Source organism: Peromyscus eremicus, chromosome 9 (genome assembly GCF_949786415.1).
Source record: "Peromyscus eremicus chromosome 9, PerEre_H2_v1, whole genome shotgun sequence".
In the NCBI taxonomy this organism is placed as follows: Eukaryota; Metazoa; Chordata; class Mammalia; order Rodentia; family Cricetidae; genus Peromyscus; species Peromyscus eremicus.
Window position 1 is genome coordinate 76,849,186 of NC_081425.1, and position 143,350 is coordinate 76,992,535.

Below are 143,350 nucleotides of genomic sequence, written 5' to 3' on the forward strand. Positions count from 1 at the left end.
TGTGAGGAAATTTCCAGAATACGTAGCGCTGGGATCAGTAAACTAAGCAAAGAAGATTCCCTCACCAGTGTGGACAGCACCTTCCAAGCCCTTGAGGGCTTAAGTAGAGTGAAACAGCAGGAGGGTCCCTCTGGCTGAGCAGGAACATGTTTCCCCTGCCCTGGGATACCAGCACCCCCATCTCTCTGGTCTTTAGACTTGAACTGAGGATCCATGATAAAACCACTGTTTCTTCTGGTACTCCAGCGTAGTTGGTTTTTATTATCCTTTGGCTCTTTGGGAGGCCCACCACCCAGCTCCCAAATAAATCACACGGAGACTTATTCTTTCTTACAAATGCCCGGCCTTAGCTTGGCTTGTTTCTAGTCAGCTTTTCTTAAATTATCCCATCAATCTTTTGCCTCTGAGCTTTTACCTTTCTATATACCTGTCTTTACTTCTTACTCTGTGGCTTGCTGTGTAGCTGGGTGGCTGGCCCCTGATGTCCTCCTCTCCTTCTTTTTCTTGCTGATCTTCTCTTCCCAGATGTCTCATTCTATTTATTCTCTCTGCCCGCCAGCCCCACCTATTCCTCTCCTGCCTAGCTATTGGCTGTTCAGCTCTTTATTAGACCAATCAGGTGTTTTAGGCAGGCAAGTAACACAGCTTCACAGAGTTAAACAAATTCAACATAAAAGAATGCAACATGGGGTTGGGGATTTAGCTCAGTGGTAGAGTGCTTGCCTAGCAAGCACAAGGCCCTGGGTTCGGTCCTCAGCTCCAAAAAAGAAGGAGGAGGAGGAGAAGGAGGAGGAAGAGGAGGAGGAGGAGGAGGAGGAAACAAATCTTTGCATCATTGTGTGGAACAAATGTTCCACAGCATAAACTAATATTCCACGACCCTCCAGATCTTAGAGAGCAAATGTGGGCCGCTCAGCCTCCAAATCATGTGGCCTAATTTCTGGAAAACCAAACTCTCTCCGAGCCTCTCTCTATCCCACCCTCACTCTCCTTATCCATCCTATTGGCGTGTTTCTCTGGAGCACCCTGACCAAAACAAGTAGTGAAAGACAATGTGTACAATGGATAGGCAGGCTCAGATGAGTTGGGCATTTTCCTGACTGAGAGATGGTAAGAACTATAGGCCATGATGGTTGAACATGTAAGATTTTTTTTTCTCCTGATTTATTACTCTTTTACAACTTTACTGAAACACACTTTTACTTAAACTACACATATTTAAACCATACTTGTTTTGAGGTAGAGTCTTAATCTGTCTTTGCTGGCCTTGAAATGACTATGTAGCCAAGTATGACCTTGAACTTCTGATCCTCCTGCCTCCATCTGGAATAGCAGGTATGCATCACCATGTTTTATGCTGAAGATTCAGCGAAGGGCTTTGTACATGCTGGGCAAGCATCTACCAACTGCACAATCTACAAACTACATCCCCTGCCGTGGGTAGGTTTTCTGTTTGTTTATATGTGTATGTGTGTGTGTGCCTGTATGTGTGCATATGCACTATGTGCGTACAGAAACCTGAAGAGCTTAGGAACTGGATCGTCTGGAGCTGGATTTACAGGCTGTTGTGGGCTGACATGTGGTACTGGCAATGGAACCTGGATCTTCTAAAGAGCAGTAAGTGTTCTCAACTGCTGAGCCACTCTCCAGGCCCCTAGGTTTTGATATGTAGATTTCCATGGAACTGTCAATACAAACTAAACAATGAACTCACAGACAGGGGACTGGATGTAACTCAGTATACAGCCCATGTCTTCTCACATGCTGTAGAGCCCCACACCACCCCTCTATGCTTCTTCTGTCTCACGTTACCAGAAAAGAAGTCCTGCTGAGCACACGCGGAATGAAGCTTGCAGTCATCCACCCACTCCTACACATAGAGCGTCCCTCTGAAGAGAAGCCCCCACACCCTCTGGGATAATTAAAATCCATGTCTTTTTAACCTTGGGATTTCAGCAATTCAAGGATAAGCCAGGAAGCGTCTCTGAGGAGCCACTGTGACTACTAGTGATGGTCAGACTTTAACTTAAGCCTCTGATCTTCATGGAAGGACCCGTACTTGATCCTCAGTACTTGCTGTACTCTTGGGGAGAGGCAGGATGTGAGAGAAGCAAGGAGACATTTTGGTCAACTACTTGCTCACAATCCCAGTGACCATCTGCCTGCAGGACAGACCCAAGAAGCCCGCTGCTTGAGATGGCAACGTTCCAACAGGGACCCACAGGCATGGGCATGAGGGAATGTAGAGCGCCTCCTCAAAGGGAAGAAAATTGTACTAAAAACCTGATAAACCTGATAAGAGCAGCGATGTTACTCAAAAAAAAAAAAAAAAAAAAAAATGCGGGAAGAATCCTGCCTTGTTTCTCAACAAGCTAGCTGAAGACGGTAGAAAATGGGGGTTGCCTCAGCTGCTCCCTGCTCTACTGTTTACCTCTTAAGCAGAGAAAGGGATTGCTTGAGCTCTGTCTTTCTGGCTTCTGCTTGGACCTTATCAACACTTGGATTAGGCTCTGTCTTTGAGAACCATCTAAGCTTTGTACCTTGCCGCTCTTTAAAGTGGTGGGTTTTTTTTGAAGTGCAGGGTCTGGATGAATGCTGTGGAGAGACTAATCAGATCAATCACAGTCCGTCTTTAAAGCTGGCAAATGAGAGATCTAAATAAAATCAACACAGCTCCCCCTCCCCCCCCCGTTTTTAAAGCTGTCTTTATGTACAACTATAGATACATATGCATTGCTACACATGCCTCTGTCTTTTTTTTATTTATATGGTACCAAATTAGCTCACATGTAAGTGGTCATATAAGATAAAATTGGTAAACTAGTCCAAATTCCTTTTAGTTCACAGTGTAACTAAGTTTTAAGGCAAGCGTCCTGTTTCCAGCAGCCCCCACTAGTCCTGAAGAGATAGAATAATGGCAAGAAACAAAGAGAAGAGACTTAATAAATGTAGCCATGTTGGCGAAGCAAGCAAAGAGGTCTGATGGCCTTGGGGCTATCTTTGGGGTACCAGCAAATTTAAATAGAAAAATGACATCAGGGATGCCTACAGCAGGGACTCCTATCTCATTCTAGGAGAGACAACGAAGGTGATTGGTTCAAATCCTGGTCTGGGAGAAGAAAGCATAGAAAAGTTATGTGCTCAAACCGGTGTTTCTAAACCTCCCATGGGATATGCTCAATTTAAATATAGATTTTTTTTCTTTCAAGTAAAAAAATTAAAACAGTGGACGAGGTATGCATAACTGGGACATCTTAGGAAGGCTTGGTTAGTCACTGTCTCAGTTCTGGTTCTTGGAAATCATCTGAGGAAGACCCTACTTGAAGAGATGGCCTGGTTGTCAGGTACGATTGCCCCAGCCCAAGATGTAACTGTGGGGGTAGGGCGTTGGTGCTGTTGTTCTGGAATCTAAGACCGGGACAATGACTTTTCTTTCTGCTTTAACAAGCTCAGGTAAAGCAAGTAACCCAAAGGAATGGAGACAAACAGAAAATGAGGCCGAGATGGAAAACTTCTGTCCTGTTTTAGGTTTTAAAAAATTCACTGTGGCCTGGTGAGACAACCTGGCCCACAAAGGTCCTTGCTACCAAACCTGATGAACAAGTTTGACCTGATCACTGGGACCCTCACTGTGGAAGGAGAGAACCAAATCCTGCAAATTGTCCTCTGACTTCTAGACACGCACCACGGCATGAGCATGTCCACACATATGCACACACACACAATACATAAATACAGAAATGTAAAAAACTATTAGAAATTTTCCTAAGGTCACATATGGCTAGGTGAGATACTGTCTGCCAGTCAGCCTGCTCCCAGCATCAGAAGGAAGGGAGCTGCAGACCCTCTGAGTTAACTTCTAAATTTGACTTTTGGGGTTTTCAACAACAGGAACCAAATACCATCCCCAAAGGTCTAGGGAAGAAATGACAGGCCAAGAGCAAGCCAGATGAGAACCCTGAAAACATTTCCCCAGGGAGACAGCAGTCCGCCCCCTTACAGGAATCCCAGGCCGAAGAAAGGAACCTAGAGCAATGCATACCACAGCTGGGGGAAACCAAGGCACTGGAGAATAACTGCCCTCTGTCGGGTTCTGAAAAGCAGGGCTTTGCCCCCTTTGCAAAGAGAGAAGTCACAGAGGGAGCATGACCTTCATCTCCAGTGAGGAATGAAGCTGCCCAGGGTTTCCCATTGAATACATTTCCAGAGACCCATCAAGGCACCTTGAGTAACTCTTGACAGTAACTCTGGCCAGTCAAAAAATTAAAAACAGAAAAATGTTTATTTTCATTCTAATACTGGGGCTTTATTTTCTGCCTTAATCCATCATCTAGAACCTGATATAGAAACAAGTATATCAGGCCGGGCGGTGGTGGCGCACGCCTTTAATCCCAGCACTTGGGAGGTGGAGCCAGGTGGATCTCTGTGAGTTCGAGGCCAGCCTGGGCTACCAAGTGAGTTCCAGGAAAGGCGCAAAGCTACACAGAGAAACCCTGTCTCGAAAAACCAAAAAAACAAAACAAAACAAAACAAAACTTGTGTTCTCGTACAGAAGTTTCAGACTAAACTCCTGTGATACAGGGATTATAGCCGTTCCAATGCCAGGGGACCAGGGCTTCCTTGACAGATATAACATAGAACAGGGAGAGCCTTGTGGTTCCTCTCAGGCTGGAACTACATTCGTCCCTCGACATAAAGGAAATGATTACAAACAACAGATCATCACCCTTCAGCTCCCCCAAAAGACTTCTGGGACCACAGCTCTCAGAAAGAGTTGATGTAGGAGAACAGGGTGGAGTGCACGGTCCAAAAGGCATTTTACAAAAGCTGAAAAATTAGCATACAAAAAAACTCCAAAAAATTCTTACTGGCAAAGAAGAGGGCTAGACACCTCAAGACCGGGGCTAAGTAGAACAGTCTGGGGTCATTGGCACAGGTTCTGTGGCACTCCGGTGTCTGTAGGTGACTCACTATAAACTACATATAGGAGAGCATGCATGAGAAAGTCTGCACTATGCAAACGATCCCCAAGCCTGCGCCCCCACCCTCCCCTCCCACCCCACCCCTGAGCCCCCATCTATTGTGCATCGTCGTCGTCATTGAACTTCCAAAGTGCTTGAGCCCACGTCCCCCCCTCAGGAATACATTCTCTCCTCATAAATTCTTCTGCTTTGCCTGCCTCTGTCTATGCGTCTCGTCCAATTACTTGCTCCAAGAAACAAGAATCTGGAAATCCCAGTGGGTGCCCACAGAATCCTGATATTAAAATAGTAATTTTTCTGGCCAACCGATATCTTGAGAGGGAGAGGGAAGCATACTGTCATGGGCAGGCTTGAGCCCAAGGCAGTTTCTAATCTCCGGCCGAATGATGGATCATGGGACTTTTGGCAAGCCCCATGCTTACAACTGGACTCTGGCTGAGCCGGGGACCACAGAGAGCTGAAAGCTGCAGCAGTCAGCAGAGCATGAAGTGGGGGTATCTGGGCTGCTAACGGAAGTCAGATTCAGATGTTTGGACTATCCGTGGAGCCGAGGGCAAGAGTATTACCCCGTTACTGCCATAAAGGAGGCTGACGGGCTTAACTCCGGGGGTGGACGGGTGTCATACCTCCACAGAGCAAAACTAAAGTTATCCTTGGTGTTTCTGGTTTACCCCAACATTCTAGAGTTCCCAGAGAGGAAAGCCTAGATGGAGAAACTGCCTAGATCAGATTAGTCTGTAGGCATCTGTCCAGGGTTGTCCCGTTTATTAACGGATGCAGGAGGGTCCTGCCCACTGTGGGTGGCACCGTCCCTAGGCAGGTGGGCCTGGGCTGTGTAATAGAGCCCGTTAGGCATGATCCGGGGAGTGAGCCTTCCTCTATGGTTTCTGCTTCAAGTTCCTGCCTTGATTTCTCTCAGTGATGTATTGTGACCTAGCCATGTAAGCCAAATAAACCCTTCTCCCTCCTAAATTCCTCTTGGTCATGTTTGTTGCAGAAACAAAATGAAACTATAATATCCAATTCACAGATATGTGAGCAACCAAGATTCCAATACTCTAAAGTTCTGTGGTACAAAACAAATTTTTTTAATTTGAAATTATTGTTGTTGTTGTTGTTGTTGGTTTTATGAGACAGGGTCTTACTATATAGCCCTTGCTGTCCTGGAACTTGCTATGTAGTCTGACCTCAAATTCACAAAATCCAGACTACTGGGATTAAAGTCATGTGCCACCACACCTGGCTAGTTCATTTAGAAAGAAAAGTTCATTTAGAAAGAAACTTTTAAAGGCATTTAAAAAAAATAGCGATAAAATTCCTGCAGGACTTCTACTTCAAGAAATGCATCTCCAGCCAGGCATGGTGGCACATGCCTTTAATCCCAGCACTTGGGAGGCAAAGGCAGGTGGATCCCTGAGTTCAAGGCCAGCTTGGTCTACAAAGTGAGTTCCAGGATGGCCAGCACTACACAGAAAAACCCTATCTAGAAAACAAAACAAATGAAAGGAATGGAGGAAGAGAAAAAAAAAGAAAAGTGAATGTATCTTCTTGACAAGCTCAGCTGAATGAACTCATTGGAAAGCTTATCCTAAAGTCAACCACTGATTGTACCTGCTACACAAGGCTTCAACGTCGAGTAACAGAGATCCTGACTCAAGTGTCCCAAGAAGTAAGTGTTAACTACCTGGAATTGCATAGTTTTAGCATCTGTAAGGTTGGTTACTTTAGCGTCTAAAAGGCACATCAAGAATTCGTGAGTTTCCCTACTGTCCACCATGCTGTATCAATCACAGCTTCAGGCTGACCTCCAGTCATAACATAGCTGTGACAGTTCCAAACAATCCAGGGCTGGAGAAGTGGCTCAGTGGTTAGAGCACTGGCTGCTCTTCCAGAGGATCCAGGTTTGATTCCCAGCACCCTTATGGTGGCTCACAGCTGTCTATAACTTCAGTCTCAAGGGATCCAGCGCCCTCTTCTGGCCTCATGGGTACCAGGCATGCACATGGTACAGACATACATGCAGACAAAACACCCATACACATAAAAATGTAACAAGTCTTTCTCTATCCCGCCAGCCAACTCCCAAATAACGACATGGAGACCCATTATTAATTATGAAAGCTTAGCCACAGCTTAGGCTTGTTTTTAACTAGCTCTTATAATTCAAATTAACCCATTTCTGTTAGTCTATGTTCTGTTACATACCACCTGTCCTGCTTCTTCCATGTCTCCTGATGTCCCTTGCACACCTAGATTCATCTCCTCCTTTCTTTCTCTACCCACAAGTCCTGCCTATACCTCTTACCTAGCCATTGGCTGTTCATCTCCTTATTAAACCAATCACAACAATATATCTTCACACAGTGTACAAATATCTCACATTTCTCCTTTTTGTCTAAATAAAAAGGAAAAGTTTTTTGTAACTCTAACATAGTAAAACTATATACAATAAGAACAGTTATCAGGTAAGAATTACATTTAAAATAAATACAGAAAGAAGTTCCTAGAATTCACTGTCACTCAATCATCACTGGCAATAAGGCCATCCCCCACTTTTGTCTACCTTAAGATCAAGCATGACCTCTACCCAAACCCCATGGCCATCCACTTCCTCATAATTCACTGACTGGGAAGGTGAATATGTCCACACTCAAACAACTATCAAAGGTCAATGGGACCAGTGTAGGAGCATTAGACCAGTCAGGACTGCACCTTGGTTGTTAAAGGCAGCTCTTGAAACAAAGTAAGTACTCTGCTAAAGATAAATAAGTAATACTTTTTTTAAAGGGAGGGGTAACCACATTGTCTGTGAAGAACTACAGATATAATTTGATGATAGTTTTCATTAAGATTCATTCTTCTGTTGTTTTGAAGCACGGTCATATGCTCTAGCCTAGGCTGATCTGCAACTCACTATGGACCCCTTGCTGACCCTGAATTCCAGTACCCTCCTCCTTCCTCCTCCCAAGTGTTGAAATTATAGACATGAACAACCGCTGCTGGCTAATTCACCCTTAAACCATTCTTGTAAAAATTTATTAGCAGGACTCATCTTTTCGGAGACAATTTGTAGTACACCATAGTAAACCATAACCTTTGGATAGAGAATCAGTGAGCTTTTTTTGTTTTCGTTTGGTTGGTTTTGGTTTTTCTCTATTTAGCTCTGTCTGTCCTGGAACTCACTTGGTAGCCCAGGCCGGCCTCGAACTCACAGAGATCCGCCTGCCTCTGCCTCCCGAGTGCTGGGATTAAAGGCGTGGGCCACCACCGCCCGGCTAGTGTTTTCATTTTCAATAGGTGAGGTTGGCACAGATGGGAAACGGAAGGAGAAGGGCTCTCTCTGCCAAGTGTGACTGTGGTTCAAGGTTAGCCTCGGGGGGCAGAACTCACAAGATGAAGTCAGAGAAGGAAACTGAAGGTCTAAGCACTTGTAGGTGAACAAGGGAAAGTTGCATTTGAAAAGAAATGAAAGCACCTGAATCCTAGACACACCATTAGAAAGTTTCCCAACTTCCCAAACAGGATTTCACTATGCGGAAACGTGTGGATAGAACAGGGTAAAACTGCAAGGTTCCATTTGCTCATCTTTTAGCTTCCACAGCAATGGGGCAGTGTGGTGGTGCTATGGTGTGTGCTGTGTGACAAACTATTCCTAGGGAGATGCTACACACACAGCTGTTCACCCTAGATACGGAACCCATGATCGACCAAAGTACAGATACCACCAGAGTCCAACTTGGTGGACCAATGAGTTTTACTAGGGCTACTCATAGGAATATGGGTGAAGGCTTACTCACAGGAGTGGAAATGACTCAAAGACAGCTGCATCACGAAGGCCCACCCCAACATGGGTGACAGCTCACAAAGCTGGGAACCTGGAGCACACTGCATAGCCTGCAGGCATCTCAACAGGTTGGAGATCATCCTTTCCAAGTGACTCTGCTCTACACCTCTTCCAGGCAGCTTTTCTTCTCTCAGACCTTCTTCCTAACTCAGCTTTCCTCTAGCTGACAGAGACTCTCAGCTTTTAATGCTTACTCTGGCAGGGAGGGGCCTAGTGAGTCTGGTCAGTTTCAGGGACTTCCTGAAGCTATTTTTGAGTTGTTTATCTACCTGCTTAAGGATCTTCCATGCAGGATGGAATGTCCCAATCTCTGAGGAAACTATTACACAACACTCCACTGCCTCCACTCAGCACCCCCACTCATTTCTGCCCCTCCTCTGTAACGATCCCTGAGGCCACCACGTCACAGTAGCAGTCACTTGTTCTCAGGAGCTTCACCGGTGGTTATGAGCTGAGGCTGACAAAAACAGTGATCTACGGGCGCAAACACACATGTTTAGAGGGCAGTTTGACAGACGTGTCACATCTGTCTAGAAAAGTCATAGAAGTTGCTTCCCCATTGGGACCTATGACCTCCCTAGCCACAGGTTTTTGTCCTGGCCTACAGTACCGGACACGAACTCCCTTTTGTGGAGCAGACCTAAAATCTAATTGGAAGGCCCCTTGGTCTTACCCACAATAGCCAAGCCACTATTGCACAAGCAGACACGTGTCAGGATTTCAGCACACAGTCCATAGCCAAGCAGGCATGCTGGTGACAGTTCTCCACCGACAGCATGCATGGCCACTTCTGGCACTCTGAAAGCCAGCCAGCAGGGTGGGGGTTTCCAGTTCAGCCCCAGCTTCATTCCTCCATGTCCTGTAGTCACGGCATGGACATGCAGCATCTTCAGCAATGGGGTCTTACAGTCTCGTTCTGGCATATAACCAACGGCAGTGGCAACAGCCTTATGGTTTGTGGAGCCTCAAAGGCTTCACTGGCCAACAGTTCAAGGGGAGGTAGCCCATCCCTGGCACTGAGGTTTTCATTCAACAGCTGTATGAGTGTCCTTTGGGATATATATATATATATATATATATATATATATATATATATATATATATATATATATTTCCTTTCAGTTAACGCAACCCCAGTAGGGTTGTAAGGTAGTTGGAAGAACCTGGTTGTCTCTCCTCTGGCTTTCCAAATCTGCAAAGACACTCAGGTTAGCATTATGTCATCTATATAACGAAACCTTTTCCAAATGATGGACACAACAAGGCAACACCACAGATTGCCACCCTATACCAAACCGTGGGGTTGCAAAGGTGACCTCGGCGAAGCACTCTGAAAGTCTGTTGTCACCTGTGCTCAGTGGGGCCAGGTGAGCCCAGAGGTTCCCAACTAGGAAGATACTAACGTCAAACCTAAACAAGGTCTAGGCAGGCTGCAGAGGTTCCATCCATTCCTATCAATTGCTTCCTCCACAGATCAAGGTTGGATACGAAGCACAGAGAGGAGACGTAGACTTAAATTAGCTCTCTGCAATCCTCTGTCATTCTCCCTGGGCCATTATGTCCCCGTATCCTGGAGCTCTTCCACAGAGCCTCCCTCTGTGTCTCCACATCTGATGAACTCACTGGCCTGACTTAATCTCCTCAGACGCGCTCAGGGCCCAAGGGGAGTGTGGCCTTGTGCTCCCCGCTGTACCTGCTGGCCCTGGAGATCAGAGTGGCCCTGGGACGGCACTGTGGATACAGCTGTAGCTGTTGCCTCTGCATTCCATACCTGGCTGTTGGGGTTGTTCCCGACTGGGCAAACCCCTAGCATAACCTTTGGCTGGAAGGAAACATGCTCTTCTCGGTGTGGGGAGATAACTACACACCCCTGGGACAGGCTTAACCACCCTCACATGTATTCTGCTATTTTTTTCCCTTAGGAATTCCAGCTAGATCCTGCCACATTTCTCTTGAGGAACCCAGATAGACCTCTTTCTCTGCTTTACCCTTTTCTCATCTCCTCTAGGCTGCTCTCCCACTCTATGGACACTTTACATGCTGGACTAAGTCACTGAGACCTGCCAAAGCCTCTCCTACTTTAGAAAGATCCTGCACCACCAAAGGACTCAGCAAACCTGCGAAAGCTCCACACCAGCCTCGAGATCCTAGCCGGATCCACCTTTTCTTTGTCTTTTCTTTCTTTCTTTCTTTCTTTTTTTTCTTCTGTATTTCAAGACAGGGTTTCTCTGTGTAGTTTTGCGCCTTTCCTGGAACTCACTCTGTAGCCCAGGCTGGCCTCGAACTCACAGAGATCCACCTGCCTCTGCCTCCCGAGTGCTGGGATTGAAGGTGTGCACCACCACCACCCAGCCTTCACCCTTTCTTTAACTCCTCTGTGAACATAGTGCTATCTGGCTGAGTGAACAGCGGTTCAAACACAGAATTCCTTATTTTTAGTCTTCTCAATATGCCCTGCCCTCTTCCACAGTCCTCCATTCCTGGTCATTCATGGAGAGTTACAGGACATTACAAGACATGCAGGTTATGCAGCCTGTGCCTTAAGGGACGGAAAGTTACATTGATCAGTTTTCCTGCCTCCACAGCCAGACTGATCCCGGCCACTCCCGTGTCCCACAGCCTCACAAGCCAGGCTGTGACAGGCTGTTTCACTGCTTGTTTAAGTCTTCCCTAATTCTAGCAGTTCAGTTGCTGAGTGTTTCCTGATCACACTGGTTTCTTGAACAGGACCATTGTAAAGGCCCCCATCTATATGGAGGATCACAGTTTCCCCCTCCTTTTCTACTAAAGGTCAGGCTTGAGGGGTGCCTTCTACTGCTTTTCCTACCTCTTGCTCATCTTCTAGTTGTCTAATTTACTTGCCAAATTGGATGCTAACACAATGCTAGCCATCGCTCCCTTTCTTTTTGCAATTGCTCCTTTACACAAACAAGATCCTGCCTGGCCACCATCTCAGCCTCAGTTCATTCCTGACTACACACAACAGAGGCTGAGCAACCTTTGTCACGGCTTGCTGACAATCTTGACCTTCATGTAGGGTAAAAGGTTCAAGCGCATGTCTGGGTTTGAAAAACCCACCAACCCCTGAGCTCAAAAAGCCACCAATCCCTGAGCTCAAAATTCCACCAATCCCTGGGCTTGTTCCAAGCTCAGGACTTGGAATCCCATTAATCCCCACTCTGGACATCTCCACCCTGGATAACTCCGCCCTCAAGAAACCCTACATAAGCCTGTCTCCAGCTCAGTTCCCTGTTGCTCCTCACCAAGCAGAGGCAACTACCCTCCTGTGTCTCTCCCAATAAATCTCTTGTGTGAGGTTCATGGCCTGGTATGACTTTGTGGTATTCCTTGGCTCCCAACTGCCGGGACACCTTTCTCTTAAGAGCTGCAACACTTGAGCTAGGGGAGCCTTTCCCTCAGAGCTGTATCACTTACACCTTGTGCACTAATCTCAGATTTCCTCTAAACCTTTAACTCTTTCCAGGGTATCTCCATATTCATGTGATGGACCTAATCATCAGCCTACCATAAAAGACTGCCATCCTGGGATCCCTCCCCCAGAAACTCCTAATCCTGATGGTTCAGCCTTAGCTGCATGTCTCACTACCCATAGCAAGAACCACACAACGGCTGTCATAGCACAGAGGCACACTAGCATACAGGAAAGGACAACTACTGGAATTTCCTCTGTGGACGATGCCCACCCAGGCTTCTCAGCCTCAGTTGCATTCCTTGATAGCCACAGCCAGGACCATGTACTCTCTCCTCCCCACCTCATCTTTGGTTCTGTTCTGTCCCTGTTAGGACACCAACTGTGTTGTCCAACACAACTTTTTCTGGGGAGATACAATACAGACATCTACTCACCCCAGATATGGGGGGAACCCATGACTGACCGAAGTACAGACACCACCAACGTCCACCTTGGTGAACCAATAGGTTTTATTGGGGTTACGTACAGGCATATGGGTGAGGGGTTACATATATAAGTGGAAATGACCCAAAGACAGCTGCATTACCAAGGCCACCCCAGCACGGGTGACAGCTCATAAAAGCTGGGAACCTGGAGCACACTGTACAGCCTGCACGCAGCTCAGCAGGTTGGAGAGCATCCTTTCCAAGTGACTCTGGTCTACACCTCTTCCAGGCAGCTGGGTTGGTTTCTGCTTCTTCCAGGCATCTGGTCCATCTCAGTCTTCTTTGCAGCTCTTCTCCTGTCAGAGTCTCTGTGGCTCAGCTTGTCCGGGAGTTTCCTCCCATCTGAGAGGGGCTCCAGCTTTTAAGGCTTACTCTGGCAGGAAGGGACCTGGTGAGTCTGGTCAGTTTCAGGGACTTCCTGAAGCTATTTTGAGTTGTTTACCTACCTGCTTGAGGAGCTTCCCTGCAGAATAAGAATGTTTCCATCTCAGGGGAAACTATTTTGTAACAGTGTGCCAGAGAAATTCTGTAGCAGAGGCTTAGTCTGTAAAGTACCTGCCGCACAAACATGAAGGCCCTAGTTCGGATCCCCAGCACCCGTTACCAAAAAAAAAAAAAAAAAAAAAAAAAAAAAGTGTCCTCATATACATCTGCAACTTTAGCACGGAGAGGCAGAGACAGGTCGATACCCAAAGCTGACTGGTCAGCCAGTCTAGCCAATCTGGAAACACTGGGTTCTTCGAGATCCTGTCTCAAAAGATGAAGTGGAAAGTGATCAGTGAAGATACCTGACATGCACCTAGGCCTCTACATACACACATACATATGTGTACACACACACACACACACACACACACACAGAGTGCTGGTGTGTGACTAGCCTAGGGTGGGTACACTGAGTGCATTACAGGCTCACAGCAGCCCTGACAACAAAGGAGGCCGACAGCCGGGCCAGAGGGGAAGTACTAGAACTTCCCTAACACTGGAGGGCCTCTTTGCCTCCTTCCTTCCCCAGCCCGTGAGGTGTGGCTTCCGGAGCCACACCAGTGTCTCGAATCAGTCTTCCCTCTCCTGTTCCTGCCACTTCCTCTGCACACGTTAGCAACAGAGAGCAAGGAACCCCATGGCTCTTCCCAGAGCTTCCCAACTGGATGACTTTGAGCTCCTTCAGGAATTCCATCAGGAGTGTGACCTTGATGCTGTCTGCATGATGAATGAACTGAAGGGGACACTTGGAGTTGGACAGGAAGCCAGCTGTGAGGTTGTCTGGGCTCTTCCTGCCTTAAGGCAAGAGTACAGCTGACGGTGGTCTTCCAATGCATCCTGGGGTCCACAGATCTTCATATGCTGGTATGCCCTCCTCCCGGGTCTGTGACATTGAAAGGTCTTAGTTACTTTTGTTTTCAAAGGGAAAGGATGAAAACCTTAAGACATTTTCAGGAGGAAGATCCTAATGTTGGCACTGTATCAAATTCTTTGCTCTGGGGGAGGATGGCTGTGGAGACAGGGTGGGGTGAGTTCAAAACGTTTCTAACATGTTCTGGCTCTGGGCCCAACATTGTTGAAAACTGCTCAGAGGAGAGCCCCAGAGCACTTAGATTTGGGGCTTTAAAACCCTCTTTGTTTAGACGGTCAAATGTGTTTAGTTTCTCAAAGGAAACAAGGAAAGAACTTGAATAGAAATGATCCCCCCATAAAACAAACCCTTTCCCAACATGGTGTCCTTATCTTTATCAAGTGTTTATCCAAAGAAGTAAAAGATGCAAGATTCAGCTGAGATTTTTGTCCTCAGGGTTTTTAGCAATAACTAACAATTATCATTTTATTTGCTGTTACATTTTAAGTGTTTCATGTATCTCATCCCTTCATCTTTTTACGGATCCTTTCTGGGGAAAGGGAACTAGGCTCAGTATAAAGGCCAGGCTAGCTTCAAATCTGCAGTCTTCCTGCCTTAGCCTTCCAAGTGCTGAGATCACAGCCTGGTCTGCCATGCCTGGCTACGACAGTCCTTCACCTTACATATGTATCCCAAGTATAGGCAGGAAGCTGCGGCTCACTTGGCTAAGAAAGCTGGTGTAAGGCAGGGATTCTTACACTTTTCCTACTTGCAACTCTTTTCTTTGAGAAACTTTTACATGAATCTGGACATACAAGTATATAAGATAGGTATACAAATCAAACATTTACTGTTAATGAGTCATGATTTATTTTGAAGCAATGCTTTGATTTTATACATATATCTTCCCCAGTTATTAAAGTAAAACAAATTTGCATGCTAATGAGATAATGTGTTTGTTTATTTTTGCATAATCAGGTGAATATTTAGTATTTCTGGACATAGTATGTTTCATTCTTTCTACATTTTTTCAGAATTGATGGATTTTGACTTTATAATGCTAAGAATACTGATCTGAATAAAACCTAGCTGACAATGGCAAAAGTGTATTTAGAGCCATTTCAGAAATTGTTGAACTTCATTGCATGATTGCCAAAATTTATTACATTAAGAAAGTTAAGTCAGCAATTCAAACAGCAATTTTTGAAACCAAACATTTCAGCATAATGAAACCCAGAGCTGTATGTGTTTGACATTTACATGCTGAAGTGCAATGGTCAGATAATATTAAAAGCCTTTGTTTTCTGTTAATGAGACCACTCACTGTGTTTCCATGAGAGCAGAGAGCTATAGGGAAAGCTTGGCCGTTTATAACACACAGTAGTCTTAGCTCAGAACTCAAGTGCTTCGCTGGGCCTTCTGCAGTCTTGCCAGCATGACACGTGTGCTGTGCAAAGTGCTCAGATCTTTTACTGTTTGCCAAACATTGGGTGATCTCCAGCTTAAGAAGCTGGGGTTTGGATTTAAGAGCTGATGAGGGCCAAAGCTGGGATGCAAACATAGGTATCTGCTTGAGGTCTGGGTTCTATCAGTGTGTTCTGATGAGTGTTTACCACTTGGGGCTCTGGTAGGGAAGAGACTCTGTTTCATGGTGTTTGTGGTTCCCATGATATAAATATCCCCGCCATAGCTGATCTCAAGCTACTAACTTCATTGCACCGAACAGACTTGTGAAGAGATGCACCAAATCTACTCTTCCTGACGTCAGCTGTTGTCAGCACACCAAGCTCACCTTGTGTGTTCTAATGTCATCAAATATCCTAAGGAGTCTGGCACACTTGTGTTGCACTGATTCTCTGTACTCCTGTACACCCAGGCACTACCCTGAAGGTTTATATGAGTATTTCCAGCTTGACTTGCCCATAGCCATTTCAAGGAGACACTATAGAGGTCCAGAGAGTTTAAAAGATTTAGTGAAGGTCACATAACATACAAGTGAAGTGTGTCTAGACTAAGGCTAGACCAGACTCTTAAACCTTGTAGATGATGAACTTTAGAGAAAGCATTGAGAGTAAATGAAGACTGGAGAGAAGCAATTTCAGTCAAGTGTTATGGGATAGATGTTGTTTTCTCTGTAAGATACCAACAAAAAGCATCAGTTACCTGTATTGGTGATAGCAAACATTGGGGTATTAGGCTGTGTTTACATTTTTTTAATATTTATTTTTATTTTATTTGCATTGCTGTTTTGCCTGCACGTATGTCTGTATGAGAACATTGGATCCCGCGGAACTAGAGTTACAGACAGTTGTGAGCTGCCATGTGGGTGTTGGGAATTGAACCTGGGTCCTCTGTAAGAGCAGTTGGTGCTCTTAACCGCTGAGCCATCTCTCCAGCCCCCTGTTTAAATTTTTTTTTAAGTTTTATTATTTATTAGGTATACAGTGTTCTGTCTGCATGTATGCCTGCGGGCCAGAAGAGGGCACCAGATCTCATTACAAATGTTTGTGAGCCACCATATGGTTGCTGGGAATTGAACTCAGGAACCTCTGGAAGAGCAGACAGAGCTCTTAACCTCTGAGCCATCTCTCCAGCCCCTGTGTTTACATTTTTAAAAACCTGGACTTTCCATGGGTGTGGTGGCACACACCGTTAATCCCAGCACTCTGAAGGCAGAGGAAGGTGGATCTCTGTGTTGGCGGTCATCTGGTCTATATAGACCCTGTCTATAAACAAACAAATAAATAAATAAATAAAACAAAAATCTGGACATTCTAGTAGATCCCTTCTGATGGAGAAACAGAGATCTAGATTTGAGTCCATACTCAGCTAGCAGAAACTTCATCTCTAAAACTATGTAATTTTGAGTTTGATGGTCAAAAAGGATGATAACTAAATACATTATTATTAATTAATTAATTTTGAGACAGGGCTTCACTATGTAGCTCTGGCTGTCCCAGAACTTGCTATGTAGACCAGGCTGACCTCAAATTCACAGAGACCTGCCTCTGCCTCTGCCTTCAGAGTACTTGGATTAAAAGCATGTACCAGCATATCCAGTTTGTGATAACTGATTTTAAAGTATTTTTAGATTTATTTATCTTACTTTATGCACATGAATGTTTTGTCTGTATGTATATATGTGCAATGTGTGTGTGTGGTGCCTGTGGGAGTCCAGAAGGGAGAGTCTGATCTCCTGAAACTGGAGTTAGGGATGGTTATGAACTACCATGTAGATGATGGGAACTGAATCCAGATCCTCTACAAGAGCAACAAGTGTTCTTAACTGCTGAGCCATCTCTCCAGCCCCTATAACTAATTTTTAAACAAAATTCAGAGGCCTTAAAAGTATGTCTAGGAGCTGGAGGGATAGTTCAAACAATCCCCACCACCACCCCCAAAAAACAAAACAAAACAAAGAAAGAAAGAAGGAAGGAAGGAAAGAAAGACAGGTGTGATGGCATGTGCTTGAAATTCCAGCACTGTAAAGATGGACCTTGGGGACTCACTGCCAGCCAGCCTGGCCTATGAGTTCTAGGCCAGTGAGAGATCCTTTCTCAAAAAAAAAAAAAAAAAAAAAAAGGAAGTCACACATACAGTCATCGTCCACATCCACACCCACACCCACACACCCACACATGAAGAAAAGAGAAGCAAAGAAAAGTATGCCTGCAATCTACAATAGAGGTGTGGGGGTGCGTTCCTGTAGCCACAGAACTGGAAAGGCTAAAGAAGGAAGAGCAAGAGTTTGAGGCCAGCCTGGGCTACATAGCAAGACCTTGTTTATTTGTCAAAACAAAAAACAAAACGGGGGTGGGGGAGCACATGTTCCAACTAGTTGTTCCCACGGCACTGAGGCTACGAGGTGCAGATGGCCTGACACGCCTGTCCTTTCACAGAGCTTGGTCTGGTTGTTTCTCCTGTTTCTTAGGCTTTTCTGATTTTTGCTGACTTTATGGTTTCAATAGATTCAACTAAATATTGCTCAGGCCCCTTTGTGGGGTCCTCATGTAGCATAGGATTGGGTGCATCCATAAACTGGCCTAGGGGAGTTTCTCTCCTTCATAGCTACACGGAAACCACAAGCATTCTTAGGTTATGAACTGCTGTGCAAGAAATCAAATCCTCCTCATTCTCCTCTGACCAGAAAGAATGTTGAGAAAGAAGAGCCTGGTTCTGCTTCCCTGTGGATGTGATAAAGTCCGAGACTTGCAAAAGAGCTTAAGTAGTACAACTTGTGTAAGAAGAATTCCTTGGGTGCATTTACTATAAACAAAGGGTCCTTGGCACGAACAGAGAACTGAACAGCTGCAGCTGCAAGAGATTTGCTTAGACAACCAAAACATTAAATGCTCTTGAGACAGGAGGCCGGGGAGAAGGAGAGAGAGGGAGAGAAGAAGAGAGGGAAAGAAGGGGGAAGAAAAAAGAAGAGGAGGAGGAGGAGGGAGAGGAGGAGGAGAGAAAAAAGGAGAGAGAGAGAGAGAGAGAGAAAGAGAGAGAGAGAGAGAGAGAGAGGGAATACCTGCCAAGTCTCTGATATGTCCATCTTCTCCCTAGGCCTATGTAGCCTTCTAGGATCAACTGTGCCTATCTGTGCCTAAAAGGAACCTCTTTAAGCAAGACCGGATTTTCCCTTTATTTCTTTCAAGTTAAGCAAACACAGGGGTCTAAGGTTAAGTTACTAAACATAAATTAAATAAATCAAAAGGAGGACACGAGTGAGACTTCAGCTCCCCTGAGAATATGACAGAAATTAGTGGGAGAGACTGAACAGAAAGGATTGCCTTGAGGTGAGATTATTGTGGGTCTGTATTGGACTCAACTTGCTTACCATGGAAAACCCGGGGACACAGTGACACAGTCGTGTACTTCTTGGTCATCCTGTTCACCCTCACAGCGCTGCATCTGTCCAGACTCTTGAGTTTCTTGGGACATCACCATGAAATCAACTGGAACTCGTTTCATGTCTCTGCAGAATTCAGTTAATCACGTTACTAAAATAACTGCCACATGCTCAAAGCATGAAATGTGTAGTTTCATCATTTAGTGGTAGCACCCCAAATTTTACTAGAATATACTAGAAGTACAATTGCTATTATTTTGAACCATGGAATTGTCAAAATGTGACTTTTAACTTAAAAATAGTAAATTTATGTTCTACTAGAAAATATAATACAATAGATGATTGGATAAAACATGAGATTATCACAAAGTCACCAGAAAAAAATTAGATTTGAACTATATGTTCTAATATAAAAAGTTATATGAGATTATTATGAAATGACTTTAAAAATTCTCAAGTAATATAAACAAAATGCCATCGTTGAAAAAAATACTTTTATAAGGGGTTAGAGTGATGGTTCAGTGGTTAAGCACACTCGTGGCTCTTCCAGAGGACGAATTCCCAACACACAGGGCACCTCACAACTGTCGGTACTTCCATTTTCAAAGGTGCCAACTTCCTCTTCTGATCTCCAAGCACACATGTGGTACACATACATACATGCAAGCAAAACAATCATACCCATTAAAGTAAATAAAATATTTTAAGTATATGCTAGTATATAAAACACGAGAGAATCTGTTAACAGAAGCTATAACCAGAAACTGAAATGGTTATGGAAAACTTGTATTTTCAATAGTTCTGTAGCATGTTATCATAGGGTTATTGTCTTGTTTTTGTTTGTTCATTGTGACAGATTTTCTCTGTGAAGCCTTGACTGTTCTGGAACTCACCATGTAGACCAGGCTGGCCTCGAACTCACAGAGATCCACCTGCCTCTGCCTCTCAAGTGCTGGGATTAAAGGTGTGTGCCACCACCGCCTGCCTTTTAAAGATTTATTTATTTATTTATTATGTATACGGAAAAGGGCTCCAGATCTCATTACAGATGGTTGTCAGCCACCATGTGGGTGCTGGGAATTGAACTCAGGACCTCTGGAAGAGCAGTCGGTGCTCTTAACCTCTGAGCCATCTCTCCAGGCCTGCCGCCCGGCTTTTATTTGTTTATTTGAGAAAGTGTCTCCTGAGCCAGCATGGAACTCACTGTGTAGCCCTGTGTAGCCCATGCTAGACTCAAACTCCTAATTCTTGGGCCTCAGCTTCCTCACAGCTGTTATCAAAGGCATGGGTCACCAATCCTGGCAATACATTGTCTTTTTATTTTTAGTAACAAGCATGTATCATCTTTGAAATAAAATAATCACTATTTTAAATATCTGGAGGTAGAGATAACAAGTAGTAGTCATATGATATAGTCTCAACACCAATTAGTGATTAATTATTACAATTAGAATAATACAAGTTAAAAATCATAAGGTAATACTGTTCCATATCAATAATCATGACAGGAGGACAAAGTAGTGAACACACTAAATCCTGGAGCAGATGCAGCAAAAGCAAATCATTTGCACCTTACTGGAGGCTGCAAAGGGGTGCAGCCACTCAGGGCAAGTTTTTTTGGCAAGTTTTCTTAATAAGTTAAACATACAGTTAGTCAATGACCCAACAATTCCACTTCTAGGAAAAGGGAGATACTTATTTTTCATGCAAAAATCAGACACAAATATTTGTAGCTGATTTATTCACAAATATTGCCATCTGGAAGCAGCTCATATCCTCCAACTGGTGAACAGATAGCTGTGACACACTCATGTAGTGCAACACTTGGCCGCAGTAAAGTAAAATGAGCCACTCATATTTGCAACTCTGTGAATGAAGGCCAAAGGCATTATGCTAAGTGAAAGAAGCCAGATGTCAAAGACTGTATGTTCCCATTTATATGCTGTTCTGGAAAAAAATCACTGCTGGAGGGCTGGAGAACAGAGTCAGGATGCTGGAGTAAGAGTAAAGTGGAAGCCCTAGAGGATGCTGTAGGGATGGAACAGCTAGCTAGCAATGTATCTTGATTGTGGTGTTGCTCACACATCTCTAAGCATCTGCCACGCTCAGAGATCTGTGCATCAAAACGAGCGTTCTTGTATGTAAATCAAAAAAAATAATGCTTAAAAAGAAATGTGCTATCAGAAATACCCAATTCATGTTCTAGTTTTAGAAATCTCTTCACAAGTGAGTTTTTGTTGTTACGCAATGCTGGGGATGGAATCCAGGGCTGCAGGCATGCTAAGAAAGCTCCAACCTTTTCACACCCCTCCACTCATCCTGTGGCTTTGTGAAGTCCAGTCAAGAGAAGCAGTTTTGAAACTGGCAAGACTGCTTTGTCGAGATCAGACTCAATCGCCAAGGATGAATGAACTGTGATATTCTCATTACTTGAGGGACGTTTGGGAGTTCATAGCTACAGTTTGGAAAACTCTATACAGATGCAGAATGGATGAGGTAGCGGCCAACACTTCAAGGAGGCCAGTCACTCATGAGCACATCCTATATCATGGACGGTGTATGCCAAGTCTTAGCAACATCCAGCTCCCCTTTCACACTGGAGGAACCCCCAATCCTACGCAAAGGGTAGTCAGGTACTATCAAATTGTTCAATCATGTTTGCCTTAAGTCCTTCAACTTCTTCCATCTATGAACACTCCGGGGGGGGGTGGGGGGGGGGTGGGGTGGGGAATGGTGGTGAGGCACTGCACAGCCAGAGCAAGGTGCCACTCCTCTGACAGATTTCTGGACTGAACTCAGTGTTTCTGCTTAAGCTCAAAAGCATAACCCAGAGCACCACACTAGGCAGTGCGGGAGTCACTGAGGGTGACCTCCTCAGTTGTTAGCACCATCTGCAGTAAAGTAAAAGCATTGTTTTGCCAGGCGGCGGTGGTGCACGCCTTTAATCCCAGCACTCGGGAGGCAGAGACAGGCGGATCTCTGTGAGTTTGAGGCCAGCCTGGGCTACCAAGTGTGTTCCAGGAGAGGCGCAAAGCTACACAGAGAAACCCTGTCTCGAAAAACCAAAAAAAAAAAAAAAAAAAGCATTGTTTCAGGTTGCATTTTTCCTTTCATGTTCATGTGGGATATTGCTCCTCTGAGCAATAAGAGCAAACCAGAGCAGATGGGTGGTGGTGGCACATGCCTTTAATCTCAGCACTTGGGAGGCAGAGCCAGGCAGATCTCTGTGAGTTTGAGGGCAGCCTGGTCTACAGAGCAAGATCCAGGATAGCTACGGTTGTTACACAGAGAAACTCTGTCTCAAAAAACCAAAATAAAAGGGGGGCCCTAATAACAATACAGAATAAGGAAAAGAGAGAATGGGGAAGGGGGACCCCTAGGTAACAATAGAGAGGGATCTGCTGAGCTTGAGGCTGCAAAGCTAAACTTTTCTTTGTCACATCCCTTTTTTTTCAGACCTTCTACAGAAGAATCTTACTCTATTTACATGACTTATTAAAGATTCATGCCTAAGAAATTAAGGCTTTCAAATAAAAGAGGCAGAAACGGGCTGATCCATGTAAATAAATCTTCAAAATGGAAGCCTAGGTAATGATTATGGTATACCAGATTTTCTTCGTGAACTGGCCATTTCGCACAACCACACACTCAGGGTCAAAGCTAATGGAGCCTCTCCTACCATTGTGTCCCCTTGTAATAGACCAACTCTTTCTTCCTCCGGAGACCAGTAGTTGGAAGTTCATGTTCTCTGATTTGTTCCTTTGAGTCTGTAATTGTTTATCATGGCTGTCAAATACTTCAAGGAGCTGCTAAAAGGAGAACTTTGCACTCTCAAATAATCATAACTCCTATGAGTCAACTACAGCCACTGACTAGCCGGGTAACTCTGAGCTTGTCATCGACCTTTCCACTAGGTTACTGATGCATATCTATCTCTCTACAATGTTGAGATGAGTTGTGTGAAATAACACACTTCAAAGTGTGCATAAAAAAGTCACTAACCCAAGGCTGGAGAGACAGTTTAGTAGTTAAGATCACATACTGCTCTTGCAGAGGACTGGGTTTTATTTCCCAGCACCAGCATATGCATGGCAGTTCATGATTTTCTGTAACCACAGTTCCAGGGGATCCAATACTCTTTTCTGGCCTCTATGGGCACCAGGAGTGCATGTGGTGCACATACATACATGCAGGCTAAACACTCATGCATATAAAATAAAAAGTAAATCATAAATCACAAACTTCTCTGCCAGTGCAAGGATTGTTATAAATTCATAAGATTTTTGAACCAAAATCTTTAGCAGAAGTATTTGTTTTGAGACAGCTTGTTGTGGAATGTTTGTTTACACTGTAAAAATGCATCTTTGCCAAGGAGCCTTCTGATGGGTTTAATAAAGAGCTGAATGGCCAATAGTTAGGCAGAGAAAGAGGTTAGGTGGGACTTCTGGAGACAGAGAAAATTCTGGAAGAAGAGAGGAAGAGTTGCTAGCCAGACACAGAGAGGAAGCAGGAGGTGCAAGATTAAAGAGAGGTAACACCACATGGCAGAACACAGATTAAAAAATAGATGGGTTAATTTAAGTTATAAGAGCTAGTTGAAACAAGCCTAAGCTAAAGGCCAAGCTTTCATAATTAATAATAAGTCTCCAGGTCATTACTTATGGGCTGACAGTCCAAAGATAGTCTAACAAGAGAGCTTGCTACAACAGCTGCTGCCATGACATGCTGAAACACTTTGCCTCTTAGAAAATGACTCGGGGTTGTTTTATGCAAATCTATTAAATGTACCCATCTGTGACATTTTGCCATTTTAACCCACTTTCACATACATAACCTCCACTTCTTCCCATACTCTGAAAGAGCATAGGCCATCTGCCCCACACTGACCCTGCCCTTTCTTCTTCATGCTGTCCCAGGTACCCTCTGCCCTCTCTTCTCTGAGGCTGTATTATACAAAACAGACATATGGATGATGGGAAACACTAATCCCGAATGCTAGAGCAAGAGCATCCTTAAGCAAGACAAAGGCTGAAGATCTGGAGAGGAAGGGACTAGCAGCATGTGAACTCACAGAGCCTGGGCTGTGTGTACTTCATGAAGAGGGAGGGATTGGAATGAGGTAGACATTGTACCTTAGGACAGGAAGGACACTGAGGACTCACAATGACAGTGAGATGGGACAAGGTGAGAAACCCCGCGGGAAATGAGTCCGTGAAGTAAGTCATTCATTCAATGTTCATTGAGCTGTTTTTGTGTTAGAACTGGGAATGCCTCAGTGAATGAAATTGGAAAAATCTGGGTCTCTGTGTATTTAGGGTCTGGAGCCCTTGTAAAGTCACTGGATGTCAGTGAAATGGAAAGGGGAAAGTCATGACACCATTTCCAGTGGGTGTTGGAGGGCAGGGTGGTGCAACAGATAACAACAAAAAGTAGGTGAGGGATGGGCTGGGGAAGTGGCATGGACACATCAGTGTTCAACACAGCCAATGTGAAGTCCCAATACCCAGTCCAAGTTCTGTTCTCAATGAAACAAGCTCTACAGTAAATTCCTGGGTTTGGTGATTTACGTAGTGTTCCAATTTCTCAAAGCCTAATTGAGGGAACGCCCATTTGATTGAAATGTTCACCTCGTGCAATCCTTAATGTTTAGGATTTTTTCCTTTTGCACTAATACAGGAAAATTCATCAAACTAATAATGTACTTGAATATATCTTTCAAAAAAGATGGATTTGTCAAGTCAGTTTTCCTCATGAAGGCCTATTTATAAATATTGAGGGCCAGCAAGAGGCCTCAGCAAGTAAAGGGATTTTCCATCAAGCCTGACAACTTGAGTTTGATGCCTGAACCACACATGGCAGGAGCCAACCCCCACAGTTGTCCTTTGACCTCTGTAACTACACGTATCCACACACATATCCACACAAATAGTAAATAAATGCAATGAAAATTTAACATTTAAAACCTAAAAAAATTCATCTTAACTCATCCAAGGTACCTCTCTGGAGGTGATAAAATAGTGTAATCCACTGACCTAACAATAGAGGTAGAATGGAGAGAAATGGTGTGTCCTTTTGACTGTGTCTCAAACATCAAGAATGCCTAGGAAACTATGACTACTAGTTAGATTTTTCTTATTTTCTAACCAAATTCTTCACTTGGTGCCAGACACAGCCATGTTCAATGTGGTGCTTGATGTGGCAGTATGAAGTGTGGCCCATCAGAGGTCACTCTGTAGGTCACAGATGTGTGCTCTCAGAGTTGACATATTATTGGCAAAATGGAGCAGCTTTTTCTTTGACTTCTACAGAAGCAGGCCTAGACTGAAGATCATCATAGTTTCCCACAGAAGTATTTTCCCAAGATCATATTTCCTTTGATCACAAACATTCATCAGTTCTGCTGAGACTCTTAAAGAATTGATTTAAATCTTACTGCTTTGCATCATAAACTTTAAAAAGGGACTATATTATCTTGAGAAAATGTTGAAATTATATTCCATCAATTAATATTTTGACAAAGGAGCCCTCTATATCAGACTTCAGTAGGCCAGTGGCTTTGCCTACACTCTGAATCACCTAGGGAATTTTAATATCAACTGATGTCTGAAGTTCTAATTGAATTGAGTTGTGGCCTTGGCTTTAGGACAAAAAGTTTCCTAAATGGTTCTGATATGCAACTCTTGCCCAAGTACAGCTGTTTCTGAGGTCTGTTGTAGTGTCTTGGTGATGAGGGCATGAGGGAGCCCTCATGGGGGGGGGGCTCTTTCCCACTTTACATTGGCAGTAGAAGGTGCACCGTCTGTAACACATAGACAATCTTTCTCAAGTGCATAGCTCTGCTAGCTTCATTTCTCATCTCAATTAACAACCAAGATGATCTCCTACAGATATGGCCACAGGTAAACTTAATCTAGATAATTCTTCCTTAAGACCCTTTTTCCAGGTGACTCTAGGTTGTGTCAAGTTGACAGTTAAAACTAACCAGCACAAGCCGGGTGTGGTGGTACACATGTTTAATTCCAACAGTTGGGAGACAGAGGCAGGTGGATCCCTGTGAGTTCAAGCCTAGCCTGGTCTACAGAGTGAGTTCCAGGACATCCAGGGCTGCTACACAGAGAAATCCTGTCTTTAAAAAACAAAAAAAGAAAAAGAAAAAAGAAAAAAAAGGAAAAGAAACAAAGAAACAAAAAACTCTAACCAACACCATCTACCCCTTGTCAACTTGGCATGCAAATATATCACCATAACCTTCCTGTGTGTGTGTGTGTGTGTGTGTGTGTGTGTGTGTGTACATGTATATATTTTATCCCAACTCCTGGTACCAATTTCTGTTCTAGTTTCATTTATATTACTGTATAAAATATCCTGATAAAAAGCAACTTAGAGAAGAAGGGATTGTGGTGGTTTAAATGAGAATGGCCCCCGTAGGCTCATATGTCTGAATACTCAGTCACTAGTGAGTTGAATTGTTTGGGAAGCATTAGGAGATGTGGACTTGTTGGAGTAGGTGTGTCACTAGGAGTGGGCTTTGAGGTTTTTAAAAGCCCACACTGGGCCCCGTGTCTCTCTCTGCCTACAGATCAGGATGTAAAGCTCTCAGCTACTGCTCCAGCATTATTCCTATCTGCTTCCCACCATGATGCTATGATCATGGGCTAACCCTCTAAAACTGTAAGCAAGCCCCCAATTAAACACTTTATCTTTTACACGAGATGCTTTGGTCATGGTATCTCCTCACATAAATAGAATAGTAACTAAGACAGGGCTTATTTGGCATATCATTTTAGGTAACAGTCCGCCATTGCAGGAAAATCATAGAGGCAGGAACTTAAGACAGCTGGTGGAAACATATCCACAGTCAAGAGGAGAGAGAGAGAATATATGCATGGATCCTTGCTTGCTAGCTTTGTTTACTTTTACACAGTTGAGGGCAGCCTAGGGAATGGTGCTGCCCACAGTGGGCTGGGCCTTCCTACTAAGCATTCAAACATATGAGCCTATGGGGGCCATTCTCATTCAAGCTACCACAGTCCCTTCTTCCCTAAATTGCTTCTTGTCAGGATATTTATCACAGTAATATAAATGCAACTAGAACAGAAATTGGTACCAGGAGTAAGACAGTTGCTGGTACTGGATGAAAAAAAAAATAATCAAGGTAATTCCTCCCATCTCCCCACCACCACCACCCTACATACCATGTCTATAGTCCAACATGATTTAAACAATTCCTAATTAAAACTCTCTTCCCACGTGATTCTAGGTTGCGTAAACTGACAGTTAAAACTAGCCAGCACAGTGAACAAGACAAAGAAGAAAAGCAGCCTTAGAACACAGCCCCCTTTCCATCATGGAGAAGGCAAGAACTCACTATTGCCTAGGATAACCTTGGCAATAATATTTCAGTAGGAAGAGACATGGCGAGTGTATGTGAACATTCCACTACCATAGAGTCTGTCTGTATCAATGGAACCAGACACTGTGGAGTTTGTGGAGCCTTATAACACTCTTCATTTATTTATTATTTTAGGGTTTGGTGTAATGTCTGATGTTTATGCTTGGAGGAATTCTGAGAATTTTGAACTTTGCAGTCATTCTGGGTGCCTTACAAATCAGATTTCTGCTTCTGGATTAACGAACCATAGCTATGTTGATGTGCACTGTGTCTCTTTGGGACCATTCAGATTCTCATTCAGCTACTGCTAGCTCTTGGAGCCTCAGCAAGCCACTTAACTTTTCAGAATCTTGATTTTCTTATCTCATAGGTTATGGTGAGGATTTCAAATGCATTGCAATGTCTATTGTATAATAAATTTTCAATAAATTACAACAACATCATCAATAAATCTAGGTTGTAAGCCCTTAAAGGGCACAGTGTTATACTTCCTCAGTCTGTAGAATTTAGGCCATTACAGTTCTGTAGCACGAATGTTAAAAGAGTCTTATTAATAAAATCAAACCTGAGCCAGATAATGGGGTGAACACTGGAAGATCAGAGAGACAGAACAAGCCACAGCTATCTCACCTTGCCGGATCCTCTGCTGGTCTTGTCTCCTCAGACTGGAGGCCTCTAAGTCCTCATCCAGAATGGGTCTCAGCTGAATTGCTGCTCGAAAGCTTGAACGCTTAACCAGCCAAATGCTTAACCAGCCAAATGCTTCTAGTTTCTGGTCCTCATGCCTTATATACCTTTCTGCTTTCTACCATCACTCCCTGGGATTAAAGGCTGCTTTCTGGGATTAAAGGCATGAGTCACCATGCCTGGCTGTTTCCAATGTGGCCTTGAACTCACAGAGATCCAGAGGGATTTTTATCTCTGGAATGCTAGGATTAAAGGCGTGTGCTACCACTGCCTAACTTCTATGTTTAATATTGTGGCTGTTCTGTCTCTGACCCCAGATAAGTTTATTAGGGTGCACAATATTTTGGGAAACACAATACCACCTCACAGTTCTCTAATGTTTATGAAGTATGTCCAGTTGCAAGAACACAGTTCTAACTTCATGAATAATGGGGAAGGCAAGAACATTCCTTTGCAGGCAGCAGAATGAGAGGTTTGGCTGGTGCCCATGTTTTTGAGGAAGGTCCCTGACTGATCCCAGCATCAGAACCAGTCTTAGGAAGTTTAACAGTCTGGATCCTAGATCCAGATAGCTTGGGTTTGAATTTTGCTCTTCATTCTTGCATTTATTTATTTATTTATTTATTTATTTATTTATTTATTTATTTATTTATTTATTTATTTATTATGTATACAGTAGAGGGTGCCAGATCTCATTACAGATGGTTGTGAGCCATCATGTGGTTGCTGGGAATTGAACTCAGGACCTCTGGAAGAGCAGTCAGTGCTCTTAACCTCTGAGCCATCTCTCAGCCCCATTCTTGCTTTTCTTGAAGTCACCTAATCCTTCTCCACTCCATTTCTTTATCCGAAAACTGGGCGTGTTCACTGGATGAATAAAGCAGCGAAGAATGAAGAGCCCTCAGACTGAGCCCTGGACATTACTGAAAGTTCAGTAGGGACTTGCTATTGTTATCATTGGCTTCAGGAGCATCATTCTGACTCAGGTACCAACTTCTAGAGGAAGTACCAGTGGCCAGCGGGTCACATGTCACAGAAACGAGGTGATCTGATTGGGTGAGAAGCACAGCATATCTCGAAGTCTGTATGGAGGACAGAGAGGCTGATGTAATGTAATGAAGTATAACTTGTGTGGGTTTGCCTGTTTTTGTTTTTGTTTTTTTCTTTCTTCTCCAAATCCCATTTTTTTTCCCCCCCAGCAACAATCAAGAATGAAACAAGAATGCAGAGAATCAGGGAGTGTGTGATCCAGGAAAAGCTGTAGGAGTTAGGAAAGCCTTCTGAGTAGTATTCTTTTCTATTCATGTCAGCAGGGCTTCCTGAACAGCCCTGTGTGGCAGGTTCTGTGCTAAGTGTGGGAAACACAAGATAAAAATATACTATGTGTTTCTGACCATATCCCAATGACCATGCAGGACCATCCAGGAGTACATTTGTAAGGCTCTTTCTTGTCCTGTGATCAGAGGAAGAAGCATTCTGAAGTGAAGATACAAGGTAGATGAGTGTTAGAGAGGACAAAGGTGTAGCATTACGTAAAAACTCAGAGAGAGAAGGGGGAGGGTGGGGGTGGGGTGGGGGTGGGGTGAGTGGGGGACAACAAAGGTGTACCATTATGTGAAAACTGCACTCCTACACTCCAGGCTTTGTCTGTCACTGTGGAAGTGACAGACGTAACTAGAGAACTGGATATTTTAGGTGAGAGACTGAGGCAGAGATGCCCAAGCATTAGGCATCCAAAAAGAGGAGATGCTCTGTGTAACATCTGGAGGTGGGAAGGGCAAGGAACACCATCCATGGAGGCATACCAGGACCCAGCTGTTTTTGTGGATGGGGTACCAGAAATAGCTCAGTATTCTGAGGCTGTGAGGCTGGAAAGAACAGGATATGACAGATCTATCTCTTCCCAGGACTGAAGGACCGCAGCAGCTGTCCTGAAGATGAGGAAGCTCCACCCAAGCATGTAAGACAAAGATATGTCATAGTCAGGTTTATTTAAAATTCATAAAGAGCACAGGTTTAGGGGCAGAGTGTGTTAGTGAGGAGTGGGAATTGCTACATGTAAGAACAGCTTAAGCCAACAGAGGTGTGTTTTCTCACACAGCAAAGGGGTGGTCAGCTGTCAGGGCCTGGTTCAGATACTCTGCTTTCTGCATTTTGGCTTTGTCGTGCTTTAGTCTCACAGTGGCCATCCGCAGATGGTTGGTTGAGCTCAACACATTACATCTGTGTTTGAGGCCACAAGCATGGAGAAAGAGCCAACGGTTCCTTCAGCATCAATTATAAAGACCCTTCCAGAGACCAACGGGCTCTTAGCAGATTTTTGGCAGTTAGGTAGATATGATCCCAGATGGCCTCCTTTGGCCGTAAGAGAAGCTAAGCAAGCAGTAATTCCCCTCCTGTGAAATTGTGGATGTAGGAAGTTGGAACTAAGCAATGAGCACTTCAAGCTGTCATTTCTTCTACCAAAGCTAGCAGGTGAGAGACAGGAGAATGGGCGGTGGCAGGATAATGGTAACAAAAAAGGCATGGTTATTGCCTCTGCAGAAAACTTGGACCTTAGAAATTCTGATCCAGTTCTTCTTGATGGGGGGGGGGGGGGGAGGTCAGGAGCCATCTCAGGGGAAGCTCAGCAAAGGAATGGATGTAAGTTCAAAAGGAAGGCTCAGGGCTGGGTCTGAGGCTACAGCTGGGAGGAGGGCCTTTAGAAGAGTCTGGACACTCAGGTGTGGCATGGACAGGAAAGAGCAGCAGGCCACTGTGATGACATACTTTTAGACAGTGGAGGCAGAAGATGAAAACCCTAAGGGAGACTCTATAAGGAGATGGCCAGAGAAGACAAGGGAGCAGAGAATTTCTAGAAAGAAGTCCCAGAAGGGCCAGAAATACCAAAGAGGTCCCACAAGGTAAAGAAGTGGAAAATGCCTGGAGGATCTGGTCATATGATTTCATAGTTGGTCTTGATCTGAGCAGTCTATTGGTGGATGATCTGGTCATATGATTTCATAGTTGGTCATGATCTGAGCAGTCTGTTGGTGGAGATGATCTGGTCATATGATTTCATAGTTGGTCTTGATCTGAGCAGTCTATTGGTGGAGATGATCTGGTCATATGATTTCATAGTTGGTCATGATCTGAACAGTCTATTGGTGGAGATGGGGGCATTCTTTTACCCTGTACTGTAAGGGAGGGCGGCTGGTGAATTTAAATTCCTTCTCAGTAGAGGCTCTAGAAGTCCAGAGAAATAAAAACAGGCAATAGGAAGTAGAGAAAAAAGTTAATGGCTTGACTGGAGTGTGTTTGGAGGCTAGGAGAAGGGCCAACAGAAGGGAAGGGTTGAAGACACAAGAGACTCTTAAATAAAAGAGGAAAGGCATGCAGGCCTCTCCCCTCAACCGGTCAACCAACTGCAGCCCCAAAACTTCCTGAAAATGTACAGATACAGATAATGAATAGGTTTTTAATGAGTCTTATTAAAGCATGGTGTTATAATTGTTCTATTTTGTTACTGTTAATATTTTTTAAGATTTACTTTTATTATTATCTTTAATTATGTGTAGGTATATGTGTCTGCATGTCTCTGGTCTCCACATTCCCTGGAGCTGGAGTTACAGACAGTTGTGAGCTGCATGATGTGGGTGCTGAGAACCAAATTCAGGTCTTCTGTAAGAGCAGCAGCACATTCTGTTAACCACTGAGGGGCCTCCAGCCTCTTCTGCTGCTTCTAATGCTTCTAATTAACCATGAAATGCATACAAAAAGTCATAATACACAGTTTCAGACATCCACGGAATGTATCCTGCATCTGAGGAGGTGGTGACTGGAATCATGACTCCCTGACCAATATCAGTTTATCTGTCAAAATGGAAGAGGCCGCTGCCATTCCTAGATTTGTTGCTCTCTGAATCTGAACAATACGAAGTTCCTGAGTCTGAAGAATACAAGAGGAAGGCTGTTGGGAAAGAATCCAAATATACACCACACCATGTCTCTCTGTATTTAAAATCATGGTAAAATCTGCATCTTCAGTAACATAGATGACAAGATTGTAAGACCTGGCATCTTTATACACTGTACATTTACAGCAAATACTTTCTTACTCCATGGTATTTCTTAGGCCCAACATAATTTCATTTGAGCCTGAGTCTGGGAAAACATACTAATTTGCTCAATTCTATTTTTTCACAGGCTAGCACACCCTCCTTGGAATATAATTAGTAGTTAAGTTATGCAAAGAATCCCTGAGTGCTATAAGAACTGGAGCATGCTCATCTGACTGCATGGAGCATGCTCATCTGACTATGCATGGAGCATGCTCATCTGACTGCTGGTGCATGCTCATCTGACTATGCATGGAGCATGCTCTTGAGTACTTGCATCTATCTGCACAGAGGAGCAACTGTGCTTTCATTTTCCTGGTCAAAATAACAGGAAGTATCATCATTCTTGAAGTCCTGGTATTCATAACAGAAATGTAACTATAAAAAACCAGAACTGTGGAGAGTCACTAGAGATCTATTGGGAAGGCATGGTGTTTGGTACTATCCCTGACTTGAGATGGATAAAATAATCTCCATTCTCAAACAGTGTTCAGTCTAATGTAAGAACCCAACCCAAGAGGGCTAAACACTTCTACAGGAGTCCTTTATAACTTCAGCTTGAAGGGGCCTCTGGCTCTTTAGCCAGCTGGGCAGGTCATGGAAATTCTACCCTTGCAAAGGGAGCTGTGTGTACAAGAGAAGCATTTCTTCCCTCTTCACGCTGACTACTGAAACAGCTATGAGAGAGTTTTTCTTTTCCTTAAGATGCAAAGTGACATTTTTTAAAGGAGAAACCTCTCTTTTGGTGCCAGAGTTGTTTAAAAATAAATTGGAATAAAAGCTCCAAGGAATGTCTGTTTAAGCACAACTGTCCAAAGCCTCATATTTTAAAAATTCAGGAAAACAGGGCTGTTCATTTCAACCATTTCTCTCCTGGGTCCACTTCTTGGTACTCAGATCACATCGGATTCAAAGCTAGTGCTATCTTTAGTTTCCAAGGCCAGGTTTACCCATTTTGCTGGTGAGCACATGGAATGTTACAGCCTTGTTTACTAGACCTGATCATGATCATGAGCTTGTAGGGTCAAAGGCCAGGTCATGAGAGCCTTCATATCTTACCTGTCAGGGTAAGCTTGCAGGAATACTGGATGAATGAATGAGAGAATGAGAAAAACTGGAGAAGAGTGGTGGGCGGGCTGCTAAGCAGCCTGGTAAGGAGGATTACAAACTAGGCCTGATTAGTAGAAAAGGTGGCAGACAGGAAAGAAAGGTCTGAGTCAACAGACCTGGGTCCTAGTCCCAGCATGCCTTGCTTGACTTCACTCACTCAGCAAACATGTCTTGAGTTTCTAGGCATCGTGACAAGCTCTGACAAAGTTCCTGCTCCCAAAATGCACTGGTGGTGGCTAAGGGGCTCACAGGAGGGATGTGTGGGAGGAGATACCGCCACAGTAAGCCCAGGGCAGGTGCTAAGCAAGAAGGGGCTTCCAAATCAGGCTGTTTTCCAGGAAAGCCTCTTGAAAGATGCAAAGTGTTATTTAAAGACTGATTGGGAAAGCTGGGCAGTGGTGGCATGTGCCTTTAATCCCAGCACTTGGGAGGCAGAGGCAGGCGATCTTGGTGAGTTCGAGGCCAGCCTGGTCTATGGAGCGAGTTCCAGGACAGGCTCCAAAGCTACACAGAGAAACCCTGTCTCGAAAAACCAAAACCAAAACCAAACCAAACCAAACCAAACCAAAAGACTGATTGGGAAACCCATTGTAGGGAAGAGAACTAGCATGTGAATTATTCTGCATCATGAAATACAGGAGGTGGCATTTGCGAGGTGGTGGCCACAGGCAGAGAAGAAGCAAGAGAAGTAACCTAATCTACTTTGCAAAGTAAAAATGCCATTGCATCTATATAATTGGAGCTTGAGGGTAGAAGTTTAGAGATTTGACAAAAATGGGTTCAAATCTAAGCTCTGACAACACCGATCATGTGGCAATAATCACTGTTTGAAGCAACTCTCCAAACTTAGTTTCTTCAGCACAGTGTCCAGCCAATTCTGTAATCTATTGCTGTACAGCAACCCTTGTTAAATGTAATGGCTTAAGACAACACGTATTTAGTAAGTCTCAGGGTTATTATGGCTCAGGAATCTGGGTCAGCTTAACTGAGGCCTCTGTTTCAGGGTCTTGCACAAGGCTGCACCCAAAGTCAGCCAGGGCTGTGTCTCTTGGCAGAATTTAGTTTCTTGCTCACTGGTGGCTAGAGGCTGTCCGAAGTTCTTTGCTATGTATTGCCTTCTGAATACAGTATCTGGCTTCCTCAGAATCAATGGAGATATCAGTGTTGGCCAGCAAGACAGAAGGGTCATAAGTCATCACTATGGCTGAATTCTGCTGGTTAGAATGCACAGGCTAGCCCACCGTTCCGGGGGAGGGCTTATACAAAGGAATGGACATTAGGAAATCAGCATGTGGGGATTCCTTCTTGGAGTTTGCCTCACCACTAATTTGTAAGATAGACCACCAATCAATGCCAGCTGTTATTATGCTGAATGGAGAGATCTCCGGCCAGTGGAGGAATTTATGGGGGATGGGAGAGTAATTTAAGGTGACCTTGGACAAGTCAAATCACCTCTCGTCTTTGAGACATCATTTTGTCCTCAGCAAAATGTAAATACTTGGTCCCAGGAAAAAAAAATGAGAAAAATATGTGCAAGCCTAAGTTTGGTTTTTGTAAGAGCAAACATAGCCCCCTCTCCAGCTTGGGGAAGCAAACTGCTTTGGGGCCTTTTCTGTTGTGTTAATTCGGAGTCTTACAGTCTCCTGTATTAAAGGATTTTAGTATTTGACCCCTTGGGTTTTAAAGAATTACTTAGCTGGGAAAAACACAAAGAGAAAGCTGTTTTTTGAGAGTTTCTTAAACTATTTCTAAGCCTCCCCCGCCCCCCCTCCACCTTCTCTTTTAAACTACCTTTGCTTCTAAGGGTGGGGGTGGGCAGAGCTGAGAGAGAAAACAGACTATGTGGGAAATTTCAAGCTCCTGATAATAAAATGGTAATAAAATCTCGTCCGGCTCCCGAGACTTTGCAGAGGGGATGTTTATGGTGGAGGGGGTTCCCCCACACCCGCGCAGCTGCTTTCTAGGTTGTGAGGTTTGCAATCCTGCAGGGCAGCTCGGGTTACCGACTCTGTGGCCTCCTGCTAGGACAATTCTTATACTCGCAGGCTTCGGGAGAAACACTTGATGGACCCGCCCTGGCGCCTGGCCGCTTCACTCCAGGCTCCAATTCAAGGGGAGCGCGCGCGCGCGCGCGCGCGCGCACGCGCACACACACACACACACACACACACACACACACACACACACACACACACACAGTGGGGATTCACCGTCCGCCCTGGGGCGGTTTTCCCCAGGGAAGGCAAACAACTGGTGAGGACATTTCAGAGGGTGGCAGACTCATCCCAGCGCTAGCCAACGCTTGGATGGAACTTGGGACTCAGCCTTTCACAAAGCCGAGCTTCTCAGCAGGAAACTTGGGTGGGGCGGAGCAGTCCCGGGATGGAGACAAAGCTCCTTTGAGTCTTTATCCGAGGGCCTGGCCTCTAGCGAGAGGGGTAACCCCGACCCTAGGGCAGGGCGCGAACCCCAGTGTGTCACCCATCACCCTCCCTCGCTCCGCCAGCCCAGCGCGCACAGTCGCTCCAGCCTGCAGCTGCACGCGCGCCAGGGGTCCCGCCAGGGCGTGAGGTCACCTCCTGCAGCGTGGTGGCCCGTACTGGAGGGAGGGGGACAGCCTAGGAGCAACGGGCCAGCAGCCTCACCTTCCCGGCCCAGCCGCTCCAGCGAACTACCGCAGTCTTAGAAAACTTAATGAGAACCAGATGTAGTGGCCGCTGGCGAACTTTCTCAGAGTTGCTGATTGGTTAACGTCCAAGAACCGTAGCCAATCAGCGCGCTGGGCGGGCCCGCAGTGCGGACCAGAGGTCCAGGTTGGAGACTGGCAGGCAGTACGGCCGGCTGAGACGCGCGGAGTGAAGGGCAGAGCCAGGGAGGAGCAAGCATGTCTCGGGACCCGACAGCCGGGCGGCGAGCACCGCCATCGCCGCCGTCGCTGCTGCTGCTGCTGCTGCTGTCGCTGTCGCGAGTCGGGGCTCTGCGTCCTGACCAGCTCTTCCCTTACGGAGAGTCGCGGGGAGACCAGCTGCTGCCAGAGGGCGACGACGAAAGCTCGGCAGCCGTGAAGCTGGCAGTACCCCTACGCTTCTACGATGCCCAGTTCAGCGACCTCTACGTAAGTTCAGGTCCTGGTGGTGCGCGGCTGGGTGCTAGTCTCGTAGCTTCTCCCCAGGGTGTCCCTGGAGTGGAACAACCAGCCTCCATGCCCAGCTGTCGTCTCTCTGGGGGCCAGGCTCTGCCACCATGCTGCAGCCTCGTGACCCCTGCTGTGCAGGAATAAGGATCATCTCTCAAGGGGCCGCAAAGACCCTACCCTTCTAAACTTTGGCATCCTAGGCAGGAAGGAAGATGGGCCATATTGAGGCTGCCAGGGGAGTTGGCGTTTAGGGCGGTGGGAGGCTGTGCACGCCGGTAGAGCTGTCCTCTCAAGGACATGCGGCGCCCAGGGCGTGCAGTAGTGGAAAGACGGACGGGTTCGAGGACGGCCACACCTGTGGGTCGCACTACACTGGAGAGGTGGGGTAGGGGTGAGGGCCGTCAACGAAATTGAGCGGGTTGTCCTGGATGTGTCTCCTAATCGGCGAGGAGAGGGAGGCTTCCTGGCTCGAGCAGAGCCTTTTTCTCCAAAGGGACGGTAGGCGCATAGGACTGGAAGGAACGTGGTGGCTGCATTTTGGGCTGGAGCGACCACCACTATTTTGTCCTTTTAAAATTGTTTATGAGAGGGGGCGGAGCTCACGCTCCACCTTGTGAGTGTGAAGGTTAGAGAACAACCAGTTTTTTTCCCTTCCACCATGTGGGTCCGGGTCCTGGATCTCAAGTGGTCAGGTTTGGAGGCAAGTGCCCTTAGCCGCTGAACCATCTCACCCTCCTGGTCCTTCTTGCAGGTGGGTACCAACGGCATCATCTCCACCCAGGACTTCCCCAGGGAGACTCAGTATGTGGATGATGATTTTCCTACTGACTTCCCAGCCATCGCCCCTTTCCTGGCTGACATCGACACTAGTCACGGCCGGGGCCGGATCTTGTATCGCGAGGACACCTCCCCGGCTGTGCTGGGTCTGGCGGCCCGCTACGTGCGCACAGGCTTCCCGCGGTCCGCGTCCAGCTTCACCCCTACCCACGCCTTCCTGGCCACCTGGGAGCACGTGGGCGCCTACGAGGAGGTCAGGCGCGGGGCTGCGCCCTCGGGGGAGGTAAGAGAGGGATGCCCGGCAGCTGAGCAAATTGAAGGGATGGGCTTGGATTTTGAGTGGGAACTAAGGGATTGGCTTGGAGTTTCTTCCCCTGCCTGTTGAACCGGATGAAACCAGTGCTTAGGCGCCTTGGGAGTGAAGTTGGCTCTGGGAGTGTTCTAAGGGTCCATAATGTGGCTAAACCGGCAAAGAAAACAGCTTTAGTGAAATGAGGGACTGAGGTGCAGATACTAAAGACCCTGGGGACCCAAGGCACTTTATGGTTTATTTCTGGAGTCAACTATAAGTACACAAATATTTCTAACGATATGTTCATTGAAGGAAAAATTGGAAAATTCAGGAAATTAAGAAAGGAACGATCATCGTTAAACACTTTTTTTTAATGTAGATTTCCAGTTTTGTTTGTTTTTGTTTTGTTTTGTTTCGAGACAGGGTTTCTCTGTGTAGCTCTGACTGTCCTGGAACTCAGCTGTAGACCAGGTTGGCCTGGAACTCACAGAGATCTGCCTGCCTCTGCCGAGTGCTGAGATTAAAGGTGTGCACCACCACCATCACCGGGCTAGAATTCCAGCTATTTCTTACGAATATCATTGTTGCCATTAACAGTAGTGGGTTAGCAGTATGCATATTGCTGTCTCAACGCTTCTTCCTCCTGGTGGTATATACTCAGTCACTATATTTACGTAACATTTATAATGACAAAGTAAGATCTCACCCAGTGCATTTACGACAGTTCTCAGTGTTGTTTCCGTCTTTTTATTATAACTAATTATTATAATTAATACTATGAAGCGCTTTTTAATTTATTTATTTATTTTGTTCATGTGTATGTTTCTCTGTGTCTGCTGGTGTCAGTAGGGCCAGAAGATGGCATGGACTCCCTGAAGCTGGAGTTACAGGCAGTTGTGAGCTGCCTGACTGACGTGGGTCTGGGGATTTGAACTAGCATCCCGAAAGGGCAGCAAGTGCTCTTGAGCCACCTCTCCAGCCCCCTGGAACACTTTAATTTTTATTTTATTTGCATCGGTGTTTTGCCTTCATGAATGTCTGTGTGAGGGTGTCAGATCTCGGAGTTACAGACAGTTGTGAGCTGCCATGTGGGTGCTGGGAATTGAACCTGGGTCCTCTGGAAGAGCAGTCAGTGCTCTTAACCACTGAGCCATCTCTCCAGCCCCTCCCCCCCCCCATGAAATGCTTTTTTAAGAGTCACATCACTGCACAGCCTTAGCTGACATCCCAGGAACGTGCGGAAAGGTTGCACTTTTTAATAAGCTCTTTGTGACTTTGGCCACGTTGCCCTTGAGGTAACAGTTGCATCCTTCTGCTCTGCAGGAGTCTGTGTCCTGCAGTCTCACTGGAGAAAGCACCCAGGCTTGGGGCTTGGCAACATGTGAAATGGGCATGGGTGGGGTCAGGGTAGACTGCCTCCTTCCTGGTGTAGGTAGAGACAGAGCCCTTCTGTGAAATTCCACCTGGGTGTCAAACGGCGTAGACCAGGAGCAAAGCCATGTTTACCGTAACTCCTAGTGTTTCTTAGCTACAGAAATAGCGAAGTCTTCCCTAGGAGGTTAAGAGCTTGCCCACTGTCGCTGATTCCTAACCAATGGTGGCTGTGCTCTTAAAGGAAGAGACCTGTTTCCTGAAGTCCAGCAAAGGCTTGGAAATAAACGGCGTTTGAAATTACGGTTTCTTACTTGACAGGTGACATTCTAGTTCTGTTTACTGACTAACCTTGTAATGCGTGGGTTTGACATCTTAATTACAGTTCAGCAGAGTACAGCAGAATTCAACTCAAACACTGCTTTCTCTGTGCCCACTGCGCCCTGGGCCAGCTAGAGGGCTTGAAAAGATAGGCTCAGCTGTTAGGTTTCATTCACTCACTCACTCACTCATTCATTCACTCACTCATTCATTCATTATTTTTTAAACATTTATCTAAAATCCTGTGTAACAAGTTTATAATAGAAAACAGAATAAACACTCCTAATGCGGGTAACTAGGTCACCAAGTCTTATATTTCATTACATTTTCTTATAGTATACTGTCTTCTAGATACAGTCCTAGAGGATAAGTGCAAGAATTCTTTATCACAGATGACTGAAGAGAAAATGATTTCCAAATCTGCCTTAAGTGAGGCAAAGGCAAGCTTTTCAGCTCTCGGTGTTTTCCTTTCTCATACTGTTCAGGGGAGACCTCTTTTCTACGCATGAATCAAGAAAGCAGAGTAACAGTTGTGCTTTTTTTTTTTTTCCCAGAAGACTTCCACTAAATCAGGTTTGCATCTTATTCTTTGTGGCTTTAGGATTTGGACAGTTCTTGGAGCTACATTTCCTTCAAAAGAAGTGTGAACTGGAGTGAAGTTGTCGGAGGAAGGGACACTTGTGATGTCACTGTCACTTTCAAATTAGTATTCTGCTGCTCCTGAGGAGAGTTAAGCTGAATTGATCTTTTTTTTTTTTTGGGAACTCCTTCTGTAGACTAGGCTGGCCTAGAACTCACAGAGATCCTCCTGCCTCTGCCTCCCGAGTGCTGGGATTAAAGGTGTGTGCCACTACCGCACGGCTGAATTGGCCTTTTTTAACAGGAAAAAAGAAAGATGAAGAAGAATTAGAGCAAGAAGCGTTTGCAAAGAGGCTCTGGGGTCTTGGGGCAGGGTCCTAGGTGTAGCAGGGCTTCTTTGACTGGAAGGTCACAGCACCCGGGGATGAGCTTGGTTTGTTAATGTTCTCATTTCATCAGCAGCTTTCTTTGACTCTTTCTCCTTTTGGTGTGTATGTGTGTGTTTGCACACTTGTGTGGAGGACAACCTTGAGTGTCATTCCTTAGGTCCCCTCCACCTCTTGCACGATTATTTATTGTGGCGGGGGCACGTGTGTGCTGTGACACGTGTGTGGTCACAGGACAACTTTGGAGTTGTTCTCTTCTACTTTTATTGTGGGATCTGGGAATTGAACTCGGGTCCTCAGGCTCGCATGGCAAATGCCTTTAATCTGCTGAGCAACCTAGGATAGGTGGCTGGTGCGCTCCCCAGGGCTGCCTTTCCATCTATGAGATTACAGACCTAAGACACCATGACTGTTTTTTGTTTCGTGGTTTTTTTTTTTTTTTTTTTTTTTTTGTGTGTGTGTGTGTGTGTGTGTGTGTATGTGTGTTCTAGGGATCAAACTCAGGTTCTCATGCTTGTACAGCAAGCCCTTGGCACACTGAACCGTTTCTCCACTCCTTCAGTTTGGCAGTTCTGGGACTTGAACACAGGTCCTCATGAAGTTTAGGTGAGTCCTTTATGACTGACCCACATCCAATGGCCCAATAATTCTTCCCTCATGAAGCCTCCCCGGTGGTTGTGAAGTCACTGACGGAGTGGAAGACACTTCCGGAAGTGGTCTTGGAAGAGGTGGCCCCTCAGCCTTCATTTTCTAAGCTGTAGAATGAGGTGACAGTCCCGGCTTTATAGGCTTGTCATCAGAACGAGCGGAGGTGTGGTTTTCTCTGAAATCTAAGGTGTGCAGGTGCTCAGGAATGTTCTTTCCCACACTGGCTTGATAAGTCCAGGTGCTGGTCCTTTTGTTCCCGCAATGGAACAGTGCCATGGTAGAGCTCTATGTAAGGATTTGGTTGTTAATTTCATTTTATCTTACTCTGTGTGTGTGTGTGTGTGTGTGTGTGTGTGTGTGTGTCTGTGTCTGCCTATCTGTCTGCCTGTGTGTGTATGATATATGTGTCTGTGTGTGTTTTGATGTGTGTCTGCATGTTGTGTTTGGTATGTATTATGTGTGAATGGTGTGTGAATGATGGATGTGAATATGTATGTCTGTGTGTATGATGTGTGTGCATAATGTGTATGAGTGTGTATTATGTATGTGTGTGTATATAGGAATGTGTCTGTATGATGTATGTGTCTACATGGTATGTATATGGTGTGTGTATATGTGCATGTGGTGTGTGTATGATATATGCATGTGTGTGGATGGTGTGTGTGATGTGTGTGTAGACGGTGTGTGTATTCACTGTGCATGGTGTATATGGATGGTGTGTGTGTGCATGGTATGTGTGTGTATGTGTCTGTGTATATTGTTTGTGCGTGGTATATGTATGATGTGTGTACAGTGTGTGTGTGGATAGTATATGTGTGGATGGTGTGTGGATGATGTGTATGGTATGTGTGTTTGTATGATGTGTGTGTACACACACCATGGTACATGTGCAGAGTTCAGGAGAAGAACCTCTTGGTACCAGTTCTCCCCTTCCATGTGGGTTCCTGGAATTGAACCCGGATTTCTAGGCAAGGGCTTAACCTGCTGAACCACCCTCTGGCCCTCTGTAAGTATTCCTTACTTGGAGGCTTTTCTGAATCACTGTTTCTTGCTTTGTCTGTTTTTTGTATCTTTTCTTCTTCATTGGGAAGTGGGATGGAGAAAATTCCGTAGCTCTTCTGTCTTTTTAACTTTTCTGTCCAGGTCACTGTTCAGATATTGCCATGGGCTGTTGGGGCTTCAGGATTTGCTCTGTTCGGTGAGGGCTGTGTGCACAGGATGTGTTTTCAGTCATTCCTGTGGAAGGCTGTTCCGGATACTTGAAAGCCCTAGGATTGAGCTCTTGGTTTGTTAGTTTGTTTTTTGTTTTTGTTTTTGTTTTTTTTAGGTAGATTTTTGGCACATATTAATCTCCTTTGCCTGGAGGATCTGTGGTTTCTACATAGTTTTCTTACATCTGGTGTAGTAATCTTAATATTACAGTTACTGGAAATAACATCAGGAATGACATCTTCACAGTGTGAAGTGATTCTGTTAATGTTCGTTCTCTGCGTGGACGCTCACATTGGGTGTGACAGAATGTTCCACCTGGCATGCAGGAATGTCATGGTGTAACTGCATAAAATATGTGAACAAATAAGAAAGCGTTGGTCCATCCAGTTAATCTGAGGTTTCTTGAACTGTCACTTCAGAGAGCCAAGGGCTGAGTACTGATATGTACTCTTTCGTTCGGTGTGTTTTTGTTTTCAAGGGAGGGTTATTGTGTTTTCATTGGGGGAGGGGTTATCGAGAACTGAGTTATGCAGTATGTGAAATGTCTTTGTTGACTAGGAATTTCGTTTGGGTTGGAAGGACGACCACAAGAATGGAAATTGAGAATGAGGTGGCAGGAGAGCTTGTGTTGAGCGAGGCTGTGTCCTGGGAGAAAGATGGGGGGATGCTGATGCTTGTGAGGAGGATAACGGGGTGTAGGACAGTGACTTAAGATGAGTGGAAGGATGCCGTGTTAGCCCTTTCCTCTTCCTGGGATACCTGAAAAAGCGGCTGGCTGTGTAATTGGAGTCATGGAGGCCGGAGCTTGGGGCTGTGGCCACGTTGTATCTGTAGCCAGGAAGCAGAGAAAGGTGAGCGCTGGTTCTGAGCTTTCTCCTTGGTATGCAGTTCGGGATTCATCCAGCTCAGGGGAAAGGTGCTGTCTATATTTAGGGTGAGTCTTCCCATCATAATTAACCAAGATGATTTCTCAGAGACATGTCCAGTGGCTGTTTCCTTGACGATTGTAGATATGGTTTGATTGACAGTCAGTAGTACCCATCACAGTTGGCCAATGGAGGCCTTGACATGGGCATGGTGCGTGTTAAGTTGATACAGAGATGACAGTCATTGATCAAGAACTTTGGATTTGCCTGGATTTGGCTTTTTAACTTCTGTCCAGAAAAAGTGTGTGTGTGTGTGTGTGTGTGTGTGTAGTTTACCACAAGTCTGTGATGACAAGGAGCATAGAGAATAGCCAGATATTTTGAAAACGGGTTAAAAAGCTGCTCGTGTCGTTCTGAAGCCTGCCTATGAGGGAAGACACACTACAGGAACGTGAAAGTCTTGGCCTTTTTTTTTTAACTCTGCAGTACCAAGGTGAATAGGGAACACTCTTCAAATGCCACTGTCCCACAGGGATGGGGGAAGAAGAACTCTCACTGAGAGGAGGTTGGTGTTCACACCAGGCATGGGAGGCCAAAATTCATTGGTCTTACAACTCAGAGAACATATGTCCTTAGGAAGACAGGACAGTGAACTTTGTCCCCATGAAGGGATCCCCTCATTTCTAATTTCATTATCATTTTGGTAAGGGTGGATAGGCAGGTCCCTTGTGGGAAAGGTGGCATTGTGCTGGCTGATGTTTTTCTCTTGCCAAATGGCATGCTTTATTTCCGTCAGCCTGGCGCTGCCAGTGTCCTCTCAACACTGAAAGGCCATATTCTGTATCTGGAAAGGACATGCAGGCTCCTGCAGGGTTTCTGCGAAGGCTTCAGGCTTTCTTTCTCAACAGGAAACTGGAGACACTGTAGCTAGGCAGCTCTGGCCTGCTCCTCTCTGCACTGCTCCTTGCCCTGTGGAGAAACCCTCTCCTCTCCGGGATTCCGGGGAGGTTGAGAGCCAGTGACCCTTGTGTAGCCTCTGGCAGTCCATCTGAGGGCTTCCCTTCAGAGCCTCCGAGCCCTTCAGGGCTCTTAGAAAGCTTGTCTCTGGGAATATGAGGGCCTTTCCCCTTGGAAACCAGTCAAAGGGTATCTGTGAGGAGGGGCCCTTCAGGACCTGTGAAGTGGCCTCTTACCGATTCTGTGTGGACGTCTGTAGCCCGACAAGGGGTCTGTTCGTGTGTGGGTAGTTTTCAAGTAGCTCAGCTCCTTTTGGAGTGTACTCTGGGATCATAAATTATATTAAAAGGAAGTTTTTGTTGTTTTTTTCCTCTGGTATTTGCCTATTTTAGTGGAGACAAGGAAATTAAACACTTGAGTGCTTGTCGAGAAGGTGACATAGAAAAGACACTTCGGCATTTTGGTAGACATGAATAAACAAAGCACTAGAGGTGCAGATTCCTTAGTTAACAGCCAGACTCCCCCACGGCAGCCCTCCTTACTTCTCTCCAGCCCTCCCCTCCTCCCGCTCAGTTCTCCAGACGTAGACTGCTCTTATCTTATAGAATTTGTCTAAATTTAGAACCTGGGTTCTCGCTTATCTCGAGATGTCGACTGTGGCCGCCATGCCAGGGGCCGCCACAGTTGGTTATTTAAGGATGAGGTTCTCCGCTCTGCGTCTTTTATCTCCCTAGTTGAACTTTGTTGTGACTGAAATAAAACTCTTGCAGTGACTGGCCCCACCCTGACTAATGACATGTGTTAGGCATCTACCTGAGATGGCAGTTTTGAGAGATTCGGACCTTTGGGGAAAAGAGTCAGGCTTTGCTGGTGAGATAATCTACAACTACAACCATCGATGTAGTGGGAACTGAATAAAGGAACCTTTTTAAAAACAAAACAAAGCAAACAGAAGGTGAGCAGATCTCCAGGTAGAGAGCACAGAGGAGTGTGAAGATTTGGTGTTTCTTGAAACCATATTCTTATCTACATTTCTTTGTCCAGTCAGCCCAACTTCAGTCTAATCAATAGCGTTAGATGATGGAAAGGTAAAATTAACATTTGAGAAGTTCTGGAACAAGACAGAAAAACCACAAGGACACATTCCTTCCTTGTATTCAAAGTTGAGGTTGTTCCTGTGCCCGGTTTTGTCTTGTTTAGCAACATGGGGAGGTAATGATTTTTCTGTCGTTCATCTTCTTTATAAAGCATGTGTCTTTAAAAACAAAATCCCTTCCCAGTTTCCCTCTTAAATTGTAAAACAAATACAATCAATGAGAGAAACAGACTGTAGTGTCTAGCACAACCCCTGAACTAATTCTTTGGTGGAGGAAGGTGCTAAAGTCGGGAAAGTCCTGTTGAAACTGAGTAAATGAAACACCAAGGAGTGATTCCGGAGTCACCTGGGTGTTAATTCAGCTCCATCTGTCCTCTGACTGCTTTGGGCTCCTGCAGTGTTTATCTACATTCACTGGCTGCCGCCGCCGCCACCCCACCCCCACTCTGATGTCCTGAACACCCTCCTTTCTCTGTGGCCTCTGCCACCATCCCTGTCCCCAGTAACTCCCCGAAAATTCCAGTCATGGCTGTTTCTCTCTCCTGAAAAATGCGGGCTCTTGGGGCCTAGTCACTGACCTTGGCTTCTTCTTGAGCCTGCCGAGTCAGACATGATGCTTTGGCTCCGCAAGTACTCGGCCCTGTTGAATTAATATTAAAACTGGTTAGTGAATGGAATTTAAAACTTAAACCAGGCAACATGAGCTGAATGCATACCAGAAGCCAATGGAAGGGGTGCTGGAGGACAGAAGGGGTTCCATAGGGAATCACACTACTGAGCCCCAGGGGACCAGTGCTTGAAGGATCGGGCTTTCTAGGTGCAGGGAAATCCGAACACAGCATCAGAACACATAGTAGGAGTGGGGACTATTAAACACTGTGTGGAGGGTGTAGTGAAGCCAAGCCAGGGAGGGGAGCTTGGGCCAGAGCACAGATCCTTGAATGTCTTAGTAGAGTTCACATGCTGACTTGCAGGGCATGAGCTCTGAGCTCGCTGGCTGCCACTACTACTCACTGCCCAACCTTAAGCACATTTGCGAGTCCCTGGGTCTCTTTCCTCATCTGCAGTGTGACAAGATAAGAAGAGAATTGGCTGTGAGAACAGGTCTTTTGATCAGCCAGTTCCTGACTGAGGCTTGCCTGCAGTGGACATCGGATGGATGGATGGATGGATGGATGGATGAATGGGTGATCCAAATGAGAGATGCTGAGACACACATTACAAACGAGGACTTGGGGTATGGGAATGAACAAGTTAATTTTGTTCCTTGTTCAGCCTCTCAAAAGAGTTTGGACTGGAGAAACAACAATCTTGAAAATGTTTAAATATACTATTTTCAAGTTGTTTATTGAGACTTTCATGCATTCATACAATGTATTTCAGTGTATTCACTCCCCCCTCTTTCTCTACTCCTGTCCGCTCACAACTTTGTGTCCTTTATTTGTTTTAATAACCCACCATGTACAGTGAGTACAGCCCACATGGGCATGGGTGAGGGGTCACCCACTGGAGTGTGGTCCACCCACCAGGGACCACACCTACTCTTCCTCCCTAGCAGTCATCAACTGTCAGTATCTGCTCAGCTGCAGGTGGGGGCTTCTGTGCCCTCCGGCATCCGTGCTGGAATGTTGAGTGGCTTGATCTTGTGCGGGTCACCACACCTGTGCGTTCATGAGGGCAACAGTCCTGTCATCGACAAGCATGGTTTTGACCTTTTCCCTCTGATCTCTGGCTCTTAAACTCCTTCCAGCTCTTCTGTGATGTTCCCTGAGCCTCCAGGGAAATAGATGTTGTAGATGGGACCCCCTGATGTAGATGGCTGAGCGCCCCACAGATAGCGTGTTCTCTGTACTTTGACTAGTTATGAGTCTACATGAACTACCATCCACCGAACAAGATGCTCCCTGGATGAGGACAGAGGGCTGCACTAATCTACCGGTTTAAAGGTGTAGGTATTTAGAAGGCAGTTTGATATTATATCCATTGAACAAAATGATAGCCATAGGTTCACCCCTAGGGCTTTGGAACCTCCCCAGCCATGAGTTGTTGGCCAGATTTACGATAACAGACAAAAGTTTCCTCTTGTCGAGCAGGCTGTAAATCCACCCAGAAAGAGGTTGATTATCCTCACAACATCCATGCCGCTTACTGCACCCATGTGTGTATCTTTTTTTTTTTCTCCCTAGACTGGGTCTCATTGTGTAACAGCCTTGACTGTTCTGGAACTTGCTTTGTAGATCAGGCTGGCCACGAACTCACAGAGATCCGCCTGGCTCTGCCTGCCGAGTGCTGGGATTAAAGGCGTGCGCCACCTCCGCCCGGCCAGTACATCTTGCCAGAGCTTTTGTTTTGTAGCTCTCTCAGTGGTCTCAGTAGGGGAGACTGTTGATGCCTTTCCTCCCTCAGCAGCCTGTGCTAGCTGGGGTGGAAGCTTCCTGGTTAGTGCTGGCTTGATTTCTCCAAGGCCTTTGACCTGCATGTGCAGCCTCATCAGCTGTAGGCTCTCCTTATCATCACGTTCCGGTGGGTAACCCTGAGCCATCACAAGAGGCAGCATTGCTACGGGCGTCTCTGCAACACCCTTGACCACGACAACTTGTGGAGGAGGTGTCCTACACCTGGCACTCAGCTCCTGTTTTTGTTTGTTTGTTTGTTTTTTCCAAGACAGGGTTTCTCTGTGTTTCCTTGCCTGTCCTGGAACTCACTCTGTAGATCAGGCTGGTCTCAAACTCACAGAGATCCCCCTGCCTCTGCCTCCCGAGTGCACTGGGTTTTTATTTTATAGCTTATGGCTGATGGGAGGAGCGTTATCCCCCATGTGAAGCAATTCCCTTTAAACTTTTGTTGTGTGTGTGTTTTGACAAGGAGGTTTTCATACGGCTTTGTCAAGTGTCCTTAGTGTTAGTTATCCCTTCCACATCCCCTCCACTTCCCCGCAATCCTGAAGTTTCTTAACCAGTGTTTCACTTGTGCATAATCCAACTATTGATCTAAATTGGTAGAAGAGGTTTAGAATAGTAACTTGTATAGCTTACAAAATTATGCTTGCAATTTGGAAAGAAAATTCTAAAGGAGACTGTTTAAAACCAACGTGGGGAAATCCTAAGAAGGATTTTGGACTCTGGCACCTTGCCTCTGTTCTGTTTTCCTTCTTTTGTTTATTTGTTTGGTTAAGGATGTTTGCAATTCCTGTCTGTCCACAGCTGAACACTTTCCAGGCAGTCCTGGCATCCGATGGATCTGATACCTACGCCCTCTTTCTCTATCCTGCCGACGGCCTGCAGTTCTTTGGAACCCGCCCCAAAGAGTCCTACAATGTCCAGCTGCAGCTTCCTGCTAGGGTGGGTTTCTGCCGAGGGGAGGCGGACGACCTGAAGAGAGAAGTGCCGTATTTCAGCCTGACTACCACTGAGCAGTCTGTGAAAAATCTCTACCAGTAAGTTATGTGGAGTGTGTGCCGGGGCTGTTCCATTGGAAGGACACTTAGGAGGGACATGATCGCAAGTGACCGGAGACCATTGAATAATAAGCTTGGTGGCTTCTAAGGAAGGCGTTGGGTCCAAACCGGGAGCTAAGTTCGACCTTGGAGCTTCAGGCTCTCCAACGTACAAAAGGTCCTTTATTTGCCCTGTGCTGTTAGGCACAGGAACCAGAACCAACAGCGATTATGTGTGTGTTTGCAGAACCACTGGGGCTTGCTAGGAACAACATTATTCTTGGAGCCACATAAAAATATCCAGTAATAACTGTCTCAATGGAGGCTTTTCAGGTTAATTATTACTCAGGAGGAGGCAGCGTGATTTAGTCTTTCAAACAGGTATTGTTGAAGATTAAATTACAAGTAATATAACTTGGGGCGGAGGGGAGAATGGCTGAGGCTTTTAGAAGTCTCAGGATTTCTCCTCTGGCTTCATCGCCTGAAATTATGCTGATAGGGAAATTATGCTGATAGGGAAATTATGCTCATAGGTTTGCCCACAGCATTGTCAAAGACAGATCTGCTTCTTAGTCTCCTCGATGACTTCTTCTGCTGGTGTGGCCATAGGCCATTCTGCATTTGTCTGTCCACTTAGTGCTCGTAGGAGGTTGATTGACTCTGGGTGGGCTCCTGGCTTTTCTCTGGAATACTGGCTCTTCCCACGTTGCTTATTTCATGGTCTCCCTTAGCTGCTTCTCAGCCGCACTGAATCGTCACGCTTGGTTATAGGAAAACCTTACCCTTGGGCATGCATCTGTCGTACTTAGCAGCTGGAGGGTGGGCATATGGTTAACTCAGCAGAAATTTATTGGTCACTTACTATCTGCTAAGCATTGTGACAAGACATTTGCAGATGTTATCTTAATTAAATAAAACTCACTCACTCGGCTTATAGGTGGTAAGTATAGCTATCGTCTCGATTTTTTTTTTTTTTAAATCACCTCAAGGAAATTAAGTAAGGTGCCTGTGTCAGGATTAATGGCCAAGCCGTGGTCAAGCACAGATCTGAAGCGCTAAAACATGGATTATGTTTTGTACAGAGCCTCTGTGTCCTTTCCTGTTCTGTGATCCATGCGGGGCATTGCGGGTCTCCTCACCTGCCGTGTAGTCTAGATTCCAGAACAAATTTAGCGCCTTGCTTTCTGTCCCCCTCTGTTCCCATCTCCTACCCAGGAACTTAAAGACTCTCACTCCCAGGGTTGTATGGAGAGCCCTTGGAAGGAGGGCTGAGCACTTGAAATAACTACGATTTTAAGGCAGAGGCCCTGCACACCAACAACATGGAGGGCCAGGAATCACAGACTCCTGGGAAGAGACTTGGCATCTGCATGGCCTCAGGAAGCGGGTGCATGTGTGTGCGTGAGTGCATGTGTGCACATGTGTCTGTGTGTGCAAAGAGCCTGTGAGGAGAAGCAGTTGTGTTTCCCTACCAGAGCCGTAAAGGCCCTCACGTGTGTCACACACGTGCATGCACATGGACACACTCCCCATCTTCTTTCATTTCTTTCTTTGATGCTTTCCAGAAAGAATCAGAATTGCCCAGAGAAGAGCAGAGTGAGATGCCACCGGAATGACTGATAGATCTGGGGTACTCCATGCTTAATAAAATGAAACAAAATATAAACAACAGAATAACATGAAATCAGTGTGGGAATTGCCTGCCACTGCTTTGAGTGACAGCCCTGCCACTTCTTTGAGTGACAGCCCTACCACCTGCCCATCCAGAAAGGGCTTTGCCTCCTTTTCAGCGTCTTTGTGCTTGACACTGTCTTCTAGGCCCCTTTCCTCCAGATTCTGTCAGTATTATCATAGTGTGGGTTTAAACATTGAGTCATATATGCCCAACATCGTGAGGACAACATTTGTGAGCTCCGGGAGCTCACAAGCATGCTCCTGGTGCTCTCTGGAGACTCTGATGTGTATCTCCAACGGGAAGGTCGTTTTCCTAGTCCTGGAGTCTCCTTCTCAGTGGAGGTCATGCGTCCTGCATCTTTGCAGTGCTCCTTTGAATATGTAAATCTGCACATTCAGGAAGGGGAGAGTAGTTATTAAGTGTTACCCACAGGGCCTGTGCTGGGCCTTTAATGTGGGTTTTCTCCCTCGTTCTTCACAAGAACTCAGGCAGGAAGGCACGGCCATCCCATTTTATGATCCAGTTTTTCTTTCTAGGAGACAAATTCTTTCTGTCAGGAAGTATTCCAAATGACCTCGGAGTGTAGGATAAACTAATTGGTTAGTTTCCCACCAGGCACTGGGGCAAGCAGCAGGATATTGATTTATGTCTCATTAGAAGGCATTTATTTAGCTTCACTCTTTCATAATTTGTATTTTCCTACTCCTTGAAGCTTTTATAGCTGTCCATTTCCAAATTCAAGAGGCTTCCCAGCTGCAGCACCTCCGCTGTGGGGGTGAGCTCAGACTCCTAGGGCTTCCTCTTACCTGATGGTTTTCAGTTTTTAAAATGACACCGTGTGTTTGGGGCGGGGGCTGTTTGGGGGAGTTTTTGCTGTCCTTCCACCGTCTGGAATCTGGATATAGCTCTCAGTTCTGGTTGATAAGCAGGCTTCCCTGCTGAGCCATTTTACCAGCCTGGATTTTTGTCTTCTTTAGTGTTGTTTATTTACAACATTGATTTCTATAAGCATGCCAAGTGGGAGCGGGGGGAGGCCCTGCTGGTAGAATGCTCGCCTTGCGGACGTGAAGCCCCGATTTGAGCTCAGTACCACAGCAGCTCACACCTATTATCCCAGTGTTTGGGAGGTGGAGGCAGAAGGAAGAGAAGCTCAGGGTCATCCTCTGCTACATGGTGATTTGGAGGCCAGCCTGAGCTACATGAGACCATGTCTCAAAAAATAAAGAACCGCGGCAGGTGGATATAGAAAATCACATAAAGGATGGCAGTCTGCTTTCTGTATCTAGGTGGACTGTAGCAGGTGCTGCAGTCCGCTTTCTGTTGTGATAAAACCCTGACCCAAAGCAACCTGGGGAGGAAAGGGTTTATTTGGCTTACATATCCTGGGTCACAGTGCGTTGAGGGAAGCCGAGGCAGGGACTCAGGCAGAACAGGAACCTGGAGGGAGGCAGGAACTGAAGCAGAACATCCCATTTGGTTTTGGGTTGCAGAGAAAAAAAAAAAATTTGAGACAGAGTTTCTCTGTGTAGCTTTGGAGCCTGTGCTGGAACTCACTCTGTAGACCAGGCTGGCCTCGAACTCACAGAGATCCGCCTGGCTCTGCCTCCTGAATGCTGGGATTAAAGGTATGTGCCACCACCGCCCGGCTTAGAGCAGATTTATAACGGGGATGGTTTAGTGTTGCGTACATGATACCAAACAAAAAGCAGCTTATATCAAAGTTCCAGCATGATATTTTAGTTACTTACCTAGAAGGTTTGCCGCTGTTAGACAGACGTCAGGGAAAATCCGGCTTGGATCTTTGTAGTCTTGGTTTTGAAATGAGTTGTGAAGGAGGATGAGGGGACCTGTAACAACCAGCTCTTTCCTTTGCTCTTAGATTAAGCAACCTGGGGATTCCTGGAGCGTGGGCTTTTCATATCGGCAGCAGGGTTCCCCTGGACAGTGTCAGGCCAGCGACAGTTGGAGGCGACCTTTCCACAGCCCGCTCTTCGGCTGCTCTGGAGCACTCCTTCAACCACGCTGCGGCCCTGGAGAGCTATTCGGAGGACAATTTCGATTATTACGACGAGAATGAAGAGGATGTTGAGTACCCACCTGTTGACCCAGGGGAGGCCTTCGAAGGCCACAGCAGAATTGATGTATCATTCAATTCAAAGGCTGATCCAGGCCCCTTGGAAAGTGGGACCTTGTCTCCAGATGCTGATCGGGCTACTCCTTTGCCACACCCTGGTGACTGGCCACCCTATCGGGAAACAGAATCAGCTTCCTCAGACCCTCAAACCAAACAGGGGGCCTCTGTGGGAGAGGTAGAGGACCCGGATTTCAAGGACCCAGCGAAGCCTTTGGATCATATGGGTACCCGGACCCAGGCTCCTCCAGAGGCAGATGCAACTCTCCTGACTCCAGGCAAGGAAGACCTTGAGAACAGAAGCACCCAGCCCAACCCTGATGCAGGGCCAGAGCCTTCAGGGCCGGATGTTCCTGTCCCTCCTCTGGAAGGAGTTCTTCCAAATTACCCAGTGTCTGGTCATGTGCCCCCCCTGAGTGGAGGGAGGAGGTACGTGGTAGGAGTGGAGGACCATGTCTGTTCTCACGATCAAGGTAAGTGCCTTGGAAAACTAGGTGTTTGAACTTCATGTAAAAAATACGTAGAATTGTCAAGCTGGACATGGTCACTCACCTATGGTAGTCCCAGCACGGGGGAGGCAGAGTCTGAAGGCCAGACTGGGCTATATAGAATTCTGGGCTAGCCTGGATTAGAGAGGGAGACCTTTTCCAAAACAAAACAAAAAAATTAAGTTCTGATTTTTCTCCTAAGTGAATAGGTGAAAAGTTTAGCAAGAAGATTGGAACTGATTTTTTTCCTCCTTGTGTTTAAGGAGATAAACTCCCTTTGCCAAGTAAATCTTGGCAGGAGAGTTCTTCTTGGAGTCTCCTGACCGTTAATAATGTGTTCTAAAAATTAAGCCTCATGGAGTGGGGAAAGAACTGGGCCGTTTGTGCCAGCTAGCCTCTCAAGAGTAATGAACTATTTCAGTTTGCAAGTTCAGGGAAGGTGAGCCGTTTGGAGGCTTCATAGGCAATCCAGGGTGGAGGGCTAAGCCAAATGGCTCTGACCGTGGTGAGATGTGCAGGCTTTGGCAAACACTCGGAAGCGCCCGTGGAGAGGACGTGGTAGACACCTGTGTCTGCCGTTGTTTCTGGTTCTGGTCCCTGCGGCTGTGGCCTTCACCTCCTTGACCCATATCCTCATTCCATGACTCACTGACCGGAGCTGGAGGGAGGTGGGGGAATGCCCAGAGAGGACAGCACTCCATCCACACTGAGGGACTGGGAACCCGGCCCTGGGTTCATCGCCCTTGTTCCGGGCCTACTCACTGATCTCTGCCAGGAGACCAGGGTCAGAGGTGACAACCTTCTCCACGTGTTTCACCTTTTCTGTTTTCCCATCCATGACAAAAACATACTAACCTAACAAAGAGGACCTTCTGGGTGCTGCCGCGACACTTTTTTTTCTTTTGCAGGATGTGGTTTGGAGAAATACTTCAGGAGGAAAGAAAACCGCTTTGTGTTTAACAGAGCGTTAAGTGAGAATTAGTGGAAGAGCATTGATGTCAAATTTGAATCTTGGCTATATTGAGGCAACTTATTTCTCCCGCAAGCCTCTGATTTCTCCTAGATGTACTGCCAGGATTTGATGTGAATATATGTGAAGTTCTCAGCGCCTACATTAGTTCTTTAAAATAGTGGCTGCCGTTACTAGTTTTTAGAGGATTTAAAACATTGGAAGTGGGGTGGAGGATGGGTGGAGAATGAACAGAAAATGTGAAAACAAAAAGGACTCATTAAAATGTCTTTTTGCCCTGATTCCCTTCTCCCTGATGGAGTCAGATGAGCCATGGTTTCTGTAAATGCAAAGACATGGACCTTTTTTTGAAGGTCCTAGAACTTTCAGATCCTTCTAACAGTCTCCAATAGTTTCCACGTGATTTCTTTCTATTACAGGCATGAATCAAAGGTTTTCTCTAAGGGATTCTGTGGTATAGATGTGTTTCTGAGTGGCATTTTGTTGGGGGCTGTGTTTTCCTGGCCCAACAAGAGCCTGTAGTTATGGAAATGCCAGTCTGTGTGGCTGCCTGCACCCGAGGTTGCTGTGGATATGGCCCAGCGCGAAACTGTAAACTAACTTACAGCATTATGAGATTCCTTTTGTAACTCAGTTGTGGTTCTCACAGCGAGAACTTGGTAGATGACAATGTGTCACGATGTCAAAGGTTGGGCATGGCTGTTGAGGAGCCCAGAAGGGGCTGAAATGAATGGAACTGGCCGTTGGGAACTGAGGTAATGGCATAACCCGGGAGGGGCATGAACTATGATATTTATCAGCTGCCAAATGTAGCCAACTATTGACATCTTAAATGGCAGAATGTTTAAGGAAAGAGCATTCGGGGGAAGAATATCTAATTAGAAGTTTTTAAGTCTTAGAGGAAAAAACACTTTTAGATTTTATTTTAAAAATATTTAAGGGTGTTTGTGTGTGTGGAAGCCTAAGCATTTTTAAAAAAAAAAGGAATGTTGTGAGCTGTGTGAAGCACAGAAGCATGTAATTGTTATTATTTATGTGAAAGGAAACACTGGCATCCAGGGGGTTTATCTGCCAACTGTGGGGCTGACTCTGGGTCGCTGGTGGCATGAGGGTCACTGAGACCTGGCAGGAACCAGCTCCAGAGTGGACAGTCCATGGCCTGTGGTGGTTGGATGGACATGAGCTCCCCTGCAGCTCTGTTGGGTAGTTGGAGGAAAGACACTGTTTGAACCTGGTTTTCGGAATAGAAAACACCATTCCCAATAAATTTTACCTTCCCCTTTAAGCATTTAGTTGGCTGAGCCAGGGGATAAGGATTTTTTAAAGGCCCATTAGGACGCGTGTGCATGCAGGAGCACATGTTTGCAAGTGTGTGGAGAATGGAGGACAACTTTGAGTGTCGTCCTCAAGATTAACACTGTCTCTTGCTGGCCTAGAACTTGTCAAATAGTCTAGACGGTGGCCAGGAAGTCCTAGAGAGCTGCCTCTGTTTTGTTTTCTTAAAACATGGGTTCTGGGAATCAACCTTGGGTCCTAATGCTCAGAGAGCATTTACTTTCCTGACGGAGCCATCGTCCGAGTCCTATAGATTATCTATCCGTCCATCTGTCTGTCTCCCCCCTTCCTCCCGACCTATCATCTATTTATTTTTGAGATAGGCTCTCATTCTGTAGCCCCGGCTTGCTTGGAACTTGTATATCAACAGCCACCTGCCCTTGTCTCCTGAGTTCTGGGATGTTGGTGTGCCCCAACATGCTGGGCTACCTACAGACTGTCTTTTTTTTTTTTTTAATTCAGAATTCTAGATTCTTTTCATATTGCGTCTGTATCAGGGACACTCAGGTTCTGGCCTTGTATAATTTGCTTTACTCCGCTTTCACAGCTCACAGAGCCTGCAACACAGGGGATGTGTGAGCATCTTTTCTCTGAGGTGACCAAGAAATTGCCCAAGCACCCACATGCTCTTCTGTGAGGGAACCATGGGAGACGTTTTCTTGTGACGCATTGTGCCTGCCGCTTCCCTGAGAACGGACTTCGCTTTCTACTGCATTGTCTTGGTTGCTGCTCAGAATTGACTGGCGGGAGAGATAGTGCTAGTCTTCTTGTTTTGGAGGCTGGAAATGAGTAGTGTCTCGCTGAGTAAGAGGCGGCAGACATTGCAGCGGGGTCAGGGATTCCCTGGAGGGGCTACATCTGTGCTTGTGGCTGCAGTCAGGGAAGTCTTCCTGAAGGAAGGGATGCTGGAAGTAGGTCTTGGGGTTCTGAGTCTGAGGCAAGAGAAGGGGAGAGTGTGGGAACATTCTGGAAAGATGAGTACAGAGGTGGAAATGGAGCCGGGGGTAGGAGTGAGCTAAGGAGTTGCCAGAGAAGCTTCAGCTGATAGGGCCCAGAGTCTGCTTGCTTTGTGAGGGACAGGCAGTGAGGCTGACGAAGGGGTTTGGGTGCTCGAACCTGCCGAGGCTCTTCTGTAAGAACCTTAGTGTGCTCTCAGATGGCAATGTGAACCAGAAGGGAAGGCACCTGGGCTGCAGATACCTTGTGTGTTCTGCCCCATGGAGGGGCCTGCTCTTTCTGTTTGGAAGTCCTTCTTCCTTCTCCTTCTGGCCTTCAGGGGGGTTCCGTTGTGGGAGCCCATCAAGGTTTTCGAGTGAGATCTGAGCTTGCTTTACCCAGCAGGGCTGCATAAGGGCATGGCTTGACCACGTGCATGGTTACCAGGTGATTGGAAGGGTTTGCATTTGGCTGTGCCAGGGGCAGTTCTTTTGCTCCACACCTTGGCATTCCTTTAAAAAGCCCTTTAGAAGAGCCAGAAGGGACTGGTGGATAAGGATCCAGGCCCTCCCGAGGCTATCCTGTGTTTCTGTCTCTCTCTCTCCTCTATATTTCTATCTAAATCTCTTATCCCTCATTCCTCAAGAGTCCCTGAGGAAAAAGTGGGAGCGGGTCCCCCACATTACATAAATTTTCTGATCACTGGAGGTACATTCTTGGAGGAACTCTAGCAGGCTGTGCACTCAACCCAGCCCTCCAGGCCCCAAAGCCTCACACCCATGGCTACGTCCAGGTTGCTAAGATTCTCCCAAACCTGTGAGGACACCCGTGTGCAGAGATTCCTTGATGGATCCCGTCCCTTGTCCAGAAGGTGGGAGGAAGGGATCCTGTTAGTGTCCTGACCACTCGTGTAAGCTGCCGCAACAACTGAAGTCTGATCAGTTTGTCACCAGCCTCATCACACACCCTGTAGATACATACAAAATGACCACTGAGACCGGAAGGGAAGACCGGCCACCGCCGTTACAAAGCAGGACATGATGGTCCTGTGTCGTCTGTCATTCTGGGAGCTGAGGAAATTTGGGGAAGAGAGTCTGCCCTGCAGTGAGAACATTGGTTCCTGTTCTTCAGGTAGCTGTACCGTGTTGTTAAAGGCACGGGTCTGCCAGGCCGCTGCGGGACAGGGACAGGTGCAGGAAACCCTGTGCGCTCCTGCGATGCGCACTATGGGACCTCCTCTCCCGAGGCTGCCCTCAGGCACGCGAAGGGCTGAGAACAAGTGCTTAAACCTTTCTGAAAAGCACGAAGATTGAAGGATGGGTCAGAACGAGTACAGAGGAGGATTTTCTGTTTTTGTTAAAAACTCCCAGTTAGGATAAGACTCAAGTACTCTGGCAATGTCCTTGCTTCATTTTCTTATATCCCCACCCCCAAGGGTATGAGAACGGTTTTTAAGAAAACATAAATGAAAAAAAAAAAAAAGTGGGATTTTACAAACCCTAGCACTAAGATGCCTTTTGCAGTTACCCAAGCTCAGATGACAAGCCAGTGACAGATTGAGCTCATTTAAACCGGGCAGCCTCGGCCCGCTGCCCGCCAGACTCAGCTGTGTAGCATTTTGACCATCTATAGTTTGTGGAGGCTGAAGCTCAGATTCCTGGCATTCCTGTAGAGCGTTGGGAAGGACTGGGTTTAAGGTGGGCTTCAGAAACAGTCCTTTTAACGATTATGTATCCAGGGTTCCTAGTATACCAACCCTCCCTGTGAAGGACAGACGATGCTGTCAGGGTGGGGATGGTTTCCGGAGCACTCCTCAGCAGCGGTCAAAGCTGGCCGTCATCTGAGTGAGTGCAGCTGCTCCTGGTTTCCCACTCTTCCCTCTCGCACACCTCACATCCATCAGCAAGACCCTGCTGGTTTTGCCTCGGGAGTCTCCTGAATGGCTGCTGTCTCGTGCTCTTCATTAGCGCTTTTCACTACCAAGGCCCTAGCTCACTGAAGTGAGCCATATTTGTTTCTTGGCTCCTGCCCAGGAGGATTTGCGCTTCAGAGCGGCTGACTGACATGTAGATCCATGGCTCGGGGAGAGTGTTTAGGAAATACTTGTTCAACTGGCGGATGAATGAAAGGAAGAAAATCGCACGAGCTGTTGGCTTTCACCAACGCATTTCCATTTTAGGCGTTAAGTGTGCAAGTGTCATCTGTGCGGGTGGGTGTGGAAGAGAGTATAAGGGAAGTAAGCTTTCCTGAGTTGGGGGCTGTTACGTAACTGAAAAGGGGTGTGTGCTTGGTTCAAGTTCAAGTCTCAAAACACAAATTTCCATAAAAATCTGAGGAGAGGGTCAGGTCAGCTAACCAGTAGGTAGTTGACCTGTCGTAGGTGTGATTCGCGTCTCACAGATTTTGCAAGAAGCCTTTTTATCAATTCCCATTCTGGGTTCTTGTTAACTTTAGAACCCTTTTCTGAGATCTGAGAGATGGTCACCATGCCTGATGACCTGAGCGTGACCCCTGGGAGTGTGATCCATGTGGGAGAAAGGGCTGATTCCCATGGGTTGTCCTCTGACACACACACACACACACACACACACACACACACACACACACACTAACTAGATAAGTATTAAGATAACCCTTTTGCATGTGTAGTCTCCTGTGAGTTACTGGACAGGCCCCGTGACTCATGCTATGATCACATCTAGTGTTTTAGTTGAATTAGCTGAGCTCTCTCATCTCTGGTCTCCTCTTCATCCTACTCTTCATTTCCTGATGAGGCTTAGAGTAACTGGGGCAGTAAGTCTTCCCAAAATAACAAACAGCAGGAATATAGCACAAATCCATCCATCACTTGCTTCGCAAGCAGAGCCATGTGTGGAAGCTGATTTTCTTTTCTTTTTCTTTCTTTCTTTTCTTTTCTTTTCTTTTTTTTTTTGGGTTTTTCGAGACAGGGTTTCTCTGTGTAGCTTTTGCACCTTTCTTGGGACTCACTTGGTAGCCCAGACTGGCCTCGAACTCACAGAGATCCGCCTGCCTCTGCCTCCCGAATGCTGGGATTAAAGGTGTGAGCCACCACCGCCCGGAGGAAGCTGGTTTTCTTCTGCTTAGACGTAACTGAATGACTCCAGGTATACCTGCATTGAATACCTTTTTGCCTTAATGCCCGAGGAGGGTGAAGAAGCTGAGTTTCAACTGCACATGCTGGGGAGTTCTGAAGTGAGGGAATACAGGTGGCGCTTGCCTGTGGTCTCCCAGAGGGACCAAAGTGACTCAGGAGCACACTTTACATGTGCACTTGTCTGAGCTGGGGAAACTTTGCTCTTCAACACACCTGAATTACACTCACATCTTTTTACTCACAGTTTTTTGTTGAGATAAGGGGCATAGCTTAATGATGAGAAAGCTCATGCTCAGTGTGTGCATGAGGCCCTGGGATCCATCTCCAAAACCACATGCATGCATGCGCACACACACACACCATCTTTAAACCAATGATAATAATAAGTTTTCTACATAGAAAGAGCCGTGCTATTCTTGTGCCTTCTTTTTCCTGCAATGACTTTTGTCACTTTTTATTTTTAAAAAAGTTAATGCTTGTCACTTTCTTGTTAAAAAAAAAAAAAAGGCCGGGCGGTGGTGGCGCACGCCTTTAATCCCAGCACTCGGGAGGCAGAGCCAGGCGGATCTCTGTGAGTTCGAGGCCAGCCTGGGCTACCAAGTGAGTCCCAGGAAAGGCGCAAAGCTACACAGAGAAACCCTGTCTCGAAAAACCAAAAAAAAAAAAAAAAAAAAAAAAAAAAAAGTTGAGTTATGCTTAATTTTTTATTTTTATCAAGCTGGAATTTCTTAGGCAAGTCACTAACTCCATTCTTACAGCTCCTCACCAGCTTTTCCCTTTAACCAAGGTGTTCTGACCCGATGAACCCTCGGCTTGCTGCTTCTCAAGGATGCACTAACTGCAAAAGGAATGCTTGTGCTGCTCCCAATATTTCTCAATAAGTCTTTTTATTTTTAATGCCTGTCTGTGCTTGGGAATGTGCGCATAAGTGTAGATGCCCAAAGAGTCCAGAAGGGGGCGGTAGATCCCGTGGAGCTGGAGTTCCTGGTGATGATGATACCACCCATGTGAGTGCTGGGAACTGAACTCGGGTCCTTACTTCACTGCCGTCTCCAGTCCCTTTCACCACTTCTCACCTGTGTGCTTTTCTCAACATGCGGCAAACACCCAGTCCCACCTTTAGCCTTAGTTGGGTACCACTGGGGAGTAGTAAGGATCCGGAGAAGGATCCTTCAGAGTTCAGTCCCAGCTGCCCACAGCCCTCGTGACTTCAGGTGGGTCACCCTAATCCTCTTGGCTTCCGTTTTCTTTATCTGGAAAACAGATTAAAAATGGCACTTGCTACCTGGGGCTCTGGTGCAAATGGAGGGTTAATGTTAAAGCAGGCGGGAGAGTGCCTGGTCTGTATCAAGCCAACTTCGATGTTATCTCTGTCACACTTGTGTTTGCTGTTGCAAGTGTTTGTGCCGGCTGCCTTGCTACACACAGGGAGCTAGCTCTTCCCATCGTCTGGTTTTCGTTCCCACCTGGAATACTCTAAGTAAATACTGAGTTTTCGGTTCCTTCCACCCACTCCTGTTCCCTTGCTTTCAGACTTAGCCCTGGAAGGCCACCACGACCTGTGTGTTCCTAGGAGTAGCCAGAGCTGGTACACACATCAGCACCAGTGGGCTAGAATGCTCTAAAAGTCTTTGCCCTTGCTGCTTTATCCGAAATCTGGTGTCTCTAGCCCACTCCGGGGGACTGGGAGGCAGAGGCGTACACAGCCACCCTGCCTCCTGGTGGCCGTGCTTGGAATTGGTGTATTGCCCAGCATCCTGGTATAAAGCACTCACCTGCCCTATGACCCGGTTCTCAGACACACTTTGGCGTTTTCTCTTACGGACAATGACATGATGGCATTGACTCCAGACTCCTCTCTTCCTTGCTTTCCTCCCTCCCTCCCTCCCTTCTCTCTCTTGCACAAATACCTCTCTTCAATGGGTAGAGTATGTGGGTGATTTGGCCAACAATCCCTGGGGCATCAACGCTTTTACTCTGGTTCACCGTAGCTTTGTAGAACATCTGTGACCATAGCCTGGGTTGTTGGAAGTGCTGGAAAGGATAAAGCCTGCAAGGACCAGGAGTTTTTTTAACTTGTTCCTTCTCGCTTTCCTCCCCAACCCTTCTGCATTTGAAGGCAAGTGTGTGTGTGCATCCTTTAAGTTTGGGTTCCTTAAGAGCCGGGCGGCGGTGGTGGTGGCGGCGGCGGCGGCGGCGGCGGCGGCGGCGGCGGCGGCGGCGGCGGCGGCGGCGGCGCACGCCTTTAGTCCCAGCACTCGAGAGGCAGAGGCAGGTGGATCTCTGTGAGTTTGAGGCCAGCCTGGTCTACAGAGTGAGATCCAGGACAGGCTCCAAAAACTACACAGAGAAACTCTTGTCTCGAAAAAAACAAAAACAAAAAGAGTTAGCTTTAGACCCTGGTTCTTAGCTGCCTCCTTTGCCTTGCTCTCAGAAGGTCCTCTCACCTCGAATCATACAAAATTGCTAGTGCTTGCCCATTTTTTTAACTCACCAAATGCGTGATTTCATCAAGCGCACTCTAATCTGCAAGCAAGGCTTGCCTTCAGGACTGCGCTCAGACCACAGTGGTGCAGTCTCAACCCAGCTCGCCAGTGTTGTAAATAAGACCCAGTTGGCAGCAATGACCTGAGCTTCTTGCCAGAAAATATAAAGCAAGTTAATCCCCCAGGCTGCATGCTATTCCCGTCTCCTCAGCCTCAAAACCCATTTGTTTATTACAGTCCAGGCTGACTTTGTGGAGCAGATGCGGTGTCTGGTGGAGCTCAGTGACGATGGTGGAACCCTTTGGCCTTTGTAACGCTTGTTTGTTTTATCTTGTAGTCTTCTCGTATAACGGTGCCAGCAGGGAAACCTGTGAACACAGTCACGGCCAGTGTTCCCGGCATGCCTTCTGCACCGACTACGCCACTGGCTTCTGCTGCCACTGCCAGTCCAGGTTTTATGGAAATGGGAAGCACTGTCTGCCAGAAGGTGATTGACAAGCTGGGGCTGCTGTATAGCGTCACCGCTTGCCTGTTTCTTGGTACAGTGTGGGCTCTGATTGGTGCTCCTTCCATCTCGGCTGTGTGAATCACAGCACTAGCCACTTGCGAGTGTTCGGTGGATGCCTGAGTAACGGATAGGTTTGGGCTGATTTCCCAGTTGGAGAATTAACTAGAAATGTGTCCACTTGGCTTATTCCTAACTCTGTAGAGCCAAAGGGGAGGGAAAAGAAGGAGGATGGGAGAGATTACAGACAGGACTGGGTCGTGGTTGGTTGGTTGGCTGGAGCATCATCGAAGGGACTTGTTAAGCTAGATGTGGTGGTACGTGCCTACAGTACTAACACTCAGGAGGAAGGCTGAAGCAGGAGCGTCGGGAGTTGAAGGCTAGCCTGGATTTCATAGTGAGCTCTAAGCTGGCATCCATAGAGATCTTTTAATTTTTTTTAATTTTTTTTTTTTTTTTTTTTTTTTTTTTGGTTTTTCGAGACAGGGTTTCTCTGTGTAGCTTTGCACCTTTCCTGGGACTCACTTGGTAGCCCAGGCTGGCCTCGAACTCACAGAGATCCGCCTGCCTCCGCCTCCCGAGTGCTGGGATTAAAGGCGTGCGCCACCACCGCCCGGCTCCATAGAGATCTTATTTCAAGAAAACCAATATCAATGACTCTAATAATAATGTTAAAGTAAGTTTTCCAAAGAGTATTAGAGAGAGTCAGGGGAGTCATTGTGCCTGTGTTCACCTGTCCCCAGCCTGATGATGGCCAACGCTGAGCGGATTGTTTCTGTCTTTCAGGGGCACCTCACCGAGTCAATGGGAAAGTGAGCGGCCACCTCCGAGTGGGTCACGCTCCTGTGCACTTCACTGACGTGGACCTACACGCTTACATCGTGGGCAATGATGGCAGAGCCTATACAGCCATCAGCCACATCCCTCAGCCGGCAGCCCAGGCCCTTCTCCCTGTCATCCCAATCGGAGGCCTGTTTGGCTGGCTCTTCGCTTTGGAGAAGCCGGGCTCTGAGAATGGCTTCAGCCTCACAGGTGAGGAGAGCGCAGATTTGGCAATCAGGGATTCAGAAGTAGCACCTGTGGAGCACCTAGAGCGCTTTTATTTCTGGAGGGGATGGTATCTCTCCCCTAACTCCACCTGCATATCCTTGACATACATAGGTCATAAGCTTTTTAAGCCGAGTCATGACTACAGAGGAGGTCATGTAACTGAATGTGGGGCTTGCTAAAAAGGTTTCTGGCTGCTCAAAAAATTTATAAGCACACAGTGAATACGGATGTTCCCGACAGCACTTGCCTGTGCTGTTCCACCCGACTCCAGAGCAGCCTTGGCTCCGAGCACACAACAGGCACTCTTTGTAAAGGCGTGCCTGGGACCGGTGTGCTCAGATTCCAGTCTATTGAAGGTTTGGAATTGCAGTGTTTTTGCTGGATGTACAAAGCTTTCGGCTCTTACAGAAACATACCGCTTTAATGATGGGTAAAGTTTTCATATTTTCAGCTGTCATCCCTCAGCGTGTAGGTATCAAGTTAGTGTAGCTTTGTGTCGTTCTCCATTAATATGTTAGATGTTAAAAACTGTTGTCTGGGTTTCAGACTTCATTTTCTTGAAAATTAGTCAATGAATTGTAGGTTGTAGGGATTAGGACATATTTTCCAACAATTACTGGAGTGTCCCTAAATGTACTTCTTCCATTTTGGACTTGTATAAAGTGGTATTTTCAGCATCAATGATTTCCTGGGATCAAAATCAGTCAACTCTGAGAAATGCTGAAGATATTCTCTCTCCTGCAGTGTGAAATATTTAACTAAGAGATAATTTTTTGAATAAAGTAAGCAAGCAAGCATGTCCATCTCAGTAGTATACAAGTTTTCTTTCATTTTTAATAAGTGGTAAATTTATATATATACCAAAGCATTGCCTTAAAATCAATTTCTTTATGGCTTGTTCTCCGTAAATGTATCCATTTCTTACACATCTGTATATCCGGGTAGAGCAGGGAGTTCTTGGGTGAAAGGGGTCCTGAGTGGAAGATGTTTAAAGGCTCTGGGAGATTGCTCTGCCTCTCAGACTTAACTGTACACAGATCGCCTTGGCTGTGGGACCGACTGGGGCTGGGGTGGAGCTGTGAGTTGCTGATGAGCCCTCAGCCGATGCCAGCACCGGTAGCTGGGACTCTCCCTCTCCTAGCCAGGGAGTGTGGATGCGGGGCGGCAGGGGTATTCCTTGGCTTCTCATATAACCACTAATAACCCACATTTCCTTTCTTGCACACAAAGCTGTGTGCTGTGAGAAGAGTTCATGTTGTACTTTTACTCAAGGTTTAAACGAAATCTTGGGCCAAAAGTAGCTAAAATATATACAGTATGCAAAGTTAAGCTTGAATTTTGGAAAAACATTGTTTTACAGTATGAGAGTGTCTGTATTATATTACATAGGACATACGTGACTGATGTATTCGTGGTTTATCTGAAATTGAAATTTAACTGGGTATCCTGGTTTCTGTGTGATTTGCTCACCCGGCAACCTCAGAGAGAAGTTCTGAGTTACCTCTTACAAAATACAGACTTCCATAGAGAGACCAGGGCAGGAATTGAGACTCTGAGAACTTTGGGAGAGCAGAGGGTCTGCAGGTGGCACTGAGGCTGGGCATAGCATACTCTCCTTACGTACCATCTCCAACGGGGTCCGTGAGGAGGACATGCACACTAGTGGCTAGCTGCTTGAGGCCACGCCCCTTCCATGATAGGCAGGCACTCGACCACCCACGCCCTAGCCAGTTCTCAGAGTGATTTGAGCAAGACCTCGTCACCCACTCGCTGATCTTCTGTCCCCTGCAGGTGCTACTTTTGTCCATGACGTGGAAGTTACTTTTTTCCCTGGAGAAGAGAGGGTTCATATCACTCAAACTGCTGAGGGGCTTGACCCAGAGAACTATTTGAGCATTAAGACCAACATCGAAGGCCAGGTGCCCTTCATCCCGGAGAATTTCACAGCCCACATTGCTCCGTACAAAGAGCTTTATCATCACAGGGACTCAGGTATGTGTGTTTCCAGGGCTGTAAAATGGACATGGTGTCTGCCCCAGGAGATAGTGACTAGGCTTAAATGAATAGTCATCGTGGAATGTCCTGGAACACAAAATGACGTTGATAGAATTTTGTTCTTGTGTTTTAGGAAGTATACACTGTGTAGGTGAGCAGAGTAATGACTCCTATGCACAAGAATGTTAATAATCTTTGCACATTATTTTCTGATAGTAATAACTGATAAGACACTGCCATCTCAGGCATGGACTATCTTGGCGATTAGAATTTATGATTGTCCTGTAACTGTCTCAGCTGATGGTTTTAGTTTACTTTAAAAGTCATACAAAGATGCTTTGCAGTGTTATGAAACAGACCTGGGATTTGGAGTCTGTGGTGATATAAGACAACTGTTACATCTATAGGAGTCAACATATGAATTCATTCACATCCTGGATTTGCCATTTAAAGTCTATGGGGGAAAAAAATCACTGGGAAGCCTATTTTCTCATCTTTTAGCATGAAAATAAAAACATCTTTTCTGACTGCCTAATACAGTTGATAAATTTCATAAGGTGTGATGCCTGCAGCCTGGGGGCTGCATCCGTCCCAGGGTAGCTGTAAATATAGCCTGGCATATTTGTAGATGATAGTGTCTTGTCACAATGTCCAAAGGCTGGACGTGTTTATATGCAGTGCCGGCTGCACGCCAGACGCTCCAGTGGTCAGGGTCGTCGTTTTGCAGTTGGTGGTCTGGCTTGAGCGGCACCTGTTCTGTGTACCCAGCTTCCAGTGTGAGAGCTGGACACAGGGAAAAGATTGGAACACAGACCTTAACAGTGACCAGAATACACTGGAGCCAATCCTGGCACAATTCCCAGCCAGAGAGGAACAACCTTTTCCTCTGCTGGTGCCTTGCCAGCTCACCAAAGTGCAGAGCATTTGGGGGGGGGGGGATTCCCTTTGTGGAGTGTGTCTCAGATCTTGAGACACGCTGAATTCCAGTTACAGCTCCTCCACATCCCTGCCCCGCATCTGTGGCTTCTGCACACAGTCAGTGCCTATCTTGCACGGCTATGAGAAGCAACCCAGGTAGTGTGTAGACAGCTCTCGGCACGGCAGCTCTCCGCACGCCGGCAGCTCTCAGCACGCCATCACATCTCAGCACGCCGGCACATCTCAGCACGCCGGCACATCATAACGCTTGTTCTGAGTGTGTGATGATGGTCGCAGTTCATAATGCTTGTTCTTAGTGCAGCAGTTGTGGGCCCTTCTCCTCAGCAGTGTGGCTTTGAACCCACTCAAGTTCAAGGGCTATAGGTCCTTCCTTGCAAGCTTCCTGTAGAACCTTGGGGAGTTCTCAAGGGAACCTGTTCCAAGAATGGGGTAAAAAACTTATAGGAAAACAAATACATCAAACATGAACATTTCTGTTTTCAGTATTTTAAAAATTGACCAGTTTGCCTGTAAACTGTTCATTACAGCTGTGACCTCCTCCAGTTCCAGAAGTTTCTCTCTCACTTCTGGTTCTATCAACCAAACATGGTCCTACCACGTAGACCAGAACATCACTTACCAGGCATGCAGGCATGCCCCCAGACACCTGGCCATCCCTGCCACCCAGCAGCTGACTGTGGACCGGGCTTTTGCTTTGTACAGTGAGGATGAGGGTGTGCTGAGGTTTGCTGTGACCAATCAGATTGGCCCCGTCGAAGGTATGTATATTTATTTTTGATGGGCAAAAATCACATCCTTTCTTAGAAGCAGGCAAACAGTTCTGGTGTGTGTGAGTAAAGTTCAGTGTGTGTCAGATATAAAAGTCAATAAAGCAGGGCCCCATGTAGACAGGCAGATGACATGTTTACAATCATTCAACACAAATCTTAGTTATTACTGTGTATGATGGATGCGTGTTGTGGTATGTATGCATGTGAAGCTCAGAGAACAACTTTGTGAATCCGTTCTGCTCTTTTTCATGAGTTCTGGGCATTGAATTCAGTTGCTAGGCTTTGTCAGCACAGGGTTTTACCCACTGAGCCAGCCTCTCAGATTGCTCTTTTTTTTTTTTTTTTTTTTTTTTTTTTTAAACTACTGGATCAAACAGGAAAATAAGTCTTTTAAATGGGTGATGTTGGGACAACTGTCCAAATGCAAAAGAATGAAGTGAGACCCCTATCTCACCTCAGACATAAACAAAACCCAACTCAAAGTGGACCAAAGACCTAAATGTAAAGGCTAACCTTTTATATGTACTCAAGGCTTTTTCTTCAGATGGCCAAGCTATTTTGGGAGGTTCCAGAAACTTCAGGAGAAGAGCACTAGCTGGAAGAAGTAGATTATGGGGCCATAACCTCATGGGTTATATCTTGTCCTGTCTTCTCCACTCATGAGCAGCCTCTGCCAGTTACTACTGCTGTCACGGTCTGCCTTACCACAATCAGAAGCAACAGCGTCAGGACTGTAGACTGCAACCTGAGCTAGACTATATCTCTTCTTTCAGAAGTTCTTTCTGTATTTTGTGACAGTGATGATAATACTAACCCAGCAACATTATTCAAAATAGACAGCAGGGAGAAGCAACCTAGATGACCATCAACTAATAAACACATATAAAACAGTCCTAAAGCTACACAATAGAATATTATTTAGTCATAAAAAGGTAAGAAGTACTCATTCATCCTACAGCATGGATGACATTGGACAGCATCATGCTAAATGAAAGAAGCCGGTGACTAAGGGCAGCATAATGCATGATTCCATGTACATAGGATGTCCACATGGGCAATACTGGGATACTGAGGAGACTAATGGTTGTTCATGGACAAGAGGAGATAGACAAAGGTATATATGTCACTTAAGAGTGTAGAGTTTCTTCTTAGAGTGATGAATGTCCTAGTAATCGGTCATCGTGGTAGTTGTGCAGCTCTGGCTGTCATGAAAATCGTTTAGTTTTGCCCTTCAAGTGGATGGATTGTGTGTCCCAGGTTTTGCATGTCAACTGAAGGAAACTGGTGGAAGTGACTTAGTGGTTCACATTCCTTGGCCCTCCCTGTGCAGATAGCAATGTTCTGTGCCCATCAAAGCAATCGAGCACAGCAGAACCCTAGATGTGGAAGCCGGTCTCAGGAGGCAGCAGACTGGGTGATTCCAGCTGTAACACTGGAGGCGGTATAGTCACAAGAGCAGTGATTGCCGGGCATCCAGGTGGAGGGGGGATAGATGGGCGAGAAGGACCTTTTTAGGTTGGTGAAGCCGTGGTGCACGGGCCTCTGATAGGAGATTATATGTTCTTATGTGTGTGCTATTCAAAACCTGTATGCTTGCAAGCAGAGTGAGCCCTGGTGTGTGTGTGTGTGTGTGTGTGTGTGTGTGTGTGTGTGTGTGTCCAGAAACATCAGATCTACTGGAGCTGGAGTTCCTGGCAGCTTGTGACCTGACTGATGTGGGTGGCAGGAACCGAACTCCAGTCCTCTGGAAGAGCAGCAAGGGCTTTTAACCGCTGAGCCATCTCTCCAGTCCAAGCCCTATTACTTAAAATTGTATTTTGCTGTTGCTTTTTTTTTTTAAAACTCTTTACTAGTTCTTTTAGGGGACTACCACCTAGCTCCTAAATAAATCACACACAGAGACTTATTATTTCTTATAAATGCCCGGCCTTAGCCAGCTTTCTTTAACTTAAATTATTTCATCTACCTTTTGCCTCTGGGCTTTTTCCTTTTCTTACTTCAGTATATCTTACTTTCACTCTTAGTCCATGGCTGGCTGTGTGGCTCAGTGGGTAGCCCCTTGTTTCCTTCTCTCCTTCTCCTTTATCCTCTTCCCAGATTTTTTCTCCTATTTATTCTCTCTGCCTGCCAGCCCCATCTGTCCTTTCTCTCTGCCCAGCTATTGGCCACTGAGCTCTTTATTAGATTAATCAGATGTTTTGGACAGGCACAGTAACACGGCTTCACAGAGTTAAACAAATGCAACGTAAAAGAATACGACACACCTTTGCATCATTAAACAAATGTTCCACAGCATAAGCAAATGAAACACATCCTAAAATAATATTCCACAACAGTATTTATTTTTGTTTTTAAACAATTATACAAATTAGTAGGTTTATTATGGCATTTTCATACAGATTTTTGTTTTTGTTGTCCTGTATCCACAACCCCCCTCCCATATGTGCACCTATATAAAAATTAAAATCTAGGCTCTTTATATGAGAGAAAACAATTTGGTAATCCATTTTTCTGCAGATGTCACAATTTCTGTTTTCTTAATGACTAAATAAGAGCCCATTGTATATAGGAACCACATATTCTTTATCCATTCGTCTATTAATGGACAAAAACATGGTGTGCAAGCTCTCTATGGTGGGACTTCTGTGTCCTGTGGAGTAACTCTCCATGAATTCCATGGACTTTAGTCACTGACTACTGCCACAGTAGTACACGTTAGGGCATCTGTGTGACTGAGGTCGGAGATATGAGGATATAGAAATCATTCTTAGCAAGTTCTCTGTAAACCTGCCTCTTCCTCAAAAGCTATTTTACAAACATGTCCTAGACAAGCTGTGATGAGCCTGCAAAGGAAGTTGACAAAAAAAAAAATCAAGGTGACGTTTGAATTCTCTAAACCAAAACATCATGCTTTCCCCTAGGGCGAGAGGCATGTGAAGAGAAAAGGACTGCCTCCCACACTCAGTCGCTGTTAGCACTGTGAGCCCAGAGTCGCATCTGTGAGAGGCGACTGAGAATTCTGGGCTCTGCCGCTGGAGCTGAAGGCCCCTTATGCCTCTGTAGATTCAATACGGGTGTTGGCTCAGCCATACAGTAGCAGCGGAGGAAGGTGACAGGGCCTTGGTTGAAAGGAGAAGCCCAAGTTTGTTAGCTTGGTTGCTTTGGATATAGGAAACTGGTCCAAACATATAGGATGATATAGAATGCTGGTCTAAGCATTGGGCAGCCAAAGATGACATTACAGTGTAGTAAATTAATGCATGAAGATGCCACTTGATTTTTTTTGTTATGGAATATTACTTTAACTATGTAAAAATGTTATATTTGTTTATGCTGCATTTGTTTCATTATGTAAAGATGTGTTGCTGTTTTACCTTGCCTGCCTAAGGCACCTGATTGGTCTAATGAAAAGCTGAACTGCCAATAGCTAGGCAGCAGAGGGATGGACGGGGCTGGCAGGCAGAGAGAGTAAGTAGGAGGAATCTAGGCTTGAGAGAAGAGAAGGAGAGAACAAGGGAGATGCCTGGGGCCAGCCAGTCAGACACGGAGTAGGACAGACAGAGTGAAAGAAAGGTGAAAAGACCCCAGGCAAAACATAGATGAAGAGAAACAGGTTCGTACAAATTACAAGAGCTAGCAAGAAACAAGCATAAGATAAGGCCGAGCATTCATAACTAATAATAAATCTCCATGTCATGATTTGGGAGCTGGTCGGCGGCCCAAAAGAAAGCCTCCTACAATTTTTAGAGCAGCATGTAAAGCAAGAAGGAAGAGTCTAGTTGCATTTCATAAGGAGAGAGATAAAGGCACCTTTGGAATACAACCCCCTCTCCAAGATATCCAGTTCTGCCCTTTGTAGATGGAGGCATCAGGTGTGTAAGAAGAGCCATTGAAGTACCTTAGAGTAGCAGTTCTCAACCTGTGGGTCACATCGAATATCCTGCATATCAGATATTTACATTACAATTCATAACAGTAGCAAAATTATAGTTATGAAGTAGTAACGAAGTAATTTTACGATTAGGGGTCACCATAACATGAGGAGCCATATTAAAGGGTTGCAGCATTAGGGAGGTTGAGAACCATTGTATTAGAGGATGAACCACCAATGCCGTAGAGTCCCTGGAATCATTTAGGGCAACAGTTTGTCTTTGGGTCTCTTCTTACCAAATGAGAGCAAGATAGCAAAAGACACCAATTACTAGTAGTTTTATAAGGTTCCTTCCCACCCAGACAAATAATATTTAATAAATAGTATGGTATATTGCCAAGCACTGTTCTGGGTACCTTCCATGAATTAACTCATCTAATCCCCACAGCAACCTCTACTCAACAGGGCTGTACTGTTATCATCCCTTTATAGATGTAAAACTTGAGACGTTGAGGTAAAACAGTTGGAAATACAGCTGGTAAGTGGCAAGCTGGGACTCAAACCCTGGCTGTGGGCACAGAGCCCACACTTGCCCCACACAGTACAGCTGCAGCACATAGGCTGTTAGCTATAGACCCAGATGGCATGTGGGTGTAGGTTTCAACCTTTTGTGATTGAACCATGCTTCACTCACAGAGGTACCCTTCATTGTTCCTGAATTGGAACAATAGAAAAACACACACAGGATGCCAGAAGTGAACTCTCTTTCTTCCCTGTCACTGCGTGTGAAGTCTTAGGCTTTTCCAGGGCGGCTGCTGTCAGGCTGGAAGGCATGCTGAGCCACATAACCTTGCAGCGACGTGGGCACTGTGTGGCTTTGCAAGGTGCATATAGTGCGATTTCCCAGGGAGAAAGAGAAGCCCGTGGCCCTTGTTCTCCTCCAGCCACAGACGTCTGTCCCTTGTGTGTTCGTGGTGGTGTCACAGATCGTGACCCAGGCATGCTGCCATCCTCCCTCTCCAGGGATATTTGGGGAGATGTTTGGGCAGAGGGCCATTGAGTTCGCATCAGTGAATTCAGCCCTTCAGTGGTGGCTCCTTTAAGGGAACCATTCTTCCCTTCCTAATTGAGCCAGTGGGTTCCAGCTCCTCTGTCAGAGAGTCACTCGTTTAAGTGGGTGAAATATGAAATGACTTAATGTAGCTGGAAGTTTCTCCAGTCCCAACCAGTCCCTCGGTCTCGTAGCCACTTATAAAATAATCACTCAGAGGCTTATATTAATTACAGACTGGATGGCCTATGACTCAAGCTTCTTGCTAGCTAGCTCTTATAACTTAATCCATTTCTATTAATCTACAAGTTGCCATGTGGCCGTGGTGTTACCTTTCTGCTGGTGTCTTGCTGCTCCTTGGATGGCGGCTGGTGTCTCCTCCCACTCCCCTTTCTCCTCTCACTATCTCTTGGATTTTCCTGCCCGGCTCCATCCTGCCCTGCCACAGGCCAGTGCAGCTTTATTTATTAGCCAATTGGAGCAACACGTATTCACAGCGTACAGAAAGACAACTCACAGCAACTTAAGGACACAACTCTCCTTGACTTACTGCAAGAGGAGAGGGCCAGCAGACTTAGGAATTATAAACAGAGAACTAGTTTTAGGAATGTTTTCTCAGGACATAACTGGAAGCTACACTTAGTGGCTGTGTGCAAAGGGGCTCACTGAAGTAGCTGATTTTTAAGTTTTTGCCTAAATTTTTTTTTTTTTTAAATAACAGGCTCTGTATTTTCCCTTTGCACTAGATTCTGAATTGTATTACTAGCTCTATAACTGCACTGCCTGTTAAATCAGTATCATGTAATTGTGGACTTATTTATGTTGTTGTAAGTACAGTAGTTTTAAGAGTGCAGGTCACCTCTGGTCTGCTTCTAAAATCCTTGTTTTGCTTAATGCCTAGCAGGACGATAAGCTCTGACATACGTACGCACTTAGCAATCTTTCCTGGAATGCAGTGTAGTAAAAGTTTGATGTTGGAGAGGGCTGCATAAGAAGGTTAAGTATTAGCATTTATATAAAGCATTTCAAAGATGACTGTTCCCTTTGGAAGGTATTCTAAAATGAGGAAATAATTGTGGGGAGAGTGGGGTTCAATGGGGCCTTCAGTGAGGATGTCACCCTGTTATTAGTTTAATCTGGCTGGAGGCTGACTCCAGGAACTCTACGTGCCCAAGTCCACAGAGCGCTGGGTTTTCCTCCCTTGGCCAAGAGGTCCAGAAAGAGGAGGCATTCCCAGGATGGCTGTCCCGCTATTTTGTTTGGCAGAGATTCCCTTACCTCAGCCAACATTGACGAGGTGAAGTGAGGACAAACTCATAGCCGAGCTCATCTTCAGGCCCTGGTGGGGGAGCTAATAATGAGTGTTCTGCCGTGCTGTTTCTTATAGAGTGGGGGGGGGAGTGTTTACCGAAGAGTGGAGATAGCTCAGTCGAGGTGCCTCAGTTTACAAGCAGACTGTTCGAGAAAACCAGAGGACTCCAACTTGGGCAGCAGAAAGATGAGCGTGCTCAGGAGATAGCGAGTCCTGAAGGCCTGGGAGGAAGCTCAGCCCCCGAAGCAGGGCTGCAGTAACGAGCACTGGGGTGTAACTAGCAGCTGCTTGGGACAAGTCCCAGTGTAGAAGGTGGCTGGGGCGTCATGAGTGAGAGAGAAGTGACAGGGAATCCTGGTGCTAAGTGCAGGCGGAGGTCCTGCCAAGGTGTGCCTACACATGCCAGGATTCTGGCTCTGACGGTGGGAGAGCTGTGGAGCAGGTAACACGAGGTTGCACTGGGGTGTACCAACCTGCTCACCAAGACAGGGTTCTGACATGGACTTAAGAGGCAGAGGCCCCAGTTACTGTAATTTGCATGGACTATTGTAATAGCCAGAGTGGCTCGGGGTAGTCTGACAGGTGTAGATGGGGCTCTTGAAGTTTTCTGTGACTAAGGTCCCCATTCCACAGACTGAGTCAACGCAAACACCTCAGATAGGAAAAAGCTGTCCCATTGAGGAGGAAGGAGGAAACTATCCCTCATGATGTCTAGGCCTGCCGGTGGGAACAACAATCTTGGAAATATATTATGTTCCATTTTTAAAAGCAAATCCAGCAGGTATAAACAATTTTATTTGGATTTTTGCGTGGAGGAATCAGGAGTCACTGGGCATCTGAACCTCATCCCTGTTGCCTTTGGCTCAGATAGGTAACTTTATGCTGTTCCTCTGGCGACAGCTGTAGCAGAGTGGGGCTGCCCCTGGCCTGGGGCTGTCTGGATTTTTGTCTTATTCTCACTCTACCTGCTTCTCCTGACTGTAACCTTGGGCAACTTCCTTGGCTTTCCTAGGCTGCTGCTGCAGTCTGCATGTGTAATCATGTGGATTTAATGGGGTTGGCTATAGAGAGTTGAGAACACCGCCTGGGAGGGGATGCTCCAGGATGTCAACTATGACCTGTATGACACTCTCTACAAGTTCTTTAGAGAAAGATCAACAGGATCAAGAAGTGTAGGGGCCTGGAGAGATGGCTCAGCCGTTAAAGGCTAGGCTCAACCAAAAATATAAGAAGAGTAGGCATTGGGAAGCCGTTTCTATTTAGTTGGTTGTGTCTTTACAAAGGAAGTTTTGGGGGCCAGCAAGAAGGCTCAGTGAGTAAAGGAGCTTGTCATATATACTGGTTTACTTTCTATCGCTGTGATAAACACCGTGACTGAAAGCAATTTGGGGAGGAAAGAGTTTTTATTTCATTTTATAGATTACAGTCCATCATGAAGGGAATTCGGGATTAGAACTGAAGCAGAGGCCACAGAGGAGTGCTTCTTTCTGGCTTGTTTCTCTTGGCCTGCTCAGTTTGCTTCCTTATATACTCCTGGACTACCTGTCCAGGGGTGGTACCACTCACTGTCAGCTGGGCCTTCTTACATCAATCATTAATCAAGAAAACGCTCCACAGACTTGCCTGCAGGCCGGTCTGATGGAAGCATTTTCTCAATTGAGGTCCCTTCTTCCCAGATGACCTTGGAGTGTATCAAGTTGATAAAAATCTAACCAGCATACTATACAAGCTCAGTGACCAGAGGCCAATCCCTGCAACCCATATAAGTGTGGAAGGAGTGAGTGTACTCCACGAAACTGTCCTCTGTCCTCTACAAGTGCACTGTGGCATGCATGTTTACCCACGTGCGTGCACACACGCGCACGCGCGCGCGCGTGTGCGCGCGCGCACACACACACACACACACACGCGCGAAATTACATATAATAATAGATCCTTTAAGAGTTTTTCAAAAAAGACTTAGAATTCCAAATTTATCCCCCGATAGAGCTAGCTGATGATAAGAGAAGTACTCTAATCTCCAGTAAGATAATGAAGCAGCAATGGTAGTAGAAACTGTGTGTGTCTGTTTGTCCGTCTATCTGTCTGTCTGTCAAGCACATGCAGTGATCTGGGGGATTAAAAGCTTTTCCCAAGGTTTGTTTGGATGGCTTACAGTCGTGCCTAATATTTTAAGCACCAACACACTAGGACCTCTCAACTATAACACACCTATGAACCCTTGAGCTAGGAATCTTGCTAACATTGAGATTCTAGCTGGGACAGGGCCTGAGACCCTGTGAGGACTTAAGTCAGGTTTAACCCACGGGAACGATGAGTTTGAAGTGGAAGACTGATAAACTCAGAGAAGAAATTTGGAGGTTGAGTCTTTGCCAGCACACCTGCTGACTCTGGATTCAGGTAAATTATCCCATGTCTCGCTCACCTTTCTTACGGGGACAGCAGTGTGGCTCCGAGTTGTCCTGAGAGTCCCAGGAAATGCTAGATGCTTTCTTATCCTGGAGGCAAACCTGCTGAAAGCCAGGGCCCTGCTCTACAGAGTAGGCACAAGGAAGCTGTTGAAAGTAACCCTGGGATGCGAGTCGTCCACCTTAGCTTTGGATTCATACCGTAGCAAGGACGCCTGTCCCCTTCCTTTCTCCCCTCGTCCTCTCTGTGACACTCACTCTGGACCCTTTTCTGTTTCCGGTGCATGCACAGGGGACTCGGCCCCTGCACCAGTGAATCCCTGCTATGATGGGAGCCACACCTGTGACACGACAGCAAGGTGCCGCCCGGGGACAGGTGTGGACTACATCTGTGAGTGCACCCCTGGGTTCCAGGGAGATGGACGGAGCTGTGTGGGTAAGAGACGTGTTGTCTGTTTCTGTCACGCAGCCCTTGTTCTTGCCTCGCTTTCTCCAGCATCACAGTCTGGAGGACACGTCCGTGTGGTCTTTGTGGTCATCATCGTTAGGCAATGATTTTAGCCTCCTGTCTATCTGGAGTTATGTGAAAACTGAGGCAGAGTCTGGCTAGGTGTGAGAAGGTAGTCTGGAGATGGGTATTTGGGGTTAGGGCTATAGAAAGAAAGCATCTTTTGGAAATCAAATTGTTTCCCTTTTAAAGAATTCCTAAAGTATTCAAAAATTATCTTCCTGTGGCTTACCTGGAAAGATTTGAAAAATGTTTTTCCTTATTTCTGACGAACTGCAACTTGGAATTTTGCTCAGCGTCCAAGACTCAGATCTCTACGGTTTGCATTAGCGAGCCATTAACCCCACTGAAACATCACGGTGGTGGGAAGATTGAGTCGTCAGGCCTTCCATTTCTGGAGCCCTCTGCTTCAGCAGGGCTTTTCTGGTCTCGTTTTCGCTTAGATGTCAATGAATGTGCCACTGGCTTCCATCACTGTGGCCCCAACTCTGTGTGTGTCAACACTCAGGGAAGTTACAGATGTGGATGCCGCAGTGGCTACGAATTTGCAGATGACCAGCACACCTGTATCTGTGAGTATCAGAATCTCTTTTCCCTTCAGCTAGAAGGATGCTGAACCCTGCCTTGGGGTTCACTTAGGTCTCTACTCCTGCAGTCCCGAGGCTCTGTTGTGTGGATTTCTTAAAGTATAAAGGATGCAATCCTCCCCTGCAGTTCAGCCCAGTTCTGCCCTGATGGTGTGTTACCGTTGGGTTTTCCCCACCTAGATAGTGTATCGAGTTACTGGAGGATGTTCTCAGTTGGGATTCCTGGCCTGGTCACATAACCAGACAGTGACTTGTAACACCTCAGCTCTGTAAAGATGTCATGTTGAAAGATGCCTGTCTCATTCGAGGAGCCAAAGACCCCGTCCGCAATAAATGCACCCACTAGGGTTCTAAAACACACTTCAGACTGAAGAGTGGATCCAGAGACCTCGAATTCCAGATTTATCCCAGTGATGGAGCTAGCTGATAACAGAGAAGTACACATTCCAATCTCCAGGAAGATAACAGAGTAGCAATGATTGTAGGAACTGTGTGTGTGCTTATTATGTATGGCTGTATGTCCTGTGTGCACAGTACTCTGGGGAATTATAAGCTGCAACCAGGATCTGTTTTGATGACTTATTGTCATGCCTAATGTTTTAAGCACAAACACACACTAGCACGTCTGAACTCTAATACACATAGGAGTCTTGAGCTAGGAATCTTGCTAAAATTGAGATTGTGACTGGGACAGGGCCTGAGACCCCTGGGACCCTGCATTCCTTCAGATCTGCAGGTGTGCTGATGGTATTAGTCTGTGAGTGGGGCTGTGAAGAGAAAGGCCCACCCACTCAGGGATTTCAACTCTTGGGACACTTTCACTTTCTTTTCAGTGATCGCCCCGCCTTCCAACCCTTGCCTTGATGGTAGTCACACCTGTGCTCCTGAGGGGCAGGCCCGGTGTGTGCACCACGGAGGCAGCTCGTTCAGCTGTGCTTGCCTGCCAGGCTTTGTTGGCACGGGACATCAGTGTTCTGGTGAGTACCTGTGGGCAAGTCTTGGGGACTCTGTCTGGTCCTTTTAGGTATACATCTTCATAGAGACATGGCCTCTCCCCTCCTGTGACTCACACAGCCTTGGAGTTGCTGAAAGAGAGTGGGCATCTTTAGAGTCAGAATCACTCAAGGGCGATTCCCTGTCACTGGACTGAGCACCCGTGGTTATCCTGGAGTGTTGGTGCCAGCTTGAGACCTTGTGTTCCTTGGAGCTGGTGTAGACTGGAGGGACTCTTAGCTACTTTGTGGTTTGTGTTTCTCTCTCTCTCTTTTTTCTTCGAGACAGGGTTTCTCTGTGTAACAGCGCTTCCTTCCGCGTTAGCATGTTGTGCCCTTTGGCCTCTTGTCATGCGGGCCTCTCATGAGACAAGGGTGTCTGAGTCACAGAACAGCCTGCTTTAGTAAAGCCTGCCGGCAAGATGGAAGTCATCATCCCGAAGATGCTTGCAGTGTTGTTTTACTGCATTTGTTATGAGCAAGTCCCTAAGGAGAGGGCTCTTTGAGATTACGCGTATTATAAGACGACGGGTCACTGAGAGCCATCTCGGAGGCTCCCTAACACAACCACAGCCTGTCGTGTGTGGTAGCCATTCAGGTGTCAGATGGGGGTCATTGTCCTAAAGATTCCACATAAGTTAGCCTATGCTGATCACGAAAGTAGCTGGCAGAATAAAGTTACAACGTGTTAGATATGTGCGTGCGTGCGTTCCTATCCAGAGGTGTCTCGAGTGGTCGTGATGTCTGTGAGTGAAGGATCCTTGCCAAGAGGCTCGGTGTTGTGGGAACTGTGTGGTCTTGAGGTGCACACTCCACCAGATGAAAAAGAGGATGTGTGGGTTTTCCTCCAGCCACGGTTTGTCCAGAACCAGCCGCCTGGAAAGGCTGCACTTGGATTTGGGTTTGCGATCTGGTTTGAGTCCCTAGCAGGAGGCTTTGGTTCATAAAGAGTGAAGTCTTCTCCACTGTCCCTCCCTCTGGGCTGGTTTCAGTCCTGCACTTGCGTGAGCTGGCTACTTCCCAGGCACGTTTTCGTTAAGAGGCTGGGTGACTTTGCAGGAACAGATTGTCTTGAGGAGTTTCAAGTGTGAGTTGAGGAAGCCAGGGCAGAGAGGAGGGTCTGTTATATCTGTGCTCAGGAGGCAGATGAATGGTGGCCGACATTATTGTCAGGATGCGTGTGCTCAGGGATGCCGGGTAAGGAATGGACAAGAGGGTGTGGACATAGAAGCGGCAATGTTTATTATTCCATTTGCAGGTTCCACACAGACACAAACAGTGGACATTTATGTGTGATTGGACAGTTAGGGAACAGAGAGACAGCAAGGACATGTAAACCAAAGCATAGCATTCTGGATAGTAGAGAGGTTAACCGGCACCGGAGAATTCAAACGCTGGGTCAGAAAGCAAGTCAATCATTCAGTGGCTGAATTTGCTTCCACCGGCTTCTGTTCAGAATGGGGGTGGAAGGGACTTCCAAGTCCGAAGCGTGAGCTCCAAATGGAAGGTTCCAGACTTGTTTTCCTAACAGGTTCTTGAGTTTAATGGACGAGTGGTGGAGGTGTCGATGGTTCTGGAATTGAGTTGCCTTTTTTTCTGTTCCCTTTGCGACAAGGGCCTGTCCCCCTGTCTCAGCCCACTTGTCCTGACCCCAGCTTCTAGCAGCCCCTGAACGTACCTCCTACTAGTTAATTGTTACTGGCGTCCCCATATCAGTGGGGATTAAAAAGAGAGCTCCTGCCTTGAGAAGAGGCGAAAGTCCTTCCCCATCTTCTCTCTGGACACCGGTGGGGCGGTCCTGGGAAATGAGCTCTGACTTCTGCAAACCCCCTGGTGTTCATGCTCCTGAGGAGAGGCGGCAGCCAGCTCTGTATTCAGGCCCTGGAGCTGCTGGCTGGCTCTAGCTGTCCATCATGGAGGCCCTCCAAGAAGGAGTTGGATTGCAATTCTGGTAGCCTACAGTTCTCCAGCTTGGGGGCCAGGGATTCCGCAGGTGGGATGTACTGAACTTCTTCGAGGGCTTTTGTCTACTTGCTGGTCATTGCTGGCAGCTGCTGTCTGCCATAATCATGGCGTCCACGAAGAGGCAATAACAGCAGGGAAAATGGCTGTTTCAGGTTTGGTCAGGGCCTTAATAATGCCAGAGGTTTGGCAACCTTGGGGAATCCCCTCTTGAGTTAAAAAATAGCCATAAGAAAGGGCTCCCTGGGGCCCAGCAATAGGCTGTGTGTGTCAGGAATTCCTGCTTCCTGCCATTGCTTGGGGTTCCTGTCCCCACTGGAAGTACTTGTAGGGTATGTTCTGTCAAAGCTTGAGTTTCCTGAGTTACAGCTTTGGCTTCAGTCAGTTTTATAGCCCCTCTAGGCCCAGCCAGCTCCCCACTCAGCTGTGCCCTGGAGCTGGCCTTTGAAGAGACAGCATGTGCTAGTATATGACCGTTCTTTAGTAGCTGAGTTACTATGTAGGGTGCTCTTTAAGCAACTCCTTCCTAATCTTGGGAGGCGAAGGTAACCAGAAAAGCCAGCTGCTTGCCCAGGGAGAGCCGCTGTGGTGGAATTAAGCTTGATCTGGTTGAGCATTCAGGGGTTTTTAGACTAAAAGGCACTGTGTTCTCCAAAGGCAAAGGATAGGCCCACCGCTCACTCAGGGAGTATAAGGGATTCCTGTCCAGGGAACAGAATGCCTGTGTGTGAGACGCAGTGGGCTGACAACCGAGAAAACAGCTGAGCTGTGGGAGGAGCCCCTGGAAAATGTGCGCTGCCCGGAGGCCCGGTGGAATGTCTCTGTGATCCCTGCCCATCCACATCTAACCCCTGGTTATAAACTTCACTTTCCAAGCTGGTAGGTGCCTGCCTTGGGCTGTACCAAACACACGGCTCCGGCTCCTTTTTTTCCTAGACTTCAGACCATCACTGGGTCACAAAACCAGTGCTGGTTGTTTTTGTGGATGTGACTCATGATTTCTTTTGTGTTTGGTCAAGCCTAGCTCAGACCTGTACCTTTTGTTTTTTTCCCTTTTTCCTCTGAAAGATTTCCTGTCGTCTTGGAGATTACCTCATCCCCTGGCATCAGCTTTAGCGGTTGTACTCAAGAGTTTCTTGCGGGGGTGGGAGGGAGTGGGGGGTGGGGGTGGGGAGGTGTCTTTGGAGCGTGGGGGTGGGGAAAGAGGTGACTTGCTGTTGACAGCATGGACCATCTTTAATAAGGAAAATAAACAGGCCTGTTAATTGGCTTTTGTCCAAGCTGTGGATTTGGGAGTTTCGAGTATGAAATCCTCAGGGAAGCAGGTGCCAAGTGCAGGGGCCTGGGCTGTTTCTGTGTTATTCCAAAAGTACGGATAACATTCTTTTTTTTGTACAAGTGAAGGGTAGGTTTGGGTAAGGCTGCCTCTCATTGGAGGTTTTAGACAGCGGTCTAATCAGGCAGGGCTGAAGGTCCTTCTGGGCCGAAGTGTGTCTGGGCCTTCATCTTTCTCCTGTACCCTACAAGAATATGGAGGGAGCTGGTGCCAAACAAAGAGGAAAAACTATTGTTACCTATATTTATCTCTTTTGTAACATCACTGACGGGAAGTTAATGATTTATAGTCTAAAGGTTAGTAGTTGAAAGGAAATCACTTCTAGAATTCACGGTAGATGAAAGATGCTCCAGAAGTGCACGGCAGGGTATTTCTCTCTGAGTTACCCACACGTTAGATGTCTACTCTGAGCATTCATCTCATTTGTTAACGCACATGTTCCTGGATTTGTTTTTGTCTTAGTTAAGGTGACTGTTGCTGTGATGAAACACCATGACCAAAGGCAACTTGGGGAGGAAAGGGTTAATTTCACTCACAATTCCATATAACAGTTCATCATCAAAAGCAGTGAGGGCAGGATCCTGGAGACAGGAGCTGATGCAGAGGCCATGGAGGAGTGCTGCTTACCGCCTCGATCCTCATGGCTTACTTACTGCTTTCTTATAGAACTCAGGACTACCAGCCCAGGGATGGTACCACCCACAATGGGCTGGGCCCTTCTCCCATTGATCACTAATTAAGAAAATGCCCCACAGCGTGATCTTATGGAAGCATTTTCTCAGCTGAAGCTCCCTTCTCTTTGATGACTCTAGCTTGTGTCAAGTTGACATAAAACTAGCTAGTGTGTGGGTTTCTTTGTTTGTTTGTTTGTTTTTCCTGTCAGGCTTACTCTTCCATATTAGCATTTCTCAGCTCAGACCCAGGGATGTTCTAAAGTTGACAACGTGTTGAGCCATGTGCACTGAGACCATGTAGTTGCACAGCTGTCTGTGGTGAAGTCATGGTCTTCCTTCCTTTGCTCACCTCTCTGCGCCTGTCCCTGACCTCTGCAGATGTTGATGAATGTGCGGAAAACAGATGTCATGAGGCAGCTACCTGCTACAATACCCCTGGGTCCTTCTCCTGCCGGTGCCAGCCTGGGTACCACGGGGACGGGTTCCACTGCACATCTGGTAAGTGATGGAAGACCAAGAAGTGCAGGATCTCCCAGCTCCTTCCCTCTTATTTTCCTCCTAGCCCACTCTTGATGGAAGCTGGTCTGGGGGGCCTGGTGGGGGGATTTTCCAAGCTCTGGAGTCTTCTCAGTAGCTCCCTAATGCCCACTTACTGCTACTTGGCATGTGAGCTTCTTGGTGTCCGTCATTCACTCTGTGGCTGCTCTGGTTCACCGCCCTACTGACCTGCTTTGCTGCATGTTGTTTGAATAAACTATTGAGCTTATTAAGTAGGAGCCTCATGCACCAATGAGCCAGGAGTCAGGACTCGGGGTGACTGCTTTGGGGGAACTTGGCCAACGTACAGCAGTGTGGCTGCCATTGACCTGGGCTTCTCACACTTAAACTCTGGGTCCCAAAGAATGGATGGAGTTAACTTGTCCAATGAAGTCTCCAGAATATTAGGCAGATGCCATTGATTATTCTTCATCTTGCCCAGGGGCTGAGGATGTGCAGGGTGAATGGAGGGAATTAGAGACAAGTAGGTAGATGGTAGCAAAGCTAAAATAAGAATTCAGGACTCTAAAATGTTCATGTCTTGCTATTTCTCCATGTCATGATAACTTCCAGTTGTAGGGAAGAAAGTCTCAGTACAGAAGACTTCATGGGGGCTGGTTAGTGTGCATGGGTTGTGAAATAAATTTCTTATTTCTCCTTTGTCGCTCCCAGCCACCGTTCCGGAAGATTCCGTCTCAGGCCCGAAGCTCTGCGAACATCAGCAGCGCTATGCCCAGGCGCAGCATGCCTACCCTGGGTCACGGATCCACATCCCCCAGTGTGATGACCAGGGCAACTTCGTGCCCCTGCAGTGCCATGGTAGCACTGGGTTCTGTTGGTGTGTGGACCAGAATGGCCAGGAAGTCCCTGGCACCCAGACTCCACCTGGCTCCACCCCACCTCACTGTGGACCACCACCAGGTGAGCCCCCTGGCCCCAAGAAAGACCTTGTGCCAGCTCAGGCCTGGAGTCAGAATAGAAGGGCTCTGGCAATGGGGTGATTTATAAGACAGCTCGCACTGTGTAGACAGACGCGGGTATAATTATTGCTTTTTTCCTCCAAAGAACACTTGGATGATATAGGCACACCCACGTGCATGTTAATGTCATGGGATATATCGGTTACAAACGTGACATGCAGGATCCTTTACACATTGGATTCCAGGTGCATAGATCCTTGGTGAATGGTGACTGAAAGTTGAGTGGCTACGTCAGGCTGTGACCCACTGTGAGAGGCTTGAGAGAGCTGAAGAACTTTGCCAGCCTAACGTTTTATCCACTCCTTTCTAGGTAACCATGTCACTTCCCTGTAAAAAGCAGTCTAGAGGTTGTGCTAAAGTTAGCAAGAAACATAGGTATGAAACTCAGAATGGATCCATTGAGTTTCCTGTTAACCCAGTGACCCCTGTCCCTCCAGCTAGTCCAGCACGGTGATGGGAACCCCTTCTCGGCACTGCTACCTTCACAGGATGTGTAGGATCCACCCCTCTGATCTGAGGTGCTCATGGCAAGCAGCCATTATCATCTGCTTGTTTCCTGCCAGGGTTTCGGAGCCCGGTGGGCAGTCTCACTGGCACTGTGAGCAGCGGGCAGCTTGCACAGCACGGTGGGCAGTCTCACTGGCACTGTGAGCAGCGGGCAGCTTGCACAGCACGGTGGGCAGTCTCACTGGCACTGTGAGCAGCGGGCAGCTTGCACAGCACGGTGGGCAGTCTCACTGGCACTGTGAGCAGCGGGCAGCTTGCACTGGGCAGCTTTCCAGCCCCTTGTGAAATTATTCACAAATGGGCAACACATGCTGCTGCTGTAGCCCGGATACTTCCCGATCTGGGAGCCGCTTCTAAAATTATAATATAAAGAAAGTAATTAAAAAAATCCACAGACTTACTTATCTCAGCCTTTAATGTGCGAGGGAAATAGAGCTGGGTAATTTCCAACAGTTTTGATTCTATAACATTCATAACATGGCCAGGGACTTTAAGTTGGGGGAGGGAGGGTGAATATGATCAAAATACCTTGTAAAAAAATCTCAATAAAATTGATTCACACAGGGAAACTGGTAATGGATTGCTCCACATTGATCCTCTTCGCCCCTCTATTATTTATGAACAAGATTCTGCGGGCCTTAAAGACTAAGATGCCTAAGAGAAATCCTGTTTCTGTCGTGGCTTCTCTCAAAAGCCTCAGCTCTCTGTCAGAGGTTGGAAAGTCAGTGGTTAAGTGGGGCCTTGGCGGGATGGCTTGGCGTTCTGTTAAGTTGACTAAAACGAACATGTGTTAAGGATAGTGACTCAGGCTGGGATGTTAATGACTAAAATGAGGGCACATTCTTTTGTGCAGACTTCTCATGGCCCAGACTTCTTCCCTGGCACTGCATGGCCCTGCTTGCCATCTCTGACGAGTCTCATTTGCATCATCCAGTCAGGGAGAGGGAGGCTAGCATGCTGGGCACTCAAGACTTGAGACTGTTTGAGCCCTTACCCACCAGAAGCAGGAAAGACGCTGGATGACGTTGATGTTGTTTAAAGCAGTAGGGGATGAAGGGGTGCCCACCTGGGAGTGATCTGGGACCCAGCTGACTTGCTGTGTTTACATTCATCCAGACACATAGGGTGGTCTGGATGTTGGGTGGTCCCCAGAAACAAGAGCCGCTCTTGAGGGTGTTCAGTATGGAGTGGGCTTGTTGGTGGCTTCCCCCAGCACATCCCACTGTGAAGTGGATGGCGAGTGTTGGAGGGAACAGCAGCCCCCTCTCCTGGTCCTGGAACACTTTGGGCTGAGCAGATCAGTCTTGTCTTTGTCTCCTTTTCTTCCTGTGGGTCATGAGCTTTAGCAGTCTGAGGGGGCAGCCACTTCCCAAGATGGGAGTCTTGAGTGGGCTTGCTGAGCTTGAGACTGGAGACTTGATTGGCATCTCCCCACCTTCTCAGAGGACCGGTTCCCCTGCAGCTTTGTTCTTTGAAGTGTCTGGAGGGTTTTGAGCAGAAGAATAGACTCAGTTGCCCTGGGTTTAAATGCACCTCTGTGGCTGCTGGCTGAGTGTAATTGGTTTGGTGGCGTGAAGGTATGAAAAGATGGGAACAGGAAAGCCAGCCAAAAGGCTGTTGCCATGGTCCCAGTGTGACATGATGCCCTGCCCTGGATTTAAATGTACCACTGTGGCTGCTGGCTGAGTATTTGGTTGGGGGAAGGTGGGAACAGGAAAGCCAGCCAGAAGGCTGTTGCCATGATCCCAAGGTGAAATGTCTGTGTCCAGGGCAACACACACATGGGAAAAGTGGCAAGAAATCAAGATAGTCTGAATGGGGGTTTTGTTGTTGTTTGGGTTTTTTTTTTTTTTAGACAGGATTTCACTATGTAGCCCTGGCTGATCTGGAACTCACTCTGTAGACCAGGCTGACCTTGAACTCATGGAGATCCCCCTGCCTCCATGTCCTGGGCGCTGGGATTAAAGTCATGCACCACTATGTCCGCCTCTAGTTGGAATGTTTTTGGAGATAAAGTTGGTGAGACTTTTTTGACTTGAGATGTGAGGTGTGAGAGAAAGAGGTAATCCAGGTGATTGTGTCTGAGCAGTGGGAATGCAGATGCTGTTTAATGGAACTAAAAGGCACGAGGGGCCAGTTTGGGAAAAAGCAGGAGCCCAGCGTTTACTTTTGTGCTGAGAGTTCTATTGTGCATCCAGATGGAGGGAGCAAGGAGATAATTGACTGTGTGATTCTGCAGACCACAGGCTTTGAGTTGCAGGAATTAAGACTGAACCAGAAATGCCCTTAGTTATGCCCTGAGGGTACTCCAATCGCAGTGAACAAGTGATTTCAACAAGTGGTGCCTTTGTAGATACAACCACATGTGTAGAGCAGAACCTCCATGGCCCCGGGGCAGCAGCCTAGCAGGAACTGGCATAGGTCAGAAGCCAGCAGGGCTTTCTTTAATTATGGTGTGAACCACAAGTTTGTGGATAGGAGGAGGATTGGGGGTGTGGAGTAGAAGAGAAAACAGGACAGCGCTGTGGCAGAAAGCTAGAGCTTGGAGGAAAGATTCAGCTTTGAGACAGGTCCCAGCAATGGGATGGCCGTAGTTTTCATGAAACTGGGTAGTCCAAGAATCAGTTTCACGATGCTCAGGGCCACCTCTGCTGAGCTGTATACACTACCATGTTACTCTTGCTCCGTGTGACTTTCCAGTGAAACTGAGGACTACCTGCATGGTCTTCAGCCCCTTTTTTCTAGGACACGTAGGCCAGCCTGGAAATGGATCTTGTAGCAACAGGTCCAAGAACTTGAAACAAGTGGGAAAGAATAATTGTTTTTAAGTGTCACGTGTGTCACTGAGCCCTCAGAGAGTCTGTACAGTATTCCGTCATCCGTCGTCAGAGGATCCCTGGGCACAGGCCAGATGTCCATATGCATCTCTACTGGCCTGAGTGAGGTATATTGATGAGCTTGTCTCCTGGTTCTTTTCTGATGTGGCTGGGCCTCCATGGCAGGTCCTCCTGGCCTTGGGAGACAGGAGCATCAAGGACCATCAGGGTGATCTCTTTTCCGCGTTTCCACAGAGAACTTCTGAGAACACAGGTGTTTCCCTGGCTCGGTGTCCAGGGGTGTGTCCAAGCAGGCCGAGCGATCAGGGGTTGGGACCTGGACCTGTACTGATCTTGTTTCCCCCTCCTAGAGCCCACCCAGAGGCCTCGGACTGTCTGTGAGCGCTGGAGGGCAAGTCTGCTGGAACACTACGGAGGCACACCCAGGGATGACCAGTATGTCCCCCAGTGTGACGACCTGGGCCACTTCATACCCCTGCAGTGTCATGGCAAGAGTGACTTCTGTTGGTGTGTGGACAAGGATGGCAGAGAGCTGCAGGGCACACGCTCGCAGCCAGGCACCAGGCCTGCGTGTAAGCCTGGGACGGCCTCGGCTCCCCGCGGTGCCATTGAGGGTTTGGGGTCGGGGTTTGGCTTCCCGAGGTGGGCAGGGTGAGGAGGACACGGGTTACCAAGTCTGATGAGTGACGTCACCTCGTTGATAGGCTGGGTTGTCGTCAGAATGACTCAGGATCACAGTCTGGAGTTAAGGTTGGCTTTGCCATTAGCGGTTTCTACTGTAAGAACAGCTGATCTCCGACCAGCATGTGATTATTCTGCCTCCCCAGCCCTGGGTGAAAGGGGGCAGTGCCTCCCTGGGCCCCCCCCCCCGGAAGCCTTTGGCCCTCCAGAAATGACAACAGAATCTCTCTACTTTGTTCGGAGACTAGTGTTTTTTGTTGTCTTTATGTCCTGAGTACCATCAGCAATTTAAATAATTAACCTTTGAAAAAACCCCTTAGAAACCAGAATTTCTTTGAAGAATATCTGCCCTGTGGAAAAAGCTGGATAGTTTTGGAGGTTCATGCACCAAAGTAACTTTTCTTTCTCTCCCCACCTGTCCTTGTTTCCACAAACAGGTATCCCCACCGTCGCTCCGCCTCTGGTCCGGCCCACACCCCGCCCTGATGTGACCCCTCCGTCTGTGGGCACCTTCCTGCTCTATGCCCAGGGCCAGCAGATTGGCCACTTGCCTCTCAATGGCAGCAGGCTCCAGAAGGATGCAGCCAAGACTCTGCTGTCACTGCATGTAAACTGGATTTCTCCCGAGGGCTGGGCTGCATGGGGAGGATGGGGCTCGGGATGGGGGTGGGCCTGCATGCTGGGTTGATGGGGTGTGGAAGAGCTGTGCTTTGTGGTTTTCGGAAGGCCTCTGCCTGCTGCCACAGGGCAGGGAATTCTGGCGTGCTTCTGGGCTGCAGTCTGCTTGATGGGATGGGGTTCAGTTGCTGGAAGTCATGTCTGACCCATTCTAGCCGCTCTACCCTGGGGGCTCATGGAAGTTCAGATAGATAGCAAGGAACTTCAGAGTTGTCCGGTGTTTGTGGGAAGATCATTGTTAACTCAGGTTCCTGGGGGCTCTGTTCAGGTTGTAGACATCTTGGAGGTGATCTCCGTGGTCATTTGAGGGTGACAGTCCTCCCAGGGCTGCTCGTCAGCCTGTCCCTTCCGATTTGGTTATGTCACTTGGATGCACGTCTTTCCTAGCCTCCCTCCTTGTTCCCAGTTGCTTTGGGGAGTGTGTGCTCCTGTTGCAGCCCCTAAGGACGAGCTTGCTTCTTGAGCTAGCAAGGCACCTCCTTGTGGAAGGAGGGATTTCTTCTCCAGAGTGTGGAGAAGAGAGGCATTGACATGTACCGTGGAAACTGGTCTGACCCTCTTTCTTCACGGTACACTGGCAGACTGTTCATCCAGGCAGGGTTCTCTATATTTACTTCTGTTAATAAACTACGGTTTGATTCCAAGAAAGCTTAAAAGCAGCCAGTGTTTGTCAAAAAAAGATTGTCTTTTTCTTCTTTTTAAGATTCAAGGCTCTATCCCCCCCTCTCGCTCTATAAGTGTGCCGCTTTATAAGTTTCTTGTACAAACCGTCTTATATTCTAGCCACACCAGATGGCTTGATTGCATTTCTGAACATGTCTAATGGGCAGGGTGGAGATGGTTGTAGTGGAACTGAAGGAGAAAGGAGACTAGAATTACAAGCACACTTTAGGGAAATTTACCTAAAATGGGACCTTCATACCAAGAAACTTAGTTTATGAATCCCATGAGTCCCTGGGCTCATTGCCGCCTGTATGAATGTGTACTCTTGCCAAGGATAGAGGGCCTTTTAATTTTGATTTTCAAATAAAAGTACTGAGACCTTAGATTCCCCCCCATATAAATGCCAGCTTTTCTGCAGGAGCCAAATTCTGCTTCATACAGTGTCTCCTGGTGATTACCGCTTCAGGCACAAGGCGAGCCAAGCCCCAGGAGGCTTTGCTAGGCAAGGCGGGGACTAGTGTGGCCTGTGTTGATTCTCACGTCTGCTGGGGGTTCTCACAGCAGGAATCTGGTTTAGAAATGGAAAGAAGCCAGTCCTGTGTGGAGCACAAGCAGGAACATCCCAGATTTGGGGTTTTCAATAAGACTCAGCAGGAAGGAAGGGGAGAGAGGCCAAGGGCCGGGTGACCACAGTTCTCAAACTGTTAGATTCAGGCTTTCTTCTGTGCCACCCAGCTGAATGCTTGTATTAAGAGGCAGGGATGGTTGCTCCCCAGGTAGGGGAGGGTTTCAGTCTATTCACCCAGGAGAGGAAATTTTGTTGGCATGTGTTGTCGGGTTTTAGAAAGACTCTTTGAGAAGATGCCCACAACACTTGGAGCATTCATCTTTGGCACCATTAAGTATTAAGGACGTACTTCGAGGAGATGATCCTCTCATCGGCGAAAGGGCTGATGTTCCTCATGACTGACTGTTTTTACAGCCAGTGGTAATAGAGCTGGAGGAGCTTGTGGTATGGTAGGTGCCATTTGGACTCTTTATATAAATGTTTTACTGTTTGAAGTGTTGGAGGAGACGAAGACATAGTGGTTAAGTGGCTGAGCCTGGCTTTGACCTTAGGGAGGAGTTACTACCTACCTGTCTAACCACTGGGCGCCACTGCCCTGCAGCACCACAGTAAGCTTGCTCACAGTAGCACTGTATAGCCATGAACTAGTGTTGGAGATTCAAGGAATCCTAATTCTTCTGACTCCGTGATTGGTTCTTGAAGGGTTCTATTGTTGTGGGGATTGACTATGACTGCCAGGAGAGGATGGTCTACTGGACAGATGTTGCCGGTCGGAGCATCAGCCGCGCCAGCTTGGAAGCAGGAGCAGAACCCGAGACCATCGTAACCTCAGGTCAGTCAGCAGCTTCATTCTGTGGACACTTGGCAATACAGCTTATTGTACGTCATTGGCCTGTTGAATCCTGGTTTCTCCTGGTTTGATTTAAAGGGGAAGGTTAAGTACTGTGCAAGTTACTTTTGAGCTGCACAGGCCTTGCCCCTCTGTAAACAAACGCGTTTATATGGGAGAAACAGAAAGGTGATTCTAGGATGAGACAAACCGTCCTCAAAAGAAGTGGGTCACAGTAAGAATTCAGGGTCTGGCAGTTTATAGTGCCTGTCGCCACCACCGTGGTTGTGGGGAGCCACCAGAGTGGTAAGGTCTAGTACAGACCAGATAAGGTTGAAAAGGCAGCAGAAGGTGAAACCCTGTTAGCCTTGGTTCTGGGAACTTAAAGGCTCTTTTCTGCTTTGGATTCTGTAAGCTGTTTGGATAGGGTACTTAAGTTCACCTTTCACACCCCGCAGATGCCCTGTCCTGCCTTTATTTCCAGGTCTGATAAGCCCGGAAGGACTGGCCATTGACCACGTCCGTCGAACAATGTACTGGACAGACAGTGGGCTGGATAAGATAGAGCGTGCAAGGCTGGATGGCTCCGAGCGGAAGGTCCTCTTTCACACAGATCTGGTGAATCCACGGGCCATCACTGTGGATCCCATCCGAGGGTGAGCTGGCTTCCTTTGTTCTCCCAGTTCACCTGGAGATCTGTTTTGGAGCCTCTGGCTATTATATATGGCACGGGAAGGTCCAGACCAGAGTAAAAACTCAAATACACTGATTTACCAGAGAATATGTTGAGTCAAGGTGCTGCTAAGTATCAGGCATCCGTGTAGGCAAAAGCAGGCTCTTTTTGTTTGTTTGTTTGTTTGTTTTGTTTTTTCAAGACAGGGTTTCTCTGTGTAACAGTCCTGGCTGTCCTGGATCTCACTGTGTAGACCAGGCTGGCCTTGAACTCAGAGATCCTCCCGCCTCTGCCTCCCAAGTGCTGGGATTGAAGGTGTGCGGTCTTGTTTTTTTAAGGAGCTTGCATTGTATGAAGCAAGAAGTAAGATGACACACAAGTGAGAGCGTTAGCTTGGGGTGTGACGTGTTGTGTGGGCTCTGGGAACTGCCTGGATCACATGGTCACGGGGCAGGGCCTTGGGAAATGGCGGGTACACAGCGGGAAATGGCTTCCTTCAGCAGTACCCCGAGAAAACCTCGTTACAGCCACAACAGCGCTTTTCTTCCTGGATGGGGAGTGTACAAAGTCCAGATAAAACTGTTCCTTCTCCGTGACAGCTACTAAGGCTGTCCCCTGCGGTGTACAGGCCTGGGCAGGGGTCCCTGGGACTATTGAGATGCAGCTTCCATCAAACAACTACAGAGAAGCCCTTTAAGGCAGAGAAGAAAGCCTCAAAGGTGGTCCTGCATGCGAAGGCTCCTTATCTGCAGGACTAAATAACTCCTTGGGCCCTCTTTTGATAGTCCTTGGTGCTTAGTCTGAAAGGGCAGGAACTGAACAATGGTGCCTTGTTCGGTCATTACGCTCCAGGATTTAGATTCTAGAGGAGAATGTCAAAAGCAGCTGCCTTGACCCCAGGGTAAGTGCCATACATGTAACTAAGTCCTCCCAGCTTCTCGGAGGCTTAGCCGGTCATCTCCAGGGATGCCGCTCACTGTTTGGATCTCTGGCTCTTCCTGCCACCCGTAAGGAGAACAGTCACAGTGGAGGAGACTCACAGTTCTCTCCCTTTGCTGTGGGTCTCTGGGTTCAACTATAGACAAATATCTATAGATCCATGGAAGTTTCAGTACCTCTGCCCTGTTTGCAGATTTTAACAAGATACTGTTTTCTACACATTTTGTATGTTAGGTCAGAGTGTCTCTGTCCTGGTAACCAGCTGTAGGACAACTAAGGGTCCCCTTTAACGCGGGTATTTTTTCCAAGAAACTCTTTCTTTGTTCCTTGAATCCCACCCAATTCTATATAACAGTTCCCTTAGTTTCTACCACGAGAGTTTCCCTAACAAATAATTTCTTTGGATTGTAGGCCCAAGATCTAGTTCAAGATTTTAACAAATTAAGGGTTCCTGGGCAACTGCCATCAGGTGTCGTTAGAGGCAAGGCTCTAGACAGTTATTGACTCCCCACACGGTTGCAGTTGTTAGAAGGCCTCGGCAGCCCAAGAACATTTATTAACTGTAAAATATCTGGGTGGGGCTACACGAGTGTTGTTGGTAATGTCAAGAAGCTACCGCCGAGGTACTGGCCATGCCGCCATGATCAAGGCTTGGCTGAGAAGGTCCCCTCTTAAGTTCCCACGTGGGCCACTGGCAGACTTACGCCTCTGCCGGCTGTTGGGCACATGGATCTCTTCATAGGGTAGCTTGCAGTGTAGAATGTAGCTCCCCCTGTGGAGCAAGAAAAGGCACCCGACGAAAGCCAGGTTTAAAAAACTAATAGTGAAATGATATTCTGCATTCTACCATACTGTTCACCGGGAGCAAGACACCGAACTGAGATAGGGAGATGAAGGCTGTGACTACCAGGAGGTGGCAATCGGTGGTGGCCAGTGTGGCTGCTGCGTACCCGAAGCTGCATGGCTGACCTTTTTTTTTTTTTTTTTTTTTTTTTTTAAAGATTTATTTATTATATATAGAGTGTTCTGCTTGCATGTATACCTGCATGCCAGAAGAGGGCACCAGATCTCATTATAGATGGTGGTGAGCCATCATGTGGTTGCTGGGAATTGAACTCTGGATCTCTGGATGAGCAGCCTGTGCTCTTAACCTCTGAGCCATCTCTCCAGCCCATGGCTGACCTTTTGGGAGGTTTGTGTGTGTGTGTGTGTAGTAGGGTACTGGAGATTTAGTCTAGGGGCCTGTCCAGGCTAAGCTATATCAACCCCTGCACAACTGTTTGTAACAGTCTTAATTTAACATTTATCCACAGGAACTTGTACTGGACAGACTGGAATAGAGAAGCTCCTAAGATTGAAACATCATCTTTAGATGGAGAAAACAGAAAAATTCTGATCAACAAAGATATTGGGTTACCCAATGGGTTAACCTTTGACCCCTTCTCCAAACTGCTGTGCTGGGCAGATGCAGGTAATACTGGTAACATGGAGAACAGTGGTCTTCCTTACAGCAGTGTGAGCGCTATGGGGATTCGCCCATCTTTTAGATCTTTTGGGTTAAGTTTCTATCAGCACAGAGCATACTTAGCAGATCTGTAAGCTTTAAAAGAGCATTTTGCAGTGATTCTTACAGTGAGTTATCTGGGGTTCAAAGGGGAGCCTGACTGTGCAGCATGTCTGTCCTGCCCCCTGCCCCTGCTGTGAACTGTTGGAAAACTAAGTTGGAAGAAGTATTAGTTGCTGTTGACAATTGGATGAACTGAGGTTGGTCTACCTTCTGGGCCATTCTTATAGTTTCACTCTAAGATTTTATCACTTTGTGTGTTACGATCCTTTGCCAAGTGCTGTGAGAATGGCCTCCTTCAGGAGTGCATTAACACCAGGGTTATCTGTTTGTGGTTTACTGTGCATTACTAGAAAAACTCGAAGACATTGTATACCTCATTCTACTAAAGAAAGTTCTTGAATTTACTGAACATGCAACTGGGTGTTTTTAAAATCCAGTTGTCTGAACATTACGTTTTTTTTAAAGTATATGGAATTTAGACGTTTTTAGAAATCTGGAACATGAAAATTCTTGAATTCTTTTTTTTTTTCCTCAAAAATTCAAAGTGTAAAAATACCTACTACCATGCTCGTTTTCTTATATGTAGATATTTTCAACTTATAAATGTAGGCTTAAAATTATAAAAATGCTAACCTTTGATGCTCCCCCTTGGGAAGAAACTGCAAGATTTCAACAGATTATAGTGTTCCTTCCATAAAAGGATTTGAGTTTGAATATCTACTCAAAGCTAGAGTCAATCGGCAAGGTTTACAGTTCCTACTGTGGACTGTGGTGGGAATAAAACGCCCCATTTTTAAATTCTGCCTCTATTCCCCTGGAGGACTCTATCTGGCACCTCACTTTCCCCCTTGGATATCTTAAAAGGAACCAAGAAACTGGAGTGTACACTACCCGACGGAACCGGACGCCGTGTCATCCAGAGTCACCTCAATTACCCCTTCAGCGTCGTCAGCTATGCAGATCACTTCTACCATACAGACTGGCGGAGGTGAGCCCCACTCGGGAGCAGCCGCAGGGCCAACGAGTTCCGGGGAGCATGCTGTTTTAACCTGTCAACGACTCTAGTTAGGAAGCCATGTTCGGCTGTCTGTCTGTCCAGGGTCATCTCTGAAGTCATCTTTCCACCTCACCCTGAAATTTACTGGTGTTGCTTCAGGCAGCATATAAGTTGAAGACACTTGGTAATATACTGCTTAAAAAGAAGTGTTTACTTAAGTCTGTTCTTACAGAATGAGTACTTTTAAGTGGTATAAAGTTTAAATTTTCCTTTTTAAAAAGTCACATCAACAAGCTGGGCGTGGTGGCACACACCTTTAATCTCAGCATTCAGGAGGCAGAGGAGGTGGATCTCTGAGTCTGAGGCCAGCCTGGTCCAGAGTGAGTTCCAGGCCAGCCAGGACTGTTACAGAGAAACCCTGTCTCAACAAACCAAACAATAAGACAAATAGCGTCAACTGTCTACCTTAAAGACTGAAAAATAGTTTGGCTCTGAGCTTAGATTTTAAAACAAAACAGAGGTGCATGTCTGAGCCCTTTTCTTAGCTCCTGATTTTCACCTGAGATCTAAGTGCCATTCTTTAGACCCCCAGGACGTAGCCAAAATTGGGAACTGATTTAGCCACTAGCTCTTATGGCTACAAAATGTTAAATGAAATACATTCTGCTTGGTGCCCCAGGGTTTTGACTTACGAGGGCCAGGGAGGAGAAAACAGTCTTTGCATCTCCTCTAAGTTCCCAGGTGATACCTACCGGTGCAGGAGCTATGTCCAGAATCACTGGAGTTAGACAAATTGAATCAACTCATTTAGCTGAAGTTGTTCTTTTAATGTATAAGGAAAACTGCCGCCGAACTGTTGTCTACTGAAACTGTCTTGTGACTGGCCGTCCGTGACTGCCTCTCCTTCTCTTACTAGGGATGGCGTTATATCAGTGAATAAAGACAGTGGCCAGTTTACTGATGAGTATCTCCCTGAGCAGCGGTCTCACCTCTACGGGATCACTGCAGTCTACCCCTACTGTCCAACAGGTAAGTCCGTCAGCGCACGTCACGATACCCAGGAGAAGGGCTGTGCTAACACTACAAAGTGCTAACCCTACTGCTTTCCTTCCCATGTGGTTTAACTAATGAAATATCCGCTGCTGTCCCCTCCCTCACAGGAAGAAAATGAACATAAAATGTATAGGAAGATTTCAAGTTTACAACAAGAATCTTGACCTAAGAACATTTACTACAAAGGCAGTGAAAGAGGAATTGGCCGCTCTGAGCTCTGGGCACACAAGATGAGCATTTCCAGTGCAGCGAGACTAAGTCTAGTTTGTGAAGTGTATACCTCAATCATTACTACTGTATTTTTAAAAACAAAGGTTATCAGAAGTTTAAAATAGAATTTTAATCATTGCTTATTAAAGCAACTTTTTGTAAACACTTATTTAAAAGACCAAATTCATTCGACAAAGAACCAAATAAGAGTTTAAGACACTAAATCTGGCTTTTGCCATGGAGTCTACCTGATCAGGAAAAGTAAAACACATGACTGGTTATGAAAATGTATTCCTAAAGCCCACTGAGAACCCTGTAACAGAGAAGATGATGCTGGTCACAGGGATGATCCAGCCTATTTATACTTCCCAGCAAAAGTCAGTCCTCAGACTTTATTTATATTTAAGGTGCTAGAATGATCCCCTAAGTGCCTCTACAGAAGCATCCCTCAGAAGTATTCCATGTAAAATACCAAAGATGTAGCAGTTCTTAAATTTTCTATAACTCCAATAAAGTATTTTACAGCTTTCTTGTGGTCTAAAGATCTGTATTGTCTCCACGACAAAGTTATGGGTTGGGATGACTCTCTAACCGTAAAGGAGGATGCACAGTAATTATAGAAACAGGATACATTACTTCAAAACAAAGCAAAACAAAAAACTCTTTACTTTCCCCAACTTTATTAAAGAAAAAAAGCCGTGGTGGTAAATCTCTAGAACACGGGCAATCTCCTGGGATTCCTCCCTTGAAAATGTGACATTTGATTCCCGAACACATGCCGGTGTAGACGGTTCCCATCACACGAAGCAGGCAAGAAGCTGAAATCCTGATGTGCTCATCTTCCAACCTTCCCCAGTCTGTGGTCTGTCTTTGGATCAGCAATGATGGCCTGAACGGCTACTATGGCTTCGTTAATCTTCGTCTGTAGCTCTCTGAGCTCTTCTATGTGCAGCAGCCGCAGGATCTGAGCAGCTTCGTTAAGAACTGCATCTGTCATAAGACAAGAACACTGCATCCATCTCTCTCTCCCTCCCTCCCCCCTTCTCTCTCTGAATGGTTTCTGTGCTTCCAGCTACCCGCTTATACCTCAGAACACCACCAACTCCCTCAAAATAGCTTGACTTAAAATAACTTACCTCCTGTGTCAAAGCCAAGAATATGTTTGTCTAAAGCAACAGGTAAGCCCTTTAAAAAAATGACAAAACAAGACTATTTAGTTAGTCCCTTTTCTCATTTGAAACTAAAGAGCACCTGGTTATTCGGTGTAAGGACTATACAAGGTACCCTGTGAAGAACAGGCTTTCCCTGTCACAGCACCCAGGAAAGAGTGCTCTTCAAGCCCACCCAACCTTTTGAACTGGCCTCTAAGAGCCCTTATTACAAAGACTTAGTGCTGCTCAGGAAGGAGGACTGAGCTAAGCCAGTGCCCTGCAAATTAATTACAAGTGATACTACAAAGTATACAAAAAAACATACAATTGTCTTCAGTCAGCTTGTTTAACAGATATATGTGTTTAATGTTTTATTGTAAGAAGTTACTTTGATATCATCTTAGTCAAATGGCTTAATTATCCAACTCATTAGCACCTACATCTAGATATTTCAGGGATGATGATACTAAACTACAGTAACTTTATAATAAGTCTAGGCTTCCTGCTGATAAAAAGTATCTCAAGTCATTAGCAGTATTTAGTTACTGTAAATTTCTTACCTAATCTAACATACTCCACCTAGGCTCTATCTGCTTTACCAGGGCTAATAACTTACACAATGAATGGGAATTCAGAACAAAGTAAGAGCAGACTTGTCCTGAATGGCTGTGTGTATCATCTGGCCTGCCAACAGACCACCAAGGAACAGCTACCCCTGAAGTCAACACAGCCCTCAAATATTAGTCAGGAATGTAATCTGAAGCGACAAACTGAATCGCTGAAGATGAAGCTAGGTTCTCCTCTGCAACAGAGGGGAGTTCTGGCTCAGCATCATTTCACACTGCCTCCAAACCAGAGACATCATTTTGGTGAATGAATGACTATGAAGCCAGAACAATCTGCTGCTTGTTCTACAGTGTGGGTGAAGTAACTGATCTTTGATCCAGTTTCCAGTGGCCAACTCATACATAATTAAGCTAGTAAGACCCTTTGGTAGAAAGCTGAGTGTCTTTCAGAAGCGCCTCCACTGCACTGCCCTGGAATCAGCAGCCCTTCACCACTGCTGGACTTGGCTACAGGGGTCAGAGGACAAAGGGCATTGGAGGACAGGAGAGAGGGAATGGGGTGGGGGCAGGCACAGAGCATTCTCTAGCATCTGTGTAGTAAGAAGGGACCATTATTGGAACTGCAGCTGCTACTCTTTACCCAACAACACTCTCTGCATTGTGGCTTTGGGGAGACTTCATTTTTCTTGTTTCCTTTCTTTGAGAGAGGGTCTTACTATGTAGTCCAGGCTGATTAAATCTTACTCCTCCTCACCTGGCATTATCAGGGATATCTGAACTGGCGGTATAGTTAAAATATTCCAGTAGCAGCTGGGCAGTGGTGGCACACGTCTTTAATCCCAGCACTCGGGAGGCAGAGGCAGGTGGATCTCGGTGAGTTCGAAGCCTGCCTGGGTTACAGAGTAAGTTACAGGAGGCACAAAGCTACACAGAGAAACCCTGTCTTGAAAAACCAAAAAAAAAAAAAAAAAAATTCCAGTAGCATTCTTCAAGGAGGTGGTGGTCATGGCATACTGAACAAAATGAGATAAATTACGAAGACTCACAAGTGTGAGGATGGGATCTAGACATAACAGGACAGTAGTGTGTCCTGCCTTTCCCACCATGCATCAAAACAATCCAATACATTTCACAAGGCTAAATCCCTTTTCCACTGGGCACATGCCTCAGTTTGCAGACCGTGAATGGATGACTGAGACATGCAATTCCCTGCTCACCTGTCTGAACCTCAGTCACTGAACACTGAATTTACTTAAGAACTGAATTCAATTCACACATAAGTCAGCTATCCTTTCTCCTGCTCCAACAGAATGAATATCTTTTTTTTCCCTTTGGTTTTCCGAGACAGGGTCTCTCTGTGTAGCCCTGGCTGTCCTGGAACTTTGTAGACTAAGCTGGCCTCAAACTCAGAGATCTGCTTGCATCTGCCTCCCATATGCTAGGATTAAAGGTGTGTGCCACCACGCCTGGCCCAGAATGTGTTCTCTTAAGAAAACGGTAAGTTTGAATGCTTGCAATAAAGAAGAATTTCCATTAGCTGGCTTAGAATCTTAAGAAACACACGTACCTCTTTTGTTTGATTTGCTTTAGCAACTGCATCCTGTGTTAGACGCTCCTGAACCAAAATGCGAATTGCCTAGGAAACCCAAAAACACCATACTTACTATTTTACCAGAGCACTAATACACAATGCTCACCCCTACCCCAAATGCTGGGGTTGGACCCAAGTTCTAATGCACACCAAGCAGCTGTGGGATGATGCTTTTGTACACTGGTTTAATAAATGCTGTTTGGCCAGTAGCCAGGCAGGAAGTATAGGCAGGATAAAAAAAGCAGACAAGGAGAATTCTGAGAAGAGGAAGGCTGAGTCAGGAGATACCAGCCTGCCATCCAGGGAGCAGCATGTAATGGCACACAGGTAAAGCCACGTAACACGGGGTGACGTATAGATTAACAGAAATGGGCTGAGTTTAAGTGCAAGAGCTAGTCAGTAGTTAGCCTGACCTAATGGCTGAGCAGTTTTAATTAATATAAGCTTCTGTGTGTTCACTTGGGTCTGAGCGGCTGTGGACCGGATGGGACACAGGAAAACTTGCAGCTACACCAAGCAAGCACTCTACCATGAACTACATCAGCCCTTATTATGCTGACTTTTGTGCCTGGCAAACCTAAGATACCTTCTATAGTATCACGACTACTGGAATGCCTAACAAGATAAAGGTGTATCTAGACCTAGGACTTCACAAAGCTTGTTACAGCTACTATATGTACTTAGGGATTTTCAAAGTTTGGCAAAAGTACCCCAAATACACTGCATTATCTGCTTCTCCTCCCCCTTAGTTTATGACTGAAGCTGATGTGACCACTGTGGGACTGTCCCAAAGAAATCTGCACACTGGACTAAGCAGAGAACAAAACTTTCAAACAGCTAACTTTAACTAACAACAACTTGATGTCTTTAGCATCCAAGCTGGGCTGAGAAAATCCACTCGGATTCAACATGAATATTCTATTAAGCTAAGAACACTACTTTCCTTGTTGAAACTGTCCATGTAACCCACATAATTCTAATAAGTAGGATAAATTATAATCCCTTCTGGGTAGAGGGAAGTTTATTCAATTTACTATGAAGTGCTTTACAGTGACTTTCACTCTCGAGGTCTCAAGGCTTTTCATTTCCTACAAGAGTAGTTATCTAACAGTCTCTAAGTCTACTACTTGCATTCTCCTGCCCCACAGCAGAGATTTTATGGAATGTTTTTCCTTCCTCAAAGAATGTTCTTCAGGTAGCTGTGTTTCTTGATGGAGGGACATAAATTGAATTGTTTATCTAGAAGGGAAAGATGCTGAAGACGAGATATTTGTTTCCTACAGAGGTTTTGCTGTGTGGCTAAATTCACCATTAGTGATGTGGCATTTCCCCTTCCTCACAACACACTCAACTCTCATCTGACTGAACAGAGGTGGCCCTGCCACTGTCTGTGTCTTGGATGTTTGTTATCTTCTTCTAGGTCTCAGTTTCTTTGGTTTTGGTTTTTTGAGACAGGACTTCTCTGTAGCTTTGGAGCCTGTCCTGGAACTCACTCTGTAGGCCAGGCTGGCCTCGAACTCAGAGATCCACCTGCCTCTGCCTCCCGAGTGCTGGGATCAAAGGCGTGTGCCACCAACACCTGGCTAGGTCTCAGTTTCTTAATGAAACTTGTTTCTTTTGGTGTGAGGTGCAAGTGTGTACGTTTGTGTGTACCTGTGCATATGGGTGTGCATGCACGTCTGTAGAGATTAAAGGCTGGCACTGGGTGTCTCCCAGTTGCTCTCAACCTTTTTTCAGATTAGCCTTTCTCTACTAAATTGCCTTTATATATTTGTCAAAAATAAAATTCGGGCAATGATCCATGTGAGATGGCTCACACTGATTTGGCTAGGCTGGCTGGCCAGCATGCCACAGGGATCCACTGTCTCTGCCTTCCCAGAGGAGGTTTTTGTGCCTGTCTTTCCACGTGGGTTGAGTTCCAAACTCAGTCCTTTTTTTTTTTTTTTTTTTTTAAAGATTTATTTATTTATTATGGATACAGTGTTCTGCCTGCATGTATGCCTGTAGACCAGAAGAGGGCACCAGATCTCATTACAGATGGTTGAGAGCCACCATGTGGTTGCTGGGAACTGAACTCAGGACCTCTGGAAGAGCAGTCAGTGCTCTCAACCTCTGAGCCATCTCTCCAGCCCCCAAACTCAGTCCTTAGGCTTATGCATTAAGCACTCTACCAGCTGAGCCAGCTCCGTAGGCTCCCAGTTTTTGTTTTCTTGCTTTTTTTTAAAAAAGTATTTCTCAGCATAATTGTTAATAGGATTGAGTGAAATTTTATTTCTGCAAAGACAAAACACATTTGTGTGCACACAGTTAATGCTTGGATACCAGCTTACTGCTGGGTAATGTGAAACAGAAAAAATAATGATGTGTGTTCTAGGACCCACATTCTTCTGAATTTCTATTTATCAGCCCATCATAAACTTAGGTTAAAAATAAATAGTAATAAGTAATAAATAAATCTTTAAAAATAAATAGCATATTGAAAAGTGATGATTCTTCTACATATGCAGTTTCTGTCTGTCAAGAATAAAATGGGCAGCTTACCTTAAGCATTACCAAGTAATCATCATGACGCTGAATCTGAAGGAGGTTAGCCAGAGCCATGACACCAGCCTTAAAATCAGGATTATTTACTGTAAAAGATTAAAAGTGAATAAGCAAAAACCTTACAGCTCTGCAAACATCCTCATTACTTATCTGAACACACAAGGATACAAAAGTACCAGCTTTCTGGACGGACTCATCTCTAGTCTTTCTGCTGCTTTCGAGGAAAGCCGTGAAGCAGTGCACCATATCAACAGGGAATGAGTGCGAGGTCTCCTCAGCAATCTCACCAGCCCCATCAAGCAAGTTCATAAATGACTAATTTAACACTGAGTCTGCCCTGGAGTGGGCTGCAACGCCCATTACAGACGCTTAACTCTTCCCAAAGCTATTAATTTTATAGTTTCCCAGTGCTTTTCTGTGCACAGCAGCTCTGGAGTATACAAGCAGCTCATTCACTCTCAAGACTAACTTGTACTTCAGGTCACAGTGACTCAGTCGATGAAAGCAATATTTAATACACCACACTCTAGGTAATTTTTATAATCTTCACCCTTTAAAAGGGAATTACTAAAGTGCATGTGGGATTGAAATAATGAAACATTTTGTCACCTGTCACTAGGTCAGGAAGGTGACCAATGACTGGCACCATGAATAAGAAATCAAGACCCAAATTCCCAGCATTTTAGCGTTCAAATCCTCAGTGGTGGGGGTGTGGAGAGAGCACGCTGCCACCGATAATGAAATACGGCGAGAAGGCAGTGAGTGTCCCTCCTGTCCGGCACTCACTGAGGAACACCAGCCTGCACTCTACAAGCCCACTGTCCCCGTGGGTCGCGTACTCACCGTCCAGGTTGATCAACGGCTCTGCGTTTTTAGCTGCGTTGTCGGTATTTTTCCTGTTATCAGGTACTAAGTCCTTGTATTTTTCAGCTATAAAAAACAGGCAACTTAAGGCAAAATAATTGCAACTTAATGTTAAAATAAATATTATTTACTGAATTTAGCTAAGCCATTATGACATCCACTCAAAATCATACTTTGCTACATACACAAAAATTAAAAAAGGTAAGGAACTTTTTTTTTTTTTTCCTTTTTTTTTTTTTTTGGTTTTTCGAGACAGGGTTTCTCTGTGTAGCTTTGCGCCTTTCCTGGAACTCACTTGGTAGTCCAGGCTGGCCTCGAACTCACAGAGATCCGCCTGGCTCTGCCTCCCGAGTGCTGGGATTAAAGGCGTGCGCCACCACCGCCCGGCAAGGTAAGGAACTTTTTGATTAAGCTGAAATCTTGCTTACTGGGACATTGGACACAAGTTTCTTCCCATTAATGTTTCTGAGATAAGGCTGGCCCTGAACTCTGACCCTCCTGCCTCTACCTCCCAAACACATGAATTATAGGAATAAACTTCCCTATATATATTTCAACATCTAAAGTTTAGGAAATAAAGTCTTTAAAACCTTGGTCTTAAATTTGCGACAGAAGAACAGACACACACACACACACACACACACACACACACACATACACACACACACGAGTTACCCAAAATTAAACAGAAGCAGAGCAAGGTGGCAATATACCCATGTCCCCAGTTACAGAGACCAAGTAGGAGGGTCACAAGTTGCAGGCCTGCCTGAACTACAAATCAAACTCAGCAACACTGTGGGCAACTTGGCAAAAACCTGTCTCAAGGTTGTTTTTTTGTTTTGTTTTGTTTTTCAAGACAGGGTTTCTCTGTGTAGCTTTGCGCCTTTCCTAGAACTCACTCTGTAGCCCAGGCTGGCCTCGAACTCACAGAGATCCACCTGATTCTGCCTCCCAAGTGCTGGGATTAAAGGTGTGCACCACCACCGCCTGGCTCAGGTTTTAAAAAAGAACATTAGGTGGAAAGTAAAAAAGTTTTCCCCAAAATCTTTCCAATACTAAAATACTGCTTTCAACCCAAAAAACAAAACCATGTAAAAATACACAAATTTAAAATGTCATGGAAATTAAAAATTCTGAAGGCATTTTCTTTTTACTTCAAAAATATTTAAAAGAAGTAACAAAGAAACTTCATGCCAAAATCGGCTTCTCAGATCCTGGTATAAGAAAACTCTTTGCAATGTTATAATTTTCCTAATAATCTAAACTTTAAAAGGTAGTGAGATTTAAATCAGATTTTAGTCACTTTGATTGGCATGTGATCGAAAAGTCTTTAGTAATAGCAGGGCACACACACAAAAATTGCAATGATTTTAACGAATGTAAGTTGTTTAAAGTCACGAACACCAGCGCCTCCTGCTGACGAAGGCCAGCATGGCTGCCGTAGCCAGGCCGGGGTCTCTGCTGGGACAACGCTGAGACTGAGGATTAAACAAAGCCTGTCGGTATTATTTATCTTTCGGCTCCTTCCTTTTTCCAATACAAAAATATCGCATTTCACACACAAGCTTTTATTGAGACCACACTATCTGAGAAAGGAGAGCATTTGCTAATCAGCGGCGGGGACACAGCACCAGCCACCAACACTGAAGGCAAGTGTCAAACACAACAAATGCAATGAGAAAAGGCAAGGGGACGGATGAGAATCCACCTGGGAGCAGCCAAAGATCAGCTCTGATAAGGTCCACGACACTAGGATACTCTCCTGCAAATGACCCCTGTGGGTCGTTATTCACCCCAGGGACTCTTGAGGAATGAGGGATAAGAGACTTAGAAACAGAAAGTAAAGAAACAGAGAGAAAACACAAGATAGACTCGGGTGGGCCTGGATCCTTATCCACCGGTCCAGAACTTTATTCCTAAGGTCTATTATAACAGTGCCAAGGGGTGCAGTAAAAGTCCTCCCCCTTGCTAGTTACAGTCAAGTGTAGACCCTTACAAACACCTGGTACCCAGGCCGGTGGTTCAATCATCCTCTTATTCAGTCCTGCCAGGTACAGCCACTGGGAAACCTAGTGGGCTCCAACAACCTCCCACACAGTTACTACCAACCCAGAGAAGGAAACAGAAAAAAAACCTCTAAAGGCTCTAACCATTAACAAGACGGAGGTCGCAAGGCTTATAGTCCCACTTATTCCACAATGGAAAGAAACCACAGGGTTGTTTGTATTTTCAAATCAAACTGAAAGGCTTTTTTTTTGAGAACGGGAAACTGATAATGATGAGAAGATGTAACTAGAGCCGTTCTTTAGAAGGAAGCTGCATTCTAAACACATTTGAAAGTTAGTCGGTGGACCATGCAGCTGGGAACAGAAGGCCGAACCACTGGGACACCAGTTACCACAATCAACATCAGAAGCTGGGCGACAGCAGCAGGAGCAGAGGTGATGGAACAGACGGGCAAAGAGGACAGGAGGGAGAGAGAGGCTGAACACCAGACAGGTTTCAAAGCCAACTACCACGGAACGGAAAATGACAGTACCGTGAAGGGAAAGCAAACTGTAAGGGACGGAAGTGAAGCAAGGTGCTCGGCCTAAAGCTGAGACGTCTAGTGAAAGGCAGCAAGGGTAACGAGAGGCTGTGCTTTACTCTTGGCTCTAATACTCAAAAGCTTCCAGCAATAGAGCAATGTGCCACAGCACGACCAGCACAGTACAGACACGCTGGCCCACGTATGTTTACACTACATACCAGACACACTAGAAGGCTTTTCTCCTGTTAAATGCTGAACAGAGCAAGCCATGGAACTTGTGTGTTGCTACCGCCAAGTACTTCAGGCAAATAAGAGGACCCTTTCGGTAACCAGTACTCCAAACCCCGTGGGTTCTGAGGCTGGCTAAGGGCAGACTGTGGAAGCTGGCAAATTAACCACAGTAATGTTTCTTTGTTAAGACATTCAGTTAACCTTTTTCAGGAATCAATTTCCAAATTCTAAAAGAAAAATGTAAGCATCAAAGAAACAATAAAGCACATTCCACTTCTTGTGATAAAAATAAACCAAAAGTAAAATACAAAACAAAGAAGTATTTCCACAACCTTCTTTCTCCTCTTCAACCACCCAGAGCACCAAACTAAACACGGCTGGGGGTGCTGGAGAGACGGCTCAGAGGTTAAGAACACTGGCTGCTCTTCCAGAGGTCCTGAGTTCAATTCCCAGCACCCACATGGTGGCTCACAACCATCTGTAATGAGATCTGGCGCCCTCTTCTGTGTATATAATAAATAAATCTTTAAAAAAAAAAAAAAAAAAAAAAAAAAAGAGCTTGTTAAACAGGGCTGGAGAGGTGACTCAGCAGGTAAGAGCACTGGCCAAGGACCTGGGTTCGAGTCCCAGCACCCACACGGCAGCTCACAGCTGCTTCAAACTCTAGTTCCAGGAGCTCTGATTTCCTTTTCTGGCCTCCACAGACACCAGGTATGCTTCGATGCACATACAACTAAAAGTAAAAATCCTTTTAAAAGCCCCACAAGCCCACACCCACACTCATGTTCCCCACAAAACATACCGTTATCTCCATATTCAAGTCTAACAGCCAAGCCAAGAAGCCAGTCAATTGCTTCTTGCCGCTCCTGAATCTTGAAAGGACAGTTAACATCTCTAAGATACTGTAAAGGGAAGAGCAAAAAACCATTTATTTCATTATCAGACAGCAACAGAACTGAAGAAAGCAGATCTGACAGAGGACCCAGTTTGGATCTTTAAGAATTTCTTGTAACATCTGTATTATTAATATTGTGAGATAGTGCCTTATGCAGCCCAGACTGGCTTGGAACTCCTAACCTGATTCTCTCTCATCCAGCTCCCAGGTACTGGGATTACAGTGTATATCACCACATCTATTATTATTAAACCTTTGTCATAATTATACAGCTCAGGAGAAGAAAACATTTAAGAGTACCATTTTAAGGAAAACAATGAAATATCCCCTTTTAAAAAATGTTTGCGTTGGGAAATCCCAGGAAGGACAGCTGGACTCCAGAATAACCTCACTGGACGAGGAACCTGCAGTCTGGAGAAATCTGATACTCGTCAGTGGCTACACAACTTAGATCTGGGACCAGAACCTTAGCTTTGATTCCAGGTCCCAGTGCACAGGGCAATTAGATAACATGATAAAGTCCTTTAAAAGAAGGACAGACAATTCAGTCAGCTCTGGAACTTCAACTTTCACATATAAATGTCATATACAAATGCTTAACCGAGCAACCATGGAACACGTGCTGGCTACCGCCAAGTACTTAGGCAAACAAGACAACCCTTCAGTCTCTTAGGAGCTGAAAGTCCATCCTAGCAACAAAGTTTTCAGTCAAAACTTCAGGGATAACTTATGAATTGACACTTTCTAGTCACAATTCATTTTCTAAGCAAAGATTTTATTCCTTTAATAAACCAAATAAATCTCATTCACAAGATTTGGCCATGATCAAAAAACACTTGTCAGAGCCAGGAGTGGTGGCGCACGCCTTTGATCCCAGCACTAGGGAGGCAGAGGCAGGCTTTTCTCTCTGAGTTCGAGGTTAGTCTGGTATAAAAGAGAGTTCCAGGACAGCTAGGGCTGGAACAAGACAGAGAAACCCTGTCTTGAAAAACCAACAACAAAAAAACTTGTCAGTACTAATGTATTTTAAGAATACAATTTACAACTTAAAATCTAGAGGTTATCACCGAATAGATGTTTTCAAATACGTCCTAAACAATGACATTCCTGATAGTATTTGGGTGACCTATGATTTATCTTACGCTTAGTCTGAGTCTTTTATACAAGCAGCTGTCTTTAAGTTCTGCATACTTTTCATCATCTGTACCTTTCACATGAAGGAACAGCCGCAGAGACGGAGTGAACAAATAGAAAACACCAGTATCGTACTTTAAAATCTTTTAGCCCACTGAAAATTGAAGAAAATTGAAGGGTAAACAAAAATAAACCAGTAGAAGTAGTGACAGTGGCCATAAGCATGTCAGCCTTGTTATGGTAAACGCTTGTGGGGACAGGTGTATCAGGCACACTGCTCACGAACAAGAGTGTGAGGAGACAGGTGCCACCATCACTCCCATTCACTGATGTCACAATCATGTGATTTTTATCAAGTTTTGAAAACAATTCTTTCTGAATAATATAGCTAAAATGAAAATAAATCAATAGGAAACCTAATTCTAGTCACAAAAATATCCACACAGAGCTTTTTAGAACCATTTCTATCAAATACAAGGACATCTACCTGTACATTAGCTATAAGAATAAACATGTCAGCTTCAAGTTTTCAGACATGTCAATTACATTCTTTGTTTTTTGTTTTTGTTTTTTCGAGACAGGGTTTCTCTGTGTAGCTTTGGAGTCTCTCCTGGATCTCACACTGTAGACCAGGCTGGCCTCGAACTCACAGAGATCTACCTGCCTCTGCCTCCCGAGTGCTGGGACTAAAGGCGTGAGCCACCACCGCCCAGCCAAAAGGATAGTCTTGTCGGGGAATTGAACCCTGGTCTCCCGCGTGACAGGAAGGGATACTCACCACTATACTAACAGGGATGATGACCAATTACATCTTTTAATAAGAGCACTGTGGTGGTGTGAATGAGAACGGGCCCCATAGGCTCATATATTTGAATGCTTGGTCCACAGTTGGTGGAACTGGTTTGGGAAGGACTGGGAGGATTGGACTATCTTGTTGGAGGAGGTGTGTCACTGGGGGTGGGCCATCCTACCCCACAATTCCCAGGTAGCTGTCTGTCTCCTACTTGAGGATAAGGATGTGAGCTCTCAGCTACTGCCCCACTGTCAAGCCTGACTGCCTCTGCCATGTTCCCCGGATGACAGTCACAGACTCATCCTCTGAAACTGTAGGCAAGCCCCCAAATAAATGCTTCACTTTATAACTTGCCTCAGTCATGGTGTCTCTTTATAGCAATAGAAAGGTGACTGAGACAAGTACTCCAAAGTCTATTCTTGCATGTCTGTGTCTACTGTAACTCCAGCTCCAGGAGATCTGACGCACTCTTCCGGTGTCTGTGGACACCCAACAAACGCATGCACAGGGACACATACATAAAAATCAGAGTAGACAACCCTATTAAGGGATGTCGTGCCATTTAGAAAATGATGTTTAAACTAAATTCTGAAAGCTTGGTGGGAGGACATAATATAACTTGTTTTAAAAATCAAAAGAGCAGCCAGGCGGTGGTGGTACACACCTTTTAATCCCAGCACTGGGGAGGCAGAGGCAGGCAGGTCTCTGAGAGTTCAAGGCCAGCCTGGTCTACAGAGTGAGTTCCAGGACAGGAACCAAAACTACACAGAGAATCCCTGTCTGAAACTCCCCTACCCCACCCCCCAAAAATCAGAAGATCGAAATTTGAAATCCATGGAATTCGCTTTACTTATACTGATCTCTATGATATCTTGAAAGAACATAGAAACTTTCAACTCAACTTCCTGATTCATTACCTTTTCAAAGAACTTGGGCCAGTCACTGCTGTGGATGTTTCTCAAGTTACCTCTGTCTTCAATCTTGTAGTGTCTGATTTTCTGGTCTTCAAGCCAAACAATAAAGTTTCTAAATTCGGTTTCATCTGCAACAAAAGCATCACATACCTAGTGATCCTCTGTGACTTTCCTGCCTGCAAACATGAAGTGAACTGACCCCTCAAGAGACATAAGCAGCAGTTCAAAGGTCAGACTCTGGAACCATAGTCACTGCGATGTACTCAAATTCTGGGTGGCCCTCAGAAAACTGGGTCCACTTTCTAAGCTTCAGATTCTTCAGATAAAAGACAAGGGTCATAATAATGGGACTTATTGCATGGGGCTATTTTGAGTATTAAATGAATTAAACATGCACGAAACAAGTGTACTTTGGCTCTTTCAAAGTATAAAGGTTTTGCACAGGTTAACGCTCAGAAGCAAGTCAATGGTGTAAAATAAACAAGAAATAAACGAGTAGAACACCCTGAACGCAAATACGAAAGTTAGTAGAAAGTGTACTGTTACCAGGATGCATTTGCTTCCTTAGACTTTTCCCAAAATACTCGGAAAAGACCCTCATTTTACATGTCAGAGAGCTGAGACTCAAACCCCAATTTCGGATCTACCACCACCCACCCATCAAGCTTTGAGTCAAAGGCCGAGTACAACACCAGGATAGACCCTGACACGCTTCCAGGGGCCAAACGCTGCTGCCCGGGCTTACAAACTGCCTTCTACCTGGGCGTCCTGTACGGTGGAATGAGGCCCTGGTCCCCGCCGCACTCCCCGTCTCCCATTGGCCGGCAGGACTTTAAAACCAAGCGTCTTTTTCTGGACTATCCCATCCCCTGGCAGCCGGCCACTAACTTTCTGCGCGCCCCGAAGGCCTCCCCGGCCCCCGGCCCTGCCCCGCTGCCCCAGCAGGTGCCCGCCGAGCCGCCCCGGGGGCCGGGAAGCGTGCCGCGGGGCGGCGGCGGGGTAGCGGCTGCCGGGTCGCCGAGTCCGGGTCCGGGCGGACTGGGGAGGCGCCGTCTCCGGGCCCCGCGGCCGCCGCCCACCTTTGCAGTTGAAGCCTGCGGGGTTGTGGTAGTCCAGGGCCGTGAGCTTGCGACGGAACATGGTCCCCGCTGCTCGCGCTGGCCGCCCGGGCCTCCGCCGGGACAGGAAAAGAGAGGTGAGGCGGGCGGCGCAGGCACCGGCGACGCGGCGAGAGGGCGGGGCGGCGGCCGACGCTCCGGACGGACGGCAGCCGGCGCCAATCGCGGCTTAGGAACGCCCGAGGCCGGCGAGCGCTTACCAATCAGCGCTGCGGCTGGGGAGGCGGGGCCACGTCGGGGCACGTCGACGCTCAAATAAACTTTATTGTCAGCTTCCTAGTTGTACAATGGAGCGAAAGCGGGGCTGGAGCCGCTTAACTCCTTTTCTTGTCACAGGAGGCAAACACTAAAACTGAAAAACAAACTAACAAGAAACGGTGCCTGTAGGCTTTCTGCGATCGGCTATAGCTCTCACTGGCTCAGAGTTGCTGCTTAATATTTTGAGCGTATTAATTGCTCCTCCTTGAACGCTAGTAAAGCAAAGACCGAAAAGAAAGGTCCCTGCAGGAGATCTTTCGGACTAGTTGGAGTGATGCACAGAAAACATACAACCCCAGTGTCATATTTCAATTTGTCACCAACCAGAGTGAAGTCGGAAATCAGGAGCCGGCCTTTCCTTCCCCTAAACTCTCAGTCACTGTCTCCTATAGGCCATTAATTCCGGCCCTCTCTCCTGTCTCACATCCTTTCTATCCTCTCTAGTCCCTGGCTGTGACCTCAGATCAGGCCCCAATCACTTTTGCTGACTCTTAATTACCTCACTAGTTTCCTAGAGCCAGTCTTGTCCTTTCTTTTGTTCTTGTATGTGCATTGGTATTTTGCCTGAGTGTTTTATGTTTGTGTGGGTGTTGGATTCCCTGGAGCTTTTTCTAATTATTTCCTCACTCTGCAATGCAATTAATTGTCGAAAAACGCTCATTTAAAACGTTCTGCTTTAAAGGAAAAAGGCACAAAGCTACACAGAGAAACCCTGTCTCGAAAAACCAAAAAAAAAAAAAAAAAAAGTTCTGCTTTTAGCACAGGTGTCAGTGGTTGTGGTCTGAGCTGATTGTTTCCAGGTTCTTGGCCGCTTATCCAAAGAACTGGAAATAAGGGCTTACACAAATTTGCAAAAGCAAAATAGTTTTATTTGGAGCAAATCTATAGTGCAACATACAGAGGGATAGCAGGCCACGTAAGTGAGAATACGGAGGATTTCAGGCTACACCCTGGGTCTCTCTGATTTCACGGAGTCCAAAGGAAGGAGGGGCTGGTTACTAGTATTGGTGATTCTTTATTTTAAGTGATAGATTAGGTTATATAATCATTTCTCTACTGCTCATGTCCCTTCCCATAATGCATCTGGTTTTAATTATGTGGACAGGCGTAAGATAGTAAATAAGAGATTATCCTTAAAGGGTTATTAGAGGACATAGTTTTCCCTTAACTGTGCTTGTACCCCAAACCAGTTCAGGCTGGCTTGGCCCTTCTAATCTTTATACCCCATACATTGGGAATATACTTGAATAGAAATGGTTTAAGTATGATTGTTACTCAGGGTGAAAAAAAACATTATTATTTGCAGATGGACATACATATAGCTTGATGGAAGCTGGGGGAATTGAAGGGGTTCTGAGGTACTAGGTGAACTGTTTGGAGAGGGGTGTGTGTGTGTGTGTGTGTGTGTGTGTGTTACATGCAGGTGAAGGAACAAGGCTGCCAAGTGCATTATTGTAAGAGGGGACATGTGTAGAACCCCAAACCAAATTGGGGTTCTGAGATAAACTCTCTCCTATGCTTGCCTGCCTCAGTAGTCACCCATTGTGTTCTAGAGACAAAGCGTTCTTGCTAAATTTAAGATCCTTCTTCTCATCCTAGAAGCAAATTGTTTTTCCAACACTGGAGAGCAGTGGTGAGCAAGACAGACTGGCTGTCGACTTTGATTCAGTTTAAAAGGCCAAAAGGGAGAGACAGAGATAGAAATATAGAAATAGAGAGAGAGAGATGGGGCGAGGAGAGGACGTAGTAACTGTGACTTAAAGACTGTGAGGAGTTCACTTGCAGTCAAAATGATAACTTATTTTTCTGGAGGAAGATGTGCAAAGGCAAGCAGTGAACAATGGGGTTGAGAGGGGAAAACACTTCCGGAAGCTGGAGGAAGGCAGTGACAGCTGGTGAGACTGTGGCCACAGGCAGGGGCTTGATCAAGAAAGGCCTCTCACGGAAGCTGAGGGGTGCCATCGAAGCTCTTGGAGCTAAGTCAACTATACATTTCACGTTAGTTTAGGAGTGGATAATTAAAGTTTTCCTCTGTGGAGCATACAAATGAGGAAGCTGTGGTCTCTAATTTCAGGAAGTATAAATGTAATAAATAAATAAATAAATAAATAAATAAATAAACAAACAAACAAACCCAGGTAAGTAAATAAATGCTTCTAATCTGGAGCCAGAGAGTGATAAGTGAATAATGAGAAGTATCAAGTATGCCGTAAGGCCAGAGTTCAGTTGTAACGGGGCTTAGCAAGACAATTCATATTTTCCCAATTAAGTTGTATACCGAGCAAATCAAGAAAAGCAGTACAAGGAGTTTCGCAACCAACACATACTGCGGCTCGTTGAATAATTCATGAAATTTTAGAAAAAACAAAACAGAAAAGTAAACTCGATGAAGGAAAAATAAACATTTTCACATAGCTGTAGATAGTGTATTTTTCTGGAAAAAAAAGATTTATTCACTTTCTGTGTGTGTGTGTGTGTGTGTGTGTGTGTGTGTGTGTGTGAGTCTGTGTGAGTTTAAATGTGCTGCATGCATGCAAGAGTCTGCAAAGACCAGAAAAGAGCCTCGCATCCTTTGGAACTGAAATTCCAGGCATTTGTGAACTACCATGTGGGTGCTGCAGGCCAAACTCTTGCTTGTCCTCAGCAAGAGCAGCAAGTGCTCTCAACTGCTGCATTTCTTAAGGGGACATAGTTTGTACCATTTGTTTTCTGAAATTGACACTTTAGAACAAAACTCTTCAGTTGTTTTGTTTCTGGTCTATGTCTGTTTCAAGTTCCCAAGTTGGCAGCTAATTGAGTTGGTGGTTGGTCATCAGCCCTGGACACTGCGGGGGTGGGGGTGGGAGTGAGGGGGTGGGGGGGTAAGGAGATTGGAGAAAGAGTCACAGAGAATGCCAAAGGATCCACCCACTTGAGCAGGGGATAGAGCTAATCATGGAAAAGACCTGTATCAGATTATAAAGATGTAATATTTTATATTCTAAATACTATTTGTCTTTTTATTTCTTCTGAATTTGAAGGGACCCGTCTTAGTCACTGTTCTCTTGGTCATGTGAGGAGACACCATGACCAATGTTTCTCTTATAAAAGAAAGCATTTAACTGAGGACTTGCTACAGTTTCAGAGGCTGCAGGCAGAGAGACACTGGGCCTGGCTTAGGCTTTTGACACCTCAAAGCTCACCCCCAGCGACACACCTCTTTTAACAAGAATACATACCCAATCTTTCCAAACAGTCTGAGGAGGACTAACCAATAAAATCTATGAGCTAATGGGGCCGGGATGTGGGGACATTCTCATTCAAACCACCCCAGGGCCTTTGAAATAGAAGGTAAACAGCCTCATTTCTGAAGACCAAGCCCTCTAAACACTTCAAAGGGAAACGTAAAGAGAAACACTACATCATCAAACGACCTGAACCCCTATTCAGTTGCCGGTTAAACGTTTCATAAGCCACTAACCCATCTGTTGAATTATTCAACTAAGTTTTTACATGTCAGCTGTGAGCCAGGAAGTCTTCTAGGCCCTTTGCAGGCTTCTGTGACGTTATAAACAACACACTCTGCATTGAGAAGTTTGCTAGCTAGCAAGGGAAGAGAAGCAGTATAAAAATACACGTGTAGTGATTCATTATTTTAGAAGGCCCTGAGTGCCATGGGCAAGTCACAAGATGCAAAGGAAGGTAAAGTGGGTGAGGACAATGGGGCGGGTGGGGACATGGTGTCACTTGTGGGTTTAGGCAGGGTGGTCTGTCTGGGTAGGGCCTCACCGAGAAAGTGAAATGTAGAGAAAGGCTTGAAGGAGCTAAGGGGTTAGCCACATGACTATCTCAGAAGACGAGTAACAATGACAAGTGAAATGTGTGTGCAGCTCACATCTCAACATCTCTAAATAAAGTTATGTTTAAACACATCCATGTCCATTGGCTCACTGGCTGCCTTGATTGCTTCAGTGGACAGGTGGAATAGATTCAAGTATGTAGTTTACAAAATCTAAAGTATCTTCAAGGGTGTGTAGGGTTCAGTCTCATGGGGGCAGCAATATCAGCATTGCTAGAGACAACTCGTATTAAGTAAGAAAACCATCAGAGGTACAAATTGCACTTTGAAGCTTGTCGAATTTGTTTGTTTATCTTTTGTTTTTCCCTTTTCTTTTCTTTCTTTCTCTCTTCCTTTCTTCCTTTCTTTTTTTTTCTTTTCTTTTTTTGAGACAGGCTTCTTTATTATGTAGCTCTGGCTGTTCTGAAACTCACTATGTAGACCAGGCTGGCCTTGAACTCACAGAGATCCTCCTAAGTGGATCTCCTAAGTGCTAAGTGCCTCCTAAGTGCTGGGATTAAAAGTGTGCACCACCACGGCTGGCTTAACCTGTCCAAATTTCTAAAGTCAGTGAGTTCACTAAATCTTTGTTCAGCTATTCTTCCAAACAGTGAACGTACTGAGTTAAGAGAAACTCACAACAGTCTTTATATTGCATACAACAATGCTTTATATTCTGATAAATGTTACCAATTACACACCTTAGGAAATCAGATTTTTCTCAAGTTGTGTGTGCTGCAGAGAGGTTCTGCTCCTCCTGGGACTCGTTCTGTTATGTCTGAAGGGGCTCCAAGAAGCAGAAGAACATCCCTGCCGAGCTACATTTTATTGGTGGAAGTGGAATGTGATGAGTAGGAAGTCTAGTCGCACAAGGAGTATAACCGTCCATCTCCCACACTTGAGTCTGCACAGGAAGACAGACGTGAGCTAGAGACTGGTCACTCCTGAAAATGGCTTGTGTGGAGCCACGAGCTTTGCAGAGGTGTGAGCCAATAATTCCCTTCAGTGATTGAGCCAGTTGGGGTGTGGTTTTGTCACAATGGTCCTAACCTCAGGACAGACCCCAGGGAGATTTCAAGCAAATGATCCACAGAATCAGTGGGACTCCCCATGGGGTGAGAGGGAGACAGTGAAGATACGTCAAGGGTGTACTCAAGAGTGAAGCTCTGAATAGAGACAACGGTGCTGGTGGAAGCGGACCCAAGTGTGGCAGCTGAGGTGTGGGGCCTGTGATTCTGGACGTGATGGGAGCCATACTCCACCAACTGCTGAGAGGTCAGGGGTGAACGTGAGTGAAGGCACAAGAGGAGAGATGCCCCCCTGAGTACCACTGGGAGGAAGCTGTTGCAACTGTTTGGACAGACTCCCAACAGAGCAGGGAGAGGAAAGAGGGCTGAGGACGTGTCTTAGAAGAAGACAGTGCTCGTGTCCAAGTGGAGTGAGAGAAGAGTCATGGAGAGTGGGAAAACGTGATTGGAAGTGCAAAGAGAATGAGGGATATCTGGTGTCCCAGAAAACAGAGAGGGCTTGGAGAGGTGAAGACACAGAAATGGAGATCAATGTTTCGTGGATAGATTTCTATAAAGTCTTCCACGTATCAGGGAAGCCACGTCCTAAGAAGCAAAAGCAGACAATGAATAATACAGAGATGACTGACCAACATGCAGCCAGCCTTCTCCTGCCTGCTTGGCACACCTCCTGTGCACAGTCCTATCTGTCCTCTCTTCCCTTTTCCCCAGTGCTGGGCTGAGCCTTAGGTGTGCGTGCTCCCTAGCTCTGAGCCTTGCAAAGCTTGGCTGTTTCTCTTTGTTTTGAATTCTAAGAATGGGCCTTTCTCCTAGAGACTAGCAGTTATGTAGGGTAGGCTGCTGTTAATTAACAGTGTGGAGAAGTCCTGTTCTCCAGAGGACCTCTGACTGGCTTGCAAAGGGCGGGATTCTGACGGGATTCTGAGCTCCACATGCAGGCTTTACTTTGGGATGAGGCTTCCTAGGGCTGCTCCCTATGAACCCACAGCTGCAAGCTTTAAGAGGTTGGGGGATAGTGAACTCCTGCACTTCTGCCCTGGTCCCACGCTCACTCTTAGACCGGTGGACATTGAGTGCAAGTGTTCGTGTGAGTACGGGTATATGCCTGTGTGAGAGGCATGTGAAGGTCAGAGGTCAATGTCCTGTATCCTCACTTTCCATCCTAGTTTTTGAGACCAAGCCTTTTATTGGCCAGAGCTCTTCAGATTTCAGATCTTTGAGAAGTTTTAAGTATTTGCATATTCAAAAGAGGTTCCTTGGGATGGAATCAAGCCTAAACATGCAAATTCATTTGTGTTTCAATACACCCCCATACACACAGCTCAAAGGTAATGTTATACAACGTATTTAGAACATCTGTATTTTTACAGCAACCTGTTCTGTGAGGTTAGGTATTCTCCAATGCCATCGTTAAGGCCTTCGCCATGATCATCGACAAGCTGGAGGAAGATATCAACAGCTCTATGACCAACAGTGCGGCGGCCAGCAGGCCCCGGGTCACCCTCAGGCTGGTGGTGCCCGCCACCCAGTGTGGCTCCCTGATCGGCAAGGGTGGCTGCAAGATCAAGGAGATCCGCGAGAGCACGGGGGCCCAGGTCCAGGTGGCGGGGGATATGCTGCCCAACTCGACCGAGCGGGCCATCACTATCGCCGGCGTGCCGCAGTCGGTCACCGAGTGTGTCAAGCAGATCTACCTGGTCATGCTGGAGACGCTCTCCCTGTCTCCGCAATGGAGAGTCATGACCATCCCGTACCAGCCCGTGCCGGCCAGCTCGCCAGTCATCTGCGCGGGCGGCCAAGATCGCTGCAGCGACGCGGCGGGCTACCCCCACGCCACCCACGACCTGGAGGGACCACCTCTAGACGCCTACTCGATTCAAGGACAACACACCATTTCCTGGCCAAGCTGAACCAGGTGGCAAGACAACAGTCTCACTTTGCCATGATGCACGGCGGTACGGGATTCGCCGGAATTGACTCCAGCTCTCCAGAGGTGAAAGGCTATTGGGCAAGTTTGGATGCATCTACTCAAACCACCCATGAACTCACCATTCCAAATAACTTAATCGGCTGCATAATCGGGCGCCAAGGCGCCAACATCAATGAGATCCGCCAGATGTCCGGGGCCCAGATCAAAACTGCCAACCCGGTGGAAGGCTCTTCTGGAAGGCAAGTCACTATCACTGGCTCGGCTGCCAGTATTAGCCTGGCCCAGTATCTAATCAATGCCAGGCTTTCCTCTGAGAAGAGCATGGGGTGCAGCTAGAACAGTGTAGGTTCGCTCGTAACCCCCTTCTGCTGTTTTCCCATGATCCAACTGTGTAATTTCTGGTCAGTGATTCCAGGTTTTAAATAATTTGTAAGTGTTCAGTTTCTACACTTTATCATCCGCTAAGAATTTAAAAAGAAAATCACATTCTCTGTTCAGCTGTTAATGCTGGGATCCATATTTAGTTTTATAAGCTTTTCTCTGTTTTTAGTTTTGTTTGGGTTTTTTGGCTCATGGATTTTATTTCTGTTTGTCGATAAGAAATGTAAGAGTGGAATGTTAATAAATTTCAGTTTAGTTCTGTAATGTCAAGAATTTAAGAATTAAAAAAATGGATTGGTTAAAAAAAAAAATTCTCCAGTAGTGTGATGTCAAGTTAGTGCACCAAAAGTTTCAGATTTTTGAGCATTTCAGGCTTTATTTGTTTGCTTTTGGATTAGGGATTCCCACCTGCCGTGGAAGGAAAGAGAAGGGAGGCCTTGGGTGCCATGGGCTTGATTCAATGTTCAGCAGAAAGCCACTGAACGTTTTCGGGTTGGCAAATTGCGCCTTGAGTTAGGATATCCTTCTGAAGGAGAATGGAGCTGGCAGAGAGTGAGTGGGAAGCTGGAAGGTGATTTAGGAGACTTGCTGTGGTAGGTGAGGGTCAGGGAGAATGTGAGCTTTGAGCATCAAAGTTGATGCATGCAGAGTGTGTGTGTGTGTGTGTGTGTGTGTGTGTGTGTGTGTGTCCCCTTCACACTCTCTCTTCTCAGCATTCTTAGAAGATGTGGACAGCTATCACGATAATTTTTCTTTTTTGTTTTTTCGAACAGAGTTTCTCTGTGTAGCCCTAGCTGTCCTGGAGCTCACTCTGTAGACCAGGCTGGCCTCAGACTCACAGAGATCCACCTGCCCCTGCCTCCTGAGTGCTAGGATTAAAGGCATGGGTAATTTTCCAGTACAGAATAAAGTATAAGGCTGAAAGAGTACATCAGAGAGAAAAGGGAGCGTGTACTTGCTATCAGTTCACAGCTTTCCTGGAGGAGCCATTGCTATCAGAGGACAGAATTTTTTTTTCTTGGCTGGATGTGGTAGCTCACATCTGTGATCCCAGCACTCAGGACACAGCGCCAGGAGGCTTGGCACAGGTTTGAGATCAGCAGAGAATTCCAAGCAAGACATAGCTACACAGTAAGAACCTGCCTCAAAAAAAAGGTAAAACACAGAACAATAATAAGATTTTTCAGTTGTTCAGAAAGACACTGATCTATTTTCCTCTCCTCGGCTCAGAAAAATCATGGTGGTTTCTCTGTATGTCTTTTCGTCTAAAATGGAAAATGTAAGCATGCTCTTATGTTGGGGTTTAATCACAAGGCAAAGTATTGTTCTTTAGACTCCTGGCCACCAGGATGCTATGCTTCTTTCGTGTTTGCTGGGTCATCCTATATAACACCAGCAAATCAGACAAGCCTCCTTCCACTTCAGCTATCAGTGCCTAGTATTCCTTGCTGTGCTCAGGTATCAGCAAATGCAGAAGAGGGCATCAGATCCCACCGTAGATGGTTGTGAGCCACCATGTGGTCGCTGGGAATTGAACTACGGAACCTCTAAGAAGAGCAGCCAGTGCTCTTAACCACTGAGCCATCTCTCCAGCCCCCTCCTTTACTACTTAAATCACAGTTTCCTAGATGGTGTTGGGAGAACCTAAAGCCTGATCTTATTGGTCCCACAAGTGACTGTGTAGGAATAAACGATTCAGATTGCTAACGAGGGTTTGAGCTATTTCCCCACCGAGCCCAACTTTCTGGCAGTTGTAGTCTTAACAGCTCAGCAGAATGGAGTGTGCATTTCCAGAGCTCCTGTTTTTGTTACTATTTCTTCACAGCTGAGAAACTGTAGGATTTAGTTTTCAAATGAGTATAGAAGTATCATTGGCTATATGGTGAGCTTGTGGCCAGCCTGGGCCACACAAGATCCCATTTCAATGACAAAAAACAGCAAACTCCCACTAAAAAGTCTAAACAGGATAGATTTGACATTGGGCCATTTTGGTTAGTGTCCTGGGAAAAAGAATGTAGGTCTTGCCTGCTTGTCACTCAAACCATAGCTGGAGAGCATGAGAGAAGCAGTCCACAGTGCTGAGTCTGATTTCTTTGGGGGACCGTCTCTCTGTACATCGTCACTGGCTAAGTCACCCTTAGTGTCTTGATGCTCCATTCATGATCTGTTTTTCTATCGGTTGTGAGTAAATTTGGGGGAAATTCTGAAATGCCAAGGGGTCAGGAGAAGGCAGTTTAGAGTCAGCATAGGCCCTCTCTGGTGTCACCTGGGACATTTTTCCTTCTGCAGAGTTCATGGTTGTTGGAACATAGGTCACTGTTATCAATCTCACAGGAACATCATACTGCTCCTGCACCATCCACGTAACAGGAATTCCATAACTGTGGTCTCAGGGCTAGGTGACATTGATCCCTGTGGCATGTGACACTGAGGAGCTCAGCCCTAGCTGATTGCCTTAAAGATTGTAAGTGGGTGGCCCACATGTGTTTTATGTTTGGTCTGTGCCGGTAGGGGAAAAAACCTGAAAAGGAAAATCTGTATCATAACTCAGATTCCAAAGAGTCTGAACCCTCCCATCTTTTCTCATCGCTTCCTTGATTTCTCTGAAACCATAATAGACTTATATCACTTTCATCTTTACCCCCATGACACACAATCTGTCTCAAGCTACCATTTCAAGTGTGTTCCGGCTCTGTCTAACCGCCTACACTGCGTGGAGCGAGAGTCCACTTTTCCTCATCTAGGGTATTTCTCAGACCTTCTGGGATGAAGGACCAGTTTTTCTTTTTTGTTTGTTTGTTTTGTTTTTTTGTTTTGGTTTTTGAGACAGGGTTTCTCTGTGTAGTTTTGGTGTCTGTCCTGGATCTCGCTCTGTAGACCAGGCTGGCCTCGAACTCACAGAGATCTGCCTGGCTCTGCCTCCTGAGTGCTGGGATCAAAGGCGTGCGCCACACTGCCTGGTGAAGGACCAGTTTTAAACATGTCCATCTGTTACAGATCAATATTTTGTAAAACACAGAAGTTCCTCTTTATCCATGGAGAATACACTCCATCTGCACCATCACCACCACCCCGTTAGGTAGATCTCTGAAAACACACACACACACACACACACACACACACACACACACACACACACTTTATTTATTTATATTATATTATATTTGTATGTGTGTGGTTGTGGGAGCACTTGCATGTGAGGGCTCATGTGTGGAGGTAATTTCTCTCCTTCCTCCTTTCAGTGGACCCTAGGTTGAATTCAGGGTATCAGGCTTGCATGGCAAATACTTTTACCTGCTGAGCCATCTTGCTGACCCTGTATGTTTTTCTATCTGCACTGCATTTTTGTCACGTGGTACCAAAATTAATCTGCCTAAGTTCCATGCCCTGGTGTCTCCTTCGATCACTACTCTTGCTCTGTGGGGACTTCGTTAAAGAAAATAAGGGTTACTTGAGTATGAGCACTGTGATAGCCAATTATTGATCTAATAATCAAGGCAGTTACTAATTAAGTGGCTGTCAGTGTATATAGAGCATGGATACACTGGGTAAAGGGACGAGGGATGAGTCATGTACTATGTGGGACAGAGAAGCACAAAATGAGATAATCACACTACTTAGAAACTCATACAATTTAGAAGTTATGAATTGCTCATTTCTGGAATTTTCCATTTAATATTATCAAACTACACTTGACTGTGTGTAACCAAAACTCCAGAAAGCAAACTACAGATAAAGGCAGTGGTGGGCCAGAGTGGGATGGGGGAACTGAGGCACAATAAAATATACACTGGAAAGCAAAAATAAAACACACACAGCTACAACTGATATCAACTTGATATCAGTTTCAAAAGAAATAAAACAATTCCACTAAATCACTGCATGATTTTTTTTAATGTTTTCAGTTTCTGCACTTATTATGGATCAGTAATGACCTTAAGCATGGCCCTAAATGACTCCAGACCTCTCCACTTCTGTACCATTCCCGTCACTGTCCAGGCTCTCTTCCCTCTCCACCCTTGTTATCATGCTTATCTTCCAGAGACCTCTGGGACCTTCAGGGCTCTTTCAAACGCTGCTTTTGTTAGAAGGCTTCCTTCCTTATCCTCTCACTGGCTATGTTGAACCCCATGGTTGACTATCGCCCTTCGGCATCTTGTTACGATGACTCTTGGGGTTACTATACCCCTTCCTGACACTACCTGAGTGTGGAGACACTTTGCCATGTGATACTCACGCAATGCCTTATGGGTAGTGTGATGATGAGGTCTAACGGACAACTTGACACAATCTAAAATCACCTAGGAAGAAGAGCTCAGTGAGGAATTGTCTAGATCAGGTTGCCCTTGACTACATCATCTTGATTACATTAATTGAATTGGGAAGTCTCTCCCAATGTAGGCAGCAGGGTTTCAGGGGCCGGGCCTTGGACAGTATTAGAATAGAGTGAGATGAGCACAGTGTGTACACATTTGTCCCCTCTCTGCTCGTGACAGTGGATGCAATGACACCAGCTGTTTCGAGTGTCGCTGCCTTGACTTCCCTGAAGTGATGGACTGTAACCCGGAATTGTGAGCCAGCAGCACTTTCTCTTTTAAGTTGCCTTAGGTAGGAGATTGTATCACAGCAACAGAAAATGACACTAAGCCATGTAGCAAATGTCCAAACGAGAAGCTGCTCAATTGAATTTCTTTTCTTTTCTTTTCTTTCTTTCTTTTTTTAAAGATTTGTTTATTATGCACACAGTATCCTGCCAGCGTGTATCCCTGCAAGCCAGAAGAGGGAACCAGATCTCATTACAGATGGTAGTGAGCCACCATGTGGGTGCTGGGATTTGAACTCAGAACCCCCGGAAGAACAGCTAGTGCTCTTAATCACTGAGCCATCTCCCCAGCCTGAATTTCTTTCCTTGTTCAATGAAGAGGCTCAAAGATGCCGCTGGGTTCAGTTCTGAGTTCCACTCTACAAATCCTCACTAATTCAGCCTTAAAGCTTGAGCTGTACTCTATAAGGAACCTCGTACACTCAGCTTTGGTCACTGTTGCCGAATGCGAGTGGATGGCTCATGTGCATCTTGAGCAAGCACACAAATGTTCTAGGATTAGAATCCATGTTTGGACATGGTGTGCCTTCACCCCAAACTTGAAACCTCCTGATGGTTTTCTTAGCTTAAAAAAAAAAAGAGAACTCTTCAGAGATCCCCAAAAGGGCATTACTAAGTGGATGCTAGAGACACTTCACCCCAAAGACCATCCTTAGAATAGAATAATTTCAAAAGCTCCAACATGTTCATCCCAGGCACCTTTGCAGGGACATTGAGGGCACATGTAAAACCTAGCTGCACATCTAGTTCCTCTCTGAAGTCTGAGGTCAGACTATTACTATTTCTACTTTTTAGGTTTGGGGACTGGAGAGATGGCTCAGTGGTTGAGAGCACTGGCTGCTTTTCCAGAGGTTCTGAGTTCAATTCCCAGCAACCACATGGTGGCTCACAACCATCTATAATGGGATCTGATGCCCTCTTCTGGCCTGCAGGCATACATGCAGGCAGAGCACTCATGCCAAAGATAGATAGATAGATAGATAGATAGATAGATAGATAGATAGATAGATAGACAGACAGATAGATAGATAGTGTTCAGGTTTGTTTTTCAAATGAAGGAACATTAAACCTTGTGGAAAAAGTTGTGGCATGATGGGGAGGGACTGAAGAGGAGGAGCTAGGTCAGAGAGCTTGCCCAGAATGCACAAAGCTCAGGTCTTAATACCTAGCATCTCATAAACTAAGTGTGGTGACACACACGTGCAATCCTAGCACTTAAGATGTGAAGGCAGAAAGATCCATAGTTCAAGGCCATCTCCTGCTACATAGCAAATTCAAAGCCAGCCTGGGATGCATGAGACATAATCTCAAAACACTTTGTGGTATATATTAAGTGTTTAATAGCAAATGGACACTTTTATCACAAGGACACACAGACACCACACAGTGCACATGCTTGGCACATGCATGGGAATGTACATATACACATGCATACTTACAACCACTGCCTTACATGGAAGTCATTAGCCTATGCGTGAGAACCTGGATTCAGCCAGGATGTGGGAGTGATAGACGTTAGGAGTGTCCCACAGTTGGCAGTTCATGGCTGGTATTTCCTTTTCTGCTCCAAAGATTTCATATCTCTGTCCCCTTGCCTTAAGAGCTGGGAACCATGTGCAGCCATTTTTCCGCTGTCGTTGAATACGGCAACTGACCTCAGATCTTGTTCGTTGTGGTGGTTTTAGATGCTCTATGTTTACTGATGATCTTCAAATCTTAAGTCTAGATCTTTGTATTCAACCCATGAACTCCACTGGTGCCCTGAGAGTGCCTTGGACTCAGCATCTGAGTCAAGCCCACTCCTCCTTCCTGCGTCTCTTCTGTGAATCCTGTTCTATCTGCCCGGAACTCCCTCAGAGGTCTCCCTCCACGCTTCCCATTGCCTAGTGCCTACACGCACCAAGAGAGTATCCCTCTTACTCAGAACAGCACCCCCCACCCACACATACACATGTTGATTACTATTGTGAGCACTAGTTAATTGGATGCTTTTCCCTTCAATGCTAACCCCACTGCCAGAAAGGAGCTTCCTGAACGCAAGGGTTATTTCTCCCTGGATCATTGCTCTCTGGCCAGGCCCTAGTGAACGGTTATCCACCCCAGTCGGTAAATATCAGTTGACAGGCTGAGTCACTGAATCTCGCCTCCTTCGGCTGGAAATACTTAAGCTGGCAGCCTCCAGTGTCAGGGTCCACTCCTCAGTGTGCTGTCTGTGCTGGCCGGTTTTTCTCACTTTGACACAAACCTGGACCCATCTGGGAAGAGGAACCTCAGGTGAGAAAATGCCTCTATCAGATTGGTAAATCTGTGAGGGCATTTTCTTGATTCAGGATTGATGTGGGAGAGCCCAGCTATTGTGGGCAATGCCACTTCTGGGCATGTGGTCCTGAGCGGTATAAAATGGTACCTGAACGTGAGCCTGGGGTACAATCCAGTAAGCAGTGTCCCCCTGTAACTTCTGCATCGGGTCTTGCCTCCAGGTTCCTGCTTTGGCTTCCCTCAGTGGACTGTGACCTGGGACATGTAAGCCAAATAAACTCTTTCCTTCCCAAGTTGCTTTAGGTCGCGGCTTTATCATAGCCCTAGAAACTCTAAGATAATGTCTGAGGCCCTCCAGGTCTGTGGCCATCTACACACTTCCTATTCTTATTTTGTCTCGTCTGTCTCATCTCATCTCAGTATTAAGGAATAGATAAAAGGTTAAATTCTGGACTAAGACATCCTGCCTTCAAGTATCTTCTCTGCTACTTACTAATAATTTTCTTTGAAGAATTATTAAAGCATTCTTTGTGCCAACTTTTGCATGTGTTAAATGTAAATGAAAATAGAACCTGCCTCAGGCTTGTGAGAATTTAAGATTAAATCCATACACGTGCCACTATGAATTGTGTGTACATATACACTATAAATACATTTATTGGTTCATATGCATATGAAACTGCACTTATGAATTCAGCGGATTAATGCACAATGCATGTGTATGTGTTACATGCATTCCATGTATGGTGTTTGTTTCCATCACTGGGCTAGGGACTTGTGGCCCAAGCATCGGCATGGTTCCTGATTCCTAGCCTCTCTGGCTATTAATTTTAGAATCTACTTCTGTCCTAACTATTTTGTTAGCAGAGGCATCCTTCTTATTCTTTTATGGCATATTTTGGTGCTGGGTATGAACTGGGTTTCATGTATTCTAACCCATTGAGCTATTCTTCTCATTGTCACTTTATTTTCCTATTTAACTAAATGTTAGTTATTTGTAAAGCTTGGGGTTTCCTTTATTCATTTTCATCCTTTATTCATTCCTTTGTTTATTTTTTGGCTTTGTTTCCTTTGTTTTTGAGACCATTTCTCTATGTATCCCCGGCTAGCCTGAAGCTCCATATGTAGATCAGGCTGGCCTCGAACTTACAGAGATTTGCCTGCCTCTGTCTCCCAAGTATTTGGGCTTAAAAGCATGCATCACCATATCCAGCTATGCCCACATTTTATCTACATGAATGCTTAATATTTTTGTTTAAATTAGCTCTGTTATTTATACCTACTTTGCATATATTCCAAATAGCAGTCTCAAAATTATGATTTTTTATGCAACTAATAATTTGCACAGAACTGAAGATACATGTACAACAGACATATTGAAAGGACCAAGCAGATGCCATAACAGGCTGCTCAGTCTTCACTCAGAGATCAGGCCTCAGTTTCCTGAGACTGAGCAAGCAGTCTCTGGGAGGGCCGTGAACAAAAGACATAGTCCTTGTAGTAGCTCCCTTTCTGCACGTACTCTGACTGCTCAAAGTTCAGCCAGATGTTTACTGTCTGGGGCGCCTCACCAACTTAGAGTTATGTGCATGAGTCAAGGACAGAGCCTAGACCACTGAACCAGCCCCCACAGTCAGTACGTGCTTGGCCAGCTAGCCCCCATGGCAGCTCAAGGACAGAGCCTGGGACTTGTGCTGGACTGCCCCCAAAGTGATAATTGTAACCACCAACCAGTAAATTCAAAGGTTACATACCCTCGCCCAATTAAAAGAGAACAGAGATAAAAATAAACCAATCCGAGTTGCACCCGTGGCAAACCCCCCCAACCGCCCTGAAGGGCTTGTGGTTTTTGCCTTTAAATACCTAGCCTCACAAAGAAAGAACAACTCCTCCCTGCCTCATTGTATTGGGTGTAAGAATGAGTTCCCTGTCTAGACTTGTATCTATAGAATAAACCTTGCTGTTGCATTCTGGACATCCAAGGTCTTCGGTGGTCTCTTTGGGGTCATGATCTGGGCATAACAATATAAGGTTCAGCTGTGTCTCAGTGGTTCTCAACCCCCTTACCAAACCTTTGTCTCCAAAAAATATTTACATTACAATTCATAACAGTAGCGAAATTACATTATGAAGTAGCAAGGAAAATAATTTACGGTTGGGATCACCACAACATGAGGAACTGTATTAAAGGATCACAGCATTAGGAAGGTTGAGAATCACTGGCTTAAACAGTTCTCAGCCCTTTTACCCAACTCTCCACAATAGTCACCATCTACTTTGGCTACATGTTTGAGATTAGATTTCCATGGCCTTGACTATGGTCCAGATATATTAACCAAAATAATTGACAAGTTATGTCTAAAATAACTTCTATGCTCTGCCAGGAATGGAGGTTTCAAGGTTACTCCGACCCTCAATCAATTTTGATGGATCTTCTGTTTTTGTTTTCCTTTAAAAATGCTGTATCCCTGAATTTAGGGACCAAAAGACTTTAGAGGCTCAATCCTGCTCTTGGTCTGGCCATCAATAAAAAGGACTTAAAATTCTTAATCGGCTTAACCATCGTGATTGTCAACAATTATTTTACATGGATCATTACACTGGAGGCCACAGCGAGATCCCCTGCACTTGCTCCTTGAGATTCAGCCTCGCTTCCCAACTTCCTGGCCAGGGAGAAGTTGCAGAGGAGATGCCCCCCTGACAAATGTTCCAGGCTCCGCCTCTCACTGAGTCAAGGTCAGAAGTGACTGTGTTCCCAACACCAAAACGGAGTCCTTCTAACACTCCTCTGAGGTGAGTCTGCATGCTGAACTCTGGAGCCTTCTGGATAAGAGGGATAGGCCCCAAAGGGGAGGCTCTTCTGGATAAGAGGGATGGATATTCAAGGTCCTCGACATGGTTTAGGAAGAGAATTTCTGGCAGGAAACTCTTTCCTAGTCCTCCCTCCACACTAAGTGGGAGATCCTGTATCCTGGTTCTGCCTTTCATGAGAGACCTGATTTTGGTTTTGCTTGGGTGAATGGACCGCCAACTGTGTGAATGACTGAATGCATGAAGAGCACGTTTGGTTCAGAGAGTTGATTGAACGCGTGACAGGCAAGTTTGGCTTTGGGAGTCGTTGAATTGATTTCTTGATTTTGCAGCTGGTGTTTCTGTTTTGTCCCCAAAGGGAGCTGATTAAAATTCTGCCTGTTTTTCCGGATTCCGCCAGCAGGTGGCACCCCCTGCTGTTGTTGGCCGTTGGTCTTTTTGCACCCCAATGTTTCTCCCACTGCAGGCCCGCACCTCCCCGCCCCCTACACACACCCCGGCCCCGGCACGCGGCAAGGTCCCCGGGACCTGCGTAGGCTGCGTTCGCTCCGGGCGACCGCCAGGGGGCGGGGCGGGCCCGCCGCTCCTCTGGGTTCTGCGCGGAGCCGGGGCGGGCGGCGTCGATGCTCCGGGGCGAACCGGCGAGCTGGTGAGCCAGCTCCCTCGCCGGGCGGCGGCTGCCCCACTCCGTTTATTGTCCTGCCGGCCTCCGAGGCACCTTTGGCTCCCCGCTTGAGGGCCCGCCATGCCCCATACTGGACTCAGAGCCAGCCTTTGTGTTTCTGTCATACAAGACGCTGCTCCCTCCGAGGCGGGAGCAATGATTTAAAGGAAGGGCGTTGCCCTTCCCTTGATCTGTGTTCTTTTCTCCACTTCAGATCTGTATAACCGGAAGACCCAGACCTCTTTTTCTGATAAGCCCCAAGCCCTACAACGGCTATCCTGGAATCTGTGCCTCTCATCTATCGCCCCAACTAAGTAAGGTGTTCATCTGCAATTCCTTCTCTGTTTACTTCACAGAGGGATGTATGGGGCCGAGGAGAGGAAGGCTTTTTTTGGGGGCTCATCCATTGGACAGATGCTGAAAAGCTACTCGATTTAAGGCAGCGTTTCCATCCAAATGCCTTAATTGGTACCCCAATACGTATGCAGGTTCCCAGGCCCTGGACACTTGTCTCCAGTTATCTTATGCTGGAGTTCAGGGTGCAGTTTGAAACAACTAATTTGTCTAAAACTATTGAGGTTCTTCAGGGCAGGAGAGTCTCCCGAGGCATTTCTCGAAGGGAAAAGGGCCTTCAGATTTTACATCCCATTTGATCCACTCACTCCGAAAAATGCTAGAGCACTAAATTTGGCTCTTGTCACTCAATCACCTCCGGGAGTCCATAAAAACTCCGAATGCTAGAGGGCTTTGCAGCTCATTGCGGTAGCCCAAAATGTTCACAACAACTGAGATGATACAAGGCAGAGAGGCAGGATGTGTTGGCTGCTGAAAGAGCTGTATGCAGGCAAGCAAGGCTTATGCTGACTGTGTTCCAGTCAGCTCACTCTGAGCCCCTATGGCTACTTCTGTATTGTTTGTGTCCAAGGGAGAGATCCTCAAAAATAATAATAATAATAATATTATTGTTATTATTATTATTATTATTATCAATAAAAAGATGCCAGTATGGGGAGCGGGCATAAGGAAAATCACCCCACACCTAAAAGAACAGTTAGTCTGGGCCAGAAACAGGTGACTCACTCCTCCTGCATGGTGGTCCTAGATTGCCCTTTCTCCCTTTTGAGCAAAGATGTTTTTCAAAAATCAGGCACCACTGTGATGGCTAAAGAAACTCCACTTTGTGCTAGGCATCCACCTTGGAACCTAATATCCGTTGGTTCTGCACTCAAGTTCCTGGAAGATAAGTTCCCGGCAACCCTGACTCCTTGACCCCAGAAATGTACAGCCCTGACCATCTGCTTGTTGTGATATGACTAACTGCTGATTTTGGCTTCTGTGACCTGCTTACGCAGACATTCAAGGACTATTTTGAGGTCACCTTGCCTACCTAATCTTGGCAGAGACAAACAGCTCTTGTGGGTTTCATCTTTAAAAGCTCGTCCTTCACCTACCTCTGGGCAGCACATCTCTAATTTGAGCTACAGATTGCAGCCCTGCTAGCAGCTTTAATAAATTTGCTTAATTAGAATCTGAGTTGGGTCTGGGGGTCTTTTCTGGGTATTCTGGAACTCTGTAACATCACTATCACCTTTACTCTCCAAGAAAGCTAAAATGTCCTTTACGCCTGTCCTACCAACTCAACTTAACTGTCCTCTGTCTGAAGAACATCTTCTAGCTCCCCCACTCACAACAGAAACAAATCCAGACCCAAGGCCCCTGTTTGAGGACTTGCAACAGCAATTTCCTAACATATGGGCTGAGATAAACCCTCCTGGCTTGGCAGCACACCGTCCACCAGTTGTGGTAAGTCTCTTGGCTACAGCCATACCGACAGAGGACTGTCAATATCCCTTGAACCAAAAGGCTAGACTGGAAATTGCTAGACTGGAAGCTAACCTCCTCCACCCCATGCCAGTCAGCTTGGAATATGCCTTCATCGCCTGTGTATAAGCCAGGGACCTCAGGTTTTCAGCCAGCCCAGGACCTACTGGAGACAAATCACCGATGGGCTGAAATCATTCATCTGACAGTTCCAAATCTGTACACTTTGCTCGGTCTCCTCCCACCAGACCACCAGGTCTGTCCAGTCCTCTTAAGGATGCTTGCTTCTCTAGTTCCCTGGGGCCAGTTAGCTAGCCCATATTTGCCTTCCCCCCCTGCTGTGTGAGTCCTCCTAAGAGGGACAAGTTCCTGCATCACTCAGTACCGGAGTCCGTAGCTTCATCAGCTTGGCCTCACTTTTGCCACTGTACAGTCTCAACTGCTGTGGGATGTTCTGTATGGCAAATGTGTTGCTAATTAGTCAATAAATAAAACACTGATTGGCCAGTGGCTAGGCAGGAAGTATAGGCGGGACAAGGAGGAGAATAAAGCTGGGAAGTGGAAGGCTGAGTCAGAGAGACACTGCCAGCCACCATGATGAGAAACAGCATGTGAAGATGCCGGTAAGCCACGAACCATGTGGCAAGGTATAGATTAATGAAAATGGATTAATTTAAGCTGTAAGAACAGTTAGCAAGAAGCCTGCCACAACCACACAGTTTGTAACCAATATAAGTCTCTGTGTTTACTTGGTCAGGTCTGAGCGGCTGTGGGACTGGCGGGTGAGAGAGATTTGCCCTGACCGTGGGCCAGGCAGAAAAACTCTAGCTACACTCAACCTTGCGACATTGATGCTGATGACAACCCCAAGGTCCCCCTCCATGACTGTGGGGACTTGATGGACATATCTCAGGCCATCCACCCAGACCTCCGGGATACTCCCCTACCCGAGGCATAGACCTATTGACTGCTGAAGGAAAGACTGTTAAAGGGGGAATTGTTGCTCCTCTTAAAGCGATCTGGCTCCCCAAGGAGGTGGCTGTTATATATTGCAAGGGGCGTCAAACAGCCAACACACCAGAAGCACAAGGAAATCAGAGGGCAGATCAGGCAGCCTGGTAAGCAGCAGGGATTCCTGCAGAGTCCTGTTCTGTCTTGACCATTGCTTTTTCTGATTCCCGGCTGTCCCGCCAGCCCACCTACTCCCAAGAAGAAGAGGACAAGGCCTGCTCAAGGATGCTAAATAGGATCCAGCTGGATAGTGGATCTTACTAGACTAACCGAGTTGTTACCTTCCAGGTACTGGATTCTACATCTCTGAGAGATGGCCATTAATTAGGCTGGCTCTAACTATCTCTTCTGCACAGAAGTCACCCCAAGGCAAGGGACAAAAGGAGTCCCCACCATTCCTCTGAAGGGACTAGCCCCTGGTGAGAAATGGAAAGTCAGCCTCGCAGAGATGAAGCCCTCCCATGTCACGTATAAGTATCTGTTAATGTCTGTGGACACCTTCTCAGAATGGGTGAAAGCCTTGGCTACCTGGAGGGAGACAGCTCTGACAGTGGTCAAGACTCTTTGATTACTCCTAGGTGCAGGCAGCCCCTGTCAACTGGATCAGATAATTTATCTGTCTTCACTTCATTTGCCCATAGCTCAAATTGTCAGTAAGCCCTTAAACGTAACTTGGACGTTCCACTGTGCCTACCAGCTGCAGAGCTCTGGCCAGGCCAAACACATGCATTCCACTAGCAAGTCCATTCTCTCCAAATTAATTTTGGGAATCAGTGAAAACTGGCCCAACCTGTTACCCCTGGCACTATTTAGGAAAAGATGTATCCCCTACAAGGCAGGATTCACCCCCTGTGAGATTATGTTTGGAAGACCACTCCTTTGTGGCCCTGTTTAAGAGACCCTATCATTGAAGAGATTACCAATTGGTTTCTTCTAAAGTACCTCCTGCCTCTGCAACAGGTCCAGACTGCAGTCCATTCTAGGGTTCAAGATGCCCTTCTGGTTGCCTCCTCGGTGCCCCATCCCTCCTTCTGACCCAGGGACCCAGGTACATCAAGAAGTTTCAGAAAAGAGGACTGACATCTGCCTGGAAGGGACTCTCACTGTTACACTGACCACACCAGCTGCTGCAATCAAGGTTGACCAGATGTCTGCCTGGGTTCACCATGCCTTTGCCCAAGCCTGTTCCAAACCAGGACCAGAAATGAACCATCTCACCTAGACCAGATCCTTCCAGGACTCCCACTGTTACACTGACCACACCAGCTGCTGCAATCAAGGTTGACCAGATGTCTGCCTGGGTTCACCATGCCCTTGCCAAGCCTGTTCCAAACCAGGACCAGAAATGAACCATCTCACCTAGACCAGATCCTCCCAGGCTAAGACTCTCTCAGAATAGGACTCCTTTTTGGTTATGCATCCCCCTTTCTGCCTCTTGTAATACTAGTCTCATGGTTACTCGTAACTCAGAAACTTATTTCTCTTCCACAGGAACTCGGTTGGCGTGTGCGGCCAGTCTTACCTGCTGTATGACCTCAGAACATCTGTGTAATAATCCAGTTTTATGTATGGTTGTACATGTATCCCTCCCCCTGCCCAGAGTGAATGCTTATTCAGGACCAGAGGGAACTCACCTCTTATTCCCCTTTGGGCTGTCCCACTGGTGGCATAAGAGAGCTGCCCCTCTCCTTGTTCTGGTGATGGTAGAAATGGGAGTAGTGAGCCCTGCTGCCTTGAGAACTACGGTTCTAACTGGGAGAAATGGGCCTTTAACAGTTATCAATTAGATGCAGACCTCAGACGCCTTCTTCCTCAATATGCTTCAGGTCTAGGTAGAGTCTCTGGTGGAAGTCTCCCCCAAACCAGAGGGGCTTAGACTTGCTCTTCACGTCCCAGAGAGGACTTTATATGACACTGGGAAAGGCTTGTCCTTCCTATGCTAGCAAATCAGGAGTTCTCAAAGAGACTTTACAAAAAGTTAAAAATAATTTAGAGAAAGGACAACAGGAGTGAAGTGGGGCGGTGGTGACACACGCCTTTAATCCCAGCGCTCGGGAGGCAGAGGCAAGGGGATCTCTGTGAGTTTGAGGCCAGCCTGGGCTACAAAGCTAGTTCCAGGGTAGCCAGTGCTGCTACACAGAGAAATGCTGTCTTGAAAAAAAAACCAAACCAAAACAAACAAACAAAAAGAGACAACAGGAATGTAAATCAAATAATTTGTGGTACCATAAAATATTGGGTGAAAACCATGACTCACTACCTTCTCCCTGGCCTTGCAGGCCCCTTTCGCCTACTTTTTATAAGACCTGCTGAGAAGCCATGTATAATAAATTACCTCCGTTAAGCCAATGGTCCTCAGGACTCAGTCTGTACCCCTTAGCCAAGATCAAAGATTTGAAAATAACTAAAAAAAAAAAAAAAAAAAGGGGGGAGGGATGAAATGACCAAAGTCACACCATCATGTTCTGACTCCATTTTTGTTCATTTGGACAGTTCTCAGCCCTTTACCCTCCCTCCCCTCAACAGTCACACCTGCCTTGACAACACTTGAGATGTCCGTGGTCTTGACTATGGTCCAGATATGTTAACCAAAATAATTGGCAAGTTACATCTAAAGTAACTACCATGCTTTGCCAGGAACAAAGGTTTCAAGGTTACTCTGACCTTCATCTAACTTTGATGCATCCTTGTGGGTTTTGCCTTTCCAAATGCTATGTCCCTAAATATAGGCACCAAGAGGCTCAAGCCTGCTCTTGGGCTGGCCGTCAATAAAAAGTACTTCAAATTCTTAACTTAGCTTAATCGGTGCGGTTGTCAGTGACTGTCTTAAGTGGATCATTATACCCCTGACCTCTCCACCAGGAATTCCCAGCTCAGGTCCCTGACTGGGCCTCTGCTCTACCCTGCCTCTCTTTGGGACCACAGATTCAGTTTTGCTCCACGGCTGAGCCCTGAGCCCCAGCCCAGGCATGGGTTTGCTTTGCCTTCAGGGCCAGCTAGCTCCCTGGAGAGGCAGCCTTCATTTGTAACGATTTCTTTCCCCCCACTTCTATTGTTCTCCAACCTTTCAGTTGATTAAATTCAGAGTAAGAAATAGGCCAACTCTTCTGTTCCACAAAAACCAATTTCCTTCTGTCGCCCTGTTCTTTCCTGGGGGTGGGGTACTTTTCATTCTTCTCTGGAGCACATTCCTACTGTTTGCATTTGGCAGGTGGCTCAGGCCCCCAGATGTCAGTGATGGTTCAGGTCCTAAGACACTCACCCCTCCGTGGGTGGAGGAAGAAGCAGCCGAGCTCTGTCAGCCGGCTCTGCTGTGGCAGCAGAAATGGCTGTTTCCTTCAGCGGCTGTCTTAATTTCTACTCATTAGTTACACCGTCTCATTTGGTGATTACATCTATTCTGTGGCCTTTTCTTCCTACCTGCAGAGAGGCCAAAGCTGTGTATTCCTTCTCTGCCTCACAGAGGAGCTTCAAGTTTGCATTTCTTAGAATAGCCCTGTCCTCTGCGCTCAGCCCACATGTCCAAACCCACTTATTCCCTTTCATTTCCTATTTCAGAGAACTGAACCAAAGTCCAGTGCACCATCAAACTAGAAACTCTTTCTCGGCTCTCCATTCAGGGGCCTTGGTTACAGTGTGTCAAGTTGAGGAGGAGCGGGGCTTGTGTTGGTGAATTTTAGTTGGAGAAACACTTAGGAGCTAAGTAAAACATGCCCTCCAGGTATCTCTGGGCGAGTGTTTCCACAGAGGATTAGCTAAAGGCATGGCATCTACCCTGAATGTGGGTAGCATCATCCCGTAGTCTTGGGACCCCAAAAGAATAAAATGGAGCGAAGGAGAAAAATCAAGATGCACAAGAAAAATCAAGAAAACCTAGCTGCTATGATGGGAACCATTTTGATGGCCCGAGCTCTCCTCACCACGATCAAAACCTCGGAAAACGTGGGTCAAAATAAGCCTTTGCGCCTTACACTGCTTATACCAGGTATTTTGTCATAGCAACAAAATATCTGACTAATACAGCCACTAAGGCCCAGTGACTCTCCTCCTCATCCGCAAAACCACTTGTTTTGTGGTCTGTCTCTGTTAGCACAAGCAGAACTTCCCAGCTATCTGTCCTTTTTATACCCACTTGCCACCATGCAGCTGGGGTGGAATTCTAAGTAGCAAATCAAGCCGCAACACTGTTCAGGGACTCTGCTGCACCTCTGGGATGATGTATAATTTTATCAGTGGAGAGAGAGTCTTGGCCAGAAAGAACAAGCTACAAATTTTGTTTTATGGCAGAAATTTACAGAGTCATCAACAAGCAGTTTATACTTCTAGACTCCCATGACCTTGCTGTGTCCGTCGGTCATAACATGTCATACCACAGTCCTTATCCAGTCCCAGGCAGGCCTTCCTCCCTCTCCCACATTAGAAGGGCTGCCTCCAACCCTGCTTAGGAAAGCAGACATTGCTCTGCTCCTACCTACATGTGCTCATCCTTCCCCAGGGGTGAGCAGTTAAGAGCGGCTGTGTGTCATTAGCAAGGTGTCTTGGGAGCCAGTGTTCAGGAAGGCATTGCTTGCTAAGGCTTCTCCCACTCACCTTAGAACTGTTCATTTGCATTCAGAGGAAGTTTTGATCTCTCACTGGGTCCCACATTGGAGATGTTGGACAAAACTATGGCTCTTAGGGGAGCAACATCACGCAAAATGACTTAACTTCATTTAAATTATTTACATATGTATGCACATATACTTGTATGTTATATATGCATCTTAAAAAATATTTATTTAAGGGCTGGGGATTTAGCTCAGTGGTAGAGTGCTTGCCTAGCAAGTGCAAGGCCCTGGGTTCGGTCCTCAGCTCCTGGAAAAAAAAATTATTTATTTATTTATTGGGTATACAATGTTCTGTCTGCATATATGCCTGCACGTCAGAAGAGGGCATCAGATCTCATTATAGATGATTGTGAATCACCATGTGGTTGCTGGGAATTGAACTCAGGACCTCTGGAAGAGTAGTCAGTGCTCTTAAGCTCTTGGGCCATCTCTCCAGCCCTTACATATGCGTTTTAGTAAACATAATAGTATGTTATTTTAACCCCATGGTATAGAAAACGTCCCTTTCAATTGTTGGTCAGGGGATTCCAAGAGACATCCCATGCACAAACAGTATAGGGGATTGCCATAGCCGTCGGTGACCACCAGAACTGGAAGGTCAGACCTTATTGCTGAAGGTCCCACACTTCAAACACAGGCCTTGGAGGAGTCAAGCTGGACCTGACCTGGAAGCCTCCTGCATGAGGACTAGCTTTCATAGTACGGGAAGGTCCTACGCAAGCTGCCAAGAGAGAGCAGCAATGCTAGTCCTCCTACCAGCTGTAAAGTCAACGACCCTCAACAATGACTCAATTGCACCCAATGATGCAACGGTGGCACTTTTGTCTTGGGGGAGGGTCACCCACAGTCACCTTGTTGAACTTAAGGCCCGCTTAACAGGAGGGAATTGATGCCAGGACTGTGAACTTAGCCGACTGCCCATGGCTGGAGGGATCATAGAGACCCAAGAGAAGAACTTACTACTGCCATCTTCCTAAACCAATATAATCTCCAACTGTATTCTAAATACATAACCTATACAGAGGGAAGTGTAGCTCTGACCCCTCATCAAAGAAGCTTCTTTTTGGGACACGAGGGCTGTTATAGAGACCCACAACTTGTAAACGTGCAGAGAGTAAGTAACTGTGGGTGGCACAACTCTATCTGATACATGTAACACCTACACCCAAGGCTCAGGGAAAATCGTGGAAGAGGGCATTGAAAAGATCATAGGAGCCAGAAGATAGTGTCTACTGGGAGATTCTTGTATAATATTAGAGGGACCAGCCTTAATATTATACATCCCAGGGGCTCAGGAGAGAAAACTACTAACATCAAGGACTATTTTCAGGAAATAGAATCTCAGCACACCGAGCTCTATAGTCCACTTGCTTTAATTCCTCTGGCATAACATCCTATATACACAGCTTCAGTTCTGTTCTCGTGCCTCGCTCCCATCTTGCCTGATTTCTCTCTGTTTATCTACTGTTCCCCCTTAAGTTCTATCTTAATTCTCTTGTCTTAATTCTGCCTCATCTAGGTCCTTTTCACCTTGTTCTTACCCAGCTAGGACTTTCTCATCTGGCTCTTCCTCATCTTCCATCTCGTTCCTCTAGTGCTCTCTTCTAGTCCTTCAATCTAGTTCTTCTCCGTCTCAGTTTGTTCCTCTCAAGTTCTTACCCATCTAGTTCTTCCACTCTCTTTTTTCTTCTCTGTCTCCCAGTGCCCTGGAAGTCCTGGTATATAAAGCCAGACTTCCAGGGTCAAACGGAGGGGTGATAAGAATCACATTGAGAGGCAATAACCGTTAATTATCATTTGCAACCCCAAAGGGAAGTGACCAATGGGGAAATTAATTAACTAAAGGCTAAATTCGGGTAATATCTAAGAAGAGGGATCTTAAGTGCTCAACTATTAAACTCTAAACTCTTAAACGTGATTAGTAGAAAATATTAAGAATCTATAAGTTGCTAGGTCAATGGGAGAAAATAAAACTGTTTTCTTTTTTCCTGTGGCTCCTATCTGTCCAAGCTATCTGCCGTTTTTCTGCAGGGTGGGGGAAAGTGTGCTCAGTCGCTAGGCAACCTGTGTACAGCTAGATGCCTTTGGTGATAGTTAAAGGGAGATCTGGAACTAGAGGTAAGGTTTGGGAAAGGAGGAAGTAAAGCTTAATTGGCACATCCGCCAGACCTTCTCAAATGGGTAGCCTGGATGCTTAAGTCTGTTCTTAGAAAGTACGAAGGTATCTCTGATAAGGTACTTTCCTCCATCTGGAGATGGACTTGGCCAGATGCTGCCAATGATGATAATTACAGGGAGGCTTGAACTGGGGTTCTGGCTGAGCATAGCTGTCGGCGCAGAAGGTTATCTAAATATTCCTAGAAGTGGTTAGGTAAGGAGTTAGAGGTCTATAAAGTTAGTAAGGCTATAAGAAAGGAGGGTCCAAGCTAAATTGTGTAAAGCTATTACTTAACGTCCACCTGACCTAGGTGGTGTCTCCTTGTGGAATTTACCTTAAATCAGGAGACTTACATGTGGACTGTTATTACTGCTAGTCCTTGAAAGTGGCCAAGGGAGATATCTGATTCCAGAGAAAGCCTTTCCTGAGGCTGTTCTCCAAATACCTGGAATGTGTATGTCCAGAGAGTGATCCGTCTACACTGTTAGCCCTTCTTAGGGAAAAGGCACACATGATTTTCATAACAGAATACAGCTGATATATAACAAGCCAGGTAACACCAAAAACTCCTTGGGATTTGGTTTCCTCTGGAGGAATTCCCTGATTCCTCCAGGTAGTGACTTTGCCATAACCAGCTGAGTTCTTATGATATATTCCTGCGGCCTGCAGCAGGAGATAGTGTCCTCTATATGTGACAAAGGAACCACACACCTGAGCCCTCAATGATATGGTTGCTTGAGCAAGGCCGGTGTAATGATTTCACCAGCTGACGAGCCAATGTGGACAGGGCAAATTCCACATACCCACCCCTAGATGAAGAGCTGCTGAGGAACGGAGATTCAGTCTCTTCAGGATGAGTTTCACATAGGCTGTCCAACCCCAAGTAGTCCACTGGGACTCATGTATACAAAGCTGAATGGACTCGGTAGGTTAGATAGACATGTGTGCATGTGTGTATACCTGTAACAATAATAACTGAAGAGATCATGAGTTTGAGAGTGGGGGACACAGGAGGAGTTGGGGTAAGGAGAAGGAAGGGCTGGGGTGTGAAGTTTCTAAAAAAAATGATTAAATAAAAAATTGTATATACTCAAATGTTAATGTTCACGCACTGTGAACAAGTTGACAAGGCCTGGAAACAATACCCCAAATAACCCTTTTCTATAGATCTAGAGTTTTGGTTTCTTCCTGGTCTCAAGTCCATCTGCAGTTCCATGTCCTTCTGAGAACATGGTCAGCAGAGGGAGCTTTTGAGAAAGAAGTGTGAGGAAACACCTCTGTCCAGGAGCTAGAAAATTCCCACAGAGGAGGCTCTGTGATTTGAATTATTGTAATTAATGGTAAATTCAAGCAGACTGCCACAGAACACGAACCAGAACAGCCACGAACTGACTGAGACACCATGGGGGCACAGTAGATAACCTTCCCCAAGTGCTATTTAAGCCCGGGGTTCCAGGCCTCATCCCCATTACATAATTCAAAAACCTGTGGCATTTAGGACAAATGATGTTTAGGTTCTTCAGAGCTACTGACTCTAGGGTTTCTGAGAAATTATTCCCAACTAGAAAATCATGTTGGCTGGGAGTTGTAGAGAGGTTGTTATTCTCTGGTCTTTAGCTTTCTGGTAGCTTGAAGACAGACAGCAAGAACAAGGCACTGATGGGTAAGGTTGTATTCTAAGACACAGAAACTGCAATCTGAATGCCCAGTAATGTCCATCTGTCACAAACTTCTCTTTTGATATGTATTTTTATTTTAATTTTACATATTTAATTAAAAATATTTATTATTTTGTTTTTCAAGACAAGATTTCTCTGTGTAAAAGCTCTGGCTGTCCTGGAACTCACTACGTAGACCAGGCTGGCCCCAAACTCACAGAGATCCACCTGCCTCTGCCTCCCGAGTGCTGGGATTAAAGGCCTGCACCACTTCCATCTGGCAATTTTTAAATTGTTTTATTTATTTTATTTTTCGAGAAAGGGTTTCTCTGTATAGTCCTGACTGTCCTGGAATTCACTCTGCCGATGAGGCTAGCCTGTAACTTAGAGATCCACCTGCCTCTGCCCCTGCTGAGTGCTGGGATTAAAGGTATGCATGACCACCCCGCAGCTCTTTTGAGAGTTTTTAATCATTAAAGTGAAAGCATTCTTAGCTTGTAGGTTACAAATACCAGTTGGACTTGGCTTATGGCTTTGGTTTGTTAACTTCTGATCTAAGGCAACCCTCAGTCCAACCTCTGAACTGCATCTGTGTCTGTTTCTCTTCAGGAATACTTGTCTAAATGTCTTCTTCCTGGGCCCATGTAGAGATAGTCACCTTAAAAGCAAACAAAACAACAAAAACTCAAAACAAAAAAACAAACAAAACTTCTTTGTGCACTGTCGAGAAAGAGGCAGGTGGATCTCTGTGAGTTGGAGGCCAGTCTGGTCTGCACAGTGAGTTCCAGGACAGCTCAGGCTGTGTAGAGAGACCCTGTCTCAAAGAACAAAACAAACTATCAAAAAGAAAAAAATCTCTTTGAGATGCTATGTGTATTGCTGAGTAGAGAAAGCATTTAAAAACTGGGACTGAGGAGCTGGAGAGGTGTCTCAGCACTTAAGGGCTCATTGCTCTTGAGGAAGACCAAGGGTTCAGGTCCCAACACCCACGTGACAACTCACGCCCCTCTGTAACTCCAGTTCCGGGCAGATCCGGCATCCCTTTCTGGCCTCTGCAGGCACGGCACATGCATGATTCACATTCATATGTGCAGGCAAAACTCTCATACGTATAAAATATGAATAAATAAAATTGGGACGGAAGTCAGGGATGAATAGAAACACTATTCTTAGAGTGAGCAGAGATAACTGCTCTCCTGGCGTGAATAGTGACTATAGCATCCGCCTCTTGTCAAGCAGGCCCTCTGGTGGCCTGGTGCAGAACTAAGGGGCAAAAGAAAAGGTGCAATTTGATGCACTGAGATTTGAACCCAAACGAAGCCTTATTGATGGAGGTTTTGTACACGTGACTCAACTTCTCTAGCTTGTTTACTGTGCTGTAAGGGAAGATTATCGGATGGGACTTTGTGGAGTCCTGGAGCATAATAGATATGCTAGTTACTTTTCATCCTGGCAAAGTACCTCACAGAATCCATGTAAATGGGAAGTGTAACACGAATTGCTAAATAGTCTTATAACAAAAACCTGTAGCCTGATATTGGGGTGAATGCTGAAATATCAGAGAGACAAAGGAACAAGCCACCTCTTACCTCTAGGACTCCTCAGCCTGAAAAGCTTTCCTCAGTTGAAAGACTTTAGTTCCTGTCTCCTCTTGTTTTATATACCTTTCTCCACCCAGCCATCACTTCCTGGGATTAAAGGTGTGTGTGCTTCCCAAGCAAAGGCATGAAATCTCAAGTGCTAGGATTAAAGACGTGTGACTCCCAAGTACTGGGATTAGAGGTGTGTGCCACCACTGCCTAGCTCTGATTCTCTCCTAGACTGAGTCAATCTCATGTAGTCCAGGGTGGCTTTGAACTCACAGAGATCCAGACAGATCTCTGCCTCTCGAGTGCTAGGATTAAAGGTGTGTGCCACCACTGCCTGGCGTCTATGTTTAATCTAGTGGCTTGTTCTGTTCTCTGATCTTCAGGCAAAATTTATTAGGGTACACAGTATATCACCATAGGGAAGGACCTATTTCTGCTCACGGTTGCAGAGAACTGAGCCCACAGTACTCTATGTTGGCTCTGTGGCAGCTAGTGGGATCATGCTCAGGCAGTTCCTTACCTCATGATGGGCAGGAAGCAGAAAGCCAGTCCAGGCATAACCTTCCAAGGTATACTCTCAATGACCTACTTCCCCATCCTGCCAAAGTTTCCACAGCCTTCCAAAATGGTGTCACTAGTTAGTGACCAACTGTTCAACCCTGAACCTAGGGGACATTTCATGTTATAATCTTCAAGTAGGCACTTAGCCCATACTAACTTTCAGTACCAAGCAATGGAGGGACACTCCAAGAAATGCCCTTGTATGAAAAACTGGATAAGGGTTATATATTAGAATGAATCTGCAAAACTTTGAGATCAGAGTGCTTACCAAGTCTCTCTCTCTCTCTCTCTCTTTCTCTCTCTCTCTCTCTTTCTCTTTCTCTCTCTCTCTCTCTCTCTCTCTCTCTCTCTCTCTCTCTCTCTCTCTCTCTCTCTCTCTCTCTCTCTCTCTCTCTCTCTTCCCCCCTCTCTCTCTAACTCAGGGTTACAATGGAGGGGAAATCCTAGGCTTTAATAGAAAACAGTCTAGGCAGGAGTGCCTGACCTTTTGATGTCGTGACCTTTTGATGTCGTGACGTGGCATTGTCAATTACAAACGTCACACCAGAGAACTATGCAATCCAGTTACACATCACAAAGCCCTCCTAACGTTTTCAATGAGTTTACTATTTAGTGTTGGGCCTTATTCACAGTTCTCCTTGGTGGCATATGGCCCATGAGGCCATGGGTTGTACATGCCTGGCTCCCGGATTGCCCGATTCTGATTGTAGGAGCTCTGTACCTTTCCTTGCCTTTGAGCTATCTGCTAGTCTTGATGTTGTAGGTCACTGATAGCAACATGGAGTAGCTCTGGCTTTAGCCATACAACTAAATCCTACCCTGTAGAAGCTCAGCTGACTGTTTCTTCTTTATGAATAAAGCCAGTTTTGCATCCGTTTGCAGATTCGTCAGTATTCCCGATCTACGAATGCCTCTGCTTTTGACTTCCATTTTGAGCTCATTATGACATCTGCCTAATTTACTTATTAATGAGTTAAATAAAATCTTTGATATGTGTTCTTTCAACAGTTATGTCAGTCATGATTTTGTTTTTTGCGTGGAAAATTATCCCTTAATTTCCTGCTTAATTATGAACTTGAAATCAGAAATGTCTTCCTAGAAAGTCTTTAACAGCATCCCAGGAGACAGCCCCGCACATTTCTCTCTTTCTCCTTTAATCATCTCTTTTAGCACACGCCCTTAATTTCAGCACTCAGGAGACAGAGGCAGATGGATCTCTGTGAGTTCGAGGCCAGGCTGGTCTACAGAGTGAATTCCAGGACAGCTAGAGTTGTATAATGAGACCCTGTCTCCCACCAAAAAATCATCTTCTCTTTCTACTTACATCTATCTGCTCATGCGTCTTCCTCAATAGTTCCAAGGACTTTGAATGATGCTTAAATTTTTCATCCACAAAATAGTTATATGAGAAGACGGTCTATCAACAGCAAGCAGCTGTCCTCACACTTCGTGACCTCTGGATTCTTTTATATTTTAAATTACTGACCACCCCCTCCAGTGATTAGGACTTTGACTAATGTGAGTTGGACCTATCATCACTCACCGTACTAGAGACTAAACCAATACATTTTAAAATATGTGTATTTACCAGGCAAGATGACTCACATCGGCAATTCTAACCCTTGGCTGAAGTGGGAGGACAGCCGTGAATCTGAGGTCGCTCTGAGCTACATAGTGGGCTACAGGGTGAGACTTAAAAACATACAAACAAACAACTGAGCAGGAATTATACGTGTTAATTCATCAAAAATAACAACAGCAAACCATTTCATGTTAGCATTTTTTTAATGAAAAAATTACATTTTCCAAGACCAAAGCTATGGTAAAAAGAGATGGACCCCATTTCATAATTTTTGCGATCTTTTTAGTGTGTGCTTTATTAGAAGGCAGCTAGAGTCTCACATGGATCCGTGCATTCAGTCTGTTGTAGTATCAGTGTCCTGGAGCTTCCCAAAGGTCTCATTCTGCAAGGAGAAGGAAGTGAAAGAAATACTCCAGGGCTATTACCAAACCAGCGTTGACCTTGGAGAGCCCTCAGAAGGACCTCGGGGACCCTACAGAGCTCCTGGAGCACTCTGTGAGAACTGCCATTATAAAATAAACACAAATCACCTCCAGATGGGGCCAGTGACATTTGACGGTGGGATGTGCCGATACACTGTGATAGTCTCCATCTGAGAATGCTGGTTGGCTCCACAAGCCTTCTGGGACAGCTTTCCCTGGTATGTGCGCATGTGGATGGGTGCACGCGTGTGCAGCAGCATCAGTTGATCTGGGCTGTGATTCAGATCCAAGCTTTCGTGGGCTTTCACGTGTTCCTGGCATTTGGACAGAAACGGGATGGGGATTGGAGCAGAAATGAGCACCCTTCTCTTATCTTTCCCCAAGGCTCCATGAGGCCTATAGCTTCATGGGTGAGGGCACCGAACTTGCTTTTCTTCCTGAACTTTACTCAAATCGTGGCTGGAGGGGAGAAGGGCCCAGAAGCCTCCATTGCCTCTCAGAAGATTCTGCTTCTGACCCACAGACAGCTGCTGGGCTTAGCTGACAGAGCAGTTGTTGTTAGAACAGTAGTTGGAAAACGAAGAATTCTCTCTCCCCTCCTGAAAGTCTTCAAGAAATAACCATCACGTTGCATCATCCCTGATATAATCAATCTTCTTGGTTTTCCTTGTACAGGCTCCATGATATCAAGAAATATTCTCTGTGCAAGGCAAACCTAATAGTTTCTGCTGACACTGTCGAGGCCCCAAGTCCGCTCA

The 143,350-nt window shown here is 46.0% G+C and overlaps 3 protein-coding genes across 3 annotated transcripts; 2 read left to right on the top strand and 1 right to left on the bottom strand.

The window, feature by feature from the left end:
- Window positions 1-36,058: 36,058 nt before the first annotated feature.
- Window positions 36,059-95,630, top strand: Nid2 (nidogen 2). Its single transcript, XM_059273785.1, has 21 exons — window positions 36,059-36,324; window positions 37,097-37,405; window positions 48,054-48,286; window positions 51,841-52,565; window positions 61,760-61,909; window positions 62,714-62,959; window positions 64,769-64,969; window positions 66,439-66,669; window positions 75,616-75,759; window positions 76,275-76,403; window positions 77,252-77,395; window positions 81,761-81,880; window positions 82,592-82,840; window positions 86,594-86,815; window positions 87,362-87,531; window positions 89,536-89,665; window positions 90,147-90,318; window positions 92,588-92,745; window positions 93,706-93,829; window positions 94,755-94,867; window positions 94,999-95,630. Exons 1-21 carry the CDS (start codon window positions 36,094-36,096, stop codon window positions 95,007-95,009), a joined length of 4,212 nt encoding a protein of 1,403 aa, XP_059129768.1. The 5' UTR covers window positions 36,059-36,093; the 3' UTR covers window positions 95,010-95,630.
- Window positions 95,631-95,764: 134 nt separating this feature from the next.
- Rtraf (RNA transcription, translation and transport factor) lies at window positions 95,765-109,560 on the bottom strand. Its single transcript, XM_059273786.1, has 8 exons — window positions 109,394-109,560; window positions 108,318-108,442; window positions 105,381-105,480; window positions 101,797-101,883; window positions 100,951-101,039; window positions 98,386-98,454; window positions 96,238-96,286; window positions 95,765-96,091 (listed from the first exon to the last, which is right to left on the bottom strand). The coding sequence occupies exons 1-8, from the start codon at window positions 109,452-109,454 to the stop codon at window positions 95,937-95,939; spliced, it is 735 nt and encodes a 244-aa protein (XP_059129769.1). The 5' UTR covers window positions 109,455-109,560; the 3' UTR covers window positions 95,765-95,936.
- On the top strand, window positions 109,453-117,119 carry LOC131919061 (poly(rC)-binding protein 1-like). The gene is given in 3 exon segments (XM_059273120.1): window positions 109,453-109,509; window positions 115,927-116,428; window positions 116,431-117,119. Coding segments are annotated over 3 exon segments (930 nt in total). The 3' UTR covers window positions 116,802-117,119.
- Window positions 117,120-143,350: the final 26,231 nt, after the last annotated feature.

Excerpts from the sequence above, each read along its gene's own strand:
- Nid2 (XM_059273785.1), top strand. The coding sequence starts at position 36,094 with ATGTCTCGGGACCCGACAGCCGGGCGGCGAGCACCGCCATCGCCGCCG. Across the intron at positions 62,960-64,768 it reads GAATGGCTTCAGCCTCACAG|GTGCTACTTTTGTCCATGAC; the intron begins GTGAGGAGAGCG and ends TGTCCCCTGCAG. Across the intron at positions 86,816-87,361 it reads GCCAGGCACCAGGCCTGCGT|GTATCCCCACCGTCGCTCCG; the intron begins GTAAGCCTGGGA and ends TTCCACAAACAG.
- Rtraf (XM_059273786.1), bottom strand. The coding sequence starts at position 109,454 with ATGTTCCGTCGCAAGCTCACGGCCCTGGACTACCACAACCCCGCAGGC. Across the intron at positions 108,443-109,393 it reads CGCAGGCTTCAACTGCAAAG|ATGAAACCGAATTTAGAAAC; the intron begins GTGGGCGGCGGC and ends CTTTTGTTGCAG. Across the intron at positions 101,884-105,380 it reads ACTTGAATATGGAGATAACG|CTGAAAAATACAAGGACTTA; the intron begins GTATGTTTTGTG and ends TGTTTTTTATAG.